The sequence below is a fragment of the Embiotoca jacksoni genome, unplaced genomic scaffold (assembly GCF_022577435.1).
Source record: "Embiotoca jacksoni isolate LCO1_2020_lvr unplaced genomic scaffold, fEmbJac1.0.p SCAF_22, whole genome shotgun sequence".
In the NCBI taxonomy this organism is placed as follows: domain Eukaryota; kingdom Metazoa; phylum Chordata; class Actinopteri; family Embiotocidae; genus Embiotoca; species Embiotoca jacksoni.
The window spans coordinates 7,321,561-7,465,202 of record NW_027185363.1 but is presented as its reverse complement, the minus strand read 5'-3'; the positions used below and the strand labels follow the sequence as shown (position 1 = coordinate 7,465,202).

The window sequence follows — 143,642 nt, the reverse complement described above, 5'->3', positions numbered from 1 at the left end:
AATGTTGATCTTCCCGACTGTCTCATATTTTCCCTCTGTGCCTTCGCACTTCCTGCATTACGTTACCTGCCTGTTAGCTTGCTAAACCGTTAGCCTCTGTGGCTTCTAGACGCCGTCCACATTGCTGTTGCCTAGCAACAGTGTTCTTTGACTTAACCACCTGAACGCCAAGCATACGGTGCACACGACTTCCAATGCCATAACCACTAGCGCACAAGGTCCATTTGAAGGCAGCACATGTAGCGATAGCTTATAAAGGTAACCAAATGTATGTTACCGACATATGTTAAGTTAGCTGTTTGTTGATATGCAGTTCAGAGCAGTTAGCATAGCTGTATGTGACTAGCTCAAATAGCTCGGCATCTAGCCATCTACGAGAGGTCATTTTATGTAGCAAACAAACCAGACACCAGTACTTGTTTGGACAAGCTCTTTAGTGCACAGATCTTTAGTGCTGCTAATGACAACACAAACCGTACTGAAAAATATACCCCATGGCGTTCATGTATATATATATTTGCTGTAGTTGTTTTCTTGCTATTACGGTCTTAGCGTAAACTATTGGCTTAACCGATCACTTTGTTTTTGTCAATCCACTACTTGGTCCATACAATTTAACTTTACAGTCATAAGTTATAAGTGGTAAAAAGCCAACTACTAACAAACGACAGACAAGAATAGGCAAAATTGGAAGAAACTGCTGAACCTCTGAGAGCTGGACTGAGTGCACACTGCCTGGACAGTGACTTACTATCACCGCTTAACATATAAAGTGATATTACGAGATATAATTAAAATCTTACATACTGCACCTTTAAGGCAAGCTTCAATAATGATTATTCTTTTTGTTTTAGACCACATGGGGGCAGCCAAACAAGCTGAAAACTAATTTAAGAACTGACATCACCTTATAGAGTTGTGGTAAACACGTACTCACACATCCATCAATCATAAAGCAACATCAGCATTCACTTTTAGTTGTGTTTCTGGCCACCTCATGAATGTAATTCCAATATCTTCTCTTCTTTTAGCTTTGCTCTGGCCTTTTTGGACATCTTAGAAAAACACCTTGATCTTTAGCTATTAATCTTTTCTCTTTGTTAATCAGCAATTTGCCAACATTGTCTGCTCCTTAAACGTTCTGGGCAGGAGGTGTTAAAAGTGACTGGAAAGGAGGTTGATGCAAAGAGAGTAGCAGAAAAAGGTTCTAAAATCCACAGAGTTGAGTTATGTTGAGTTGATCCACAGAGTTGAGTTGAGTAGCAGAAAAAGGCTCTAAAATCCACAGAGTTGAGTTATGTTGAGTTGATCCACAGAGTTGAGTTGAGTAGCAGAAAAAGGTTCTAAAATCCACAGAGTTGAGTTATCATAATAATAATGTCATTCATAGCAAGCTACCTCAAACTGTCAATAGATCCATTGCTCATATAAAAATATTGACTTGTGCAGCTTTAAAATAAATTTAAAAAAAATAGAATAAATTTCAACCAGTGGCCGCAGTGGCCCCTTTAAGCAAACCAGATCTAATCCTCAACTGGAAATTGTGGATTGTTGAGTTTTTACTAAACACATTATAAGCCCAGTAATGAAGAAAACGTCTATTATAAAGGAGAGTGAAGTTGAGACGAGAGCTGTCTGCACTGCTGAAACTCACCTCTAATAATGTTGGTCAGTTGTTTCCATGTGTAGATCCCACACCTCTTATTGTCTCCATTAATCTGTCATCTGTATTATTGCCTAGTGTGCAGTTTTAGAGCAAGTTGGGATGATGGATGGTTCTGCAGGTTTGCGTGTGGTGTGTGTGTGTGTGTGTGTGTGTGTAAGACGGAGATTGAGAGACGATGTAGAGTGTGTGTTAAAAGTGAAGCTTGTAGTTTGAAGGGGTTTTCTGCTCTCTTCCTCTCTGCTCTCCACGGCGGCTGTCAGCTTTAATTATCTTTGACAAAGGGCCTCCTGAATCCTAATTATACCGAGCTTTGTCTTCTCATGGAGCCCTTCACAATTCACTCCAGCTGCTTGACGCACTCAACACGTTCCAGTCCTCTTCACCTAAAATTAATTGGGAGCGTTTGCAGTTTTTCTCTCATCTCCTGACATCTTTTGGGAATCAAAGGTCATCATTAGTTCGGGCGAGGATGTAGGGCGACAAGGAGACAGTCGTGCATCAGACGTCAGCGCTGTCATGCAGCTGTCCTGGTTTTGACAATGACCAGTCTTTATTCACTGTGTACATTCTTATACCAGGAGATACACATGACTGATCGGAACAGCTTATTAAGACTGTTTGTGGATTAAATATCGCATTGAGCTCATTATTCTGTGTGTGGACATAAGAGCCGGTGTCTGGCCAAAGTGTTAACTTTGGATGGCATTTAGCACAGAAATAAAAGGTGATAACGCGAAGAAATGTCCCATTAAAGGCCTTCAATATACCTTCACACATAATTATTTAACTGTTATAGAAATACTGTGGTATGAAATACAACTTTAACAGATTTTTTTTTTTTTGGGAGGGGGGGCCAGCAACAATCTTAAAATACTGTATTTTCACCACATGTCGTTGGGAAATTTTTATTGTACTGTGAAACTTTAGCTGCTGTAAACTAAACTATGTTCATTTCCAAACTTTAGAATTTGGTACTCTGGTAAAGTGGAATTGCGGAGCTACAGCTGTAAATTTAAATATACGGGTTTTTATTTTTTTTTTAAAGTTAAAAATGAGGAAAAATAAATTAAGAAATAAAAATGTTATCAGATTGGTTGGAGTGAGCCAAGAACAGAGCAGGGGACTGCGTTGATGGGGGCAAGTTGTTCCAACCATGTACTACTATATACAAAACCAAATTTCGTTAGTGCTTTGCTATGATGGACATGGCGTGACGCCACCCTACCTCATAATTACAGGCAAATTTTGTTTTCAAAATTAAATGCATTTTTTGGGGGGACTTGGACAAGTTGGAGTGCATTAGTTTGAGCAAGTTCAAAGGCTTATAGTGCTGGTGAGACAATGAGACAAATCAAGAAGTGCAGCTGGAGTAACAGATTATGTTTTACAGGTTTATCAGATACTAAAACACGACACCGAAATTTGTAAGACTCAGACAGCCTTCTGGACAGCTTTCACACCAGCAACTGTTTTCTCTTTCATTATGATTACTGACAAGTAAACAGCAGAGATGTGCAGTTCATATTTTACAAATATTGTGCACTTACTTAGGACTGGCCAATGCCGTCCTTTTCTGAGTGACGTGATGTGTGGAAGATCCTCATATAAAATACGTATTAGCGCAGATTCAAAATCCAATTTAATTTAAGGAAGCTGAAAGAGGTAGTTTTACTTTTCCTTGTTGCATTATTTATTGTTTGTGTTTTGCCTGAATGAGTTTGAGAGTTGACCACATCAGATGGATTTGCACTGTGCAGTGACAGGTAAGCTGTGCCTGTTTTTTTCTTATATTTGTTCATTCACTCCCGTTTATTGTTTTGTAAACTCAGCCGCGATGTTTCTGGCATCATAGAAGTTTTTTTTTTTAAAGAACCTTACGTATTCAAAAACACTAAATTATCCAGGTCTGCTTTTATTCTCATGTTATCATCATGCTGCAATTAGCATGTGCTGACAATGGAACTGATGCATTGTGGGAAGTGTAAACGAGTGAACAATCAGCATCTCCAATCATCAGCTGCATTGTTTTCTTGAAGGTAGGACATGTGGTTAGTACTCATGGTTAAGCTAAACTCGGGCTGTTGCAATCACTATTTTGAACAGAATAATTTGCGTGTAGCTGTGGTATAATTGCAGATTTGAGGAAATAAAGACTTCTGCTTCTCCTTCATGTGTTCATTTGTAGTTGTGTCTGAATGTGAACTTGATTCATGTCCAAATGACAGTTAGATTGAGTTAAAGTATATTTTGTTTTACTTTTTGTAGCCAACTTTCATTACACTATGATCTCAAGTTGACACTCGAGAGAGGAGTGTGTATTAACATTAGGCTTACATGAAATTATTTACTGATATGGTGGGAAAGCTTCATTGTCATAAGGATTGTAAGAACTCAGATTCTGAGAACTCCGACAAGTCGGTCTGACGTCACTTGACACGGCAACGTTTGTGGTGAAAGGAAGAGATGCACTTGCTCAACGCTAAGATAAGTCATATTATGGTTAATTTAGGTCGTGCTAATTAGAGCAGGGTGTTGTGCCGGTAAACAAATACGAATTACTACGTTGACGGACAACGTAAAGTGTTAACGGCCCTCCCACACGGCCGTTATACTTCGTTGGCGTGAGTTTGCTGGCTGTTTTAGACGTTATTCGCTCAAAATAGATAACTGGACTGGACGCTAGTGACTCACTATTGCCTCTTAATGTACAAAATGGAATTACAAATCGGGACATAGTTTTTAAATACAATCGAATAAAAAAATAAATAAAATGTATCACATGGTGAAAGTTAATTGTCAGGTCCTTTCTGAAGTAAAGGCTAAATTAAGGTTACCACAGAAACAAAACACCTCTACAAAAACGGTTAAGAAATGTTAAGGAGTCAATCACACTTTCACATGACCCACTCGGGTTAGCGAATGGAGAAGGGCAGATTTGTGAAAAAAAAAAAAAAAAAAAAGCTGGAAAGAGAAAACAGTGAGGGATGGGGTGATACAGAGATTGGGTGATAAATCTTGTTCTGATCAGGTTTCTCTGGTGCCATCACACCTCAGTCTCTTTCTCGGGGTAATTAATCAATTCCAGACTGGAGCCATTGATCGGCTTCTCGTAGCCCTCGGTATGTTTACACTCCTCGATTGTATTTGCCACTAAGCCCCTCGCTGCCGCTCAATCTCATCGGCAGAAAATGTGACACTCCGCCCAGAGCATCGATTGACATCTCGGCGAAAATCAATCGACTTATTTTTTTTTTTTTGTTGCACGGGGGATTTGGTTTTGTCATAATCCTTTGTTGTAATCCTGTTTTCCAGGTTGCAATACATAAAGTTTTATTGTGAGCAATCAAAACGCTCCTGGAAGACATGCAGTGGACTTTTCCACAGATGGACACGAACAGGTCAAACATTTACAACAAAATCTTCATGTGCTGCTCACAATATAGCCACAAGTTGATCAGACAGGATTCTGGTTACTTCTTAATCCTTGGTGGCGGGTGAAGCATCTGCAAAGTCAGGAGTAACTGTTACTGTCAAATAGCTTAAGTACGCTATTTAGAAATGTACTGCAGTAGAGTAAAAGTACAAAATGTCTTTCAGTGCAGGACTTGTGTGACTTTACTCAGTTACATTGCATCATTTTAAACCGTCACATTTTTGGTAACGTGTGTTGAACCTTATTTTTTAAATTGGAAATTTCCGTTCCTGTTTCTAATTACAGACACTGTGAAGGATACAGTAGGCTAACATTTTTGTAAACTTCAAACAATGCTGTAATTTTCCTTTTTGTGCTTCGACAATTAGTGTTCCATTGCTGAGCTGCAGTCGGAGGGAGAGTCGCACAAAGAGCTCCTCGAGGCGCTCTATCTCTGCAGGACGTCATCTTGATTTGTCTAAATCAGTCTCCCGTGGTCTGATATTGAGTTTACAGTATAAATTTTGTTTTTCACTGCATAGGGACAGTGAAAATTGGCAGGAGAAAACAATTACAGTGATCAGCAAAGTTTTCGGCGTGAGCATTTTATCAAGATAGACCTAAAAAAAATGTTATCCCTGCCTTTAATTGCGACACACTGTTTGAATATATTGTGGATAATTTCGAATACATTTTCAATATCAGCACAAAAAAAAAAAAAAAATCTCTGTTATTGAGCCTCTCACAGGATGCAACACATGATTCAACATCTTATTCACAGACTGTATGCGAGTGATGACGTGTTTGGCTTTGAGCTCCTGCTGGAAGACAGGAGGGTGCTGCAGGGAGGGAAACATGATTATTGAATTAGTAAGATGAAGCAGCGCTCCAGTCAATAGTGCTACCAAGAATTGAGCAATTTGCGGCGTTGTTATAGAAGTGATTGTTTTTGTTGTTGCCACATTTGATTTTTAGAAGAACAAATGCAAAGTGCAGTATTTTAAGGTTGTTAGAATATTTGTATGAAAGGAATTTGCATAGGGTGAAGATTTAATTTTTGTGAAAAAAAGCCTCATTAATGGCATTATCTTGATAATGTCAGGCTCTCTATGATCACTTGGTGAGGGCAAAAATAGAAACAAAAGAATGGAAATGAATGAAAACTACTAAGATACCTGATGTCTGAATTTGCGTCTTCAAAGAGGAAACCTTAAAGAAGGTTACTCGTTTAGTACAAAGAAAAAAATAATGTGATTTTGCAAAACAAATACATGAAACAAGGGGATTGTAATCAGGAATAAGTGGATGAGTAAAATATTCTCATACACTGGCATATTTTCAAGAAAAAAAAAATGGATTTGGTGACTAAATTCTCTTACAAAAAACAGTGGAAAATGACATTTTGTACTTTACCATAAGGGAACGCAAGATCAACTTGTTTATGCATCTTTACTGGATATTGGATACACTCCCCTATAATGGAATTTCCTTAGCCTGTTTATGCTGTCAGCTTGTATTTCTTCCTATGCTGCCATCTTGCTAAAGAGCCCCTTGAGAGATTTTAAGATTTTACAGGCAAAAGAAATGCTCACATGAAAAGGAAGAGTGAATTTGCTCATGTTCTGTCTTAATAAAGATCATAAAGTGGTCTGTAGGAGGCACCAGACTATCTACAGCTGAGAGTTTCAACCTTCTATTCCCCTCTTCATGAACTCCATCTGAGCTCCCATCCAGGACTGTTTTTCTATGCTTTTCAGTCTCTACAAACGAGCCAAAATGTGTTCGAGGCTCTGAATAGTCTCACTGTTCTGTATTTATGTATCCCACTCATGGGAGGCATGAGCCTCAAATGTATTTTGAGACCTTCATCGATGATTTTAAACATCTACGAATCTGAATTCAGTGTGTTCTTTCATACAAGGACACCCCTCTCCCCCCCAGAGTACACTAAGAACACTCCCTCCCTAAAGAAATCACACAAACACAATCACACCTTGATTTTCACTTGAATGAGAGGCCCCGATCTTCCGTTTGCAGCCACAGTCCCACTTAGGACAATTGTTGATCACTTTTCCCATCTTAAATACAGTACAGGACCAGCTTTGAGTGGGTGATGTGGTAAAGCACTCTGTTATCCCCCCCTGCCGAGCTGAACCGTGGAGTCCAGCCTTTTTCACTGGCTTTTTATTTTTATTTTTATTTTTTAATGTGGAAAAGTAAACAGGCAAGTTGTGAAAGAGCAGAATGTGAAAAGTACTAAGGGACACAGCTACCCTGCACACATGGTGTTTTAGCACTTGATAAACACTTGGGTGTCAGTGGTCACATAATATTTCTGTTTATATTCCTGGCTGGTTATGAGCGGCCCATTCAGTTTCCTTCCCATTCACCACGTAAATTCCTTGACAAACCTGTCTCGGCTTTGATTGTCATAACCACTTAGCCAATCAGGTCAGGCTACACAAAGGTCATACATATTTCATGGCGCATCACACTTATCTGACAACGTTTTTTTGTTTTTTTTTTCTGTGTGAATTGAATTCACGCCTCATATTTCATTAGACACTCGGAAAGCCTCCAGTCTGTGGTCAGATGGGCCGTATGTTTTATTCATGTCCTCTGAACATCTGCTTGTCCGGGTGTCAAAAATCATCAGACTCCCAGAGGACTCTTGCCTGACTGGTTGTAAATGAACTCCGAAGCTGAGACTCAAAACAACCTGTCAGACCTCTCCACCGCCGCCAGAGGAATCTCTCAATGCAGTGGCCGAGGTGAGCTGCGCATTTATCTCGTGCAGAAAATCTACCGCGGACGCACGGGAGGTCGTTCACTTAAATATAATATTTAGACTCTGATTCATCTGGTGTGATGCTGTGAAAAGCTTCTAATACAAGTTGAGTCTTCTTCCCACAGCTTTCGGTGGATTTTGACACTGCTGTTCGCTCTGGCTCCCGGTCGACAAGTGTCCCTGAGTCACTGGAGGCTCTTGCCAGCTGGAGAGAAAGAGCCTGACCACTAACAAGTGCTCACTGACTCATAGCCGCCACAGTATGTCCCGCTGTGTGTGTGTGCGTGTGCGGCTGTGCACGTGTGTTTTTATATGCTATTCAATTATATACTCTTCTATTTATCCCCTCGCACCCATCCCACAGAAAACGTGTTCTTTTCAGAAATGATTGTGTTAGCTCACATGCCAGCGCCCTCGAAAACTGACTGCCCTAACAATAAATAAAATGCAATGGAAATGAAACCAGGAAATACCAAGAGGAAAATAAAGATCACACCTCAAACAATAAAAAAAACCAAAAAAAAACATGATCTTTTTTTGGTTTAAAAGAGAATTTGTGAGTATAATATAATGTTTACAGTATAATGTAGTCTGAGAATGAGGAGTCAATAAAACAGTTAGTGCTCCCATTGGTCCTTAAATGAGGGATGGAGGAAGAAAACATGACTACAGTTAACAAAGGAGTAATTTTAGGGAAATAAATAAAACTGTCAGTATGTTACTGGCTACATACGAGATACAGGACTGGGTAACAATACCGGCATTTTGGTAAAATTGTTGTCTCTTTATGGGTAATTTAAAAAAAAAATTAAAAAAATGGGAGACATACCCTATTCTTACTGTATAATTAAACTAAAAGTTAGCAATTTACACATTAAAGCATAATTATGTTGGATTTTTTCCTATATCATCAACATCTTACATTATTACCTGACATTATTGTGTTGTGGTTTCCCTCCTTGGATGACAATTAAAACCCTCCTTACTCCAGACAAAGGTTTGTTTTCTTCTCCAGCCTGCCTGTTATGAGCTGCAGCAGCAGTCATGGACGAATGCTGATGGCAAGTTTTCTAAAGTTGAATTATTCAAATCATACATTTAAATACCATAACAATAAATTGCCAGAGTGAAGGTGTAGTCTCCCATAGGCACGCAGTTTTTGTTTTGTTTTTACCTACAGACTTTAAAAAAGGTTGTAACAAATTAAACTGCAGCGTGTTGATGCCATTTCCCCCAGATGTCATTTTTCTGAACATACATTAAGTATTGAAGAATATGAGGAATTGTCTGCCTTAATTTTTGACATCCACTGTTGCAAGTGTAGTTGTCTTCTTTCAAGTGTTGCAATGTTTTCCTCATTAATTTCGACCTCTAAAGTACGTGTCTATAACCTTAAGTATTCATGACTTAACAATTATATTTAAAGTTGGAAGAAACTACAATTACTGCCTCCTGGTACAGTTCAGTCTCATATTTAATGAAGCCTGTGGTGGGATTTATTAAAAGATAATAAGTGTATTTTAGGGAAGTCTAAATGAAATTGATTTGACTTCACTTTGTTACTTCTTGTTATTGTCCTGGTACATGTCGTTCGTATTTGTCTGTAAATTCACTGAGAGAATGAAAAAAACCCAAAGTCCAATGCCTTTTGTGCGTTCACGTGCTCGGTTAATAAAGCTGACTGACAGTAGACAATGTTTCAAATATAAATTCTGACACATGGATGCTTTGCACACATCTTCAACTCAACAGCACAGAAGATCTCTACGATCAGCACGGTTTCATGGTGGACGATTAGTGTCACCAAGTCAGTATCTGACCAAATGTGAAATATTCTGTTCCTGAGTTATGGTGTTGAATAATAGCCAGAACAGATCTTTTGCAAAACATTAGAATGCCACATTGAAGTTGACCTCTGACATTGATTGATTTAAAATGCCATCACTTCATCATGTTATCCCATTAGACATTGGTGTGAAACGTTGTCATAATTAGTGAATTAATTCTTGAGTTATGGCCACAAATGTGTTTTGTGAGGTCGCAGTGACCTTTGACCTTTGACCACCAAAATCTCGTCAGTTCATCCTTGACTCCAAGTCAGAACAGACTGTGTGTTATACAGATACTTAGGGGTACTAAACAAAGGAATCTAATGTTAATACAAACAACAGGTAGTCAAACAACCACATAACAATCATGACCATGAAATGTTAACCAAATAAAATAACATAAGGTTAGAAAGTCTATTCTTTAACATGCAGTCGTTTCTCTCTTTGTTATGAACACAATTGTTTCGAGGTTAAAAGGTATCGAGTTGTTTAACTTCCCGAGTGTGTCTTGCTGCCTGCGCAGTGCAGAGATACAGTAGGTGTGGTTTATCGTAAGGTAATAAACTAGTGTATTTATGCCTACTCTTATCATGATGGCTCACTGGCAGATAAATACATAAAACACAATGTTTTCACTGAGCAAAACAAGAAAACTACTGATGTAAAACATGATCTCATTTATTTTCAAGTCAAGCGTCGAGCATTTTGGTGTGAGTGAAGTTGTTTTATCAGCCAATCTGATTCTTTATTTCAGGCTGATGCCAATATTTCATTTTAAAGCCTTTATTGGCCATTGTGCATCCCTATAACAAAACATGGTGAGAAGTCAGATGAGATCTAAAGCACTAAAGCAAATACATGTTGCATGAACACCTTTTAGCATTTCATCCCCAACAGAATAAGACTTTAAGTATTTGTAAAGGAATGCAACTCATTATTTGTTCATTTTTACAGCTTTAAACTACAACTTTTTAACAGTGTCAATGCTTTTTCAGACACTTTTTGAGATCATAACCCCACAAACAAAGTTTGCATTTGTGACTTTAATCAAATTTAATTTGATGCAATTGAAGCCTCGCTCCTCCCAAACAAACAGGAGTATGTGTGGGTTTTTTCTTCCTGTGTGATCCATCTCCCCACCCGGCAGTAAGGTGCCATCGACAGTGACATCCTCTGCATTCATGAGCGCAGCATCATCTGCCCTCCTCACCAGGAATTAGCCCTTCATCGCTCAAATCTCCCAAAAACCCTCAGAACTGAAGTTTGATCTTCGCAGGATATTTTAATTGATGCCACTGTTTGGATCATTTTATTTAGGCTTCAGATTATTTTTTTTTAACAAACAGCTCCCGATGGTGAATTCCCTTTGGTAATAATTAAGTGATTTCACCCTATTTTGCCTCTAAATGCCTCAGCATTCATTTCATCTGTGTATCTGTGTGAAGTCATCCTTCACTGCCAGCTCCTAGTGACTCCCCTTTTCCTTTCAGTGGCTATATAGATTTTCTCCAAATGATAAATTGGCCACGGGGAGCCACTGAGGTGTGACCAGGTGCCAAAGAAGTATAGCTTTTTGTCTTCAATTGGCCTAATTATGCTCAAGACCTTTAGAGCTGTTTGGATAAGCACTAATAACATGTTGTGGGGTGTAACTTAATCACTAAGAAAAGTAATACAGCATTAAACCTTTTTAAGAAAGTAGCTCCACAAACAAAAACATCAAATAAAATAATCACGTACAAGCTTCAAAGTTGCATCAGTGTTTGTCTGTTGTTCACTTTCTCTCTTTTGATTGAAGAAACGCATGGATTGTATCCCATCCATCTATCACCTCCACCCCTCCCCTCACTCTCCAAACCCAGACACGAGGAACCGTTAATCTCGAGCCCATTCTCTTCCGTGGCACCGTGGTGGGCAGAAACTTATTTTGTGCTGCATGACTACATAACGAAGACTGTTGTTGTTCCTAGATCATTTCCTTTAGTTGTTGTTGTTGGTTTTTTTTTGCGGTGAGAAAGTGGAGATGAACCGGTTGGACGGATTCTGCGACGCGTAAAAAGTTGTGGATGATTACTTTTGCGCGTAAACATCTGAGGGACTATTCCATCGCCAAAAGTTGCAGTGCAATACGAGAGCGGATCAAATTCTTCCCTCTGCAAAAATATCGCCCGCAAGCAGGCTGGAAGACCATCCACTCGGGAGATCACCGCGAATCCGCAGAGCGCAGATGATCGCAACTGGTGTTTGTGGCGTCGCGCTGGTGCTGGTGCTGGTGGTTCTGATTCCGGTCGTGGTGAACTCCGCCGGAACTCCTGCCCGCTACGAGATGCTCGGGTCCTGTCAAATGGTGTGTGACTCCCACGGGACCGCAGCCACGGCCACAGCCAAGGCAACCAACCCGATCAAAGACAACCGCCTGGTTCAGTCGCTCCCCACGCTCATCCAGGGTCCCCAAGGGGAGCCGGGGCGCGCCGGGAGGATGGGTCCGAGGGGTCCGGTTGGCGAGCCCGGGCCACCTGGACCTGCTGGTTCGCCCGGGGAGAGAGGTGTGCCCGGTTCTCCGGGTCCCCCCGGGGCACCAGGAGCAAACGGGCCAACTGGTGCCATTAGTGCAGCCACTTATAACACCGTGCCAAAGATAGCGTTTTATGCAGGACTGAAGAAGCAGCACGAGGGATATGAAGTGTTGAAATTTGACGACGTTGTCACAAATCTTGGCAACCACTATGATCCCTCTACCGGGAAATTCACCTGTTCGATACCGGGGATTTACTTCTTTGTTTACCATGTGCTGATGCGAGGCGGGGATGGGACAAGTATGTGGGCTGACCTCTGTAAAAACAACCAGGTAGGTTGAATTATATCACCATAAAACAATGCTTTGATTATTTTTAGTTTTACACTTTAGACTTCAATTATAAAACACAATAAAAATAAAAAAAAAAAGACGTCAAATTGGTACTTTTTGCATTTTTACGCACAAGTTGTACCAAGATAGTCACTTCTTGGTCATTTTAAAACAACCAGTGGAGATTCAAGTGAAGTTGTCTGAGAGTTTAGGGGTAAAAAAAAATAAAATAACGTGCTGTCATTGATGGAGCTGTCCGTGGTCCTGGTTTCAAAAGCAAAGACACGTTTCACCACCAGAAATGTCTGATCTGCCTTCCAGGTGAGAGCCAGTGCCATCGCCCAAGACGCCGACCAGAACTACGACTACGCCAGCAACAGTGTCGTTCTTCATCTGGAGCCCGGGGACGAGATCTACATCAAGCTGGACGGCGGAAAGGCGCACGGGGGCAACAACAACAAGTACAGCACCTTCACCGGCTTCATGCTGTACGCTGATTGAAACGCGGAGGAGACCTACTGAGGAGGGGGGTGGGGGGGTGGGGAAAGAAGAGCTGCTCTGCATATAGCTTGCTTCACTGCTCGTGCTCAGTTCAATGTCAGCTGGATTATTAGAGACAAGAGCTCAGCGTTTCTGTAATTGAAAAGAATCGAGAGAGATGTGGAGGATGTCATGCCAAAACAAACTGTACTTTTCAATAGCGAAGAGCTGACAGTGTTGTAATTACGAGGTAACCGTTTAATTTGTACAGCACTGAGTTGTACCCGTGTCACATTGATTAGTGTCGCTAGTGCACCCTGAATGAACCTGTTAGGCTTTACAAATTAAGTTTGCTCATATGTCAAACAAACTGTAGCTGCTGTGGTAACATATACTGAGTGACTGTAGAGTGAAAGCTCAATGTACCGACTATTAGCACTCAATTATAGCTGCTAATATTATACACACATAATCACTACTGTTTACAGTGTTAATTCATTTGTGTGCTTTATTTTTCACCAAAAAAAAAAAAAAAATGTCATTGTTGTTGCATTTTGTGTGAAAATGTAAATAGCCAAAAGTAGTTATGCATGTATATAAACATTTTAAACACTGTGGAGCAAAAACAGACTTTAATGAGGAACATAAAATCTGTAAAAGGGCGATTCTGATGTTCATATTGAAGCACTATCACAAAACGATCATTGCAACTCATTTTTCTTGCGTGTCAACATGACATCTGGACGGGGCGACAGGGTGGTCTGGTGGTTAGTCACCGCCTCAAAGCAGGACACTCACACTGACAGATCTGATTACTCGAGCTCGACAACATTCATCAATCTGTTCACTGATTATTTAGCTCCTCCAGAGAAGACTGTCAATTAAAATGTAAAATATAATGTTAAATGAAACTCCCTTTGCAATCCTTTCAGAAGTGTCATCAAAGTTATATAGTTGTTCGTGGTGCAGTCAGCTGAGGCGATCAAGCCATTGATCATGTGGTGAAGTCACCCTGTGAGGCCACCTGTTCCCAGACGAGAGGAGTCCTTCATGTCCTTCATCTGGGCCTGCCAGCCAGCCAGCCTCCCATAGACACAGACACCCACTGAGGGGCAACAGGACAACTCATCTAACACAGCCGCATTGTGTCAAGAGCAGACTAGCATACTGATTACTAACACGCTCATTATTTCCCCCTCCATTAAAATGTGTTTGCAGAAATGGCACTTACAAATATAAACAAAGCAGTGAAGACACTGACATTGAAATTAAAAAATCAATTAGCACCAAATCTGCGAGCACCTCTGCAGAGAACACCTCCGCAGAATGGAAATGTTTATCCTGGCTTGTAATCAAGCAAAAGATATTGTTTTGTGGCATAAATGGAGTTTAAACAAACCCACTACTGAGAGGCACTGTGATCCCGCAAGGCTCCTTTACGTAATTTGCTTACAAAGTGAATAATGTACAATCACAAATATAAAATTAGTTTTTAATTATAATTTTTAATTATAAAATTGCTTTCAGCTGAATGAAACAACAGCCTGTAATTATTTTGCATTGAAAAGTTATAAAACTTTGTTCAAAATGTGACATTTAAATGAAAGAAACATTTATACTCTAACCCTGTAAGCTCATTGTTTGAAGGCTCCAAAAGCAATAAATGGATTTAGATTGTGATTATTGCAAAGATCTCATGGTATTCATTGTGGAAGAGGGAGGGAGGGGTGGGGTGGGGAAATGGGGGTGGGGGGGCTACTTCACATCGCCTTCATCGTGTCTTCTTTTTTGGGACTTATTTGAAAGTTAACCAGCGTTTAGGATTGCCGATGAGGATCTTGTCCACCTGGTGCTGGGTGATGCCCCTCATCAGCATCTTGGGCACAATGCTCTTCAGGATGTGAGAGTAGCCGTGGCCGCCATACTTGGTCAGACGGTTCTTGGTGTGGATGTCGTGTGCGACCACGACCTTGTCCTCATAGCCCTCCTTCACCAGCAATGCCAAGCTGAAGACGAGAAAGGAAACGTGAAAAACGAGGGGCCATAAACTCAACATAAATGACAAGGTAATTACCAGCCTCTCTTTAAGTCTGTCTTGTCCGTACAGACGTACATTTGGCCAAAATATTGCAGGCAACACAACTCATTGAGCGCTCAAATTGTTGACACGCTCCGCTCTTAACTGTGATGGAAGATCGGTGTCTCTGTTAGTCTTTAAGACTAATAACAGCAAGTTATTACCACCTGATGTGGAGTAAAGCTCCACTTACATTAGAAAACAAACTATATTCACGGGTTCTCTCAAAGATAAACAAAGATGGATCTGATCTCAGGTTTAAGATTTAAGAGTGGACACATAAACAATGGTGGCACTTTTGTTCAGAAACAGCTCATTTAAAGACAGTTTTAGTCCTGACTGGTGTTACTCACGCTTTGACTCTCTGGCTGTCACTGGGCATGTCCACGTCCAGGTTATACGGATAGTTCAGCATCTCCGTTCCAAACAGATCGTACTCCAGGTAACTCCCCAACTCGGCAAACTCGAGCAGCTCACCGTCATCGAATATAGTCCTGCAGGATAGCAACGGAATGCTGCCAGAGTTGAGGTGCTGTGTGTGCTTTTTAACTTCTTATCAGGTAAAACTGGCAATTTAAAGAAACGATGGCTCAAACAATGTAATTACACATGAACTTTCTTTGCGTCCTCTCAGGTAAAGTTTTGAGAGATGATGGTATCATCAGCAAGTGCACTGATAAAACAAAGTATTCAGGAAGTGGTTTCAACCTCAAATTAAATGCATATTGTAAACTTTTTGACAAAGTATTCACGCAATGCATCTATCAGGCTCATAAAATACTCCATGCAATACCAAGACATTTTTAAAAGGATGCAATAAATTCAAAATAATTATTACCCATGCTTTATTTTCCAAATTAAATATCTCCTACAATACGACCCTGATCTCCTGTGCAAGGTCCTTCTGCAATGAGGTGAGCTCAGAAAATGTTTTTTTGTCAGAGTGCAAATTAGTTTTTCAGTAAATACTCTCTCTTTTTAATAAATGAAGAAAAACTATTAAAGGTTTTACTCCAAGTTATATTTTTTTCTAAATATAATTTGAATATTAAAATAGCATCGATGTATTTCCCCAAAAATTCTGAAAAGATCAAATTGAAAATAATGATGTTTTTGTCCAAGATGTCTGTCGTTCAGGTTTGATATCACGGAGGTGTGTTTAAAATAGGTTGTATTTCTGTCTAAAATGCAGGAAATGCATTCACATTTCAGCTCTTAGTGTGACTATACAACACAATAATTGTAAAACAGTTCTATGCTTATAGTAAACAGCATCATTATCTGTGAGAAAATCTTCAGCCTCCTCATTGCATTTCACACTTGTCTGACCAAACAAGGAAGAACATCTTGCACAACGAAATGAATGGATCATCATTTGGCATTTAGTTTAAGTAAGAGGAAATGTCAGGAAGGGAATGCGGGACAGGAAAGAGTGAGGCTTCTAAGAAAGGTTGCATTCATTTTTAACGGATGGACTTCTCACCTGTCCAGGTGAGACATGACGGTTTTGCCGATGTCACCACCGGCCTCCTGGAGAATTCGAACGACTTCAGCCGGGGCGGTGGGGTTCCTGCCTGGATGGATGATGACCGGGCAGCCCAGCTGAGCCTGAGCGTGAGCCGTCGCCCTCAGCACCTTCGTCTCGCTCTCCGTGATGGGCCAGCCGGTGCCGATCTCGCCGATCACACCGCAGCGGATATCCGTGCCGTCGGCGCCGTGAAGCACCTCGCTGACGATGATGTCGGTGAGCTGATGGAGCACAGAAGAGGAGTTAAAAGGAGGACAGCTGACATGCTAAGTGTATTCGAATGACATTCTCAGATTTTTCTGTTCCTTTAAAAGACTTCATGCACATGAGCAGAGCACTTCTTAAGTTTGAACATCTAAATATCCACGAAGAGTACTCGCACGTTCTCAGTGCGTCACTAAAAAAAAAAAGATGAGACAGGGGAGGCAGAAATCCATTCAAATCAATCAAAAGATACAGAAGAAATCCTCACACATCAACACAGCTCTTGTTGAGAGAATACGTGATGGATGCAGCTGTCAGCACAACAAATATATGCTGTACATTCTCTCAATCTTATGACTGAGCCAGAAAGTACCGGTGGCTATTTGCAGACACACACGCTGAAAAAGTTCACACCATTCAGGTTAAACTGCTTCACACTTTCTGAACACTGGAGCACAGACTGGGCCACACCTTCTCCACACTCATTTTCTTGGTGGCCTCGGTGTGGGTGCAGTCCACATAGTACCCTGCTCCTGCGATGATGTGGACCCCGGTGTCCTTGGCCATCTGCCGGAGCATGGGCAGGTCTCGGTCGATGCCCGTGGTGGTGTTCTCCACAATCGTGCCCCCGCCGGCTTTCCTGTAGGCCACCAGCTCGTCCCGGACTGCGCCGGTCTCCTGCTGCAGCAGCAGGTTCTCGTGGCAGCTGTAGGGGTTCTGTCTCAGCCAGTGCATGTGCTGCATCTGGAACGGGTTCTCACTCACGGCCTCGTCCCCTGCAGGAGGAGTGAAGTAGCAGCACTCGAAGCTCATGGTCAGGTGCTCGTGGGTCATGGTGCGACCCAGCTGGTCTGGATCCACCAGCCCCAGGACAGTCTGGACCTTCCCGCTCGGCGCTGACATGATGCTCTGACTCAGGGTTTCCTGAAAGGACACAAAGCATTGATTTATTCACAACTGAGAGAAATGTCTGAACAAATACAGTGTCTGCAGTCTTGCGCAACATTATGACAGATCAGGCAGGAGTGTGTGCATAAAAAAAAACAAAAAAAAAAAAAAAACGACGTCTGACAACCCATTGACCCGGCTGCTTTAACAGCGCATGCTCGAGGGACCTTTGGACTGCAAACTACAAGCCCCCTTATCAAAAATGAGCCAGTCTAAAAGCTACATTATTTTCAAAAAGCCCTTGCTAAATGCTGTATTTCGCAACAACAACAAACAGCAACTAACCACCTACAATTGTAACTATGCTAAGACAACGTGAAACTCGTTAAAAACACCCGAAAACAAAGTGCAATAAGGTCAGAGCTGCAGCATTAGATGTAGGGGAGGCTTAAAGTTTCATCAAGTTAAATCCTGACATGTATAGAAACTGTCGAAGAACAGTTTGCTGACCTTGTTTCTGCGTACCGTGGTCCAATTCCACCACCAACCGAGCACAGACAGCTGCTCCTCTGGATTAGCTCAACAACACGTCCCGAGGAGCCAGCTATCGCGAGAGATCACGCGACTACAGTTCTGAAAGCAGAGCCTGACGTTAGCTGAGGATGAAATACAGTGGGCATTTTTCAATACTTGTCTCTGCAAAAGAAAAATAAAAGAGAGAGAAAAAAAAGTTGTAATTTACTTTTAGAAGGGACCCATTGTAAAGCGCTTTTAAAGTTTTAACTTGTGGCTTTAAGCATTACTGAAAAGAAATGAATCATTTAAAAAAAAAAAAAAAAAAAAAAAAAACATTAATAAAAGGACACATATTTTATAAACCAAAAGCAAAATTTATAGATTCAACTGTATATATAAGCTAAATATTTCATTAATTAAGTCTTTTTTTTTTTACCTTGTACAATAGCCCATCAATATATATTGTGGTTGTTTTTGATCCAGAGGCTCCGTGGCTCTTTCACAGAAGTTCGGAGGTCCACTTTCCAAGCTGGAGGAGAGTGAGCAGCAGCTACAACCTGGCAACCTTTAAAGTCAAATGATCTAAAGCATCATCAACTCATAAAGTAAATTTACAATTTATAAACCCCATGTAACAAGCTATGTGTCATTGTGGTATTCAATTATTCAACTTGAAAGCACTAATGATTTATTAGATATATTCACATAATAGCTACAATAAGAGGGAGAACATGATGCAGGCTTCAGGAGACAGACTGCGACTCTTTCTGTTGGCTCTTTGCTCAGCAGATGGTCTCCACAGCAGCATTTGGTCTGCTGTTGCAGGGAACTGCCCTGTGAACACCCACCATAGCACTGACCATCCCTGCAAATGGCTGAGTAAATCCTCATATACAGCAGGGCCTATTTGTGAGCAAGATGACTATCATATAGAACAGAACAATAAACACACGGGATTGTTGTTCATTTTGCATGTTCAAAACGGATAAATGTTCTTCGTCTTTATCGTTTTACTGATTGTGTCTCAAAGATGTCAAAAACTATTCATGCTTTTATCCTATCTGGATTGCTGTAACTACCCTCGCACTTGTTTTATAAAGACATTTCAGAATTATTTATAGGTTATTCAGAACGCTGATGAAAAGCTATTGATAAGATCTCAAGGATAATTTTGAAGTCCAAGTGCTCCTGCTTTGAACTTAAGATCTGCAGACACCTCAAGGCCCGCTTTCTTTTATCAAGTTATATTTATATATATCTTCATATTGCATCCTTACTTTATGTCTTGGTTTTGCCTTTAATCTCTTTGACATCTGATTTACACATGTGCTAAATGAATAAATGCTAGTTTATTGTGCTGTGTTTGATTTTATTGAACACTATAGGAATATGTACAGTTTTACATAAAAAGGTTAAACATATACAACTCTATAATTTTGTACAAAACAGACCCTCAAAATTAGAAATGACAATACACAGGTCACAAAGATCTGTGAAATAAATCCGAAAGGAAAATACCGCCAACATATTAACAAGCAACATGACAGTCGGTGAGCTGAAAAACAAAATCAATACAGTCAACCACTCTGACAGCAAGAAATTGAAGAGATAAAAAACAAACAGGCACGGTAACAGAGATGCAAAATAAATGCACAGACTAAAAAATTACACCGAGCTTTGGAGTGCTGTTACTGATACGGCCGGAGCACCATCCCACTCCGGGGTTCCTCATTAATGACAAGAGAAGATGTCACCACAATTCATCCACATGGCTGACATGTTGCAGATGGACACAACCATGGGGAGATTCTCAAAGAGAAGGATGACTAAAACCACCACTCCCATGTGGACAGACTTCCTGAGACACAGCTCAGTCGTTAATGAGAATGTCATAGTTTGATTTAGTGGCAATAATCAAGTGTTCAGTCCTGGTGTGAGAACCATTCGATCTAAAAGGGAAATATTTTGAAGCATGACCTATATTCCTTGAACTCATTGTTGAACAGCCTTAAACACCACATTGTATTTGTTCCTTTCCTATGTTGTATTTCACTGTAATTGATCTGTTTGCAACTAAATTTAAAAAAAAAGTCTTAATATTTCTGTGACTGTTAGTTTGTGAGTGTTCGTTTGGTGCCCTCTGCAGACAGAAAGGAGGCACATAATCACCAGTTTTATGTGGTGATAAAACATCCATTTCTTTCAAATAACTCTCTGTTGCCCACCAATATAGTCAAAAGTAGAAAAGTACACCTCGTATTCTTGTCTGAGGGAGAACAGTGGTGCTTTCAATCAGTTTAAAGGGCATGAATCACAATAAAAGCCAGTGGTTTACTGTGGTGTTCTGCTTGTTGTCTCTGGTCTTTATTTCATTTTCAGGTTGGCTGTCCAGAGCCGCAGGCCGTGAGAATCAATAGGCAAGTTTGTTTCAAGGAACAACGGAGAATTATGAGAACAATGAGCCGTAATCTATAGCAAACCTCGCTCTTAAATAACTTCAGTGTTTAAACAGGGGCACGTGCTTCATGATAATGCACAAAAAAACTTGATTAACACAATGCTTCATTTCAAGAGTGGGTGGGAGCATCTAGAGCATCTTTTCTTCCCCGTGTCCTCTTTTTCTGGGACTCTGCTTTAAAATATGGAATCAGAAATACAGAAAATCACTTAAAGTAGCTAAAAATATATATATTTACTGTACAATTATACAATTATACCGTAAAACAAAAATCTGGATAAGCAGAAAAAAATCAGCTACAATTAGGGAGGAATCTGCTTTCACTTACAGAGCAAACGTGAACACCCTTGAACACCTCCTTTCAAAGCCATGTGCATGAATAAACATGAAATATACAGTTTCCACTTCTTAAGAAGGCTTTCCACAAAATGTGGAAACCTGTCTGGGGATTTGCTTCAATTAAACCACAGAGAGAACGGCAGCGTCCATGCTGTCCGTGTGCAGGCTGTAATTTTACTTCTCTGACCCCTCTGTTTATAGCATGGCCCCCCTGAAGGTTAATGGACACTGAACTTCATCCAGCTCAATGTGCAGCCTCACTGCGTCTGCCCCGGTTACAGGAGTAGAGTCTGGGCTCTTGTTCTGCTTAGATTAAAGACCTCAGCTTGGACTATTGACACAACACTTATCAGAGGCTTCTATCTATAAACCTTGGAGGCACATGTGTTCAGATTCACACACAAAGTCACACACACAGTCACACAGTCATGCTGTTTACTCTTAGTTATTCAACTGATCTTTCTGGCCAAATTCTAACGGCTTTGAGCTCAAAATAAAGTGAACAGCCGAGTTGGTGTTTTATATGGTACACCAACCAAACTATCAGAGGAACAGACTGCATGGAGACAGAACATCATTATTGATTCTCTGGAAATAGAGATTTACATAAAATAAACTTTAAGGATAAGTAAACAGAGCTGACCTTCCAAATGACACACAAGGGAGGTGCATGTATTTACAGAAAGGCCAAGACAGACTGTGTGAGGGTATTTCCTCAAATAATAATACAGCTAATTACTATCCTTAACATAATTACAAAGAACAGAATAAAATTCTAAAAGAAGATGTTGCACCAGTGTCTCCTTTCTCTCTTTCCAATGTTGGCCTCGTCCACTTCCTGTTTTCCAGTTTAAGGGGCAACCTTTCCCACCAATCAGGTTCCTTTGACTGTGAGGAGCTTGACGAGATAACAAAAAGGTAATTATTATTTCAAATTAAAGAAACACAAGACAGAATGTTAACTAAAATGTGTCTGACCAAATTACAAAATATTGTGTGGTGTTGCTTATTTGGAAATGTTTGTGAGTGTACTTATACCAAAAAAATACTGTAACTGATCGATAGCAGCTGGTGGGGCCGACACAAATTATAACGCATCTGTACACACAACGGCACCTCAGCATGTTGGCCAGGTTCCATAATATTAATAATTAGTTTGATAATTTGAAGTCTTTGCTTTGCCTGTGAATACTAACTATGTTAGTGATCGATGCTCTTATCATCATAATATTTTGTAAATTTGTTTTGTGTGTACTTTGTGTTTGCTTGTTATCAGATCATGGCCTGCAGTAGTCGCTTTTTATCATCACTTTTATCAACAATTATTGAGTAAATTTGGCTTTCCTAAGTGCCAGTGCCCAGCTGCAGGTATGAGTGTGTTTTTTTTAATGTTATTCCTTTCATAAATTGGTTTGTTCATCAAAGTTTACAACTTATTTTTTAAGGGCCAAAATCATGTACGCAAGAAGGGATGCACAACAATGTAAATCATGCAGCATACATGTTTAACAGGTCTAAAAGATGCACAATCTTAAGAAATCTTTATTCACCTGGAGAATAATGACAGAAAAAAAACAACCAAAAATAACAACAGAAAATATGTATGTTTTTAATAACCACATGGTTTGGTGGTCATACATTTTTAAAGTGTAAAAATCCATTGTTTTCCTTCAGTCACACTCTACTGGTGTGAAAGATGCCATGCAGGTCTTGTGAAATGTTACACAAATCACTTCACCGCGGCGCCACATGACAAGCCAACGGCCTCTCGGCAGCACCTCTTCCTGTAGTGTTGTATATAAACCCCATCTGTCCAACATGTTGACTCAGTTCTGCCTCTGGAACAAGAAACAAACTTCATCATGGCTCTGAGGACTTTGGTTGTGGCATGCGCTCTCGTTGTGGGAATGTACATCATCACGAGTGGTGCACCAGATAAACCAATGCGTGCCTTCTGCAAGATTGTGCATTGTACTTCGCTGTGGTCTGCTGGGGGAGCAGCACTGGGGCCGGCGTCACCAACAGACTTAACAAACTGGTTAAGAAGGCCGGCTCCATCATCGGCTGCAATCTGGACAGCCTGGAAAAGGTGGTGGAGAGGAGGACGCTGAGGAAACTATTATCCATATTGGATAATCCTGACCACCCTCTCCACCACCTGCTGCAGGGACAGAGGAGCACTTTCTCCAAAAGACTCATCCAGCTCCGCTGTCACAAGGACCGATACAGGAGATCATTCCTGCCCACTGCAATAAGACTGTACAGTAACTCACCTCTGGCAAAATCCATCACACAACAACAACAACACCGTTGTCTGTTTTTCTTGTTTTTTTAAATATAAAACAAAACAAAACAAAACAAAAAAACTTTGCACTATTGTTCAGTTAGTTTTAATTTAATTGGTGAAGATCACAAAAAAGAACTGGTGCAGTCTTAATGACCATTCAAACTGTGGTTAATTTTTTTTTTTTTAAATACACACATAAAGAGAGCACGTTTACAGCTTTTTATTTGATTTATTATTTTTTTTATTAATAATTTCCCTGGGGAAACTGTGTTTCAAACTAAAGTAAAACAAATACATGCCATTATTTGATAGCAATAAAAACCCGTTATTACTACATGTTGTGAAGATCGGAGGAGGAGAGTGACAGTCTATTCTACTGGAAAAAAAGACACCTAGACAGAAAATTGAGAAATTGCAACTTATAATTTGTCATTTTTCTCAGTTTATATGCTAGAAGTTATTCTATTAAATCTAATTCATGGTTTCCAATCAAACAATTTCCGTTCTGAATCTTGTTATGCTTTACAGGTGGCCAGGCCGAATCCTAGGCAGGCCCATTCGTTGGTCATCTCCATGAAGTCTGGTGCGGAGGTGAGTCCACTCGCTAGAATCAAAACAATGAGAGACAAAATTAGGTCATTCCACATTGATGCCTTATAAATAAATGGTGTATGTTTATTCTGGCTTGTTCTCTCACCTTTGACCAGGTTGTAGAGGTTGCAGTAATTGAGGCCATTATCAAGAAGCCTGGTGAATCCAAGAGAAGTGGACTGTCCCTGGGAAGTAAGTCAAGAAGTAAGTCAATAAGGAAGTCAGTAATTTTTGGTCTTTAATTTAGTCTATTAGCTGAAGGAAAAGAAAAGGTAGGTTGAACTACTATAAAGCAACAATACATATGAAAGTAAAAGGACATTTCTGAGGTTTTTTTGGACAGAGATTAAAAGCCAACAATATATAGAGATTTTGGCAATAAAAATATCTTATATTTTTTTCAAACGGTTTTTTATCAAACACAACTGTATATGAACAATGTCTCTGTTAAAAACAGAGCATTATTGACACTTACAGTGACACGGCAGCCTCCGATCAGAAGGGTGAGGCTCAATGTGAGGGTGATGTTCTCGGCCTGAAGGCCATCGAGGGAAGTGTGGTTGGCTGTGATAGTTGCAGCCGACACAAGCTGTAACAGAAACCATTACGTTACATTACGCTAAATATATGACCTTATTTACATTGATATTAGATTCAATTACTTTTCTGTTCTTCCCTTCATTGAAAAGAGTGTCTCTTACCATATACTGAGGACTGAAGGCTTGAATCTGTTGCACCATTGCGGTGCTGACTTCAGCACAAGGTGTTGCAAAGAGCCTGCGAACAAGAGGAGAGCTCAGTTTAGACTCATTCGTGGATAAAAGAAGAAAACGTGTTTCAGTATTAATGACATACAGTGTAATAACAAGTCAAATTCAAATCTTGTGAAACAGTGAAAAAAACAGATCTTACTCACCAGAGTGTTCTGCAGAAGGCATGGTAAGGGACAGGGACAGGAACAGAGGCAGCAGCTACAGATGAAAACAGTCCTGCAAAAGAGAGCAGAGGTCAGCAGTACAGTCGTCATGGTGAAGTGAAGCAGATTTCTTCTTCCTGTGGTGTAGTAACAGTGGTGAGAGCTGTTTTCTCTCAGTGGACTGTGAGTGAGAAACGACTACAAGTCAATTTATACAAAATGTCAGGCCTGTCATGAGGCCCTGTAAATGTGCATGAAATTGATTGGTGTGACTTCTGTCTTGTGGTTATTGTCTGACTTGATGATGGTCTCGTGCTGTTCATACACACAATAATCTCCAATGTTCGGTGAATGAACATCAGGCACTGTGATGTTCATTAACACATAAATATTTTCATGCACATCATTTGTCATTCATGTGGTTACTTTGGACAAAGAGCACTTGGATATATTGCAAACAGAGGTCCTCTGATCTGTGAATGAGTGACCATGGCCACTCAAATACCTACTGACAGAAACGGCAACATCATGAGCAGCGTAAATGATACTCGGACAACTCTCAAGTTCATGTAAATTTAAAAAAGTGCTCTAATTGATGTCTAAATCATCATGAAAGTATTTAGTAAAAAATAGAATTAACTTTTATAAAAGGGTTTGTAAGAAAGGGAAACCACGTTTATATTTTCAACTTTGATTACAGCCAAATTTACTGTAATGTACTGTGTTTTACAACTGGAGAACATGTCAAGATGATGCACGACTGTTGCCTGACAAGTAGAAGGTGAAGTCACTTCCACACGCACTGACTAATTGGATTTGTCTTTTAATTTGAAAAGGTGCCTCACTGATAAAAAAAAAAATGAACCTGCTTGAAAGGTCTGTGGAACAAAGTAACACCACCTGTACTCAGGCCTATTGTGTTTAAAAGTTTATAGATGATTCTTCATGCTATATTTTATTCTTTCTGGATTAACCAGATGCTCTAAAATGCCTCAGTCCAGATGTGAGAGTAAACTTCTTTCAACTATAGTCTCTTCTGCTGTGAACACTTTTGAAAAGCATCTGAAGACCCAGGTGCATAGACTTACCTCTGTTAGTTGTATTTATTTATATCTCTACACCACTTTCTACTGACCTTCAGCTGGTGCTCAACCACCCTGACATTATCCCTTAAAATAGCTTTATAAATTTGAGAACTAGTTTTCCCTCAACGATGGCAGCAAAAAAACAAACAAACGCTGCTCCGTCAACTGTGTTTCACCTCAAGATGTAAAACCCAAACTTGATGTTGCTTGTTCTTGTCAAACAATTCAACCAAAGTGTCATTAATGAACAAAATACTTTCTCAGTGGCATTGCCTCTTTGTGCTTCTGGCATCATGTAGAGGAGGAAACCTGTCACTTGTTGTGATCTGGTGCCCCCTGCAGACGGAGAAGAGGGACATATTTGTATTGCCCATCATTACTTTCCACTACTTAAAAGTAGAAAAAAACGGTTCACACAGTGTTATCCTTACCTGGGTGGGGCCGGGGAGCTTTCAGTCAACTTAAATGACAGTAATGCCAGTTAGCTGTGGTGTTCTGCTTGTTTCTGGTCTATCCTTCATTTTCAGGCTGGTTAGATATGGAGCCTCGGGCTTTGAAAATCAATGGGCAAGTTTGTGTCAAGAAATAACAGCGAGATAATGAATTATGGGAACAATGAACTGTGATGAATTGCCCAAAACTAACTTCAGCGTTTCAACAGAGGCATGTGTTTTAATGCTGAGACATAGGAAATGTGATTAACTCTGAGCTTTAGTTCAAGTTTCATTTCTTCAGCGAGTGGGACCATTTAAAGTGATACTATTGTAGCTTCCTCAATACACTTTCTCAATATATATTACACTCATGTATGATTGTTTAATACCTCTTTTCAAAATCACAGCCATTAATAATCTGCTAACAGTCCTCAACTCTTCTGGAAAAGCTCCCCAGAAGATGTGGCTGCAGGAATTTACTTCCATTCAGTCACAAGGACTTCAGTAAGGTCAGCCTGATGTGGCCTGGCTCATTATTTGACAAACCATGTAGCATGTGTGTGTCAGGGTTGTCCACAATTTGGCAACATCATACATATCAAGCTACGGTTTGCTGTTTAAGTACAGGGAGGTAAAAGCTTTGAAGGAAACGGATATTAATGCGTGATGTAAAACATTTGTTTTGGTTTGGAGGCAATGAATTAAAATGTCAAAAAAAGTAAAACTGCATACAGCAAAGCTGTTTGATTGAGATGTGCTAACCAACAGTTTGAGAGACATATGCGTGGAGCATTTTGTATTTTGTTCCTATTAAAGTATTCTTAAAATGTAGGAAAAAAGAGAAGCTGCCTAGACTTCAATTCTTACTCTCGATTAAAAACTGACTAGAGGTGAAACCTGTGGTTGATTCATCAATTAGTCAGTCACACAGAAATTAAAACAACTGCACATCAGTACACTGATAACAAATTTGATCAATATGATCTGGTTTCAGTATTTCAAATAGTTGCGGGTTTATTATTCCTCTTTGTTAGTATGGCGAATATCTTTGAGTTTTGGACTGTTCAGTAAAAAACATCAAAATATCTATGAAAACATCACCTTGGGTATAAGATGCCCTTCAATCTGAGCAACCATATAAATCATTTTGTAGCTCTGAATAAGACTTATAGGACCTTGGTCTGCAGTGAAAATGTGATAATTTTTCTGTGTTTTGCAACATTATTTAGCCACAAAAAGGAATTGATTACTCAATAATAAAAAATTAAAAAAAAATCACCAGATTATCCATTGAGTAAGAATTATTTGTCACAATAAAGTAACAACAATAGCACTTTTTAATTGTCATCATCTATTAGTGGCAGAGGCAGCAATAATAGCTGTAATATGTTTAAAAGTTCAAACAGATTACGAAATTTCAACCCAGTGAGAAAACAATTACACTAAACAAATGAATAACAAAATAAAAACGTGTTCCGTCGTCATATTTTTTTTTTTAAAGGAAAGGAATAAATCGTTTTGCTTCTTAATCGCAGAGACCTCTGTTGAGTCCACACAGTAGAATCTGACCCGGCTTGGTATGAAAGATACTAGGCAGTTCACACCAAGTGTCACACAAATCATTTTATCACGGCTCCACATGACAGGCCAGTGGTCCTCATGTTGCTGCCTTTCACAAAGTGTTCGATATAAACTCCAACTGAAGAAAACATTCACCCAGACCTGCTTCAGGAGCAAGACACAAACTCCATCATGGCTCTGAGGACTGTGGCTGTGGCATGCGCTCTCTTTTCGGGAATGTGTATCATCACAAGCAGCCAACCAACTGAACCAACACACGCCTTCTGCAGGATTATCTGGTAAGAGTTGATTCATATTTTGAAACCTGTATATAATAATAGATAGATCCATTTCACTCTTTCTGTTCCCAGGTCTATTGGAGTCCCATGTGACCAAGTTACTGTGGCCATTGTGAGTCAGATTAAAGCCATGGGCTCGTACAAGGTTGGAAAAGTTGTTATGCTGACATATATTTACTTTAGTTGCTCAAAAGGACTACCATGTCGTTAAAACTGATTTACAAACTGCTTTTCTGCATTTCCACTGTAGCTCAGCTCAGTGTCTCCAACTCAAATTCAAGCCAACCACACTTCTGCAGTTGGGCAGGTCGAGAGCATTAACTTCACCATGATCCCCACAACTATGAGCCTGGGCTGCCATGTAGAAGTAAGAGATGCTGCATGTTTCTCCAACTAATCAATACATTTCAGAAGAAATAGAGAGGATGGTTAAAAGATGAGCCTTTATTTAAATTTCAGCACAAAATGTAATTAACATTTTATTTGGTTGATGTTCAGGGTTCATCTGTTTCTGCATTCTGGTTCAGCCTGTTTGATAACGGCACTAACTACTGTAACCTCCACAATGTAATACAAGGTAAGATTTCGCACAGTTTATTTTGAATTTCATATAACTTAATTTGAGGAATATGGGATTTTATTTTTTTACAAACAAGAAAAAGCTTGAAATCTGAGTCAGATCCAATTGTAATATTTATAAATGATCTTCCTCGCGGTCTTCATCCTCACCTTTTTGTTTCCTGTGTGTACAGTAAGTGGACTGAGCAAAGCTCCAGGCTTCATTGAGTTCACTAATGAGTGGCTCTGCCTTGGAGTCGGACTTTCTGCCTGCAAGTGATTGTTAAATCTGAAACGTGTCTTTTCAAAGTTGAAATTTCTCTCCTGTCATACAATAACAAAAATTGATAAACTAAATAATAGCTGTTTGTGATGGAAAAGTTGTTAAAACTGTGTTTTTCCTTCAGTGCAGGAACCTCTTTTTTGAATCGTCTGTTTGCTTTTGGGACACATGACATAAACTTGTGTAGCTGTCTTATTCTCTGCAAGTGGCTGTGAGACACGATTGAATGTAATTACAGTAAAATTGTTTGTAGCACTGACAAAAACAGCTGATTTCACTTCAAAACTATTAACTCAACTCATAACTCTGGTTCAATTCAGCGCACAGTCTGAGGTTGTAACTGAGGAAGTGGATGCATATCATATTATTTTAGGGCTACATTGCCCACCCCTAGTTTTAAACCTTTTCTCAAACAATAAACTTTAGTTTTATAGCAGTTTTCAAAGGACAGTTACAGAATGCTTTACAGAGAATGATAAAATAGCATGCACAATCCAAATAAAAACAATAAAAACATAAATAATATATAACACAGGACCTTGTTAAAAAAAAAAAGTAAAGTACAAAGTGTTAGCATCATTAAAAGGTCATGAATGTCACGTCTCTTTTGTCACATTTCACATGACTTGTCTGTTCATGGTGTTGGGTCAATTCATTATCTGTGCTTCATGACTTCACGAGTCTTGTGATGAGCCCATTGTTGTCAAACTAGCCATCGGCCATCCTCATCATGCTCCTCACAATCAACTTGCCGCATCTCAAAATCACAAGAAAATACAAAGTAGAGTTTTCTATGAGGCAAATCACTGGTTGTAATCTCAGAGTGCAACGCAAAACATATTTCAGTAGTAACCAGAAAGGGTTAGCACAAACTAGTGTATAACCAAATACAGCTGGTATATGTCATATATTCATTATACATAAATGTAAATTTCCTGGCCGTTCTCATCCCACAGTGTCAAATACTGCTATTTATCACATCCTGCTGGCGTCTCAGAGATACACAGACGGTGCCTTTAGTTTATGCACCAGAAACCACATGGTAAGGTTAGGTTTAGGAACCAAAATGACTTGGTTATCGGTATTTAGGTTTGGGCTACAATAAAGTGATTTTATGGTTACATATTGCTCCAGATTAATTTACACAATTTATTAACTTGAGCTCAAGTTATATATATTAATTTGGAACTATTTGATGATGCGTTTCAGGAGTCTTTGCCCACGGAAAATGTTGTTAGGTATGTCTTGTTCATGTATGAATGAATTTGTATTTCCTAACCACCTAATTCCTGTATAAATTCCATTGCATCATGAAGTTTTCCTCTGTGTTGTTTGTACACATTGTTGTAAACCAGGGTGATTATGCTTTCATTTTCTAAGGAGCACAGTTTTATAAAACTATGGCGTTGACACAGTTATATAAGAAAGGAAGCTTTGAAGGTCCTCTGTATCATATTAGCATTAACTATTCACTGTTGCATTTCAGAGCAAAATTAAAGAAGAAACACAGCAGGTTAGTTTGCCGACATTGCTGAAAATGTAAGATGCGTAAATTTTTTTTTGATATTGTCAACATGTATATGTTTGTAATTCATAAAAAAATCTCATGTTCATCCCCAGTTTTGTAGGACTGATTTCATTGCTGTGCAACTCCACAGTTATCAATGATTCTACACAACTTTCAGAACCGTGCTGCTAAGTGACTCTATCATGGATGTATTGAGAAAAAACAGATAACAAAAAGATACCTCATGCATTTGAAAGAAAGTTGCTCAACAACACATAGGCCAAAAGTTTGCAAAACAGCAGCTGCATGCATATAGTGTTCCTAAAACTCTTCATGCAGTCAGCAAGATTAAATATAGTGACTAAAATGAAAATGCTGCAAAAACCTGCAGCCCTACTCAACCTTCTGTGGCTCAGGAAAGGACACAAGTGACAGTCTTGATTGCCTGTCTTAAATCTGACTTTTGTTTCTGTACTTGTCAAACTTCTCAAACATCACTTCTCCTGTTCAGCTATTTGGAGCAGTCCATAGAGACAAAGTGGCTGCTTGGGAAAAGAAGAGGAGGAAGTCATGGGGAAAGAAATGCATGGGAAATATGCGAGAGGCCTATCTAGGTCCAAAGAAGAAACACACATGGAGCGTGATAAAATTGCAACCTTTTATTAGTTCAGTAGATATAAGAGTTGAAATCGTTAGGGACTGCTCGGCTTCAGGGGAAAAACCTTTTCCAACTAAAATTTATAAACATTGTGGCATGATTTGGTCATTTCCACATTGAAGCTTGTTGGACTTCACATGTGGCAACACTATAGCACACACAAGCTGATTTATTGGTCCCCATGAAACCCAGTGCTGAGGTGAGTCTGTGTGGAAATTAGATATTTACACGCTGATGTGTAATTTTTACATAAAAATAATAATATAGTAATATATTTCATTGTATGAGGACCATCATCATTCAACCTCATAAGAAGCAGCGGCCCACCAGTGAACATAAAAAATGTTTTAAATTCAGTGCAGAAGTTTCCAAAGATACCACATACATCAGACTGAAGTAAACTTGATCTAAAATGATGCACAAGACATGCAGAAGATATCAATTTGATGACAAGTTCATAAAATATACAGAATCTTTGGTTTGAATTAATCATCATACAGATTTAATGAAGCGTCAGAACAAGTTGATACTGTCAGTCAGAGAAGATTAGGATCGTTTAAACAACCTTACAGCCACTTGAGGGAAAACAAGAGGGGAAAACTGTACGGTACGGAATTAAAATAGTGCCAGACTTGCCAATCACATCACAGAGCAGCATAAATGTAAAATTTATTTGAGTTCTTATTTTTTTTTAAAAGACGATGCTGACTCCTGAACTCACCAGGCAGCATGTTGTAGGTTATGTCCAGCATCCAAAAGCCTGATGAATCCCAGAGATGTGGACTGGGCCTATAAATAACCAAACAAGAAAGAAATCAGGGTTAATAAAAGTTAAATTATATTAGGTCTTAGACACTAGTCTGTTACTAAAGACTTTACCAGTAGTTTACCTGTAAATTTGTTTGTCAAGGTTTGAATGTATTAAATGTTTATTTATATGTAAAAGTACTGCAGTGTAGCTTTAATGTAAATAATTGTTAGAAATGGGAATCATTGCTACTTACAGACACTCTGCAGACACTCGTCACTGAGGGACTGAAGGTGAAGCTCATGTTCTTACAGCCTGAAGGTCTTCAGGGGAAGTGGGGTTTGCTTTGATCGATTGAAGTGGTTGATTCAAGCCAGAACATAATTTAGTTCATCTTTACACCGTATGTATGTTTTTACATTGATCTTATGTTGGTAGAATTTTTTTTTTTTTTTTTTTTTTTTAACCTGATATCTAAAACTTCTATCCGTCTAAATACTACAAAAAAAAAAAAAATAGATGAGAGGATCTTAGCATAAACAAACATTCATCCCAGCCCGGCAGAGGGTGTAAGGCTTGAAACTGTGGCCCTTTTTAAATTATGCAACTTAATTTCTTTATTCTCTGAAGGAAGCTTTCTTGGAAATCATCAATCTCATTTGTTGAAGGAAATGAAAGAGTTACTGATACAAACTGATAAATCTGTGTGATGTATAAATAAATTAAACATGCGGATCACAGCCAGGAGTCAAAAAACAAACCAGAAGTGTCTTTTCTCACTGCTGGATCACAAGATGTAGAGCTGATAAAAAGCTTTGATTTGTGCGTGACTACTGTCCTACCAGCCGTGACCGCGCACACACGCACACGCACACACACACACACACGCACACACACACGCGCACACACACACACGCGCGCACACACACGCGCACACACACACGCGCACACACGCACACACACGCACACACACACACACACACACACACACACACACACACACACACACACACACACCTCATTATAACACCAAGAAATGTGAAACCAGGTCATGTTTGTACATCCTATTTTCAGGAGTTACACAAGCAGCGCTGACATCAGATCCTCAAACACAGACAAGCCCAAATTTAATAAAACCCTGAGAGATTCTGCGTCTTATTGATTGACTTGAGGGCTGTTTGTTTCACAAGGTGTTGACATGTTTACTTGCTCCACAGCTGTCTTTCTGAGTTTGAGGGATTTTTGTGTCCTCGTAGTGTCCCACCAGTCCACTAATAGATCCAGGAAGGCTAATTAACTGGCTTGCAGTGGCAACTGGGTCACAATCTGGGAGACGAGCTCAAAGGTGAGCTGCTCTTCGATCGGGAACTCGTTTTGGTGGAACATTTGAATGTGGGGCGAGCCCTGGCGTTGAAATGGCCAAAGACAGAAAAGAACAAAGTGGGCCTTCCTTATTTCATGATCCAAATCTTTGTCAAAACTTGCCTTTTTAAGTCTGTACGTTTTTGTTTGTCGTTTCTTGTTGCAAGAAGGGTTTTTAAAATGGTAGCACACAGCGAACGGAAGGGGAGGAGAAAGTTGACTTCAGTAGTCTGCCAATGGCAGGTTTATACCAAATTTAAACATACAAATTTAACTTTTCACATCTTTAAGATTCTTTTGTATTTTTTGTGAATTCCTGGAAGTGGTAAAGACACAATCTTGAAAATGTTTGTAGCTTATGAAACTTTTTGGGTTGTTTTTGTTGTTAAGAAAATCCTCACAAAAATAATGTTGCGTGTGCCATGTGGTGTTTTTGTTGTTTATTGTTCTTTTTTCCTTTGGATGAAGGAGTTCCCTACATACAGTCCATGGAAATGAAGCACACATCCGCTAAAACTGTCAAAATGAATTGAGTTCAACCCTCCGGCAGCACATTTCTTTTAGGGTTTGGGTAAGTCACCTCTTTTTACTGCATAAATAAATGTGATATTTTCTGTCTTCCTAAAATTAAGGCTTTCAAAAAACTTTATAGGTTGTGCTGCTTGCTGTGTGCAGTGATTCCTTTTGTGGCTTTGAACACTAAACTTTAACATACTATATTCTTCATTATTTGTTATTTACTTTGTTTAGTGCCAGTAGTGTGAAATATATCTTGTGACGTGACAATGAACTATAAAACTTTTCACCTGCGTGACTGGAATGTTTGTGTTGGAGCAGGATACAAGGACACACTCATAATGCACTTGTTTTATTTACAACACACAGCATTTTTCCTTATCCATGGAATGGATGGATTAACAAAAAGGTCCAAAGCAGACAGTATACAGTCTGACTTATATATATACACATTATGCAATATGTTTACTTCGCACACACTGTGCCTCTGAGTATATGCTGCATGAATCTGTGTAAAACATCTAGACCGCAGTGATTGCAAAATGCTCCTCGTCTCCTCTGTACCCTTCCCTCTCTGGTGCATTGACTACTGTCTAATCAGCCCCATCTACTTCCTTTAATGACACTCCAAATTTGCCCAAATGCTGAGCAGCCTGTGTCAAGGCGCACAAAAAAAAAGAGACAACCAGGGACGTGTCAAAGCACTAAGACCTCCTGTTTTTCAAAGATCGAAAATATGATATTTGAAGTGGTTTAAGTGTGAAACGGACTGTTGAAAGTGTGTGTAACCTTTAAATGTTCGATTTACCTCTCAGAGATAAAAAAAAAAAAAAATATTTGCACAAAAATGGATTGTTCTTTGCTGATGCAGGATCAGAGGGAGGACAATTACTTGGTAGCTGTGAGACTAGAAAAAAAAAATTGCATTTCAAACCCACTTTATTGACAGCTTCTTGCCCTCAGTACAATGCAATGCAAGATTTGAGGTGCTGAGCACACAGGAATAAATACGGCAATAAATACAGTACCGACTTGCCTCACTGGCCATGTTTAATTCATACTCGCTGGAGCCATCGGACCCTCACCACAAACACACAAACTGATAGGACACCACACACGACACTGAGCCATAGGCTTTTTGCTTCCACCTTAAATTACAGTGATCATGGATCAGCATGGACCGATATGCACGGCAATTCAGCACTGCTTTAGGACAGCAAAGATGTTCCTTTCATTACATTTTCTCTCATAGTTTTGACAATCGAGTGAAGATTGGAACAGCAAGGACAGACTGGAAGCTAGTAATTTTTAATGGATCATAAAGCATGACAGTTTGGAGTCTGTCAATGGACCCGGCATAAACCTGCGATGCTGATCAGTCACTTCATTTAACCATAAAGGGAAAGACTGGTACAAGAGTGATCCATGGTCAACAGCTATGAAAGAATAACATCTTAGTTTTAACACCGGCATGCATTGCCCTTATGTAAGTTTTTATCTGTTACAAATGATGATGAATAAAGGTCCAACCCATCAATCATAGATCAATCAATTTACCCTCGCTGGAGTTCATTCAAAGAGAAGAACATTTTAAATCTCAAATTAATTCCTCCTCTGATATGTTAGAAAACAGCTTTGCCTCGATATCGATGGAAGATTATGTCAGATATCCTGTACAGCTGATGTTGATGACCATTTCAAGTAAAAGAGTAACAAAAACAAGGAGCACGAATATAGAAAAACAATCACATGATGAATGCTCACAGATAGATCATCTGGCAAACTCTGAGAAATGCTACACCACATTGTCACGTGTATGGCAGACCAAAGGCAAATACATATTTCATTAGGATCCAGGCGGTGTATTGCATTAAAAAAAAAAACTTGTGGTGATAGAAAAGGCTCCTGCTCAGTTTAGCTCCATCTCACGAGAGAGAGTCTTTTGTCTTTTTATGGGTTTTATTTTCCATATTTTACTGATTATACTCTGAAACATTATAAGATTTATGTATTATATTGTAAATGAAACATCATATATCACAAAATAGATGTTAATTATTTTATAATCAGACTTAATTTAGCTGGTTTTGTTTTTCCTGTTAATTCCAATAATGATTGATTAGTTCTATAAACATTTATTAGTAATGTGTTAATGTAACATTAGTACAGAGTTTGTAATTAAAGGTTAATTATAGTTAGAGTGCATAAAACAGCCTGATTCTGTTATTGAACACGCAGGCGAAACTATGTTCAGCTTTTGTTTCTAATATCCAAAATTCAGACAACAGTAAGTTTCTTTATTTCTGTTGATTAGTTCCTGTTAATGGTTAGAAATGTTTTCTTCTTTACAGAGTTGCTATTCATTAAAAACTTAGTGAGAAGATGGAGCCATCTGGGCAACAGCGCTGGCCACTGATGCAAGGTTGATGAGCTTGTGGTAAATATAAATGTAGAGAGATGATTTTATTTTGTTCAGAAATATGTCTTAGATTTGTTTCCCCTCTTTTCTCACCTCCTTCTTCGTTTCCTGTTCCATGTGAAATATTATGTAAACTTACAAACCTTGTACAAAAGTTGAAAGAAAAAAATATGGATCAGTAAAGCCTGTTTAAAATGTACGGACGACGAACACTGTTTGGAGTATTGGTATCCAAACCTGGCGGGGAAACAAGGGAAGCAGGATGTTAACTGTTCAATAACTGACACTACAGTACAGTACAGTACATATATAATGTAGGTAATTACTCTCTGTCACACACACACACACACACACACACACACACACACACACACACACACACACCTAACTAACCTTCCCTTTCTCTCTCCTACCCTCCGGTGAGGCACCGAATGAAAGCTGATAGCCGACTTGCCATCAGGTATTTAGCACAGGTTAGCACATTTTCAAGAACGATGAACCTGTTGTGGATCAAACTGTCCTTAATTACTGGTTGGAAGTTGCATTATGGGTAGCCTTCTGTTTATATTCCTACTGTGTCACTCAGTATCCAGCATCCAGACCAGAGAAATAGAGAGAGAAAGAGAAGGGACTTGAAGCGATCTGTGATTAAGGCAGTCTCATAAATATTGCAGAGAGGTTTTTGGCCCCTGTTTTGGAGATCGACTGCCACAACAGTCTTCAGTTCCTAGCTCTGACTAACGGCTGCGTCCCATCCCAACAGATTACAGAGCAGACGGGTGGATATGAATAGAAATGGCGAAAAGAAAATCAAGAATATGATCCACAAATGTTTGATCCATGGAGGAGAAATATCCCATCAAAAACAACATCGAGCGGTAATCCTCTTTGGAAGAAAAAGGTCATATTTGGTTTGTGTGTCAGTCCTCCACACAATGAGTAATCTTTTACAGGGACCCTAAATAAAAAAAATAAAAATTAAAAAAAAGCACAGCTCAGGGCAATTTAATTAAGAAATAAAAGTAAAGTAGAAGCCTATGTCTAATTTGTCCACTGAAGTTACTGCTAGGGGCTTTTCAAGCGGCGTGCAGAGATGGGGATAGACAAAGGTCCCACTTACAGTAGCTTAACTCTGTCTCACTTAATTGAGTTCATTCCAAGATACAGAAAAAAGTCAAAGCAGATACATACATATTAGTTGGACATAGGAGATGTGGCTCCGTCACTGTCTTCACTCGAGTTCTGCTGAACGTTTCACTTCCCTTGCAGCTTGCACATTATGAGTTCGAGCAGTTTTTCAAATCTGCCAACATGGCAAACCTCAAGTACTATACCCTTTACAGTGCTTCCAATTACTGTACCGAGGGCTTCAAGCAATAACTAGACCTTTATCAGAGCTTCACACCCCTCTCTATACAGTGCAGTCCCTCAGACCCACTCCTGCATGGAGCGCTTGCAGTACAGTATGTGGCGCTGCGTGCTCTTCCTCCTGAACTGGAACACCGTGTAGAGGAGGACCATCATGCACAGCGCCAGAACACACGGGATCGCTATGGCCACCGCTTTCTCCGTACCCCCCGCGCTGTCCAGTTTGATGACGACGTCCACGTCGCCGTTGTCATAGTGGCGTTCCTCTGCCACCGGAGGGCTCCAGTCCCAGTCGGGGTCTGCAGGGAGGCCGTCACAGCCCATGAAGTCCCTCAGAATGGACCTCGGATAGCCGGGCTCCACGCGAAGCAGCTGGTTGTTGAACTTCCAGTACTCCTTTCCCTTGTAAAAGTAGGTAAAGCCTGGATAGAGAATGGGGGAGGAGAGGGAGGAGGAAGGGGAGGAGGAGGAGGAGGGGGAGGGGGGGGGGGTTTAGGGACACAATCATTTGATTATTTTAAGATTTATTTTTGCCATTTTGTGTTTGTGTAACAGTATAAAGACAGATGGGACACAAGAGGAGAGAGGGAGACATGCAACAGAAGACCCCAGCTGGAATCAATCTGAGGATGCTGCAGCAAAAAGGTATGAGTCTTATTCAACTCCTAAGACAACAAACACAAAACACATTTACTTACTCTCTTGTATTTTTCATGTATTATATGTACTATTATTATGGTAAAGAGTAGTCAAATAAACTGCACCTTGCTACAAAGCCTTGAAACATAGATTTTACTCTTGTCAACTTCTAGTTTTCCTCTCTTTTATGACACTACACCTCTATTTCAATAGTAAAGAGATGCTAGTATGTGAAATTACTTATCTACAATCAGGTATTACGGTCAGTAAAGTGGGCATACCGTTGGCTTTATCCACAAAAGCCCCCTGTGGCGAGTCAGGGATGCCCTTCCAGATGGTGATGGGTTTCGGATAACCCGGGTCCATAGTCCTCATGTCCTCATTGTACCTCCAGTATCTACAACAGCACAGGCAGAAATACCAAAACAGTCTATACAGAGGTCATCTGACACCTGATCTTGTAAAAAAAAAAAAAAAAAAGATTATGCAGATCTGGGTTGATCAGAAGAGGGGGGGAAATCACACATTCTTGCAGGCATGTACAAAAAAATGCAAATACACATACGCAGAGAAAGCTGCAGTTTGAGAAGAATTTCGTAAAATCAAGTAGATTCAAAGCACAAAATACATTTGTCATTTTAACATCCCGGGGACATCTGAAAAACTCGTGTTTGGTTTGGAGATTCCTTTAATGTGTTTACTTTTCATCACCAACCAACTATTAAATTAAAAGAGGTCAAAATGCAAAGGGGCAAAAATGTGAAAACTCAACTTGGCAACACTTAAAACACCCACTATGTTTTACTTATAACAACCTGACAAAGAGCCCGTGCTGCAGCATATTGGTTAAATAAAGAATACTCCTTCAGTACATAAACTAGTGCTGCTAAGTTGTATTTTTTTTTTTACAAAAGAAAACTCTTAATCAGGGCCTTAGATTCAGGCTGGGTGACAGTGATTCATCAAATGTTGCTGCCCAATGCCTCAGTAATGACAGCTGATGTTTGAGTCAGTTATGTGAAATGATGGCAGCTGATGTTTTGAAACACTGCCTACACAGACATAGAGGACTGAGTAAAACACTTTTTTTTGTTCATTATACTCTGCTAGAAAAGTCTTTTAAGTATAGAAGATGTATTGTTTTGTCATTGTGATTTAGCTTTCAAAAACAATATAAAAACTTGATATCATGACAGACAAAATCTTACACTGGATCTCTGTTTATCATTTTCATAGTGACAGTCTGCTGTCTATAACTTGATGTCAAATGTCATTTTCAGTCTGACCATTTAATGATCAGCGACTGACTTATTTCACATGACCAGAAAAGCGGCCAATCGATCATCCATACTGTGTTTATCTGCCTCAGATTTGTTTCAGAAGACGCTGTGATTGATGTCCTCCTCATCTTCTGCCACTCACAGACATACATCTTTGAATTAGAGCGAGATAACAGAAACAGAATGTCCTGTTTTGTCAGGATGGGACATCATGTGGTCCAGGATGACAGTATCATGACAAAGCATTTTGTCAGCTCCCACCACAAAGGTCCCATGACCTCTTTGGATATGATTTATCATGACAGCTGAACATGTGAGTCACACTGGCATGCTCTCAAAATGTATGACCCTTTCGATGCACATAGATTCACAACAGATTCTCTCATCTGGTTGTTTTGGAAAAACTCCCTGCACAATCTGGATAAATCCATACATTTAAACAGGATAGTATGCTGTATAAACTTAACAGAAAAGGGCCTAAACTACTGAAGTAACCATTAGGAAATACTGCTGATGCATCGCTATAGATGTTGCGAGGAAAACACCTAATTATCACAGCTACTTGTCTGTATCAGGACACCTTCATGCCTGCATGATAGCTCTGTCTTTGCACTAACCTTGGAAGAAAACACATTTCTTTTCTCAGGTCTTTAGGATTCCTTTTCTCTACCACTCTGTGCACAATGTGATTCTCTGACTCTAAGTAATATCCATTTCATACATATAAGATCCAGTGTTGTTTACATCCACATCACAGTTTCCTGTGCTCTAACATTGGATCATAATGGCCTGAAAAGCCACTAAACATCTGATCACTTACAGAGCTTCAATGATCTATAATAATACCAATATGAAAGATGCATGATCAAAAACCTGCAAAAATGTGCAATATCTTGATGGAAACAGTCTAAAAAATTTTTTTTTCCCAAAATAGACTAACATTGCAACAATAAAAAAAGAACCAAAGGGAAGGCAATAACAAATACTTTATATTGTTTTTCTCTTCTCTGTAGGATCCACTCAACAACATAAAACATAAATTATATGTGTAATAAATACAATATAGCACAGTCATTTTATTGGAAGACAAGTCTTTAAATATACATGATATAGCTAAAACCTTAATAGAGATTTCAGCCATCATTTGTCCTTGTACTACTTTACTCCAGAGTTCTGTCCGAATGCTAAACTTTGCAGCAGAAGTGCAGTAATAATCCACACAGACCTGTCTCCTTTGAAGAAGTAGGTTTTGGCAACATCCTCCCACCAGACAGCTGTCTCGATACTCTGTGTGGGCATACCGCTCCCGAACAACGAGATGTCCTGAGGGTACGATGGCTGGAGAGTTGTGTCCTTGAAGACCCAGAAACGATTTCCTAAAATACACACACAGACAAAGTTAGACTGCACTGGGACAAAGACATTATCATAAATATGACCTCAAAAATCACACCAGACAAAACACTGTGGGCTCTCAGCTCATTCAAACTGTATCTGTGGATTTTTACCCGCAAGTCTATTTATTTCTGTTCACATGATTTCAAAGGTCAAACGAATCACCTTTAAAGACTATCTCCACAGCAGAACAGCTATGCAGTCTTATCTGGGATACAATAAACAGCAAGATGATGCTCTGAAGGCAACTCCACTGAGACTTGTTGTTTTGAGTTTTATTGAAGCTATTGTTGCATTTAATTCAGTTTGATCATAAGTGCCTCGGGCAGCCCGAGGAGAATTGTGGTGGTGGCGTGCTCGCAGTAAGTAGCTACACACTCATGTACACACACCCACGTACATACACACACACAGTTAAGTCCCTCTGAGTGAATAAATCAAGCATGAGGCACTCTGATCCCACTGGGTGACAGATGTCATGTTAATCTGCCTGATGGGCGGATGGCTCTTCCGGATCTGCACCCGTTCTCCCACCATGCAGGATGCAAAAGAACCTCCCAGTCACCCAATCTATTCCACTATGATAGAAGATTAGTGTATGTTAGAGAGCTTAGTGTGAGTTCTCACGTGCACTTGTAGTGATGGAATGCAATATTACATTTATCAAATTGTTTACTCTCATATTTGCAAACCTGCATTTCTTTAAGACACATTATTACAGTTTTGGCTGCACTGATGCCAACGAGCAATCATTTTGGCAAACAGTGTGAAACTAGCTCGAAGAAATGTGCATCATTTCACCCACTGGCTCTCGTGTATCCATGACCAACAAAAAAACATAACAACATCACTCCACAGCACCACTAGTGGTTAAAAGCACCACTGGGTGTCTGTAATAAAAAAAAAAGAAAAGAAAAATACAATTATGGAAATAATTCATCTATTTCTTTATTTACCTTTGAAAAAGACAAACTTTCCTTCGCTGTTTTCGTACACAGCATCGATTTTAGGAGGCAGGCCTTTCCAGAAGTAGTTGATCTGCATGGGGTAGCCAGGGACGACTGAGTTGTCCCGCACCCTCCAGAACCACTGGTCCTATAGATATTGACAGTGAATCACCATCATCATCATCATTCAGAACTGCTTTGAAACCAGCAGCCATGTTTACTCTGATGATGTGCTTTACCTTGAACACAAAAAGCTCCTGTCGGAGGATGGCCAGGGTGTTGAAGCCTCCGTCACAGATGTTAGGTTTGGAGTTGGGGTTGGAGGGCTTGGCCCCCTGCGGAGGGCGATGGGGTCTGGCATGCCGGTCGTGCTTGCGTGGGTCTGAGGGAGGGTGGAAGCGAGGGGGAGGGACTGTTGGTGGGGGCCTGGTCGGTTGTGGAGCTCTATCTGGTGGACCTAAAAACACAAAAACACAAACTATTTCATCTCCCTTCATTACTTCGTAAATACTTTTCTTCTGTATGTTTAAGATGAAGCTATTTTCAAGATTGTTCCCATTAAGATATATTTTGACCAATGCACTTGTTGTTTGGGCACAGATTATTTAGCCTCCTTGGCGTTTTGTTAGTTGACTCATGTTGCTTTGAAAATATTGCTTGGCTGCCCTCTTTAACAGCTGACAAATGCTGCTTACTGGCATTCAACCCAGTATGACGGATGCAGTAGCATTTGCAAATGTGACTAAGTTACTTCACAGATTCAGTTTTTTATAATATTTTGTATGTAGCTTGTTGAGATTATATAACACATAAGCCTTCTTTCTGTATGAAGTGCTGTTTAGACTTTCTAAAAATCTCACCATCTAATAAGAGATTCCATGGTGGAAAGTTACCATAGATTTTCTGGATGCCCTGCAGGTCATCATGAGGTAGTTTGAAGTTCTCTGTATCCATGTACTGGTAGAAAGGAGCCATGATAGCGGTGGGGTCGTTAGAGTGCTCCAGACCAAGGGCATGGCCCAGCTCGTGAACCGCAACCAGGAACAGGTCGTTCCCTGGAGAGGGCGAGAGGAAAACTGCACTGAGATAACGAACATGCTCCATCACATGTGGAGCATCCAGTACATACAGTGGGTGGAGAAGGATGGATGTAACTGTATGCATTGTGATAAAACATAAACAGCTGCACAGACATACTTATTAATACAAGAGGCCGAAAGTGAAAAGCACGTGCAAACAATGAAAACTACATTTACAAAATTATACAGTTTTACCATTAGCAGGCATCTGCAGAGCTACTGAATAGCCAACTCTATACAGTATTGCTTTTTTACACAAGTAGCTTTTGTACCATATACTACACTGAAGCCACTGAAGCTGAGTTGATCCCTGAAATGTGTGATAGACACAGTCCAAATGGTAGGCAAATTCAATTTAACCTCATCTCAGGTATTATAGTAATTACTTGATTAATCAATCACCAGAAAACAAATCAGCATACATTTTGATAATCAGTTACCCATTTATCAAGCAGAAAATGCCCAATATGTCCTAATTACAGGGTCTGAAGTGAGAATTTTGTTCTCCTCTTTGTTTTGTCATTGTAAAATGACCAGTTTTGGGTTTTGGCTTCAGTTTTCTTCACTGTTGTTATAATCTGGAAAACCTGTTCGCATTAATGCTCGTCCAGCCACTCTGAAGGGTGGACCAAAAAGCGACTAGTGTCGTTGGGTCAGTTCGTTTAATGATGTTGAAATGTAGTTGCAGCAGTGGTAGAGTATACGCACATGCTGATTGGTTAAAGCTGCTCCAGTCATTTTAAAAATTAACACGAGGACTGCGCCCAGTAGTATGCAACGACTGCAAATGATGCCCTCCGGAGCGTACAGATCCATATACTCATTCAGAGCATTTGGGTCTGGGTACACCAGGCTAGTTACATATAACAATTTTAAGACCTTACTTTGCACTCTCTGGGATAGTTTTAGTTATTTTGCATCATAAGGCAGATGTGAGCCAGAGATCACATAGAGCGGAGGAACAGTCACGTTGCTGCCCAGGACATCCGAAAACAATGAAAATACAAGCGCACGTTCATATAATGCACTTGAAAACATGTTGGCCTCTATTTTATACTACATTCTAACACACACACAAATGGGAAAAAAAAATGTCAGAGTCGGTGTATATGGTCAGCATTCAGCTCATAGTGTCAACCTGATTTAAGTAGAAATACACCATTTACGTACAGCTTGTGACCGAAGCTGTCCCCCAGGAGATTGTTGCCCTTTACAACATGATATCCACTATTGCCAACAGCGCTGCACACAACAGCTACTGACCCTCAGCCAGCAGCTAAAAGGTTACACCTCCCCTTCCCCCATTTATCTCACACAACCAGCCTCTTCCACCTAACCAAAAACGTCCCAAAAGGACTCCTAGGAGCCAGACCGGAGCTACCATTAGCGCACATGTCAACATGCAACATTTACAATTGCACTGCTGTGAGAGCCCATTAAAGGTTGCACAGCTTTCCAGACACATAAACTGAGACAGGAGCTTTTCAAAATCAGCCTCAGCACTCCAAATGGATACCCATGGGACACTGCACAAGGGTGAACTTGATTTTGACTTGGGAGTCTGAGACAATTACCATTAGAGTATGAGAACAAAAGGGAGAGAGGAGAGGAGCTGATGGGTGGCGAGCAGTTTCCGAGAACAAACACAATGTGGGCTGCAACTCTCCTCCCCCACTAATGGGAGGATAGAGTGTAAGCGTATGGTACAAAGATATTAATGAAGCAGTGGTGCTCTGACAAGTCAGGCGCGCTGTAGGTAGAGTAATTAAAGTGTGTTTGGTTGCACGGCTAAGAACGGTATCTTGTTGCTCTGCCAGGATTTCTGGTGTGATGGCTCCTGACATGATGTGACGTCCATTTATATATATAGTCTATTGTCACGATAGACTATATATATAAATTAATGTGGCTTCCGGGTCTGAAAAATTAGACCAATGCAGAAGTGCCTTAAACTGCAATACCACCGAGGGACGCTACGAGTTGGCTTAGAAAAGCCTCTGTCTCCATTGACTCTCATTCAACTTCTCTCATGAAATACGACGTCAATACATTTTTACCACTGGTCAATATGGTGTCATTTGCGTAAATCAATCCTTCTAATTCGTTTTCTGGTGGTCCATCTGAAAATAATCCCATCATTAATTAGATATTAGGCCTCAAAAAGCGGTATGTTTGGGGGCGTGTCTGTTTGATTGACAGGCCTGTGGTGCAGTCAGGTTTCTGCTAAATGTGGGCAGGGCATAGTTTCCTTTGGGTTCCAATGAGATCGAGTCAGATTCACCGCTCGCAACTACCCAGCTTATCCAAATATGGTCACTTCTGGCTCAAAAATAGTCCATGGACAAAATACCAAACTCGAGGCTTCAGAATGGCATTTCACAAACCAATGATGTCGACCTCGGACAACCCCCCGGGCAGAAAAATATAGCCAATGTCTTGATGTCATGAACTGCAGTTTCTCGACTGGCCACTAGAGACTGGCTCCAAATGCGAGTCAATCCCCATAGACCCACATGTAAAAATGGCCAATTTTACAGCAATAACAAACACGTAATAATAAACAGCCTCGTACATGTAACGGTTTTAGTCTCTATAGCTAATTTTCCCATTCATGCCAACTGTATCGGGTTGAATTCTTATATAACTCACCCATTTAAATTGTATTAAGTCTTAAAGTTATGCATAATTAAGGATGTGGTAGCTCTGAGTGACAGGTGGGTGCTGATGGGAAGCTGTATGCAAGTTTCAGTAACCAGGCGCCATGCGGCCTGCCTCAGCTCAATTCACACACCACCTCTCTGGGTAATTTTTGGATGAGCTGGGAGTGAGGCTGCCAAGATGGCGACGGCCAGATCCACTCAGAACTGAGCCTCAAAACTGCTCTTCAGAAAACCTACGAGGGATTTTAAGAAGGCTTCGTACATTTTTTTATGCACAGTTTATAGACGTGACGTGACCTAACATAAAATCTGTAATGGCATGAATATGTAGCATATCTATTACTTTTACATAGACCTCTTTGGAAGCTTACCACAGAGCTAAATCAAATTCAATAGAACTGAATAACCATAATCATGTGCCAGCAACCAATGTCTTAAAATAGCAGGGCTTTCTATCCTGTCGTCTGAAGAGCTTATTACACATGAAAAAAAACACCAAAATCCTGACAGATGGGGTGATTCGTCTTTACAGAGCACAGCCGGATCAAAGACATCTCTGCATTCTTTGTTTTTGGTTAAGCATCCCTCATACGCTGCCCTGCGATACCATCTCTGTCATATTGCCCTCCTGCCCAACCATCTGTATTTCCATGATCTGCTTTTCATCAGTCCCTTATCTGTCTCTCCTGTTGAGTGCTCTTTTTTTCCTGCATGCTTTTCTCACTTCTCCCACACTCATTACTTGTTTACCTTCCTGTCAAAATTTAGCATTTAATAAGCTCAATTTCTCTACTTTGTTTTTATTTATCTTTTAATAGGTTCCCCTCCTCCTCCCTGCTGTAGCTTCTCCTTTGTTCGCTCCATTATTGGTGGGTCTTTGCCACCTTGTCTTACTCATTACATTTTACGCCTACTTTCTCTTCCACTCACCATCATGGTTGGGGTTCCCCAAGGTCCAAGGCTCATCTGAGTCAAAGTGTGTGTCCCCTCCAATGCCCGGGCCTGGAAAATAGGCGTGGGCGAGAAATCCTCCCTCCCCATCGAAGGGCGAGCTGTCACCGTGAAAACCTGAAGCGAAGATGATGGTGATGTCCACGTCACGCCTGCCAGTCTCCAGGGCGCTGTATGGAACAGCCTCAAAGCGTAGGGGAGTCACGCCCTGCCACACGTCAAACGCCCGCCGGATGGCATCATGAGTCTCCCGGGCGCCCACCTTTGGCGTGACATTTTTTATGCTGTAGAAAAAAAACAAGAACACCTATTGAAAAGGTCGCTGCGAGATGGAGTCCGTCTGGCTAAAAATGTAAGTTGTAGTTTACATAAAAGAGTTTGCAAAAGTAAAATAATTTGAAACTTAGGGGAACAAAAATATTCAGGATAAGTGGAAATTAAAAAAAAGCTCTCCGCGTCCACCCCTTTCCTTGTTATCCCATTAATTTTAAGTGAACAGTTTCCCTTTTCAGAATGAGAAGACACGAAAAAAAAAAAGTTGCACTTGACACAACTATTTCAAGCCCAGCAGCTTTCACTGAACTTTTAACACAGCAGTCGTTATCAGTGTCTAGCAGGCAGAGAGGAATGGGAAATCTTCTCCCTCTCTCTCCACTCGTTTCCACGAATAAAGTGCAGTCAGCAGCAGCACTGGCTCAGCACTGATTGACATTCCATTAGGAGAGGTGGCTCATCAATTCAAATTCAGGGAGGAAGGAAGGATTTGAATAAATTGACAGTGTTATCGTCTATTACTGCAGTAACCTGTCAATTTGCAGTTGTGCCAGAGACGCGTTTATCGGTTCTCCTCAGAACCTATTAAAAGCGTGGGCTTAATCAGGCCAGATAAAATGAGAGTTTGAATATTTCTGCTGAGATTATGGATAATTTACACTCTGGATTTTCAAACAATTTTGGATGAGGGAGAGAAAAGCCCTCAATCTTCCTGCTACTCTGCGAAAAATTGTTTTGTTTTATGAAAAGGGAAGAATAAATGGAAGACAGCCTGATCCCATTTTTCATTTTGCCAGCAAGCTATTTATACATTAGAGAGCAAACATACTCACACTATGTGTTAATCTATGTGTTTTTGAATGTGCAATTGTCACTATATTTTTGTGTGCGAGCCCCCACATATGTGACATATTTGTTCAGTCTCTATGACAACATGCAGCATGTGATCCCAGGTGGTGAAAGAGGAAGAGATGAGAGACAGAAGAGAGCGGAGAAAATTAACACCAGCATATTTTAATGTGAGCCCCACAATGAGAACTGCTAAACTGAATGGTCTCTATGACAACTGCCTTCACTGTCTCTCACCTGTAGGTTATGTGCGTACGCTGCCACTTCTGTCCTGTCAGTGCGTATCTCCGCCTCCGTGACCTTGAAGCACTTTTGAATTTGTCCGGAACACCGCAGCGTGGTTTTTGCATCCAACTTAAAAAGTGATGAGGGAGAAGGAGACGAAGAAGAGAAGAGAGGAGAAGAGAAGAGAAGAGAAGAGAAGAGAAGAGAAGAGAAGAGAAGAGAAGAGAAGAGAAGAGAAGAGAAGAGAAGAGAAGAGAAGAGAAGAGAAGAGAAGAGAAGAGAAGAGAAGAGAAGAGAAGAGAAGAGAAGAGAAGAGAAGAGAAGGTGACTTTAGTTTGCGAACTACAAGTTGGATTCATTGTTTGCATCACAAGACAACATAAAGCAGTGAAGTGAACGCAGCAGTTCTCTTCCTGACAGGTGCCAAAGAATCACGGTAGCAAAAAATGAGGGATGCAAAGTGCTGCTAAACTTCTCCAAACTACAGTCCTTCTCATTCATACCACATCAGATGTCATCACTACTACAAAAACAAACACGATACATACTGTAGGCAAAACATTAATTCTCACCTCAGGGTGATATCACTGCACCATCATGCAAAATGAGAAGAGGGGAAAGCATTAAACACGTCACCTGAGGTTGTTTCAGGTGAGGTGATTGGCGGTGAAACAAACATCTCTGTCTGTCCCTCACTGATTCATTGAAATATTGATAGCCCTGCCTTCTGCATTTTAAATGAAATGAGTGGAGCATGTGCATTAACATGACATCATTGGCCTAATGAAAGTTCACGTGCCCCTCGGCTTGTGTTTGTATGAGCACGTGTGTGTGTACTCACTCCTTGGTTTTCTCATCCAGTGTCCCTGTGACATTGAGACCATAGACACGCTGCATGGCAGCGATGGCTGAGTGCATGGTTTGGGCCGAGCGCAGGACAGACATTCCCGGTTCTGTGCGGGGAAGGTAGCCATACCTCTGTAGCCATCCCTGCAAAGGGGGAAGAAGCAGAAAGATTTGGGGCTTCATATCATGGTTATTTTAAGACTTGCTGCAGACTCTTTATTAGAAAACTAAGATTTAAGAGAAGGTCTGTTGACCAGGATGTTGCACATTTTGCAAGTTTGTTCAGATAATAAATGAGTTCATAATTTTTTTCAATTTACATGTATTTAAGAAGCTGTTGTAATGTGTGCAATACATCAAAAGTGAAAGATTTTTAAAGAGTCACTTCTCTTCATGCATTCCCATTAACTGCCACAATGAACTTGATTCTCCTTCACTGTGTTTGATTAGATCTGCTCCCACGTGTACCTATTTCAATAACATTCATATTTCAAACAATTCTGGGAGGTTTTCGCGTACATACACGGACCACAGACTCACGTCCACCACAGCAGTTGGTTTATATTGCACAGAGGCACCACAACCAGAGCTTTTAATAAGGCTAAAAGTACTGTTTCTTTGTGTTTCCCTGCAAGTGGTGCAATGAACTTGTTGGGAAAAAGTGGGCAGAGAAATGGCAAGATTCCAGCTGCAAACCTGCTTCTTTTAATCTCCAGTCTGCTGCCAATCGCATAGTAAAAAAAAAAAAAAAATCAACATAAAATATGAAGGTGCATCATTTATTCTGCATCTCAAAAGATGCTGTGACCAACCACTGGTAGTACAAAACTCCTTCACTATCAAGACAACAAAGAACGAGCTGCTGTGGTTGTATTCCACATCACAGTGTGCCTGAAATGTTAAGAAGCTTTTTATTGATGTTGGTAAAATTTACAACAACACACAAAACACAATGGTCTTTTGTTTGCTTAAATAGTGTATGCAGCAGTGGTTTAGGTTTAAATCTGTTTGTGCAGAGGCTCTGTGGACAGCCGTGCAAACGCAAACAGCATCTGAATCCCTTCTGGTGACCTTAGTCAGTGTTTGTGTCTTGCGGCTTCCGGTCAGCGTACATGTGCAGGAGTGCGGCCCTGCCTCCTCTTGCCCTACAAAGCCGGAGTGATACAGAGACGGGAGGTGAGGCCTCTGAGCATCATCCAGGGGTCACTGCCAAACCCAATCCTGAAACCGAGGGCCACGAGGTGCCCGAGCTATCCACAGCTGTCCACATGCCAACCAGCTGCCTCCCTATCACCACACGGCCATGAGATATGTTCCAGCTAGCTAATCTGACTAGCTGTCTCCTATGTCCATCCCTCCCCCTTCTGCCTCTATCCCTCTTTCTGCTTAGCTAAACGCCTTGTTTATCCCCCCCCCCCTCTCTCTCTCCTGTGGGTGTGTTTCCTGTGCAAGTAGTTTTGTTTCAAAGGCACAGATTTCACTGAGATATCGGCAAATTTCAGTGAGCCATAAAATTGAATAATGGTGTGTGTTTGTTACTGTGAGCCTAAGCATTTAATTTCTTCAGAGTGGTAGGAGTGGAGCATGTGGTGAGGGTGGAAATGACATAAATTAATCAGGTACAAAAAAAGCAAATCCTATTATGCAACTTGTGTCTGTGAATGTTTAATCTCCTCCAACACTATAATGCTGCCAAAGCATATCTGACTTCATGATGACCTGTCGGGAAAAAAAAAAAAAAAGTATATCAAGCAAAATACAATGCTGGAGGGCATCTGTGATAAAAAAAACAAAAAAAAAACAGAACCGCTCTGAGTGCGATCATATTTGGAATCAGTGGGCTGGATCAGTTCAGTTCATGGACCGCAATGTAATAACCTCAAATGAGCATCCTTCTGTTTCATTGCACCCTACAAATGAGGAATGCGCGATGTTTTCTCCGTTCAGCGCGTGAGCTGTCCTGATAGGCTCACAATGTCTCCATGTTATGCGTTATGGTGATTGTGGCGGCCGATAGCTTGGGGGGGAGCGGACATATATGTTTTCCACGCAGAGGCAGATGATGTGGAGGAGAGAGCACGGTCATTTATAATAATCGGGGAGGGGAGGCCATTTATCTTACCTCAACGCTGAACTGATGATCCTCCTCTCCGGACACGGCAGACGAAATCCAAAGCAAAAAATGCAAACAGAATGCTGCCGCGTAAAAGCAATCCGATGGTTTTCTTTTACTGGAGGATACTAAGGTCATAATGACCTGTTTTTCCCGAGTGTTTATTAGGAGAAGCCGCCCGTCTGCTTTGGCTCTTGTGTCAAATGAAAACCATCGGGCGAACTGTCAAGACAGATTCAGATGCAAACGAGAAAAAGGACTCCGTGTTTTATAAAATCCCGATGGTGGCATAAAAATGTTCCGATGTCAAGCAGAGGTAACTCGGCACGTTAGACCCGCTGCCCTCGCCATTCTTATTTACATCAGGGGCTACATCTATCCAGCAGCATCAATGGCCATGTACAGTACCCAGTCTGCGCAAGATAGGCTCCCTCCCGACTTGACGCCTGCGCTTTGATTTCTCACAGCGCAGCGCTGCTTGGCAGCATCATGAGAGCTGCCCTACAGAGTGCATAAGAGATGAAATACCACACATCAGAGCTGCCCGTGCATCTGACTTTTACACTGCAAAGGCCACGGCTGCGTGCAATTTCAGGCTCACATGTGCAGTCACATAGTTTGATCTTAAATTCCTGAGGCTAAACAAAGGCCCAGGTCCAGATTAGGAACTGATGCCTGCATTTCTCTGTGGATGCTTTGGTAAAACCAAAAGATTATCTACCTTTGTACACTGACTAAACTGAGCTATAGTAGTAATATATATATAAATTATATATATATATATATATATATAATAAATATACATATATATATAAAATATACATACTTATATACATATATATAATATAGCTTGAAATATGACAATAATTACTGTTAATATATAATCTTCTTCATAATAATCAAGCTCAGTTAGGCTCCATCAGGACACACACTGGCCTGATTCTGATAACTCATCATGAAATATTTGTCGTACAGTTAACTACATTGATCTCTGGCCTGACGACCCAGAACAGAAGACCTAACAGATTCCCAACACATTTATATCTCCTCCAGCACTTTACAGTATTGATGGTCCACTACCAAACAACAACCTGCCTCCAGCAACACGAGCCACCAGATGGCAGTGTTTCTCTGAGGAACGTATACACCAGCTAACTGCTCGTCTGCCAGGACACTGAAGACACAACGACAAACTGGAACCTGAATCCACCCCAAACGTCAACTAATGAGCCGAGAAATTGATCTGACATTGATTTGATATGACAGGCAGAAAGGGCGTATGGACAAGAGTGAAGAAGAAAAAGCTCATGAGAAAATCATAATCTTAGTAAAGACTGTTTAATGTTTATGGACAATCAGGAGAAAATGCTTCTGCAATTTTTATTGGTGATTTATTTGGGGCACTAATGTAATAAAAAAAAAAATAGGAATTAAAAGATTGCATTGGGCACCCATCTTTCCATTGTCAGAACTATTCAACAGTTCATGATGTGGAGGCATCAATGGAAACTGAGATGCCGAGCGAACATAAAGGTGTGTCAGGTTTATCCTGCAACTCTTCTGTCAATGGACCAATCATTTTAAAAGGAAACTCTATGAACCGTCTCCTCTAGAGACACAGTCCACATCTGATGTTCATGTTCATGACACTTGGAATGAAACTCATCTGCCAAGCTGACATATTTGTGGCTTCACAGTCCACTGCAAAATAGGCATTGCTGCAGCTAGTTTACTAACGGTCAAATATTTTAATCTCTTTTTATTCACACTCAGAGATTCCTGCAGTTTGGTGCAATCTCTAATCACTGGTTTGAATGGATTTGATGGAAGACAGCTTCAGGAATGGAGACCCTCGAACCAACTGTGCCAGAGCTATCAAAACACTTCAGTGCACAGTGTAATGAAAGCTGATCAATGACAAGGGGCCACATCAAAGATTACACCTTAATGAGGTTAAATGAAAGGAAGAGTTTGTCTAAGATTTTTTTCCGAAAATAATATACAGGGATAATAACTATTACAAAGTACATTTATATTATTAGTCCACCATGTTTTTCTTGCTATTTGATTAATTATTTACTTGATTTTTGTTTTTTAAAGACTTCACTGATTTTAAAAAGTCAATAATACTGTTAAAAGTTACCAATATTGTCACTGAAGGGTGTTAGTATAACAATCATGTTTTTTCTTTCTTTTCTTTTTTCTTTCTCTCTCCATTTTTCATTTAGCCATTCTGTATCCTTATGTTCACTCCTTTATCTATTTTACACTCTATGTCTGTGTCGTAAATTTGACTTGTTTATGTTTTTGTTATCCACGGTACTTTAATTATTACTATTTATTGTTACTTTTACCTTATTTCGCTACCAATTTCTGTAAAATGTCTAAAAATAATAACGATTTCTCAAAAAATACTGTCACTGTGTGCTTGGTGTGACACACACATTACAGCTTTACAGCCCCATAACCGAATCACAGTTGGGGCCTGAACACACAGATCCTTCAGGAGATTATTCCCATCACTCGTAACTGTGAAGAAGGTGTACCATGTTTTGAAACAGGATGTGACTGGTTGAGAAGTTGAGAAAGGGATTCCTATTGAATTAAAACAGGTTCATTCATTTACTTTGAGGTGTTTACTGTGTAACCTGTTAGGATGCCATGGAGACCACATGCTCTGGCAAGTTAACATGGCTCAGAGCCAAAGAACAGGGGCCTTGTCAGGAAAGGTAAATCACAGCGACGCAGTCACATGTTTTATCGTTCAGTGTGTGTGTGTGTGTGTGTGTGTGTGTGTCATCACAAAACAAATCGTTCCTCCATTCAAATATTTGCCTATACTATTTTATTTACTAAGTTTAGCTGATGGAGAATTGCCTTGAGGGAGGCAGATGGTGAGATACAAGGTAATCGCAGAGGCTTCTCTAATTAAACCTAATTAATTGGTACTTGACAGTTTGTTCTGAATGCCCGAGGTTTTTTAACCATACCACTGAAAACAGGATTTAGGATGCTATTATTAAAGCTTTTACGGATTCAATCACATCTAATCCAAGTCTTATCTCACATGTCAGAGATATGGCAGACATCACAAGCGACCAAAATAGTGCAGAGATTCACAAAAAGGACAGCAAAATATGAAATAGTAAAATCAATTTCTAAACAGATAAATCTGCCTTATGACGATGTTTCAAATATGTTTGATCTTGGGCCATCATTTGTTAAATATTTTTGCTCATTATCCTCCAGGAGAATTATATAATGTATAATTCTGCTTGCTAAATAAAAGCTAATCATGAGCTTTCATATTAAATGCTTCCTTTTTGACTCAGCTCTAGTTATTATTGTAGCTAAAATGTATTTGAAACAAGATCTCTCACATCTAAAACACTAAACACTCCGATTTAACTGATTAAGTCACCCTTAAGTGACGGAAATCTAAAAACATGGTGAAAATATTCCTTTAGAATTCACCTCAACCTGATTCAAATAACTTGTTTTTCTATCATATATAATGTGGAAGTAAGCGGTGCTGCTGGTGTTTGGGGTTGTGGTGGGGGAGTTGTTACTTTCCCGTGCATGTTTTCAAAAGCACGGAGATGTTGTTGGTCCATCTGGGCCCCGTCATGCAGATCAGACATCGGACCTTCAGGATAACAAATCATCTCCCCCGACAACGCGGTCACATTACTCTTCTGCCTCACTGGACCACTTAATAAGACTCTCTGCATAAACATCAGTTCAACAAATGTGCTTTATACTGTTTGTGCTTAAAAGAGCTCAACCTGCAAATAAAGTGCATTAATTAACTCGTACTGCTGATCAATAATGTTCCGTCAGGCACTAAATACCAGTACAGAGTAGCTTTTCAAACATAAGCAATGGAAAATGAAAGAATATTGAAAGGTGGGATCTCTCACTCCCCAATTTTCTGGACATTATTCTGCTTTAGTTTAATGTTTCCGCTTATTTCAGCCCTGTAAAGCGCATTGAGCTTCTGAATAAGCATAGGATGGCAAAATTAGACACCATAATCACTGTAACTTCCTTCTTTCTTACTGTGAAACATTTCATAATTGAGAAGTTGGCCAGTGGTGTAGAAATTGGCCTTTGAGTAAGAAACCAAGGTGATTTCTTCCTCCATTTCCTTAATCTCTCCCTCCCCCCTTTAATGAGTGTCTACTATGGCTTAGTATGAGGCAAACCTTGGTTTCAAAACATTTTACACAAAACTCTGAGTCTTATTCAAATATACGACCCTGAAGTAAAGCTGAAATTACATTTTCATTAAAAGTATGACGGCGATATTTGACCTTTCCTGATCTTCTTTATGCAACTTGGATCATTTTAAATCTCGTCTTAATACGGTTTCCTTCAGTCAACCTTTCTTTCCTCCGTTAACGAACTGACAAAGGCTGTGGACTTTTTTTTTAGTCTTGTTTAGCAACAAACAGTCAAACTGACAGTTGCATCACATCCAGAAAACAGCACACTGTGCTTTCTCACGTGAAACGTTAGCCTCGCTTTACGTAATTTCTCATCCAGGAGAACAGTCATGATTTCAGCCAACACAATAACCCCCTCCAACAGCACAACACAAGACAATTTGCTGAGCCATTAGGCTGCGGTAATGAAATAAACACCGGTATGAGAAATGATTTCTATCACTCCTGTCCCCACAGAGTCTGACACGTGTACAACAACAAACACATTTGAGCAGCTTGAACTACACTCGGCTCCCATAAGACAGGGACTCTGACATGTTGTCCATCCAACCCCTGCTTCACACTGATGCTGATGAGTGTCTTTCATACACACAGAAATGAATTAATGATTAAATTGCAACAGGATGTCAGACCTTACTGTATGCGTTGTTTTTATGGGCTGAATTCAATGAAGCCTCTAGAAGCTATTTGACATCCTGTCATCAGCATCCTGACCTACTTTTACCTTGCTGTTCGCCTAATATATCTCCAGGGACATCAGCGTTCATGCAGGTCAACTATAAAGTGAAAAAAATCCTTCGGAACGTAGACATTTGTTTGTAAAAATTACCCTGAACACTCTACAGTCTGGCTGCAGTCTTTGATATCACTCAGCATTAGTGTCTTTTATAAAACTGATTTTTTTTTTTCCCTCCTATGAAAAATCAAAATATCAGGTATGAAAAGGATCTGTTATACTCCTGTTAAAATTAATTAAACATATTTTCATTGATCTTTTTATAGACATGCTAAAGAGACAAAATCACATCAAAGGCCCATAGAAATAGATTCAATCATCAGGTAATGACTGAGCCCTTATGAGAATGAAAACCAGTAAATGTTCAACTATATTGTATCATCCCTCTTAATAACTGCAGAAAAAGTAATGTTTTCAAGTGAATGTTCATGTTTTGAGTGCACTCAAAAGTTGAGCACCAACTTACTGTAAGTAAATAGACACAGACCAATAAATCAGTCTGGTGTCAGAGAGGATGAACTTTTCACACCTTCTGGTATCATTTTATAAACCAAGTGCAAAAATGTCAAATACCAACTAATTTAGTAAATTTCTTTGTCATAAATTATCAAAACATTTTAGGGATCACCATCAAAAATGATCATGCATTCATCTAAGAAAACATTTAATATAATGTTTAGTAAGTAAGCTCTTATAAGTAAATGTTATCAGTCTGTTCTGGTTATCTTCGTTGGTCATCTCGTGCTTCACCAAATTGAGGAAATAGGCCATAAAAGCACGCCTGCCTGCTACTATTATTGTTTTCTGTTTACTGAAGGATGTTTATTTAGCTTCTCATTTATTACTGTGACGCTGGGAGCAAGTGGTCCAACAGCAACTGAAATAAGAACATGTTTTTTTACATGTTGAAGCTCTTTTAATGCAAATCATGTGTATTTCTCCACGCTGCAGGCTAGTTTTAGGGAATATAATGTCCTATACAAAAGTAAACACAAGGTTGTGTGTGTGTGTGTGTGTGTGTGTGTGTGTGTGTGTGTGTGTGTGTGTGTGTGTGTGTGTGTGTGTGTGTGTGTGTGTGTGTGTGTGCGTGTGTTTTTATATCCTGCTGGGGACTTAAACCTGACTACCATACTGGATTGGTTGTGATGAATGATTCTGGTCCACTCGCTCAGGTGCAACAGGAGGAGAAAAGGCTGTTCGCTGTCCAAGACTCCCATTATCCACCATGAAATTTGAAATCGAGCAAAATTTTAATATCAGCGAAAATAAATGAAATTCAATGAAATATTGGATAAATAGAAAAGATAATTGAATTGAACAGTATTAAAACAATATTATAAATAGGATGAAAATATTAACATAACGAATATAAGTGCTATTTATAAGTGATCAAAAAAAAAAATCATTTTAAAGCATTACAGTCAGGGTTAGTTGTGATGGTTAGGTTGGGGCTAGGGAAAGCATTTCGTCATATATGTCAGTGTGTGTGTGTGTGTGTGTGTGTGTGTGTGTGTGTGTGTGTGTGTGTGTGTGTGTGTGTGTGTGTGTGTGTGTGTGTGTGTGTGTGTGTGTTGCCTACCTGAGCACCGAGAGGCGCATCTGTCCTCCTTCCTGCTGACGTCAGAGCAGCCGGTCCGTCCTCGCTGCCTGGGCTCGGACTGCTGAAGATATCTGCGAGGAGGAGGAGCTGTCAAAGTTTGAGTTTCCCGGAGAAGGAAAAAGTGTTTTAGTTGTCGAGAAATAAAAAAAAAAACCCGTGTTTTCTAAAGTGTCGACAAAGCGGAATATCGCGCGTTGTTGGTATGGAATGACATTTTCTCACCAGGGGCTTCAAAAACAACGATGGCAACCCGTTTTCTTTCCAAGTGGATCCGTCTCACCTCTCTGCTGTGGTTGGGCTCCTGTGTTCTGGCGGAAAAAAAAGGTATGTTAGGTTGCTGGGTTGTAATGGCAAGCCAGGCTTTCACTTTTCTCTCTGCTTGTCCGGCGTTTTCATAAATCACAGGGAAATCACAGGCTGGTCACGAAGCCGCAGAGAAACTTGATCCAGCGGGGGAGAAAAGTTTCTCACAGTCTCGCTGCTCAGTCTGTGACCTGGTTAAAAGCTACACAGAGGCTCCAATAAAGTTTAGCCTTAAGTTTCAGTATGGGATAGATAGAGATAATGAATACAGTTCGCGCGTGTACAGTGGAAACGTCATGATTAATTGGCCAATTAGTTCGATGTGCATATGCGCACAAATGCGATAACCTGGCACAACTTGCCAAAAATAACAAAGAAACCAAGTACGAACTTTTGCACCACATTGATGATGCAGTGAGGGAATGTGGATTGTGCAATTTACAGGCGTATTTTTCCCAGGCGTCTTTGGGAGTCTTTTTTTTTTTGGAAAAAAACCCAAAACAAAACAGTTTTTAATCTCTTGTTTATAAAAACATTATCAATTTGTGAGCACAGTGTGTTTGCTTTTCATTTTCTGTTAAAAGTGTCTGACCGAGTTTGGCAGGCAAAACTAAAACTGGGACATGCTGTCACCTTGAAACTTGCACTAAAAGTAGGCTACACTTTCTTACTTGTCCTCCCTGATTTGAGATTTCTTTCTGTGTCCCACTCAGCTGTTCACATTCATTTTTACATGTATTTTTGAGCATCCGCTTACAGATAAATGAAAAACTGGTGCTCGTGCCCAACTTGCATCTCGTCCTCAGGGTAAAATTAGAGCAAAACCTGAAGACAAGTCACTTCATCTTACTCGCACAGTTGAAATAAAGCAGAGTCTGTCAGTGTGAGGCCGGTGCATGAAAACACATGTTGTTTCTTATTTTTTTTCTTGCTCTGCTTGATCAAATGCTTCTCTGTTTTGGCAATGAAGTAGAGGTCACATAAATCTCATTTTTCTTTAATGACATGACAGCTAGTGTTTTGACTGTTGTTTCATAGTTTTTCTTTGATGATCAAATGTAGGTACAGCTGAAATTTCTGAAATTTGATATATATAAAAATTAAACCCACCACTGACCCTGCATCTAAGTGGTTAATTAAATGTTAGCATGAGAATAAAAACTATGAAACTATGAAAACTAGTCAAATATTCACTCGACATTTGTTTGAGTGACTCACTGTCAGGAAAGAAAGTGACCAGAACTATCCCTTCACTCCATGATGACTTGAACTTCCTATTCTAATGAATCATCATTGCCCACGCTCATTGAAATGTTCTTCCTCCCTGTAAGCAGATAAGCGTGTGCGTTCAGTGCCAGCAGCGCACGTGTAAGCTGCATCTTTCCGACCACTGCTGGTTTTCAGACAACCATAACAAATCAAAAGTGTTTGGGAGCCAAAAAGAGAGTCCCTAAATATTTCTGGGCTAGACTGTGCACATTTCATGCCGCAGCAAGTCTCCCACAGTAAATAAAGATTTTGGAATTTGATTAAGACCACAGAAGATTAGTGATGTGCAGCTGTAATGATAGATATGCAGGACTATTTGGTTTAATTACTGCTCTTTTTTTTTTTCTTACCCAATAGCCATTTCTAGGGAAATATGAGCTCCACCATATGGTTTGACAGTTTTACTTGTTGTTGTTTTTTGTTTTTGGCTGAGGGCTAAGACAGATGTTTGGATGTGGCACGCTGTGTTTTCCAAGCACATTGCGTCCATAATCGTCAAACTTGATTCGAACAAGATGTCAGAGTCCCTCTGACATTCCTTTGGCATCTAAACTCCAAACACAAAAAGCCAAAAAAACAACAGGTTGTCAGACCGAACAACAAAGTGATGACGTCTGAATGTTTTCAGCGCCCCAACATGTCCTCACACCTAAATGACAGAATACCCACAATGTGTACCAGACCCATGTCGTCATGGAAACAATACACATGGTTAACATTGTGAAATTGTCAAAGTTTGGTTCAATTCAGGAAAAAGTAGATTACTGACGCAAGTCATGACGTACGTTAGTTAGAAAGTTAAACTACATTACACATATTGAATTATGTTACATGTTTAAGTTGAAATAAGTCCTTTGTCGCTCTTTACTCTGGAGGGTACCATGATGTGTTCTCAGGGTTCAGCCATCCAGTTTACAGTAGATATTCATTAACTCAAACTAAGACCAAATATAGCAGAGTTTATTTCTTAATTACACTGCGACTATTTTGGATCCGTAGCTGTAAAAAAAACACAACACTTTGTCAGTGTATTAAGACTGGATTTAGACATTATTGCACATACAGACATTAGACGGATATTATTTTGAAAATCCAAGGTTATTTTTCTTGATAATAGAAGATTACAGATGCTGACTCAACTTGCCGTTATGCTGTTAACAGCCTGTCTTCCTAAATCTTGTTTTTTTTTTTACTTTCTTAGTTATTAAAATGGTAAGGTACATGAGGTACTATAAAATACAATAAACAAAAAAAACAAGTATTTCCAAAATGTCAATATAAAAAAATGGTCTTGTTCTAATCTTGGTAACAATGCATTTCTAAATTAATCCAAAGGGGTTTGAAAGGGTTTTATGAGCCTTAAGAAGAAGAAGGATAATTTTCTCAACCTAGGAGGAGCATGTAATCCTGTGATTTATTTTAATATCACCAAACCATTTTTCAGGGATGGTCGACTATTCAGTCTAATTTGGTCGTGTCTGTTTGACCCATTGAGGACGTTTGTTTTGGTCACTGGTTAACACTTTGAAATGGCAAAAAATGTCTCGATATTTAATGAGGTCATTGATAAAACATTACACTTTTTGAGAGTTGGTATGTTTTCTTATGGCATCCTGAAAAATAGCAACACTGGCATTTGGGTGTGGCATTTGTTGTACTTAATTTCTGTTGCATCACAGTTAGAATAGTTGCAGCTGAGAGTTTTAGAACAGGTTGAATAACATCACTTTTTATATCAATTACAAAAAAAAAACAACTTTTAATTATAGAATACTGGAATACATTTTTTACATTATATATTTGCTATTCAAGAACTAATGGGGGCCCGGCTCAGCAGACAATTACTTTTTTTATGCATCTTGTGTGTGTTTTTTGAAGTACCAGTTGAAAGTGTAGACTTCACTGCATGAAATTAAATGAAAACTAATGCGCTTTCTCAAAAAAAAAGATGTTTTCCCAAGTCATTTAAAAAAATAATCACATCTACTTACATTTTGCTCCACCACTCAGTCCCTCTGTAGTTGCAGGTCTGTTATGGACAAGACATTAAGGCCTTCTGGAGGTGAATTTGAGATTTGATAATGCACCTGGCAGTGAGCAGCCTCCCACAGGAAGCCCACCTGTCAGTCCTGTGCACCGCGTCAGCCTGCCAGGGTTTGACGGCTTCTGTGGGAGTCTGACAAGACTTGCTGAATAATAGAAAAGCTCTTCGTCCCGCGCATAGGCACGCTCAGTTTATTAACTGTCATCTGTTGGGAGGTGGCAGATAATGCCCACAGCTTCACCCAGCAGCCAACCGCAAGTAATAACTGTGATGATTTATTTCCCAGATGAAATGCTAAATGGTTTTGGAATGAGTTGGACTTCTCTTTGTGACTGCAGCTGTTCTAGTGAGGTGATGGTTACATTTTTTATTATACAGTTAAATATTTCTCAGCACTTTTACCTCTGTAGATATGTAGTGAACCTGCATGAGAGCCCCACTAACTGGCCTATGGGTAACCTGTGAAAGATCAAACTAATCTTAGGAGCATGTCAACACCTAAATCCTTAATCCCTAATGTGAGGCTTCCTGGCTTGCTGTGGGTATAAGATAACCCGCTTATATCAATATGCTTTTTCAGAGTTAATGGGTCATTCAAGTCCTTGACAGAAGGAGATTGAAAGATAATATACTGCATGTAGGGGAAATCAAACTCCCTGCATTTATATTTGCCTGCACACCTGCAAAAGTTGAGCTGAATCATGACAAAATTTCAGTCCTGCAGTGCATTTCAGCCTTCTGAGTAAGTGCTTTTCCCCCTGCGTGTGTGAGTTGGGATCTAACAAGCTAGCTTCCCTCATCAGTCATCTGTTTTTCCCAATCCCTTTCAGAAAACCTTTTCTTTTCATTAGAGCCCACTCTCTGGGATGGGATACATGTCGGTTGTGAAATATATGTTATGATCCGGTGTAATCCTAGACCTCGAGTCTGCGTTTCGAGTGGTCCTACTACTACTGCTGCTGCTGCTGCTGCTACACCGAGCCGGTCCTCTGACGACCTTCCCAGACGTACATCTGCTGCAGCCATTGTCGGAAATAAGGCTTTTTGGGTGCCAGCCATGGGAGCTGGAGTGTAATTTCTTGCCGCCCTCTCTACTTGGCTTTGATAAACGGCACCATGTCTGAGTGGTGGAGATTTTGCTGGCAAGGTGCAGGATTCTGGTTTCACCCAGGGACAATAGTGCCTCTGTAGAGGGCAGGTTATCTGACAGCACTGATACTTCTGTAGAGATCTGTACCGTGCAGCAGATGCACCTGAGGCTAGATATGCATGTCATCAAGAGGGAACCCAGAATTGAAGCAGATTGGTTCTTCTTTTTTATGGTGAAGACTCGTCTGAATACAGTAAATCTATTGTGTAGCTCTGAAACCAAGTTGTACTTCACTTCTGTTAATTACATGTCCGGTTCCACTGCTGTAGTTTTCTATACATCTAGTAAAAATCCAGCATGGAATAAGTGAGTGATCGTGTAGTTACTCATTGAACGGATTTGTGTCCTTTTGTTTGTACGTGGTAACAAAGTCATCCGCAGCATTTATGGCCTTTCCATGATCCGCTTGTGGTGCATGGAGTATCCAGTGGAAAGAGACCCAGAAATTCAGGCTGGAAAAACAGCCTACTGCTATCTTCCATCTCATCAGGCTCAGTGTCGTGTTAAAAGGGAAAAAAGGCCACAGCTCCATTTGAGTTATTGTGCCTGCATTTGTATGTCTCTGTCTTCAAGAATATCTTACAGAGGGAGTGTTGACGAGAGGTCATACTTTTGTCTGATTTGATTCTTTTGCCTTTTGGGGTAAAGTTTTAAGGTTAAAAAAAATGGCTGTATTTTTGGTAAATACAGCTCACCAATGAATCTCATTTTCTCAGGAATGCACAGTGTATTGAGAGATCATCAATGCCTTTGTGGTGTCTCTTATTGTAAATAAACCCAACACAGATATTTTCATTTTTGAGGATTTGCCGGGGGTTTTTAGGTCCTCCTTTATACATATATATTAATTTAAATATCTTTGGACTTTTGATGATCTTTTGAATAAAACTCAATTTCAGGACATTACCTCCTGCTTTAGGAAATATTAACAGGTATTTTTCACTATTTCCTGACTTTTTTTTAGACCCTGCAACTAATTGTAAATTAGGAAAATAATCAGAAGGTCAATCAAGAGTGGAAATAGCTGCACCCAAATACCATTTGAGTTTAGAGAGGCATGTCTGAAAATATCAACCTCATGATGTACCTGCATTTGTATCAAGAATGTAACAAAAAATATGGTTTTAAAAAGAAAACATTTCTTACCAATTAATCTTTATGCTTTGATGTGTTCAAAGCATTCTTGAATGTGTCTTGTTTCACTGAAACTGCTAAGAGAGCTGTAGTAGTGCAGATAAAGATGGAAAGTGGGCACTGCACATGTTTCCATTCTGGAGGCTTTCAGCTTGGATAAAAACCATGGCTCGAACACGCTGAATGTTTGGCTCGAGACAATTCTGCCGCTCAGTTTAGATCTGAAACGCAGCAAGCAGACCTAGTTTGAGATCTTTTATTTCCTACAAATAAATAAACCGGTGTGTTTGCATTCAGTAGGGAGCCCTGTGGCTTGTCATGTCACTATGCAAATGTAAGAGATGTCAATGAGATGGACAGGGTTGGTGCACGGATCAAAAGAAGAATCAGAGCAACGGAGAAAAACGGGAAATGTGGCGATGCACAAACAAACATCAGAAAGACGGGGTGAGATCTTTGACTTTGGAATTCGTGCCCTCGCTTAATTGTTCATCGAAGAGGCCTCAATCTGCTCTCTCTAGTTGCTTCACTTAGCATCCAAATTGCAGATAAGAGTCTCTCACCTTTACTCTGCAGACCTCCTGAAGGTGGATCTATTCCTCTGATAACCTGCAGGTCATTGTTAGGAATAATGCTTCACAAAGTGCTCGCCCAAAAAAGGAATCCCCCACAGGGAGGAGAATAATAGCTCCACAAACAAATACCCATCTCAGAATATTTCAGAAGAAAGCATTGTTTGAGGGGTGGTGGCTGATCTCTGAAACTTGCTTCCCTCGTAGCATTTAGCCTCTTCCTGTGTGGTCCGTTGGCCTAGTAAACTAAATGGTGCGTTTTAAGCTGTGACTCACTGTTAGTGGTTTGTACCTTGTGGTGCATTGTGGTTAATTTGTCCAATTTTTGTATATCAATCCCTGCATTTGTCAAAAACAATTGGAACAAAGGTCGAGCATATTTGATTTGTAATTCCCCTTTGTAGTGTGAAGAGGGGGGCTTTCCTGCTTCACATCCTCATTAAGATGTTGAAGTTCTTTAACAGCTTCAACCTGAAGCATTAGGCTTTTTTTTCCCAATTAGTTTGTATTGGCCCTGTATTGCCTTAAAGTTTCACATGACATTGTAAGACAGACATTGACGTAAAATTGTTCTGCTTGACTTAACTTGAATTCATGCAACTGGCTGTGTTAAAGATTAAACATCAAATCAAACTGTATCTGCTTATTTTATTTAAAAACATAATATTTTATTCCTTTCAAAGGAATCCTGATCAGGCTTGTCTGGTTGCCAGTTTTCAACACTCAACTACCTATGAAAAGGACTGTTTTCTTTGCCAATGTTATTAAGGTATTACAAGCCTCACTTTAAGGGTGTGGTAGAGCATCAGTCAAGACTACTGTCCGTACAGTCCATAACTCTCCAGTATTTACTGAAAGGTGAGTAATAACTACTTAAACATTCGAAAGAAAGGGGTTTACTTAGTTTTGTCTTTGACAATTGTGACATGTGTCCCCTGTAAGGAAATACAAAAAAGCTTCAGTGATGTTATGACCTTTTGTCTTGCATTCTGCTGCACTTGGAGACCAGAATTAGGAAAAAGTGGCTAATTAACTTCATGAATTCAATTTGTGCTGCAAGTGTACAAATGAGAATGGAAAAGACTTCTCACATACGGATATGCTGAATTACTTGTGAACTGCTAACCTGTGTTGCCTTGAGGTTTTTTCTCACCTAAATTTTTTCAATATAATGAGACAAATTATACAAAGGAATGCAGAAACCCCAAGTCTCTCTGGACAAAAGGTTCTTTATTCAGAACTTTGTAGTCTTCTTTGACACAGGCTTATCTGTCTTCCATGACCTTAACTTGCCATGTAGACATGACTTTACGTCCCTCTGTCAACAGAGAGGAGAAAGGCGTCTCTGTTGGTTAAAAGTTACAAGGCTGTGATGGTAACAGAACCCATTCCGCTGATATTGAATCAGAGCATGCAGTCCTACTCAGAAATATCTGCAGAGAAACTTTTTTTTTGCCTTAAAATACTGACAACACTTGGGCTGGGTACTGAACTTCAATATTTTTACGGCACTGACTAAATTGTTTCAATAGTGTCTAGTATCAAAACATACGTTCTCATTCGGTACCAAATTTAGGCTTCAAATTTAGGCTCTGATGAAATTTCTCGATTTTTACCTGAGGTAAATATTACATTAGAACACCTTATTTCACCCTTTTCAAACAATTTTTTGGCAACACACCTTTCTGAGTTGTGTGTGAGCTGCAGTAACTGGAGGCTTCCTTGTGCACAGCTGGCTGGCTAGCATCTACCAAAAACCTGCATGTAAGACATTTCAGGGACACCTCTAGGTTGTAGCAACAGAAAATTACCTAGGTTACACTCTCCCTCTCTAAACTGCATGAAAACTAAACATTTGTACCGTAATGTGATTTTCTTGTTTAAAATCCATTTTATAAAATCATTGTTAGAAAAATATTGCTCATGAACCTGTATTGAAGGCAAGGTATCTATAGTGGTACTAATATTAAAAAATGTTGGACAATACCCAGCCCTAAAAAAGACTAAAAATGCTGTTGGCAACATTAATGCAGTTTCAATAACAACATTAATGTTTAGCTGGTTTAATGTTTACTGTCTTCATCTAAGTTGCTAAACATGCTAACATTTGCTAATTACTTGTAGTCTAGTCAGTTTGAAGATGTTAGATTAAATGTTAAGGGAGCCATAAAATCATTACAGTTCATCCTGAGGGGGACATGATTGGCTGCACCAAAATGTATGGCAGCCAATAGCTTTAGAGGCATTTCACTTAACACCACAAATGTCAACTTCATGATGGCAGCAGAAGAAAATTCAGGGAATCACCAAAATTATTAGTATTCACCTGCTGTGAGGAGTGTAAGAAATTTGCTCCAGTCCAAATAGTAAATTATAATGCTTAAAAGTCCTCCTCTGGGTATCATGAATATCTATGCCAAATCTGTTCCAATCAATTCAATAGACTAAATGACCACTGTGGTTGAAACGACAGACAAATTAAGCAATTTACACGACACTGCTGTTGTTGAACTGCATCGCTATTGAGGCTAAAATAGTCATTAAATGTTTAATGAGGTAGTTTTGTATATGCCTGAAGGATTATCTTCAAAACTACAAGAACTCTGTAGCAAAACAAACACCAACACATCATCTCCTTGCAATTAAGTATAATTCTGGCAAGTAAATAACAAGTGTTTCTCCTCATGTTAAACCTCTGCGAATTAGGACAACATTGACGATAGGGCTACCGGCGATGTATCATGGCAGAGTGTGTTCGAGGAGGAAAAGAAGATGTCAGCTCTTCTCTCGCTTTGGTTCCAGCATTTTACAAGCCAGCATCGCCTCTCAGGGATTTCATCAGCATTATAAAACGTATTTGATCATGGCCATTTATAGATGAGCTGACAGCATTGTTCATAATATTGCAGCAGTGGCAAGGTGCGGCTGCAGAGGTGATCTGTGATTTGTTTAACTCCTACGGCACTAAAACATAATATGGCCCACACCCCTTGTGCAGTACCTTTTCTAATTGCCTAGTAAGTTTCAGCAACACCAATGTTGCGTTGAACTCAGACTTAATTTCCTGGTGTGACTTTGAGCGGAACATCTTCATTACCACATGTTTTCATAATTGAAGGCAGAAGCTTGTAAAAAAAAAAAAAAAAAAAAGGAATTCTGCTCACTTCACTTGCAGCGTTTCCTTCCATAAAAATGTTAAACTGACCCTGTTAATGCAAGATAGGCCACCAAACTATTAGTGAAGGCCACATGTTTTGAGTATATATATCCATGTACTGCATCATATTACAGCCCCAAGGCACTTGAAGCATCACTGATAAATGATCAATATCTACTACTCTCCTTTCATTTTCCTAACAAACCACTTCAGCTCGATGGCTGTGTGGCGAGATGGAGAATGGGAGTGTACAAATACCCTGGAGTGCATAGTTGGATGAGAGCCAGGAAGTAAGGATTAGCCCTGTGGACCTGCAGTATATCCACTACACCAACAACCTCTTCCTGAGCTGATTAGACAGTAGGCTGACATTTTTTAATATGAATCCACTTGTTTGGTTTTTATCTGAGTATTATTGCAATAATCACGCGCTAAGAAGATTTACAAAAGATTCAAAATACTCAAAACCTAATTGGGTTTCCAGGTCAAAGGACATGTAAACAACCAACTGAATTTTATTTCTTTTAATAGTCAAGCTGGAATTTGGAACAGTATGTATGTTATACTGCAATCAGAGACTACATTTTCTATTTTATTATTATTTTGCTGGCTTGGTGTGCAACATTTTGGATACTTCCTGTCTGCTGATGTTTTGTGCTTCCAAAAAAATAAAGTGATCTGACCAGTTCAAGATTCATCCTGGGTTATAAATGGTTGGCACCTGTTGGTCGCTTGAAAAACATCCGAAATGGGATCCAGGTTTTAGAGCTGGAAACATCATTACATCTGCTGGGCTGTTTAAATCATGTTCGTAATGGATAAAACTATCTCACCATTCAGGAGCTTTTGATCATATAACACCATCATATTTTTAAGAAGTTGTTTATTATTGAATGGTAGATCTTCAGATTTCTCTTGTCCACGTTGGTTTAAACGTTAAAACTGAAAGCTCATTGTTGATTGAGATAGTAGTTAAAAAAAAAAACCAGTCTCAACCCAAGGTCCATTTAGTAGCAGCTCTGGAGCTTTCAGTCACATTGAATGATCTTTCTCTGGAGGTATATTTTTTCACTTTTTAGGGGGGAATGTGAAGGACTTCTCATTCATTCATTTTGGCTCCAAAGGTGACCATTATTCTTGACTTTGGAAACAACAGTTGAGGAAACAATCTCACCGCAAAGAGAGGAAGTTTGACTAATGTGATTGAAAGGTCCAACTTTTAACTGGAGCTTGTAATGAGATATTTCTTTTGCCAACTACCGTAGCTGAATAATGAACTGTAATTTCAAAATATTCCTAATGGCAATATGTAATATAAACAATTTATTTTACACCATTATTAACATGATGAATTGTGTTTAAGGTAGTTACATTTTCTTTCCACAATTCAATAAGTTTTGAGGAGAAGGAAACCAAGTATTTTTTTTTCCTGTGGCTGGATATCAGATTGCTTTCATGTTGGAAAGGTTTCGTATTCTGGCTTGTACACTGATTGTCCACCCTCTGGAGTAGTCATGAGATTTCGTAGTGTGCGTTTCATACACAGTGCTTTCTGAGCCAGGGTCCTTGTGTTCAGTTGTGTAGCTGATGGCGAGAAAACGGCCTAGTCTGCCAAGACTCATGCCTTCGATGACTGACGCAAAGCAGCCAGGCCTTAGGTTGTGCAAAAGCCTCTTCTGTGTCTCTGTTTTGAGGGGGTGGCCTTGAAACAACCACCCTGCTCAGTCATAATCATCTTAAGCAAGCTGTGGACATTGTGTTAGAGCTGTGTTAAGCATGTGTGATGTGCTTTTTTTTGTCGGGAACAGGATAACGCCCCTCACGCCAACAATGGATGAAATCACAGCTGTGGGCTTTGGGGAGAGGTGTTTGATGAAAAACCAGCTCCATCTTTTGTCAGTCCTTGCTATTCACACTACAATCGTGAAGCTAGAATTGTTTTGAAAATACTCTGAAGATTTTAACCGAGCGCTCCTGGGCCCCAAGTACTTGGCAGCGGTAGCTTGTGGCATTTCAAACATTTCAGTTTGATGGGTCATCAAGAAGACGTAGCTAAATTCCTCCATGCTATCCTGTGCAAATGAAATTGGTCAAGCTTTTGGCGAGTACAACTACAACAAGTAACACAATACCCTTTCAGAGCGTGACAAATTATGAGAGCTCCTCGGCTGTACCAACTTATTCCCTGAGCTCCATTTGCCCCTGACTCTTGCCCTCTACCAGTGTGGATGAGGAAGAAACTACTCATCAGTGGATTTAAGAGCCTGCTGATGTGTAAAGCTGAGGTTGAAATGGTGAGTAAGGGCTGAGCAATGGACTAAATGCAAACCCCGGGGCTTTTGTAAGAATATTCCTTTTATGGGGTCACTCTCTGCGAAGACTCCAGTGGGGAAGAGTTGCTAGAGACGTGACTAAGGCAGCAACAGAGTTTTTGGCAGGCAACGCTGTTCAAATAGTGGTTGGACCTACACAGAAATGAGCCTGTCAGCAATCGGGCTAAAAATAAGAAGTCCTTAAACAGAAAGGCTGCTTCAAAGTGCGTCTATCTCCTCTGTTTAGAAGAACTTAGGATCCAATCAGCGATAGTTAACTGTCCTCAAGTGTTGAGGTGCTCCAACCTGGGCCTGCTGCTTTGAGCTGGGAATGCTTAAAACCAACAGGGGATTCCCAAATCACAGCTGCTTTCTCTTGTTGGAATGATGTGTGAAATGTGTGGGTTTCTTCGATTGTGGTTGTTGTTTTTCTTTCTCTCTCTCTGCCTCTTTTGCTCTTCTCTTCTTTTCCAGGCATGGTCATTGATGGTTTGTGGAAGAGGGGAGAGTTAAAGGGGGGGGGGGGGGGGCATTGAGCAGTGAGTTAGCAGCAGTGTGCTCACCGCCCACTCCCTCTCCCGTCTTCCTCTCAGGCTTCCTGTGGGATTGAAGAGGAGTATGGTTTTAACAGGGAAGGAGAAGGCACACAAAAAAGAGGGGAGGTGGTGCTGCTGCTGGTGGCGGTGGGAGGGGGGGGGGGTTGTCTTGGCTAGGATGGGCCTCAATAGGAAGAATGTCTGGACATTAAAGAGGAAGTGGGTTTGAATGTTGGAATAGTTTAGGGGAATGGTGGGTGCATTATTGGAATTTAAATGGGGCTGGAGTTGTGTGAGTTTTGAGTAACAGGAGTGGGATTGTTTGGTGACTTTACAGAGCACTAATGGACTTTCCAACCAGGCATAAGGGAGAATTGCTTGATCATTTGGGCCATTATTTTGGGCCCATCATATGTTCCTGTCAGCTCGAGAGAGAGAAAGGAGCGCAGCTGTGTTTAAGTCTACTTGGTGCCCAGTAATTTATGCCTTTTTTTTCAATGCGTCGTCTATCATATGTGGTTTATTTATCTCTCCTGCCATGGCTATAGCTATTGAGTAATGAATACATCATTGACTATGGAGATAAATATGCAGTATGTTGATTATTCACAGTGTTAGCTCAAACAATAACTAGAATGAATGCAATGAAAGATCCTCTTGCAATTCAGTAACTACATAATGAATATTCTTCTAAAATCAGAGTCGGAAATGACAAAAAAAACATACTTTCTTTCTTACTTCTAGCAAAAAAAAATGTAAAAACAAACTTTAAACTCTAAACTTACATATTTTCACTTTATATATTATCTGTGTGTGCATCCAGGTGGACATTAGTGTTTATTTGAAGTTTTGTTTCAGATAAATTGAATTCTAATGCTTCTTCCACACCAACAGGCCAACCAAGAATTATACCCACGCTCATATTGTGTTTGAAAGGGTCAACCTGTGTTCCTTGATTCAGCTTGGTGACCCACATTTTGAGATGGGTCAGATAAGGATCACTTTCAATGTGAATGGCACCACCCAGTTTGCCAGGTTGTTCTCCCCCACCTGTTTCCAGCCTGTGAGTTAATTGTTTTGACCCAGGTCCTGTCTGAATTACTATGACCAGGGATTGACCCGTGTTAACTGAATTGGTTTGGATTGACAAAAGAAGGATTGAGCGTTGATTAAACGCTGCTCATTGCTTTGAAAGAGGTATAATATTTGCTCTCTTTTAAGCTCTGTTTCAATCTCACTTATATTGTCATTTTACTCTGTAACAGCTAAATGCTATGTTATGTTCATCTGTTTCATGCTAACGCTTTCTGTGCAATTTTTGTTGCTCGGCAGGTAGTGTACAAAGACCTTATTATAGCTTGTTTTCTGAGAATAATAATCATAAGTTGTGAGAGTGTTTCAAAACAGCAACGTTGTGGGCCAACAAAAAAAAAAACAATGAGCTGAAAGACACCACAGCTGTTGGGAACTGCTCAGTTGGGTGATATTTCACCCCTTTTACAACATACTTTGTGATCTGACCTATTGTTCATATAAAAAAAAAAAATGGATTATCTCAACTTTAAAATAGTTAAAAAAAACAGGTTTTTTTTCAAACTGCTTTCCATTGAAGATCAGTGACACACATGTATCAACACAGACAAATCTACATTATATTAAGCTGTCAGTTTTCTTAAGCCCATCAGACCGAAGACCGAAGATTCATGACAAGATGATCTAAAACCTGCAGCTACTCGCACTTCTCGGGCCTGCATCATTCTGAAACCTGCCAGTTTACACCAAAGCAACGAGACGAGACGGTGTAGCATCTCCATAGCAATGTCTCTCCGTACTTCAGTTTTAACAGCCAGCTTTTCAAGCCCTGGACGGAATTTGTAGCATCCTAAAGGATGAATGAGGATAGTGACAGTTGCATTTCTAGTAGTGATTAAACGGCAAAACCATAAAGAAAAGGCTGCTTCAACAGAATACCCAGAGCGCTTATACAAATTTATGCCGGTAACTAGAGACTGGAGATCTCCTCTGTTTAGTCACAGTCTCCCATCTTTTTCTGGAGCAGTTTTATCCTTTAGAGGAGTTTATGTCTCCTTTAATAGGCAGAATAACACAACACAAAGCTGAGTCGCAACTGGGCCTTAAGATGAAAACTGATCCTGGTTCTTAAATGAGGTATTATCATGGACTGCCTTAAGGTCTCAGAAATGCTGATCACAGTATGCAGGACTGTGAGTATACATACTTTTTTTCCTGTGTTTGTGCAGAACCTAAATCCTCGGTTTCCTCAAGCTGAGGTGGAGAGTAAACATTATGATGGGCCCAGCCGCAGGTATCTGGAGTGCCTCGGGTAACTAGTAGAGAGCACTCATCAGCAGCGGAGAGTAAACATCAGCCTTTTTGGTCTTTATTTGGTCACTTTGCTGAGCTTTTAACAGACTAAACTCCACTGACTGGGCTCAAATTTAGGCAGGGTCGGCAAGTCTCGTCACTGGGACCGAACTGTTTAGAGGACGTGTGACGTGTTCAGCTGGATGCTTAATTTTCTTGTGGTCTACAGCTGACTACTCCCATGTCTTGTCCCCGTTGTTAGCCTTCAGGGAAAGGTCATCCATGTTCATACATCAAGTGTAAAGCTGTACACCCTCTTTTCCACAGTTTGACCCCACAGCCTGCTGCCGATGTCCCACATCTACATCCCGGTTAGGAAAACCACAAACCACTCCTGACTCTCTTTTTTTTTTTCTTTTCTTTTTGGTTTCCTTTCCATCGGTTCTCCTTCTCAAATAGTACATTAAGTTTGATTTAAACCCTCCTCATGTCCTCCTCCCATGGAGATGACAATCCTCTACCATCTGGTTCAGCATTGCTGGGTAGCCATCTGAGCTGACCCTGTGCAGAGATTTAACTTCCTGAGATGTCAGAGGGGCTTGTGTTGTTGCAGTCACTGGGGATAGGGAGGAAAAGAGTGTGTATGTGTTGGGATGGGGTGGTGTTTTTGTGGGGGGGTATCCTCCGGTCCTTTACTGGCCCCTTTTTCTTTTTCTGAGGCCCCAAGATGTTTTCTCTAAGGGATTGATGCATCTCCCACGCAAAGGAAGATTGCGTTTCCCCTGAACAGAGAGCAGGATATCAGGAATTTTTAAGCCTTTAACTACAAAGCATGTTTATACGAGCGCAGCACACCACCACAGAATGCACATATAACTATTCGTACTGCTGGTTTGGTCTTTATATGGCATCTGATCCCTCACGTCCTGCTGAATCTCAGCCAGTCAGAAAATATAAGAGGAGGAAGTATTAGCTGAATGCACTGAAAGAATCAAGGAAGTGGCCTTTTTTTCCCCCATTCATTCACTGATAATGGGGCTTTGGGAGATTTATGCATCCCTGAAATCTGAAGGTTTGGAAACTCGAGTCACCGCAAACCCGAGGAATCCAGACTTTAAACATATTGTGTGTTTATTTTACCCCCTTTGTATCATTATTTTCTTCCCATGCACTGGCATACATATATGAGGGGGTTAACAATAATTTTATGTCTAAATGAGGGGATTAATCTTGGCATCGATTTGTTATCAGCAGAGGAACACTGCTCATTGAGTTATGTAAGAGACATTGCTGTAACACTGTTGACATGGGAGAGAGAAATAAACAAGTCCTGTCAGTAAGCATCACCGTTTCCCTTTCATCATGTATAAGTGTCAGAAAATGTAATTATCCGACTCTGGATGCAGCGTAATTGAATCACAGGTAGTGAATGAGAGGAAGAGAAAGCAGCTGTTGTGCGCAGAAAGGTATAAAGCATTATGATTTAAATGTATAGCAGATGGCTCACTGTGCCAAAGGAAACCATTAAATGGGTTTCAGAGTTTTGTGCCGCGTCCCAGGACAGTTCGGTTTGCATTTGTGGACACAGTATTTCCTCAAAAGGGGAAAAAATTGAAAGGTTTCATCCGAACATGTAAATGAGACCTTAAAATGTGAATTTATGGCAGACTTAGTTTTTTTTTTTTTTCCCTCCTTTGGATGGTTCTGATACTTGACATTGTACACTTGAACTTGCCATGTTTAGTTAATATGTCTCAATTGTTTACTGTAAATTGTTCACTGACTTTTTGCTGTACAAGTTTCTCATCTTCAAAGTTGAAAAAAAAGGTTTTCATTTCATGGTTTGGTGCCAATGCTGCTTTTGTAATGAAGTAGAAATACATACTAACACAAACATTAGCAGAAATGCAATCCAGAACAACAGTCCCTTCAGTAAATGCTGTAAATTTGGAGGTTTTTATAAGGAAAAGTTTTCAACTTTGCAAAATTGCTGTTCATTATGTTTAAAATCAAAAATGTTAAACTACTCCTTTAATTAAATTTGTTGAGAGACACTGTCAGAGAGAAGTTTCAATAAAAATGCCACAAATAGTAATTTTTTAGATTTTAGGTTGTGGCGTATTTTATTGAACGGCAGCATATTAAGAGGTTTTCCTGTCATTTTGCACTTTAAAAAGACAATGAAAGTAAAATTGAAGCTTATATATAGCTATATAGTTATAGAGCAAAATCTTGAGTTATTAGCCTCAATTTCCAACTCTTGCCTTGACTCTAAGAATCGAATGTGAATACTAAGCATGAGTGCAACATTTCTTTGGAAGACTGAGAGGAGTGCATCTCTTATTGTCCAGTATGTACTCTCTTTGGAGGAATACACTTATGTTGGAATTGAACAATGAGCTAATTATTTCGCATAATAAGCTTAGGCAGGTTTTTTTTTTCTGTCGTTGCACAGATCCTGTAGCCTCAAGAAACAAATATCTACCCACACACCCTTGACTTCCAGCACTAGTCCCCAAGTAAACATCAAAAGAATGATATGCAACCAGCTTAGATGACTAATGTTTGGGTTTATCGAGTCTTTTGTCTCCATCTGACTTGGTGCTGATCAACGCAGCTCAATCCAGAGAATGTTTTGTGTTGCTCGCAGTGCTGCATGCTTACACACATGCCAGAGCACACACCCTCGCACGCACGCACACACGCACACACACACACACACACACACACACACACACAGACACACACACACACAGACACACACACACACGCACACACACACACGCACACACACGCACGCACACGCACAGTCCTGAGGCAGAGATATACCAGCCCAGCCACTCCTTGCTCCTCCAGTTACCTCCTGGACATTGGGTGACGACAATACAGCTAGAGTAAGTGAAGCAATCTGTAATTAGTCTTTGTCACAGTATCAGCTACGTCACTGGAAGCCCCACCCCTTGTTCTTGCATTTTAGCAGACTACAGCAGACAGTAAGTTGCATTCAAGAATGTTTGAAACTGAAAGATGAGTCAAGTCCTATGGGAAAAAAAAAAAAAGGTTTCCCAGTAATTTCCAGTCTCCAGGTACTGTGACTGCTGTTTTGCTCAGTAAAAGTTGTGCAATCTTTAATGTCACATCATTTTCATTTGGAGATTGTTTTGTTGAAGAATAAACTAATAATTTAGGTCCAATCATGGGGCCATTTTTTTTAAAATTTAACTTCTATGTTTCTCTAGCCTGAACTTGTTACTCTCTTGTGGTTTGCAGCCTGATGAGGAAGTCAGTTTATGGTCATGGAATATCAGGTCATTTACCACCTGCAGCAGAGTTATGAAATCAACAACTGGACAAGGAGTGTGTTTACTGTGGCTATGCGCCTGCTTGCTTGAGCAATCAACAGTTTTTTCTGAGCTTCAGTTGGAGGAAGTTTGTTGAACCTTTAGTCACCTGCCTTGCTCTGGCTTTACTGCTTATCATAACTATTAACAGAGTAAAACAGGAAGCAGACTGTATGTCTGCAGCTGGAAGGTATACATATATGTAATGAACATGAGAAAATTAATGAAACTAACTATGAGCAAACTGTCATTCGGGATGTTCAAATCGACTTTATTAATATTCACAGCTGCAAAATCATGACAACCTTTTGTTTATTACAGTTTGGTTTCGCAGTCTTGAGTAATAATTAGGAGGCTAATTACATCTCACATGGCTCCTCTAATTAAAACAGTCAGTTTGCTTTTGCTCATCTGCCTCAGTTGCTCGGGCGGCTGGACTGCAGGGTTCGTGTCAGGGAGATCCCTCAGGGACAAAGTAATCAGGAGGAAGAAGAGGTAGGGCGTTACACAGCTGTTTGTGCCTAATTCTCACTGATTAGCTTCTTCTTGCTGTTGGTGTGTGTGTGTGCGTGCGTGCGTACGTGCGTGCGTGCGTGCGTGCGTGTGTGTGTGTGTGTGTGTGAAATCAACACAACAACACAAGTAAAATTCTCAGTGGAATTAAAGAAAAACAATATTTGAGGTGACGGATGATAGGTCTCTCTTCTCAATTTGGCCAATCAGATATGCCTCAGTCAGTACAATTATGTGTGTCGTGAGGTGTGTCTCTATTTAGAAGTGGTGATGGTTCCTTCTCTGTCAAGAACAGACATGTTGTGGAATGTGACTCGGGCATTACACCAGCACTGTAATTTCTAACACATACGAGGAAGAAGTTTTTGTTTTTTTCTGACGTTTTGCTTGAATTAACTCCTGAAACTCTTTAAACTTTAAAGAAAAATATGAATTACTTGCTTATTAAGTGTGCGTGCAGAGTGTTTGCGTGTGTATGTGGCTGTGTGTAGGATGGGTGTCGGTGTGTTTAAAACAGCTAACTCCCTATTTTATTGCCAGTCAGAACCTGTCTGACTAGCTCGGGATGACTGAACACGCTCCCGGGAAGATGAGCTCTTCTCTCAAGACACATTCATTCAGAAAAAGCCTCTTGTATCTTCACTTATCAGTATTGCTGCCTTTCTTAAGCAATTGATAGAGCGACCCTGATAATGTTGTCTGTATTCGACAACATTATCAGGGTCGCTCTATCAATTGCTTTGTTGTTTATGGAACTACAAACTCAAAAGTACATTGATCAGTATTAGCTTTAAGTCCCACCTTCTTATTTAGTCGAATCAAATTTAGATATGCTTAAACTAGGCTGAAGTTATTGTGGCTGTTATTCATTATGAGATTTAGAGATCTGAGTTCCCCCCAAGAAAAGCACTCCACTCTTCTCCTGGAAACTGTGTCGCACCAGATCTTTCCTCTGAACTACAACAACAGTGTTAGAGATTCTGGTCACTCGGGTTGTTTGAAAGATTGAGGCCTTTTGCCACTATAAATACAGCCAGCTCACTTTGACTCAGGAGCCAGAACTTACTTCGTCACTGAGATTTCATTTCCGCTGGAGATGCAACTTAACTTGGATCGGTTATTTTCACATGAAATCCGGCCAAGTTATGACTGAAATCACAAAGATACACACACACACACACACACACACACACACGCACGCACGCACGCACGCACGCACGCACACACACACACACACACACACACACACACACACACACACACACACACACACACACACAAAGTAAAATATGAACCAGTGTGTTACATAATTAGTGGATGTCTTGGCTGATAGCACTGTGGGCCTTGGATAAATGCTTTAGTGACACAGCAACTTCAGATGATTTACAGTTTCTATCTCGTGTTTGAAGTTACATTTAAATAAATTATATTTTTGAATTTTTTTTTTTTTTTGTCTTCCCTGCAGTATGCCAAGGCATCACCAACCGTTTAAACCTTCTGGGTTCTAAAGAGGACCACTACCTGAACATGGTGAAGACCTACAGTAACTGCACCGTGGTCCTGGAGAACCTGGAGATCACCTACATGGAGCATCACCGGGACCTGTCCTTCCTTAGGGTAAAAACTCTGCACTCTGTTAGCTGCTGAAGTTAAGCAGGCACACAACAGACTGGAGACAGTTTCTGTTATTTCTGAGTTGTCTCTTTGGTGGTCTGAGGTCAGATTTGCAAGCAGTCTGATCTGGATCTCTCGCTTCGGTTCAGATAATGAGAATCAGAGACGAGTGAGTGCGTATGACGGTTCCGTGCTTTTATGTTTATGTTTCTCTGGTTGGAGCTTTGCTTAAACCCCAGATGTAACAACAAATTTGTGAAAACTGGGCAGATGTGATGAAAGACCACACACATACATGCAGGCTTGCACACAAACACAGAATAGCATACAGTCGGCAGGTGGGATGCAGCAGTTCCAAGGGTTTAGTTTCCTCTCAATATGAGGCGACGTGTCTTATAGGACTTATCACTTCTTAAAATCACCTTCACTGTTCTCTCTAAGCAGTGACATCTGTCCAGGTGTTATCATCCAGATGAGAGAAGCTCTGAGTTATGCCAATATGCTAATTAAGTGCTTCTTTGTGTTTTTTATATATATATGTACTGTATATATATTTTCTTTTTATTATTATTTTTTTTTTGGGGGGGGTCGGATTCAATCTATAGATTTAGATTTACAGGTGATACTGTAGAATCAAAATACATTTCTAAAATGATTTTTTTTTTTTTTTTCCTCATTTTATCAGTCAAAAGATGAGGCTGTATGGGATAAAATCAGCAACATATCAGAACCAGCTGATCATAAATGTGAATATTAACTTTACACATATCTATCAATGAAACTAAATATGAATTGAAGTACGGCCAGTACTAACAGTCACAGTCTGTGGAGGCCCAATTTCACCATATTGTCTTACAAGGTTGATATAAATGTATATCCACACATATATCAGTTTTATTTCAGTTTTATATTATTGTTGTGGTTAAAAACCCTCTGACTCTGTGCACATTGGCTACTTCCATTTGTAATATATGTTTTCCTTTTTTTTCCCTCCCCAGTCTATTGAAGAAGTGGGCGGCTACGTCCTGATCGCCCTCAACACAGCACCCAGGATTCCTCTGGAGAACCTGCGCATCATTCGAGGTCATTCCCTCTATGAGGGAGGGTTTGCACTTGCTGTGCTTGCCAATTATGACAAACCTACGGGTCAGCGCACCAATGAGCTTCTTCTGACCAGCCTGACAGGTAGATTCAACCCGAAACCCTAGACTATTGTAACTCCCTCCTGGCAGGTCTACCTGTTAGCGCCATCTGACCTCTGCAGCTCATCCAGAATGCCGCAGCTCGACTGGTCTTTAACCTCCCGAAATTCACTCCCACTACTCCGCTCCTCCGCTCCCTTCACTGGTTACTAGTAGCTGCCCGCATCCGTTTCAAAACATTGGTCCTTGCGTACCGTTCTACGAACAGATCGGGTCCAGTGTACATCCAGGACATGGTCAAACCTTACATCCCAGCCTGGTCCCTCCGCTCTTCACCTACCAATCGGCTTGTCGCTCCCTCAGTGCGAGCTAAACACTCAACAAAATCACAACTGTTTGCTGTCTTGGCTCCTAAATGGTGGAATGAGCTCCCCAATGACATCAGGACAGATGAAACTCTGTACACCTTCCGCCGCAAACTAAAAACACACCTCTTCCAACTTTACCTTGAATAATAGAACTTTAGTAGCACTTAAAATGACACTTACTTTTAGCACTTTGTAGTTTGGCTTTCTTGAAGAAATTGTATTTTCTTGATTCTTGTTGTTCTGGGTTTTGTACCCTCATGGTTGAAATGCACTTATTGTAAGTCGCTTTGGATAAAAGCGTCAGCTAAATGAAATGTAATGTAATAAAATGATCAAGTTTGCTATGACAGAATGGCACTGAAAATGTCAGTATTATTTTAAAGCTATAAATGTTTTAACAGCAGCAAAATCATTTATTTTGCAGAAATTCTTAAAGGAGGTGTCAAGTTTGGGAACAACCAGCTCTGCAATGTGGAAACAATACAGTGGTATGATATTGTCAATGGTGACAGCAAACCCAGCATGGAGCTCCCAATGGCGAGCAACAACCCACTTTGTAAGTACTATATTACTACATTTCTCAGCTGAGGCCAAAGAATGCAGTAGTTAATTTATCTGTTGTTTGTGTGTTTAAAGTGAAGTAAAAATTTTTGCATCTTTACAGGTGGAAAATGTCACTCAAGCTGCTTCAATGGTTCATGTTGGGCACTTGGTCCTCAAAACTGTCAGACGTGTAAGCTGGGATTTATGTTTTAACTTTTTATAAGTGGAACAATAAAAAAAACAAGAAAAGATCTAAACTCTAAACACTAAAAACTGTAATTTTTTTCATATAGTTTCTATACTCTTTAATTGAGAAACAACGGATTTCTTTTGCACTATATTACATATTCACTGCATACAAAGCCAGGTTAAACAAATTTGCACACATGCTGCATCATTTTTGCTATAATCTGAGCATGTTATGAAGTACAGTTTTAATTTGGCTTCAAAATCACAAACTGAAAAATTGCTTACTGCTACTGGTCACTCCACTGAGTTTGTGCTGTTCTCTTCTGCAGTAACAAAGCTGAACTGTGCACAGCAGTGCTCAAAGAGATGCAAAGGACCTTCACCGAGCGACTGTTGCAATGAGCATTGTGCTGCAGGCTGCACAGGACCCAGACCCACAGACTGTCTGGTGAGGACACCTTCATGTCCTGGACAGGACTAATGAGTAAAGGAGCTTAAAAAACAAGTTACACTGAATATTTAACTCCACTCCATTAAATCTGGATGAGCACCCTCCAACAAAACAAAGCCGTCACTCAGCAGCATCTGTTTTTATGATCAGAAGTATTGTTATTAGTTTCAGTACAAATGAGACATGTAACTGCAGATTAAATCTTTCGTTTGGCAGTGCCTCGAGTGGAAGCGTCTGCTCTGCCTCTCTGTGCTGCTCTGAGGATTAAGCCAAGGCTGTGATAGAGGAATGCAGTGTTATCATTAGTGTGAGGCTCTGTTTTGGTCGCAGGGTACGAGATGGCTGTTGTTTGTGCTGCAGGCCTGTCGGGACTTCCAGGATGACAGGACGTGTAAGGACGCCTGCCCGGGCCTCATGCGTTACGACCCCAACCTGCACCAGCTGGTTCCCAACCCACATGGAAAGTACAACTTCGGGGCCACCTGTGTCAAGAGCTGCCCACGTAAGAACGGCTATAAACAGAGAAATAAGTTCAGACTGTTATTCTTTTATTGAACTTTTAGTCCTCTTAGACAGATATATTCATCACCCTACATAAAAGCATGCACTGTCGCTGTTGTCTCGACAGTCAGGATAAATAAAATAAAAGTAGCTTCACTTGCCATTGTGAAAAACATAAATTTATTCCACATTGTGGTATGTTGAGCAAGTGCCCAGGGTGTCCTTCATGGTTGTTAGACACTCAGTGGTTACAGTTTGTCCAAGTTTAATTATAAACTGTATAACGAGGAAAGAAAATGATTGAGTTTCAGGGTGTGTTAATGCAACAACTGTTCTTTATAAGTTTAACTTGCAAAGGTCTGCCCCTGTATTACTCAGTCTGTATGGCATGACCTACATCATGTACCTGTGGTCATACTGTTGGATTAATTAATACAATCTGTTTCTGATAAAAGCTCAATTTAGATTTTTATGTCTGATGTTTTTATATTTTTTGTTTTTGTTTCCAAATGATTTGTAATATTTAACCTGTACATGATTACTATGACATCTAACATATAACAGCTTGTTTGGTTTTTTTTCCAGATAATTATGTTGTGACTGATCACGGAGCGTGTGTGCGGACGTGCAGCGGTAACACGTACGAAGTGGACGAGGGGGGAATCAGGAAGTGTGCCAAGTGCGATGGACTGTGTCCAAAAGGTAGGAGGTTAAGCTGTTGCTGTGGAGAAGATGTAAAGAACATAAAGCAATCTTTAAAGGTGCAGTTCGGGGGACTTTGTTACTTTTGGACAGATCAACCCATTTCCTGTCTTACTATCAAAGCTAAGCTTTATGCTAGGCTAAGCCGCTATCTACAATCTTTCCAGCTCTTGGCTAGAAAGCTAAAATAAAAGTACTTTACAAAGTGCCAAACTGTCTCTAACTTACAATTCGTATCCCCATGTTATATAAATATGATATATTATATTATAGTGTGTAGTTAGCTGATGTGATTAGCTCCACCTTGAGCAACTACATGTTGATGCTGATGGGAACGTACTGCAGGCATAATGGGCTCATTTACTTTTGATGCTTTAAGTGCATTTTGCTAATAATAGTCACTACTTTACTCACATCATGGCTTCTTTTACTTGAGTTAAGCATCTGAATACAACTTTGACATGTCTTCTCAATGGTTTACAGTGTGTAACGGACTTGGAGCGGGAGACCTGACTCACACTCTGTCCATCAATGCCACCAACATTGACTCCTTTAAAAACTGCACCAAAATCAGCGGTAACATCGCCATCATCCACACATCGATAAATGGGTAAGTCAAGGATGTCAATTGTTTTACAGTCTTCCTGCCAGTCTGCAGTAATAAATTGCTGGGAATCTTCACCAAAAGCCAATTAAATGTATTTTCTGAATTGTAGGGATAGCTATACCAAAACACCAAAGATGGAGCTGGCCCAGCTTGATGTGTTTAAGACGGTTAAAGAAATTACTGGTAAGACTACGCAAGACCTGAGTAATGCATGACAACCTGAATGCACACTAAAAGGGTTTCACAATTAACAAACCATTCGTTGCTTCAGGATACCTGTGGATTCAAACGTGGCATCCGAGCCTGAACTCACTCAGTCCTTTCGAAAATCTGGAGATCATTCGAGGAAGAACTAAACGGTAGGTTCTTCGTAAAGACCCCCCGTGGATTCACAACCGCTGGATCACGAGGAAGAAATTTGTAGTGTTATTCAAGGCTGTCGTAAAATCGTTCCTTTTTTTGCTCCTCTCATCATCCTTGTTCCACCTTTCTTTGGGACAGCGGTAGCCGCAGTGTGGTTATGACTCAGCTCGGCATCAACTTCCTGGGCCTTCGGTCCCTCAAAGAAATCAGTGACGGAGACGTGGTCATTATGAAGAACCAGAACCTCTGCTACACCAACAAACACCACTGGAAGAGATTCTTCAAATCAGAGAGCCAAAGTGCTACTATAGAGGGAAACGCTGACGCTGCCACGTGTGGTAAATTCACCAAATTCAGGGAGATAGTTGTACTATCTCCAATTTAAAAACTGGATAGTTATGCAGGAAAGATCCCTTCTTGAGATTGTATGTTTGGTTTTAGCTCAGAGGAACGACACTTGTGACAGGAAGTGCACCGCAGACGGCTGCTGGGGTCCGGGCGCGGACATGTGTTTTGCCTGCCGTGATTACAGCCGTGACGGGAGCTGTGTTGATTCCTGTAATATCCTGGAGGGGTAAGGGGAGAATTGACTGCCTTTTTATCTCTGAAATGCAGCGATCCTTATTTCAAACAAACAAACAAACAGTCTAAACATCAGATCTGTGGGCTCTCCGGTTCACTCCTTCAAAGTCTATTTTCATACCCCAAAGCATTTCCAGACTTTGACATCAGATGAATTTGGGGGGATTATTAAAAGAAATGCGAAGACCAAATACAATCCAAGGTTTCTGAAGTTAAGTCACCAGTAGATACAAGACAAAACTTGTAGCAGCAATTTCACATTCACTCACTTTGTGTTTGTCTTTGGAGATCTCTCTCAAAAATTGAATTTGAACAAGCTTAAAATTTAACTTCTGTCCTCAAAAAAAAGGATCGAGAATTTCACTTCACATGTAACTGTGAGGGTCTGTGAGCATTGTTATTGTTTTTGCAGAGAGCCACAGGAGGCGGTCATGAATAAAACCTGCATGGAGTGTCACCCCGAGTGTCATCGCATGAATGGGACTGTGACCTGCAGTGCGCCTGTATGTGTCACCAACAACTAAACTAACACATTGTTTATGAAATGTATTTTTGTGACAGAATCGAAGAGCACCACAAGTTAAGATTTACGCAGCGTGAAATCCGTTACACAAGTGTTGGTGCTACTGATTTCCTCATCAACAGCAGCCTTAATACCATAATGCAGCACAGACACAAGACATGTTGTATTTAGAAAAATAACTCTTGTATATGCTCATAAATTCCATCTATAATTGAAAACAAGTTCAGGCCCACTTTTTTTTTTGGGCAGGGGGGGGGCAAATAAAGATATATTATCAAAAATAGAAGTATGGTTTGAGGGGTATTTCGGGAAAGTATTAACCCTCGTGTTGTCCTTGGGTCAAAATGACCAGCAGCTGTGTTCAATCAAGTTCTATTTTATTTCTATATTTTCATATTTTTTGGGATCATTGGTGACAAGGATGCTGTGAGGGTTTCTTTAAACCAAAAAAAAAATCCCCAAAAATATAAAAATATAGACATAAAATAGAACTTGGTTGAACACCGCTGTGGGTCATTTTGACCCAAGGACAACACGAGGGTTAAATTCCAGCTCTTGTATGCAAAAGGTGCATCAGAGAACTGATTTGTTCCTGCCTTTTCTGTGATCTTAACTAAAAAGCATGTAACATGACTGAGTGGATTGTCATTGCCAAACATTTGCTTCTTAATGTGGAAGATGTCTGCAGCTTGCTTTGAGAAATTATTACTATGAGACAGTGTGGTTTACATAATATTTACAGCTACTGTCAATTGAGTTGTAAACATGATAAGTCTTTGTTTTTTTACTTTCAGGGTTCAGGAAACTGTACAAAGTGTGCCAACTTCCAAGATGGACTGTTCTGTGTGTCCCGCTGTCCTCAAGGCGTGCCGGGGGAGGACGACACGCTGGTGTGGAAATACGCAGATGACATGAAAGTGTGCCAGCTATGCCACAAAAACTGCACTCAGGGGTAAAAAGCACTGTTCTGCACCACATTTCTCTGCGTTGGAAACATTTGTCTGTCGTAACACTGATGCAGAAATGCATCCGAGCCTGACGGGGTCAGCTGTGGTTCTGTTGGCACAGATTAGAGAGAAAAAGTTGGCTTTCAAAGTCACGCAATTCTTGCTGAGATAATTGAAATCTGACAATTTAGGAAAGATCGAAAGACCATACCAGTGTCATTCTTATTTTCCCATTTACATCAAATAAAATATGCTATGATTTATTCTTGTTTTGAAAATTATACTATATTTTTTCCATATATCTGAATACTTTTTTGTATCTTTGCATGGAAACCATTGGTTTCCATTTATTCCAGTATTTAATGTTAGAGGTCTGCGCTACATTATAGAACAAAACAGAACTGAAAGCAGACCTATTTTTCACAGTGATATACAAACAACATTCAGCCAGGGTGGTATACTCCTGAGTAACCAGGGTAGTGGTTTTGGGACTTTACACCACTAAAAGCTGTTGTGTTGACAGGCCTCTGTGTCTGTCTTGTGCAACTCTTTATGAAGAAAAATATTATAATATTTCCCCGCGCTTTCAGAAGATTTGTGTTTCGTTAATGCATCACTGGACTACATGGAAATAAACAGTCCCCAGTTGACCCCAGTCATTGATGCATCAACAGTATTTAGTCTTGTAGACGTGTAACAAATTACAGAGAACTTGGATGCTTTTACTGGCAGAAAAGAAATCAAATATGCTGGGAAACACAGACGTGCGGTAACGGTGGTTGGTTTGACTTGCTTAGTCAGACCTATCTGCACCGTAGTGTGCCAGAATGATCTGGCTGTATAATGGACTGTGTAAAAATGGACGTAGTCTCCGGGTCTGAAAAAAGAAGCCAATGCACAAGTTCCTTAAAGTGCAATACCACTGAGGGCCACTAGGGGCTGGTTCAAAAAAAAAAAAAAAAAAAAAAAAAAAAAAAAAAAAAAAAAAAAAACTCTGGCTCCAATAGACATACAAGATACAAGAATCATCAACTTTTTGCATGAAATTTAAAGTCAGTAAATTTTTCTCACACGCCATTGTGATATCATTCACTAAATTCAATCCTGCTGATCAGTGTTCTGGTGGTTCTTCTGAAAACAATTGCATATTTAATTAGATATTGGGCCTCAAAGAGAGGTATGTTTGGGTTTGGGTTGGTTTCATTGACATGCCTTGGGTACAGAAAGATTTCTGGTTGAGGTGAGTGAGCGTAGTGTCCTCAGGTTCTTAATCAGATCCATCCCTCGCTCCTCCCCAGATCGTCCACATATGATCACTAGTGGCTTTAAAAAAACAACAACAAGATAGTGATAGACAAAATGCCAGATTGAAGGCTTCAAATGAACAGTTCACAAACCAATTAGTGGTGTCATGGTGGGTTGCACCCATATATTATTCTGGTATCGGAGGAAGAAAAACTCTCTGGCAGATCTTGTTGCCACAGGGATTTTGAAAAAAGTATGACACACATAGCAAAAGATGAGGAGGATGTCACCTGAAATAGTCAACCAAAGGCCAGACTAGGTTTGTGATGGACACTGACTGTAAAGCATTTGTTTATATCCATAAGAAAACAATGTCTCCATGTTTAGTTGCAGAGTGAAAGAACACTGACAACACAGTAACATTAGATTATTTGTATTGATTTGTTTACAGGTGTGTTAGACCTGGTCTCGAAGGCTGCCACATTAAAAGGTGAGTAAATACACTAATGTGTGACACCGATCTTCATTGCTTAAGGATACGCCGACTTTGCCCAAGTTAGTTGGGCTAATCAAATTTCCCCTCGTTGATTAAATTCACGAATGTGCTGCTTTCTATCTGCGTTCTTAAATCAGCTCGCTGTCTTTCAGCCCCCCTGGTCTCTCAATGGTTGCGGCTGGTGTAGTCGGTGGGCTGCTGGCTGTTCTTATCGCAGGCCTGTCTGTCTTTGTGTTGCTACGCCGACGCCACATCAAGAGGAAGAGGACCATGCGCAGACTGCTCCAAGAGAGAGAGGTAAGATGAGAGAACTGAGTCAACACACTCGCATGGTTACAATAAGATGTAGAGAGAAAGCGAGACAACAGGTTTTCATTTCCTATTCTACAATATTCTATTTTTTGGTATAACATATCGAGCATTGATCTGCTACAGTGACTTTTTAAAGCAGTTTGTGAGATAGCATTTGAGCCCTTCGTTCCTTCTTTGCAGTTGGTTGAACCTCTCACTCCAAGCGGAGAGGCACCGAACCAGGCTCTGCTGCGGATCCTGAAGGAGCCTGAGTTTAAGAAAATCAAAGTGCTGGGATCTGGAGCTTTTGGCACAGTTTACAAGGTAATATAACAAGCCTCAGGTTTGTGTCTCCAAATACCTTATTGTCAAAATTATACTCCAGTGCTGAGGCTGTACTGAAGCTGGAGCTCTGTAACACTCTATGTGCCAAATCCACAGAGCCAACACCCGTCAGCGTCTCACTCATCTACATGTGTTGTCAATTTTTCAATTAAAATGTTTAAGTTGCCAGGTCACGCATGAGTGACTTCACTCTCACTTTTAATGCTGTTGTATTAATCACACCGGGAACGTGTTTACGCGGTGACATTGTTGGAACTCATCTTTCAAACAGGGACAGGAAGCTGGTCTCCTCAAGGTTAACAGCTTATTTTAGGCTTGGTTTTAGGTTGGGGAAAACCTCCAGAGAGAGAATGTAAGTCAGTGTGCTGCTCTTCTGTACAAAAGCAAGTGTGCATGTGTCCTCATGGATCCCTGCCTTTGTGAGGACCAATTTCAGTTTTAGACCTTGACAGTGAGGACATTTTTGCAAAGTATAGAACACAAATTCATTGTATGCTGTATGTTTGAGGGTTTTACATGCACATCAGTTTTTGTAATTGTACTGTATAGGCCAACATTTGCATGTATGCTTGTGTGTTCACTTGATGTTTCAGGTGTTATTGCAGCCTGTAAAATACATTTTAAAAACTTGTGTCCCTACAGGGTCTGTGGGTTCCAGAGGGAGAGGATGTGAAGATCCCAGTGGCCATCAAGGTTCTAAGAGAGGCCACATCACCCAAAGCAAACAAAGAAATCTTAGACGTAGGTTTACTGACTGATGTGGTAAACTCTGAAACTTACTGTAATACTGAGTCAGAATGTCTTTCTGACTCCTTCAGTTAAGTATGTGCTGGTTGGAAATGAAAGTGGAAATCTAAAAATGTTACACTCATTTTTTTGTAATTACCACTATATTTTGACATGATTGAAAAGGCCCAGAAGTACCTCGGTGTGTTCCACAAACACAGACAGTTAAACATTAATGTATCCTGTAATTTATAGCACATTAGTTTGAAACTAATGGCCACTGTTTTCCTTGTAATGGAGAGCGTTTCATGTTACCTGGTGACCGTCTTATGGGGTATAGGAAACATGATTGATTCTTTGGAGGGCAGTGTTTGGGCGTCGGTGTGTAATCCAAGGCTGAGGTGTTCTGGAAAGGAATGCAGTCCCGACACCGCACTGAGAAAGCCACCTGCTTTATATGCACGATGCAAAACAGACGAACGTGCATGCCAGGTCCTGTGATTTTGTGGTGGTGCTGCTCAGTCACTGTACACGAAAAACGTCTTTCTCAACCGACTGTCAGAATTACAGAGCTTCTAGCTTAGAAGTGGCTATTTACCGAACAATGATGATACTGTAATAGGCATGTAGAAAATATCTGGGATGTAGTTAATGCACTCATGACAGGAAACTTACTAAATAAAGCTCAGTTTGAAGTGCATGTCTTCTGGCAGGAAGCCGTTTTTACTGGCCAGTGCCAATTATCCCCATGGCTTTTTTTTAATTTATTTTTTTCTTATTGAAGTTGACTTTCTGTTATGATGACAGAGTTTCTGACCTCAGGCAACAAAATAGAGTTGGCTGTGCATGACTGCTGCCAAGAAACTTATCACCTAACACTGTGAATTTCCACAAATGTTACGTTTCTCAAGCTGCCACTATAAATGTGGACCAACATTTATGTAAGGGAAGATGAAAATAGCTGTAAAACTTTGAATAAATACACTTATTTTATGGTTATTTGTGTCACATGAAAATAACTGAAGAATAATGGCGCAAAAAAGAAAGAGGAAAAACTTGTGTATGTCTGTATGCACATTACAGGAAGCGTATGTGATGGCCAGCGTGGAACACCCCCATGTCTGTCGTCTGCTGGGCATCTGCCTGACCTCCACGGTGCAGCTCATCACCCAGCTGATGCCTTACGGTTGCCTGCTGGACTATGTCAAAGAGAACAAAGACAACATTGGCTCCCAGCACCTGCTCAACTGGTGTGTGCAGATAGCCAAGGTAAGAGAGACGGCTCAGGGAGATATCGATTTACATAGCGTGGTCTGTTGAGTATATTAGACCTGTATGGGGCTTTAGTGGTTATTCTACACCCCTAGGCTAGATATTAGGCTATAAAAGTACTGTATAAATCCAATGTTGTTTATTTTCAATATCAGTACAGTTTATCCAATGTCTTTGTGGGTTTTTAAATCATTCAGGGAATTTAATTTAATATATGTGTGTGTATGTGTATATATATATATATATACTGTACTGTATATACTGTATATACTGTGCATTTTATATTTAATATTTTTTTCCTGTTATTTTATTGCTTTTTATTGCTTTCCTGTATGCTGCTGTAGCGAAAAAAAATTCCCCTTGGGGATTAATAAAGTAACTACCTAACCTAACCTAATATCTGCTGTCAAGAAAAGTACTCAAGAAATTTAGTTGATTATGTGACTAATCAGTTGATGTGACAAGCCAGTCGTGACAGATTTCAGCACTTTCAGATCTTGTCTGTGGCGAGTGAAAGCATTGCTCTTATGTAACAGCCTCCACTTTATCATTTGTTTGACAAAAGGGTATGAACTACCTGGAGGAGCGCCACTTGGTGCATCGTGACTTGGCAGCCAGAAACGTCCTGGTGAAAACTCCTCAGCACGTAAAGATCACCGACTTTGGTCTGGCAAAACTCCTCAACTCCGACGAGAAAGAGTACCACGCAGATGGAGGAAAGGTTGGTTGGAGATTTAAAGTAGTCAAAGGTGTTTTTCTGTTACCAAGAATTTTCTTTGAGCAAAATATTAAGACACGGGTTGTGATCTCTACCTTAAATGTTTTTTAGATTTATAGTCATCAGTTGTTGATGTTGCACAAAAATAGGCCCAAATATCAACAACATTATTTGTGCATGTACAGCCTGTTACTAAGAGGGTGCTTGTTTGACAGATGACTTCCTGTAGATAAATCAGCTCCGTTCCATAAAAGATGTAATTTTTGCACTTAGTTGTGCTCTAGATCGAATCTCATGTAAGGGGTGCACTATATAAATAGTTCCTGTCAGTGAGCTGACTTCTAAGAGAAATGATGAATAAGTTAAGTTTCTTTTTTTTGTTGTTGTTTCTTTGTGCCACTGGACTATTTTTGCTTACAGAAAAACACACCGTGAATGTATTTGCCTGTAACTACAGGGTGACCTGTGCACTTTGTCTCTGCAGAATCCCCTTACTGTGATGATTTACAAATATTCTCTTTGTTTGGCTTAGTTTGGCCATAAAGCCAATAATATGGTATAAAGTCCCTGAAGTAACCAACTTATAGATCTATACTGATGTGTTACCTTATTATATTGTCAGAACTCAATTACATGTGTTTTTTTTAAGCAACAGATAATAAGATAATTTGGACCAATAAAACATTTGGTTTTAGTCCAGATATCTACATTGTCAATACCAGAAGGACAGATGTGAATAGTGTCCACTTCTTTGAAATATATCCTGACAAAGTTGTACTCATTTACCGAAACCCACCACTGCTGAGATTTCCTTCATTCACTGTAGTCAAGATGCACGGCCATAGAGAAACATGCTGTTAATTAAAGATTACAGGACAGGGTTGAAGTCTGACTTTTGGTCGTGCAATAAAAGAGTAGCTATTAATTGTAAAACATCTATAGTTTTGGAGCAGACTTGATTATTATGCATGAAACTATTTGAAACGTTGTGACTCTCTTTGATGACATCCTTCTGCTTCTCATCTACTGTAAACTGCAAACTGGAACAAAAACCTTGAAATCAAAAGTAAATGTTTGCATTTTCAGTAACTTCATAGTAACATTTTTATTTTTGAATATGTTATCATTGCAATTCTCCACCAATAGGTGACACTAAAGTTGTATTATACACTGAGGATGGTGATGAATGTGATTTTAGTAAAAACGCCAAATTTGATAAATTAAGTTATCACTCCTTTTACCATCCCCTTACAGATATTGCTGTTAAAGGTCTAATATTGTATTAATTCAGAATTCCATCACATCTTTGATTATAAAGCAGATCTAGGCACTGTATAAACACTGTGGAGGTGTCAAAATACTCAGTCCACAAATAAATGCAAATGGCCTGTATTCAGCAAATTTGCAGTTTGGATGTCCAAAAGTTTGTGATGTCACAAACTCCACCCTAAAGACGGCCCACTGTTCAGTCTTTTAAGAAAACAGAGCAGTCATTCTGTCGCAGAGCTAGTGGGCTACAAAACTGAAGAAATGGTTGTCCTTGGCGTGCATCACTCAGAAGAACGTCATTGATATCAATATGCTTTATAGACACAGACAGCCTGTTCTTGGCAGACCTCCAAAGAGAAGCTTCAGAGACATGAAAAACTATATCAAGACTGTGATTCAAAACACAGAAAAAGTGTAAAATGTGGGACCTTTAAGAGGATCAATCCTGTCAAAGCTGCTGTCTCAAAGAGCTATTAGACTTCTCATCGTATGTATTTGAAACCACCGCTCGAAACACAGGCATCTACAATTACAAAAATCATCTGATAAAATGTATGATGTAAAGTAGTGCATGGAAAGACTGTAATTTTAAAGGAAAATATCTTTTGTTTTAGGCGTTCAGCCCAGGAAACATACTCAGGGAAACTTTATATATACACTATACATTAAAAAAAACAAAAAACTTTTGAATGCTAATGTTTTATCATGTTTGGTGCAAATATGTTTTGCATTTTTTAATTATGCAGATTAGTATTGTACTAAAATGCTAATTTTTGTTCCACAGGTACCGATCAAGTGGATGGCTCTTGAATCCATCTTGAACAGAACATACACACACCAGAGTGATGTATGGAGTTATGGTAAGTCACCATCATAATGTGGTGAATATATGCTCTACCTCTGACCCAGTAAGGCAGAACCTTGCATGCAAGGTCCCAGATCTAGCTCAAATCCTTGTGTAACGTCAGATATGTAAAACAGCTGGGCCCCTGTACTCGTGAGTATTGGTGACAGTCTCACTGGAGAAATATTTATTCATTGCTAAGTAAAGTGTTTTAACAGCAAGCGAGGCAGAAAGAGGACAGTTATTTTCAAGCTGCAGATAGGATGTTGTTTTTGGAATTAATAAAGCTTGTCAACATCTTAAAATACAACATGAAAAGGAAAGAACATCTTGCAAGCATCTGCGGTTTTAAGGACACAGGTAGCGCACACCTACACTAGCAGTCTCAGAAGGACAATTTCACATCAGAGTAGATTGTTGCTTCAACCCACATAAGCTGTTCTTCCAGCTCAGGAGCACACATGCACAGATGCCTACACACAGAGAAACCAAACACAGTGCAGTTTTTTTTTTTTTTAATGGGCCAGCTTCCAGATCTTCTTTTCCCGAGGGTTTGATCATGCCTTCCGCTCAATATGGCAAAAGCATCAACAGCCCCTGGCAGGAGCGATGGGCTTCCTTTCCTCCTTTTCCCTTCTTCAGTTCCTCCAACACAGAGATGCATCCTGCTCCTCACTCCCACTCCTGCAGGCACAGCCAATTTGTCAACATGGCTATTTTGAAACTGTGTGATATTTGAGATGTGTACATCCTGTCACTCATTTCTTCTTGTTTATTGGGAGCAAAAACAAACTGAGTGACAGCTCGTCGGACTGACGTTTACCAACTGTTCTTCTTTCTGCACTGTAGGTGTGACAGTCTGGGAGCTGATGACATTCGGGACCAAACCATATGATGGGATACCAGCCAGTGAAATAGCTGGTGTACTGGAGAAAGGGGAGCGCCTGCCTCAACCACCAATCTGTACCATAGATGTCTACATGATCATGGTGAAATGTAAGCTCATTAGTGTGGATATGATTTACATAACCTACACACATTTAGTACTTTATATCAGAGGCGCAACATTAAGTACATTCATTAATGGACCGAAAATTAAATGCCCAAATTTGAGGGTTCCTTCTAAAATGTGAGAATTTGTTCTGTTTCTTTGTCTTGTATTACAGAAAAATGTGTATGTTTGTTTTTGTGACTGTTGGTCAGGAAAAAAAAAGAAATGAAATGACCCCACCTTGGGCTCTGTGATATTGTGATTGGATTTTTTTTGTAACTGTTTCTAATGTTTTGTTTTGTATGTTGCAGCCCTACCTTAAGCATTTGCTTTGATTGCTTTAATCAGACAAGCTGTTTTCTAATTGAGCTTCCTGCTAAAATCTCTTATCATTTCTGCCAATATCTTCAAAAAAAAAAAAAATTACTTGACTTATCTTTATGATCTCTGCTGATGTTTCTGCACAGGTTGGATGATTGATGCAGACAGCCGGCCTCGTTTCCGAGAACTTATCGCAGAGTTTACAAAGATGGCTCGGGATCCCTCCCGTTATCTCGTCATTCAGGTATAATTTTACTCCAGTTCTGACTGCTTCAATCTGAAGTCTATTTGATGATGAGTTGCAATGAGAGATCCACAAAGCTGAGGAAAGCATTTCTATTTCAGGGCGATGACCGAATGCACCTACCGAGTCCTACAGACACCAAGTTCTACCGCAGCCTGATCAGCGGGGAGGACATGGAGGATGCCGTGGATGCAGACGAATACCTGGTACCACAACATGGCTTCTTCAGTAGCCCGAGCACCTCGCACACCCCACTTCTTTACTCCACAGTAAGCTCCTTCATATCAACAAACACAATCAAATGTCTTTGATCAGGTCTGTCAGTCCTTCTGAAGGTGACTTTTGTGTTGCCACGGCTCAGATTCAGGCAAAAGCTGAGAAACTAAGCATCCTGACACAAGAAAAGAAAATAATTAATCAATAATTCAAATTTGTATTGCAATACTACTGCTGATATTTCAGAAAAACTTGGAAGAGTGACTAATTTCTCCAGATTGTTTCATAGTTAGCCAGTTAACTCAGTTTAAAACTGAGACAACAACATGTGTTTCAAGCCTGCTTTTCAATCAATGCATTCCACCTCCACAGTACTTAACACAAGACTGTTACAAAAATGTTGTTACCAATGTCACCATATTTTAGGCTGAGTGTCTTGCTCCTCATGAATCAACTTATTTGGGGATGAAAGTACATGAAATGATACCTCACCTCCACAAACACACACACCAGATTCACTCACAGTCACCTTCTTCGTCCAGAAACGTAAAGAATAAAACCAGCTGTTTTGGAGGCAGTGAGCAATTCCCCAGAAGAAGCAGCATTAATTGAGGGAGGAGAAGAAGTTGCACCACATGCTCCAGCACTGCACACATTACCGACATGCAGCCAACTGTTTGAAAATTTAATTGTGCTATTTTAACCGTGTTTTGGGAAATGGGATTTCTGCATAAATCATTACCCCGTGAGTCAGAACGGAAATAAACAGTCATTTTTGGAGCTTGTTGAAAACAATCAGCTTTCACTTCAGTCAGCAGAGACAGAGCAGCAGCTGCTAAACTGAACCTGGCTGATCGCGCGGTGTTGAAGTCTTACCTGGCCTGAACCCTTCTGACCCCCAGCAGCCCTCATTCTGTTTAATTGTCCCGTCTTGACCCCGCCCCCTCATCATCCTCCATTAGCCCCTCTCCCACGTTTCCTCCTGGTCGCCCTGTGATTGATGAGAGCTGAATGAGGAGAACTCTTCCACCTCGGGTTCAATGAAGGCCATGTGTAGGTCTGGTTCTTCTACCTGGGATCATTGCCGGCCACTGACAGCCTGGTTAGCCCATATGAGTTTTCAAGTTTGATTACCTTTACAGGCACCCAGGCGCACTTTTGAAAATCTTTGTCCAATAAAAGCTCAGAAGAGGCCTGCTTTTGTAATACCACTGATACGGCATGGCCCACTGAGGGCAATATATATAAATATATATATATTTCTTTTACAGATGGTTGCTGCTTCAGCGTGTTTAATTTCCTTTTCTTGTTGAAAGTAATTGCACTGCCACAGCTGTCACTCGGCTCTCTGTATTTGCTCGGTTTGTATGGTTTCACGCAGTTCATAGTGCTTTGACTCGAGAGTCTGACAGACATAACAAAGCTTGTCAGATTGCCTGAATGAATATGAATCTGCTTGGTGGACATTTATTTCGATCCCCATCAGCTTGTACTGAAAATGGCAGCTCTAACTTCTTCACGAGCACCATAAAAACACATTACTATCACAATTCAAAGGGAACTGACTGTCCCCTGAGAGGCTTTAAAATAAATCACATCGGCCCAAAGAAACACACACACTTAAGAAAAAACTATAAATAAAAAAGTAAATCAGAATTCAATAAAATCCAAACTGAAATATAGCAAAACATGTTTTTTTCTGAATTGAGCACTGCAGATTTACTTTATAGTAGGCATTGCCTGCTTTATGGTTATGAGAGGAATATTTAATTGTTCACGGCTCTATTTCCTGTATTTGTTGTGTTGACATTATTAGACTTTAACTAAAGTTTATGTTACGCACTTTCCAGAGCTTCAACAGCAGCATCGGAACATGCCACAGCAGAAACGGCTTATTGGTGAGAGAAAATTAAACCTTTCATAAACACTTGGAGAGGAGTACCCTCTTTGTGTTGAGCTTTTGGTATCATTTCAAACCTCTGCCCTTTGTTACAGAACGGATTCCCGAGCAGAGATGGAAGCGTGGTCCTCCGATATATTCCCGACCCCACAGATAAAACTTGGGAAGACGCCTTCCAGCCCGCTCCAGGCAAGTGTCCTTCATCTTTAAAACCCCTCAGTGATTTTACATTTTAATGTCTTTCAAGAGAAGCCTCAGTAGAGCTCGGATCCTCTGTTTGATTCAGTGATGAAGGTTGACATCTAGTGGTCAAGCATCATGCTGCTGTATTTACTGCAATGCTGTCCCAGCTTAAGAACATACTGTACTGTAGTCATTTACTATTTGATTGAGTCTTTCTTCCAAAGGTTTTACAGTCCCATTAGTGCATAAATCTTAAGACTCTAGTTGGGGATTTAAAATGATAACGGTTTAGCATTAGGGCTGGGCTCATGACATATCACATATGTATTATTACCATCTGTATATCGCCAACCGCCTTCTATGACACTTTTTCAGTGTGTGTTTATGGTTATGTATCTTCACTGGAAATCTGCAGCTTCTGACCACCGACCTCCACACACCACACACCTGCAGAAGCAATTTGTCCTTTTCACAACTTACAATAGACCAGAAGACAATTTCATTATCCACCAAACTGGAAAATTGTCTTTTAGCACATAATAACACAATAAGAGTTTAAATACTTAAAAGTAATTTAATTAAATAGACTAATTTAAGGAGGTTATGAAGAATATACTGAATATTTTTTAACTTTCAGACAGACAAATCCAAAGGTCAAAGCATCTTTGAATGCATCACTAAGTAGGTATGCTTTAAACAGTCCCTGCTCACAACTGCATACAAAATGATGGATGTAACTTTAATTAAAAAGAAATGGAGCACACAATATGTTCACTACATTGGTTTTCTGTCTGTAACCTTTGACTTTAAATACATTTTTATCATATGATGCTCTCAAACATTTAAAAAAAAGATTTCCTGCAATGTTGGAAATCAATCTGCAGACTTGGGGTTGTAGGAAAAGATCAGCTGTAATGTTTCTGGGCTATATGTGCAAAACCAGGGTCGCCTTGGTGGCCTAGGATTTAAGGTATAGACCATGAGCCACAACATCTCCAAGCTGTATCAAGCCAGGTGGCCCGTTCCTCTCCCCTCAAATACTTTCATCTATATACAGTCAGCTAAATAATTAAATGCAAAAAATGACCCCAAATGTAATCAGAAATAAGCAAAACTTGAATCATGGTGTATTAAGCTGTTATAGACTTAATGGGAATTAATGTAATTGGCTTTCTTACAGACTACATGAATCAGAGCGGCGTCTCAGACATGGTCAATCCTATCTACCAGCATCCTGGTCCCCCTCGCACCCTCCTTCCCACAATCTCTTCAGACGATACAGAGACGGAGTACCTGAACTGCTTTAAGAACGAGGTCAACGGACCCGAATACCTCAATGAAGTCCCGTCCCCCGCCATCCTCCCGCTCACCTCCAATGGCACAGTCCACAACATTCAGAAATACCAGCCCCAGAACAGCATAGACAACCCTGATTACCAGCAGGACTTCACTCCCACCTTCAAGACCCACACCAACGGACACATACCGGCAGCAGAGAACGCAGAGTACCTGGGCCCAGACTGACAACTGAGTGGAATAAGAAACTGTTTTCTTCTCTATTAAGAAAGATGCTGTTATCTTGGCTGGAAAAGCAGAGATAAGTGGTACCATCAACAATCATGTCGTACTCTGTCCTTATGGAGTTAGGCAGCACTTTGTGCAGCTTCCTGCATTGTTTGCATCCCTTCACATTAAACCAGTCTCATCCCAAAGAGTTTTTGTCTGACCACCAAACGACAAACTGACTTTTTCTTCATGAAAGCAGGACGAAAGCCGAGTTGCACTTGACTCGGTTGACCTTAGAGTTGCTGGACCAGCTACACTCCACCCTAATGATGTAAGGAGGTGGAAATGTCTCCTGAAAATCTCTGAATATTATGCACAAAATACTACGTGATCCAAATGTGTCGGTGGAGGAACGCTATTAAAAGGATGCGAACGCCTCCTTTTTTTTAAGGAGGCAGAAGCTCTGTTGCAAAGAACAGAAACTGGCAGCTCAACCCAAAACACAAGTTGTAGACTCGCTGGTTATAGACTCTGTGAAGTCAAGAAGAGTAAAGAGAGGTTTTTTTTTTTAGGGAGTTTTAGATTCCTGAGGCCTGACGACGCTCCTCCGGAAGGATGAGTCATCAAGGAAGCAACATTTTGCAATGTATAGAATGTATAGCCAGTGTAAAGGGGAGTACTGATGAATTATATCATTTTAACATGTTACCTTTATCTTCGGAAACAGTTAGCCTGAGACTAGAGAGGAGAGTTCCTTGTTTGATATGCGTCATCTCACACGAACTATTTAGAGAATGTGATGGCAAATACAGCCAATGCGATTGTAGTCATGTTCGCACACTGCTGTTTTGCAGCACTTTTGTAAAATGAAGCATATTTGTGGAGCTACACAAAGTTAGCTGAACTCAGAATTTGTTCGATGAGTGTGGCATACTAGTCTGCATATACAGGAGACTCTATTTCGGCCCTGCGACTCATTACTGCCCATTAGCTTTCCGACAAGCTATTTCTCCTCCGCTCATTGACCTAACAGACAATAACTTAATCAGGAAAGACAAAAGTTAGAAAACAAATCTGTGGCCCCAGTTATGTTCCCATGTTTCTATTTTTCATTTTATATCTTGTTTTAAAATGCTGGTTGAACTGTTAGGCCATGTGACTAATTTTGTAGCGTTTCCCTGTGATATATTTAAGAGACCATTTGAATGGCCAGAAACTAAGAATGTGTCCGATGTCTGTGGTTTATTATTATCACCAGGATACTTTGTTCTTTTGTTTTGTTTCGCACAGGCTGTTGACGCCATTTCTATGAATTTGTTCCTAGCTTTAAAGTCCTTTGGTCTTCCGAGAGCATTAACTTTGCAATTATTATTATTCCTAGTTTTAAAGGAATATACTGTTGTAGCGGCCTATGAGCCCACTTTTGCAGATTTTACACAGGTACGTGTACAGACAACAGTGATTATGATGTAATATACCCCAAAATAGTCACGTATAATTTATACTCTGTACACGTTTTTTTGTCATATCATATGTGAATATGCACTTATTCATGAATTGTGATTATTTCCTTCAAAATTTAACATGAATAAATCTTTTTTTTATGGAACTACACCTTTGTTTTTTTTTTCTACAGCTTTACGGAGTAAGATACAGGGAGAAGGGCAGGGAGTCTAACGATTCACTCATCTACTCAGTCTGTGTCTCAGCACTTCAACCAACAGTCTGATAAAAGGCCCCAGAAACAGATCAAAGGCAAGCTTGTTGCTTATGCTTCTTTGTCTCTGCTTAGAAAGCTGATTATATTGTTTAACTCCGAACACAAGAGTACAAGTGACCTTGTTCTAAACTAGGAAAGTGTGGAGAAACTGAGTCGTACAATTAAATAAACAAAAGGTTTCTTTAACACCGGGACAATATATGTTAATGGATGCTGTGTTCAAGGCAGAAAAAAAACTTAAAAATAAAATGTTGACCCAAGGGAAAGGATTTGTATAACAAACACCCCAGTTATAATGAGCTGCGAGCACAGAAAATCATAAATATCCAGCAGATTTGAAATCATTAGAAACCTTGATTGAGTTTAATAAAATTATCACATTTATGTAACGGGTTAGGATGTCGAAGGTTAAATGTTATAGATTGGAGTTACATTTAGCTAAATGTTGTAGAAATGAGTTTCAGTAACAAATGTTTCTATTTTACTATAAGCACTTGTTTGGACCCAAGATGAGAGATTTAGGTAAAATACTTCTGGTGAATCGGGTGAAGATTTTAGCAAATAAAGATTACCTTGGAATCACCAGTTGATTAACTATATCAAGTGAATTATTTTTCTTTCATGAGTTTTCTGAAATTTCATGTTTAAATATTGTATGATCTAATTAAATATGTGTTCATTTGCATACATTTACAGCACAGATGTTTCAATGTTGGATAAAGTTGAAGGTTTTTACAAAATGAATTATCTCTTTTTATCACTCCATGAATCCATGAGGAAATACTGTCAACAAATTGACCAGTACAGAAAAACAAAAAACAATGTTTTTGTCTGCCATGACTCAGCTTAAGATTCCAAAAAAGTTACAGAGAAAATATATTTATTTTTTTAAAATATAAATATTTGTGATTAAAGCAACAATTTAATTCAGGCAAAAAAAACCTACCATTCAGTAAGATACTTTAACACTCAGCTGCTTTGCTGTTGAAATGTGCTATACAAATATACTGGCCTTGCCTTGCCTCCTTAATCTGCATTTAGATCGCTGATTATACTGTTTAACTCAGGAACTTGCGTTTTTATTTAACGTCCAATTTGTAACCTAGAAAAGTGGAGGTAAACTGATCCATTGAATTATATAAACAAGGGTTCTCTTTCAACTACAGATCTTTTGGTGTGACCAATAAGTGAAAATAAATTTGTTTATATAATATGATATAATAATAATTATTTGGAATGTGTCCTTGCCTTTTACCAATGTTGACAATAAGCCAAACTAACTAAAAAAAAAAAAAAAAAAAAAAAAAAAAAAAAAAAATTAAAAGGCCTATGAGAAATTACAGTTCCATGGTGTTTGGTACGGGGTGCAGTGTACGATCAGCATCGCGTGGTGGCAGCACTGAGGAAACCCCCCCCCTGTCTCCGCCCTAAACAAATACTCCGAGGAAGAAGATATCATCAACAAGATATGCGAAACTTTACCTGGACTGTCACTTCGACTCGATCTTTTCAGTGAGCGGGATGGGACTCTTCGCAGGGAGAGGCATTTTATTTGTACTTTTCTTCATTATAATCTTCTCAGAGGGATATTTTCGATGGGTGAGTAACGTCAGTGTTCTCGTGACTTGTTACATGACTCAGCTCAGGCTGCGGCTAGCGACGCTTGGATTCACGTCAGTGTTGCTGTTAACACCATCATCTCTTTATTCCGAGCAAAGACAGCCTAAGACAGTAATTGGCTTTGTGCTGTCCTAAACATGTCGCCGTAGCGTTATCGCTACTGCAGCAGCCTCGCAAACGTGTTTGAAAACCGTGAACGGATAATACGAGACGTTAGTTAGCTCGTTCTCCAGAGACCGGTAGAGCTCGTACAGTGTGTATCCTGGACTCAAAGCTGTTTCGATGCAACTTTCTTGGCATGCAAGAAGGAAGTTACCACACTAGTTTGCAAAATAAAGTTCAGCTAAATGTGTCCCGGGTTATAGTTTAATTCCCCCCCCCCCCCCCCCCCCACCAAGCCACGATTTTTCGCCTATTTTAGCTAGAAAAAAAACCCAAAAGCAAACATATTGTCTGTTAAATCTGCAACGTTTGCAAGTTACTCATAAAGCAGAGTGTTTTTTTTTTTTTTTACAGAGATGAGTAAATTCATTTAGGAGCCGTGGTGAACATTTGGTGTCATTTTTTTTGTTCTAAATTTTTTGGGGCGCGTGAAATCCCCTTATTTGTTTGGGTGTACAAACAAGACAGTGTACTTATAATAACTAATTACTTTTACTTAAGTACAACTTTGAGGTACTTGCACTATACTTGAGTATTTCCATGTGATGGTACGTTCTGCTTTCAGTCTTCTAGATCTCAAAGGGACATATTGTACTTTCTACTCCACTACACTTGGTGAAAAGAATTAGTTACTTTTCAGATGAAGATTTGACAGAACGGATCAAATATCAAGAGCTTAGAAAACACAATTTATTGTTTGCTGTTTAAGGCCTTTCAAAAATCAGCGTGTATTAGGGGTCACATTTCAGATGTTTGTGAGTTGTTAACAGCTCTCCTAAATAGGGATTATTCCATCTAAACCTCTCCCTTGGTTTCAAATCAGAAACAGATTTGTGTTTTAGAGCATTGTTTTTTTTTCTCCTTTTCTCTCCCAGTATTCATCTGACGACTGAATAATTTAACTACGTGTCTCTGCTAATACGTTAAATTGCTGTATTGGTACTTTTAGTTAAGTAAAGGATCTGAATACTTCTTTCAACATTGATTGTTGGGGCAAAATGTGAAAACCTTGCCTGACATTTTCTTCTTTTTTTTTTTTTACAACCGCATTGAAGAATCAGGGCAACTAAATGAGTGAATAAGAAATAGTACAAAGTAAGAATTTAGAGATAGAGACTACGAAATCCTTGGGATTTTCCCTGTGGGTAATGAAGACGACACAAAAGATTAAAATTAAATAATTAATGGGCAAAAATGTACAATATACAAGTTTCCCATAAACCTTTCCTAAGTAGGTGTTTTGTAATATTTGTAACAGGAGCAATAGGTCAAATAGGGACATCTATCAATACCATTTGATTTATCAATACACTGCACAGTTAGGCTTCTGATATTTTGGAGCCATAGAAAGATTCTAACTTGCACAAACTGCAGTCAGATAAAGGATCAATGAGTCAGGCAGACTAAACTTACATATTCAACTTAACAGGCAGAAAGCAGGTTAACGAGTGGGATGGGATCCCTTTTCTCAGATCCCTTACAGCTTGTCTCAGTCTTACAGCTGATGTTATTTTTGCCATCACAAAGATGTCATGAATGATGTCTGTCCAATCACTCAGGGTGGGGGTTTGCAATACAAGGCAGGCCACATTGGTCCTTGCTGCGCCATTCATTTGCTTTGACTTAATCAGATGTGGATAAAACTCTCCTGTCATCAGTAGCCTCTGACTTCGTGACTGCATTTTTTTGCACACATTTTCACTATGTGACTAGGTCAGTCCTCTGCAATGCCCAGAACTACTTTGAGACTTTGCAAAAAACATCTAAAACGGATTAATCATTACTGATTCAAGATAAGATATCAGCATATGCGTAAAAACAGCAAGAATGTCAGAATCTGTAAAAATATTGATTCTTTGGAGGCTGCTGTGGGTCAGCAGAGACACAAACTTGTGAATGTACCTGCGTAGTGTATTCGGTTTGTGGTTTACGGTGTATTTCTGTTCAATTCAAGGACCATTTTAAAACAAACCCTGCAGGCTTCGGTTGTTTCCTGAGATAAACAAATCCCAGTTAAATACACAGTTCGGTTACTATCCTAAGTCTGCAGCTTCATAAAACTCCATCTGAATGCTCTCTTTGAGCTCACATCCACAAGACACAAGTAGGACAAAGTATCACACTAGGATTTCTCATAAAACAGTAGAGTCAGTGAATTGACTTCCTTAAGTCACCCCTCGCAACGAAGATCACGTGAGAGCATTGATGCTGAATTGACTGATAAAAGCACCTTTTTTTTTTCTTTTCTTTTTTTTACTTCTATAAACCAGAACCACTTTAAAGATGATTGTAGTTTCTTTATTGTATTTCAAATAGATATTTTTTTTTAATATGACTAAACTGAGGGCTTTTCTGTCTGCTTTACTAATCTTAATATTCAAATGCCAGATTAGAAAGAAACAGTTTTGCAGAAGTGAAAGTTTTATTTTCAGGCACACCAGAACCACAGGAAATGAAACGCGAGCAGACGTTTAATCTGGTGAAAAAGATAACCACATTTTTAGGATCAGAATCATTAATTCTTTTTAAACGGCTCAAACCAAGTCACATGGTCCACTGTAGCCTTCAGAGGAACTCACTACATTTGGGTTATTTCTCTTTGATTAGTTGGCCTTGTCCTTGTCCTCACTGTAAAATAAGAAGTGGGCTTTTTATGAGTAAAAAGCCTCTTCTGATTCACCAGACTCTACTGGAAAAAATAAATGTGCTGTATGCAAACCAGCAGTAGTGAGATCCAAAGGTCAAAAGAACTTGCTCTGTGAACACGATGCACACGTGATCAATGTGTTTTTCTTGTTTTCCCATCAGGTTGAGGCCGAGCACTGCGTGTGGCTCGGTGAGTGTGGGGAGTCTGAAAAGGTGCCCGGAAAAAAGTACAACTGCCGTTACACTGGTCCCCCTGTCCCGCTGAAACAGGAGGGCTACGAGCTTCTCACGGTGCGTGCAGTATCTCAATGTTTTTCCCCTGCTACTTCTGACATGTGACACTCTTCTGTGACATGCTGTGCTTTATTTTGCACTGTGGAAAAATCTCCCAACAGTGTATCAAAGTGACGTTGTGCCCCTTTGTGTTCATATGCAGGAGCTTTGTCCAGGATACGACTATGAGAACCGAAGTCTCTGCTGTAATGTTGACCAGTTGCGCACTCTGAAAGGGAGTCTCCAGCTGCCCCTTCAGTTCCTGTCTCGGTATGCAGAGCAGTTATGACATTAACTCATGGAGCACATGACGTGCTTGGAAGGGCATTACCATTGACCTTTTGAATTTCTGAACACAAAGAGTTGGCTATCTGCCCTTTTAAATCTGTCAATGTTCTGTATGTTCAGCTGAAATGGTCTGCAGTATGTTGTTGTGGTTCAGAGATGGAGTAGCTTAAAGGCCAAATTCAAATAATTTGCCAGGGTTGGCATGTTTCACATGTTTGTAGATGTGATCACACCTTTTGTTATTGCTTAGTTTTTTTTTTTTCATTGCAACTTTTACACACTTGTAACTTGTTTTTATTATTCTCTTAGTTATACAATGATACCTCTCTTTTTTTGTTCTTAATTCTGGCTCTGCTGATACTCTCGACATCTGCGTGAAGGTGTCCCGCCTGCTTCTTCAACCTGATGAACCTCTTCTGTGAGCTGACCTGCAGCCCCCACCAGAGTCAGTTTGTGAATGCCACCAAGTTCAATGGCTCCAATGTGGAGGAAGTGCAGTATTATATTGGACAAACATTCGCTCATGGTGAGTTCATTTATTTCATGGGACTCTGTCGTGCAAAGTGTGCAGAAAATCGTGCCAAGTACTATAATAACAAGACATATCTGTCTTGCATATGAAATCTGCTGAGCAAACTATATCAGTTCCCGACTTAAACATGAAGTCATGCTTTCAGTTGTGTAATTCTGTGGGTGACTGATGGTCATAACTGTTCAATTTTGAGTCGAATGAAAAAGGGAGCGACCAGTTTGACTAAATTAAATCTTGAGTTTGCCCTAAAACAATCTAAACGGACTCCTTGCAGCCATGTACAACGCCTGTAAGGATGTCCAGGCACCGTCGAGCAATGTGAAGGCCTTATCGCTGCTGTGTGGCAAGGACGCAAAGGAGTGCAATGCTACTAACTGGATCCAGTACATGTTCAATATTAACAATGGACAGACACCCTTTCCGATCCTCCCCATATTTTCAGGTAAAACTTGTAGTACTTTTTACAGTAGTAATAGTACAATTAGCACTTGCTCTATTTGTTAGTCTTTGTATGGTTAATTGGTCGTCCTGTGTTCTGTTTTCTCTTTACTCTAGATGTCCCGGTGTCGGGTTACACTCCCATGAACAACGAGACATATGGCTGCACCGAGGGCCTGGAGGACGGTTCAGGTCCCTGCTCCTGTCAGGACTGCGCGGACGCCTGTGGCTCCCCACCTGTACCTCCTCCTCTCCCTTCTCCCTGGACCATCCTGGGCATGGATGCCATGACTTTCATCATGTGGATCTCTTACGTAGCCTTCCTGCTTATCTTTATCGGAGCTGTAGTGGGAGCTTGGTGCTACAGGTAATGGACTTTTGATCTTGTTGCTTATGCTGCTGGCGCCTGTATACATACAGTACATTCTGTATCTGCAATAATCATACAGTAATATTCTGGGCCTTGTGTTTTTATTCGATATCTAATTGACTTGTGTGGTTCCTTCTGTTTGCAGGAAAAGGACTGTCATGTCTGAGTATGCCCCCATTTTGGACAGCAATAACCCGCTGTCTCTCAACAGTGATAATCTTAACCAAGGTACAGCCACGCATGTGACACTAGTGACTGCATTGCCCTTTAATTGTAAGAAGTAGAAGTCATAACAATCGTCTGTTATTGCCACACGAATCAAACAAACCTCCGGTGTTTTTCTCCTCTCAGCAAATGCATCATGCAGTGAAACGCTGGGTGAACGCTTTGAGAATGCCCTGCGAATCCTCTTCAGCTCCTGGGGTTCCTTCTGTGTGCGGCGTCCGTCTGTGGTCATACTGGGCAGCTTCATCCTCGTGGTGGCCTCCTCTGGTGGCCTGGTCTACATGCGCATCACCACCAACCCCGTCGATCTGTGGTCGTCCCCCACCAGCCAGGCCCGGCAGGAGAAGGACTACTTTGACAGCCACTTCGGACCCTTCTTTAGAACGGCACAGCTCATTATAACCTCTCCACTCAATGACACTTTCATCTACTCTCCATATTTCGGAGGATCCGATGTCCCATTTGGAGCCATTCTGGGCAAAGACATCCTGCACCAGGTAGGTTAGAAGGACAAGTCAATTCAGAAAATCATAAGTAATGCTGATTCGTTTACTGTCATTAGTGCCACACTGAGTTTTGTACAAAGAAGTGTTGTTTCTTTTACCAGATGAAATGGAAAGTTTGCATGTGAAGAGCAGCTGCATCTCTAAAACTGTGTTTTAAAGGTTCTCCTTTCTTTTTCGAATCTCATTTTTTTTCCAAACCTCAATCTACCAGGTGCTCGATCTGCAGCTTGGCATCGAAAGCCTTGTAGCCACATACGAGGGCCAAAACGTCACCCTGAAGGACATCTGCTTGGCGCCGCTGGCCCCGTACAACGACAACTGTACCATCTTGAGTGTCCTCAACTACTTCCAGAACAGCCACGCTGTGCTCGATCACAGCATCGGAGACGATTTCTATGTCTATGCTGACTTTCACAGCCACTTCCTCTACTGTGTCAGGTGAATTTTTTCTAAAGTTGGTTCAGGTTCCATTTTTTTTGTGCCTACCAATAAGCTGCCACCCACCAGGTCTTCTGCCACGTCTTGTAAACTGGTCTTAATTGCTGGCACAAATCTGTTAGAGGTCTAAGAAACTTTGTTCCGCTGGCATCTGCGTTTTCAAAGAACTGTTGTGGAAAGTGTGCTCTTAAAATAGCACACATAAACTTCCTCATTAGCTTGTCATGTGTCAAGTGCATGTTTATCTGTTCTTCTTACCTCTACTATGACAAATTACGGCAAAACCCAAACTCACAACTGGTTTGTTCTTAAGCAGGCTTTAAACTCGGCTCCTCTTTTCCCTCTGCAGTGCACCAGCGTCGCTCAACGACACCACTCTCCTCCATGACCCATGTTTAGGCACCTATGGGGGCCCCATCTTCCCTTGGCTGGCTCTTGGGGGTTATGATGGTGAGTTTTGAAGTTTGTGTGTTCAACATTGCTCATCTTGAGTGTGACAATAAGGCTTGTATGTACACAACTTAGTAAATCAGGAGTAGAACTCCTCTAGATTTGTTAGAGAGAGAGAGAAAGAGGAAGAGGAAGATAAAGAGAGAGAAAGAAAGAGAGAGAGAGAGAGAAAGAAAGAGAGAGAGAAGGAGAGAAAAAGAGAAAGAGAGCATTTTGAGCTGGAAAAAAAACTATATTGGACACAAATCTGTAGAGTCAAAGTATTATTATTGGTCCCAAAAGTAATTGCACCTGAACAGTAATTTTTCATTTGCTGTAGAAACATGATTGGTTTACTGCTTCTCTTTTTATGTTTGTATTGCACAACAAAACCTTGCTTTGTATCTCTGCTCTTTCACCATCCAGCCATTAAACTTGAATGTGTGTCAGTGTTCATCCGAATTTGTATCGGTAAAACCTGATTTTTGCCATCACCCGTAAGAGCAATACAGATCTCAATAACGTATTATATTTGCTTTTATGCATCAGTTACTGTCACATGTATGCTGTTTGAAATGTTTTCTGTAAATAGAATAAAATAGGAACAATTGCCTACTTCTCCATCTAGTTACTATAACAACCAACCACAACAGAGAGGCAGTTAAATCTTTCCATGGGGATTTTTATCTATGCTTTAAAAAATGAATGCTTAGTTATAACTGCAGATTCAATGATGACTGTTTAAGGGATTTCGTCACATGAATTATTACTTCTTTTTTTTTTCACACCACAGACACAAACTACAACAATGCCACTGCTCTTGTGATCACCTTCCCACTCAACAACTACCTGAATGACACCGTCAGAACTGGCAAAGCAATGGCGTGGGAAAAAGAGTGAGACGACACTCAGTCAACAAGCTGTCCTCCGCTAAAGTCACCGTTTGTGTTGTCGTATTTGTCTGTGGGTCTGAACTCTGTTGTTTGTTGTGTGCATTTCAGATTCATCAACTTCATGAAGAACTTCAATAACTCCAACCTAACCCTAGCATTCACTGCAGAGAGGAGTATTGAAGATGAAATCAACCGAGAGAGCAACGGTGACATCAGCACCGTCGTAATCAGCTACGCCATCATGTTCATCTACATCTCTCTGGCCCTCGGTCACATCCACAGCCTCCGGAGAGTCATGGTAATGGATGAAGCCTGTAACTCAATGTCGTTAACATGTTTATTCCATATGTCTGCGCAAAGTTTTTCATGCATTTGCTCATAAGTGTCGATCCATGCCTGAAATAGTTTAAACATTACGTAAGCGTAAATCCTCTTTCATGCTTGTGTGACAAGAACTTGTGAAGTTACTTTTGACTTTTTCAACATGTCTGACAACTTTAACGCATAAAACATAGCAGATAAGAGACGATGATGATTTTTTTTTTTTTTTTTTTTTTTTTTTTTTGCCCGTACAGGTGGACTCTAAGATTTCTCTTGGTATAGCAGGCATCCTGATTGTTTTGAGCTCTGTGGCCTCGTCACTGGGGATCTTCAGCTACGCTGGTATCCCGCTCACACTCATTGTGATTGAGGTCATTCCCTTCCTTGTGCTGGCTGTTGGAGTGGACAACATCTTTATTATAGTACAGACATACGAGGTAACCCATTTCACCATTAAACTCGTGCGTCATGTTATTTAGTGCTTAAATAAACCTATATTATTAGTTTTTCATTATTATTATTTGCTGTAAGAAACTGTGCTTGTCTTCTTGTGTGACAGTCACTCTTCAAAGGATATTTTAGTGAGCTCTTTTTTATATTTTTGCCAGTTACCTGTTAAACCTGCTGACTTTGTGTCCATTTGCACTTTTAAATAGAGGGATGAGCGGATGCCACAGGAAGAACTTCACCAGCAGATTGGTCGCATTCTTGGAGAAATCGCACCCAGCCTGTTTCTCTCCTCCTTCTCGGAGACGGTGGCCTTCTTCCTTGGTAAAGTAGATCACTTATTCAATGCACACCATATGTAAACAGACATTGTAGATTAAACTGTAAAATATGCATTCCTGATGATGTTTCACCTTTTAAATTTAGGGCATTTTCACACTGTGAAAAATCCGTGGGAATCAAAATGCGCCACTAGAAACCAGTTGAATGTTCACTTTGGTCATTGGTCAGATGTGTTTTGGGCAGAAGTGACACAGTAAATAGAGGAACAATGTTCTATATTCTAAACTTGTGTATATTTCTGAGAGAAACGTTGATATGCCATTTAACATGGAGAAACAGCAGAGTTGGTATTGGCTCATAACCGTGGTGGCAGAATGACTGAATCTAGAGACATCTAAAAAATACTACACTGGTTCACACTTTGCAAAGAAGATTTTCAGCCTTCAAGAGAGCTAATATTGAGCATGTACATTTAACATGCTTACTGTTTAGTAGCTGTTTAGCTGAAACGTGCGGAGTTTGGTCGGACCATGTTCCCACCACAAATGAACAAGAGATTGTTTGGGCCTGTACCGAGACCACCTCGTCTCCAGGGTCTCCGTCTCAATGTGGCCGTTTTGTTTGACACCTGAGTGCGACTGCTGTGCTCACACCTGCCAAAATAAACCAGAGTCTGATTTTAATAACTCAGGTGTGAAAGCCTGCTGAGAAAATTGTCTTCTTTGTGGACACAATTGACACGGTAGCCACAAAAAGTGCCACCACTTCCTGTTGACTCACATGCTGATAAGATTGTTGTTTTTTTTTTTTTTTTTCTAGGAGCACTGTCCAACATGCCCGCTGTGAGGACTTTCTCTCTGTTTGCTGGCCTGGCTGTTTTTATTGATTTCCTGTTGCAGATCAGTTGCTTTGTCAGCTTGCTCGGCTTGGACGCTAGAAGACAGGAGGTGAGACTGAGGGAAATGGTGGTTACGCATGGTCACGGGCTGTAGGGGTTACGAGAAGAGTATTTCCTTCCGATTTAATGGCTGCAAGTTTGAATCACTGCACTGTCTAATTTAATATTACCCAATCAAATTTCCCCGTTCAGCAATTGTTTGGAATGAAAACCTACTGTTTAGCTGCAATGGACGTGGTTAAGCACATGTTCTAAATGGTTTAACCTTCAACTTATTTTCAGCCGTAGCACTTTTCAAATGCTGTGTCCTGTGCTGTGTTAAAAGGGGAATCGATTTGACATTGTCTGCTGTGTGAAACTGCCAGAAGGTCAGGAAACCAAGACAGACGGTTTCCTCTTCCGTTTTTTCAAGAAAGTCTATGCTCCGTTCATCCTCAAAGAGTGGGTGCGACCGATCATAGTAAGTACCTCAGTGACACTTGTGCACATTTACCTCTCGATAATGTGCTCACAAGCAGAATATTGTTTTTCGTCAGTATATGACGATCATGTTGTGTTTTGTTTTTTAATAGGTGGCAGTGTTTGTGGGCATTCTGTCCTTCAGTATTGCTGTGGTGAATAAAGTAGAGATTGGACTGGACCAGAAATTATCCATGCCTGATGTAAGTTTGGTTGTTTCAATCGTGGATTGTTTGCCTATATCTGTTGAAAAGGTTAACAAAGTAGAGTAGTTATACTTTGAATACTTGTGGTAACGCATCCGTGTTCAGTGACGTCATTGATTATGAAGGGCATTTAACTGCCCCATCAGTCAACCAGGAAACTAAATCAATTGCATTCCATGTGGCATGCTTATTGAATTCCCATTTAATTGTTGCAGCACTCTTGATGTACACCATGCCGCTTGCTTTCTTCTTTCTGGGGCAGTTCTGACTGTTTCTCTCTCCATCCAGGACTCGTATGTGCTGGAGTACTTCAAGAACATGAGCGAGTATCTGCACACCGGAGCTCCAGTTTACTTTGTGGTGGAGGATGGTATCAAGTACAACAGCTCAGAGGGCCAGAATGCTGTGTGCGGCGGGGTGGGCTGTAACAACAACTCTCTGGTCCAGCAGATCTACACCGCCTCACTTATCAGCAACTAGTAAGTCTGGGCCATGAATTAGGAATGAGCCGGAGAATGAGTCCCATTCAGATCAAACTGAGAACCTGTATGTCACATCCTGAAAACCTGAGATACGGCAAAAGTCATGAAAGGATGAAAATCGATCAAATCTGATGATGTGATTGTATAATCTAGGTTTTTTTTTTTTACTCCTAGCACAACCATTGCCTACACGCCGTCCTCCTGGCTGGACGACTACTTTGACTGGGTGAAGCCTCAGTCAACCTGCTGTCGGTACAACAATATATCTGGGGCCTTCTGCAATGCCTCAGGTAAATTCTTATCTGATGGAAATGCACAGAATACTTGTCTCATGAGCCCAGTCTCAAAGTAGTCTAAAAAGGTGTCTTACATGGTTCAGAACTAAAATTCAGGTACAAAAATGTATATGCATTGTAATGATTATATGAGGGATTGATGCAAAGTAATTCAAGTTTAACAGGAATACATTATTCTGGCATTAATCAGCCCATGAAGAAAACATACTGTATGTTAATAACTAATATGTTGCATCAGCATTTAATAAAGACTTAAAAAAAAAATTAACTTCATAATAAAAACCAAACCTTATACTGCAACTTTAATGTTATTCATAAGTTTTCAATTCTTGGTTTTGCCTCTGGTCAAATATACTGTGTGTATTTCTCAAATCCTATTGATAAGATGAATGAATATATTCCTGATGGTTGTTTTCCAGTGGTAAACTCGTCCTGCGTGCCCTGTCGGCCCATGACTCCCAGTGGAAAGCAGAGGCCTGTAGGAGAAAACTTCATGCAGTTTCTACCCATGTTTCTGTCAGACAATCCCAACATCAAATGTGGAAAAGGGTAATTTTATAGCTCTGTCGTTTTTTGTTTTTTTTATTGAAAATACATGACATTCCAGTGCATCCTTTTACTTGAAATTCTGTGTGACCAAACATATCCCATCACTGCGTACTAGTTTGGTTTTGGTTTGTAACGTTTTCCTTCTCTTTTCTCTCTCTCTCTCTCTCTCAAAATGTTCCTCCAGGGGTCACGCAGCCTACGCCTCAGCAGTAGACCTGTATCCCAACAACACAGGGGTCGGAGCCACTTACTTCATGACTTACCACACCATCCTAAAGGAGTCCCCTGACTTTATAGACGCTTTGAAAATGGCTCGAATCCTTGCCAACAATATCAGTCAGTCCATGAACCACAAAGTTTTTGCCTACAGGTAAGTCCTCTTCTACCTTTCCCTTTGCTTTATAGTCTGTGTAAACAATTTTATAGTCGTATAACAGAGCTAGTTTATTGTGTTTTCAGTTTCAACCACTGCTTTATTACTTGGAAATGAAGTTCTAAACTGAAGGTTCAAGGGTATCAGTGGGGAAAAGTAGGTCACTGATAAGCACAGAGCAAAGAAAACATAATAAATGGCAGTGCGGCTGTGGTTCGACCTTCAGTACTGATTTAATGTTCCTGTCCCCTGCTGCCTACAGAAAACCTAAAGTTTATGACACCACTGATGTTGATCACAACTTCAGATACTAAGGTGGAAACCGGTATTCAGCAAAAAAAGTGGTTTGTGTATACAAAATTACATTTGCTGTTTATTCAGTGAATAAAATGACTCTTAAGTCTCCAATGAAATGCACGAGAGGACAAAGTATCAGATAACTGGCTCTGATTGAAAACAACATAAACATTGGCTACTAATGAAAATAAAGTCATGACTGCATATAGTATAGATTAACCATATCCTGCTCTGTCCATTTGAAAACGACTACTGGACAACGATTTTCTTCATGGCTGTTCTCCAATAAAAAAATTGTCTCCTTCACAGCGTCTTCTACGTGTTTTACGAGCAGTACCTCACCATCGCGTACGACACGGCTCTGAACCTCGGCGTCTCACTGGCAGCTGTATTTGTGGTGACGACGGTGCTGCTGGGCTTCGAGCTGTGGTCGGCCATGATGGTCAGCATCACCATCGGCATGATCCTGGTCAACATGTTCGGCGTCATGTGGCTGTGGAACATCAGCCTCAATGCAGTTTCCCTTGTGAACCTGGTCATGGTGAGAGATGCATGAAACGGTGACCTGCGTCAGGGTTTGGGGTTAGAGGAGATGTTTAACTCGCTGTAATTTCTATCACGTATGACAACATTTCAGTTGCCAATTTGGGCTGAGAGTGTGGCAGCGTCACTACAACCGAGACCACGAAAGCAAAACCATTTGACACATCAATAAGTATGATGTTTTACCAAAATGAATTATTTGAAAGTTAGTCATTTGTTTCATTCAAACACTCCCTGAAATACAGTGGGGAAAAAAAAAATCCCACAACTACCCGGATGACTTTGACACGAAAAAAAAATGCCAGTTTTTATTGCCCATTGACATTTGTCCTGGTTCAACTTCAATGTTTGTTTTTAAACTTTTAAACTGCGGCTGCGTCTCGTTGTCTGACCGCTCGCTCGAGGGACTTTCCAGTAGTAATGTCACTGTCCTTGGATGTCAGCAGTTATTTTGGCAAGAAATATGTTGTCATAATGACCAGCAAGAAACTACTAGTTCATTAATACAATTTCTTTCTAATCTCACCTTTTAAAAAACATTTTTTTTTTTTTTTTTTAAATTTGCATGACGATGCAAATTTCAGATTTGTTTTGTCTCTTCTGTCCTGAATTTCAGTTTTTCTGGTTCTGAGATGTTTACTGTCCTCTGTTGCAGTGTGTTGGTATCTCGGTGGAGTTCTGCAGCCATATTGTGCGAGCCTTTTCCATCAGTGTGAGGAAGAACAGAGTGGAGCGGGCCGAGGAGGCCCTGGCTCACATGGGCAGCTCCGTAAGTCACGCTTTACCTCTTACCAAATTCACGATAGGAGGAAAAACTAAATAAAGACCTATTTTGGTAATGTGGATTTCAGCGTAAACAAGATATCAGGGCAGAACAAAGCAATGTTCTTCGAGGAAAAAAAACCCATTTTATCTGCAATTAACACTTTTGATTTTTAAAATCTATCATGCATTCAGTCTAATTTTAGTCAGATACAATTTTTTGACATTGTTTCCTTCCCGCAGGTATTCAGCGGGATCACATTGACAAAGTTCGGCGGCATCTTAATCCTGGCACTTTCCAAGTCGCAGATCTTCCAGGTCTTCTACTTCAGGATGTACTTGGCCATCGTGCTGCTGGGAGCGACGCACGGCCTCATCTTCCTCCCTGTGCTGCTCAGCTATATAGGTCAGCGCAGGAAAGAGAAAACACTGCTAATGAGATATAAGCGCAGACTAGTTTGTACTAACTGTAATGTGTTTTGACTTGTAGGTCCGTCGGTGAACAAAGCAAAGGTGTTCGCAGCTAACAAGCGCTACGCTGGTACAGAAAGGGAGCGTCTCCTCAACCATTAGCAGGCTGTTTGGGCCAGCGAACAATGAACTGACTGTTTGTCTGGGAGGGACTGTGTGGGTGTGAGCGCAAGCCAACGTCTCTGTGATCACTGACACACTCGTCGTCATTGCCAATACTATGCATGGATTGAACTCAGGAATATTCTTGGCAATAGGAGAGCCGGGGGGCCCTCATCCAACTGCATACTTACCGATGTTCCTCAGAAGACTTTGGACCCTACCCCCCCAACCCCCACCAGACCGCCTCTTCTTCCTCACACTACAGGACAGGCATTACTTCAGTGTTTGAAGCATGAGCAACATACCAAGAGGCACTTTGACAGTGTGGAAGTGGGACAGACGTCACCCCCAACTTCAGCTCGCAGACAAACCTCCAGCCACTTCCTCGTGCTATGAGCTGTTTGGATTTCGGAGAACTCAAAAGGGTTAAAACTGGTCTGTTTTTATATAGATAAATATGTAATTTGTTTTTATTTTATTTTTTAAATAATGTTGACTCATGTGAGACTTTTATATAGCTATTTGATATTTTATTAGGGCATGTTTGTCCACATCCATGTCACCAGAGCGGTGCGGGAGCCCACTCTCCCTTTTCAGAGATAACGTGCAAAGACTCCAATCTCTGCATGGATGTGGACATGAACTCCATCAGTCTTTGTTTTACTTCAAAATAAGTATACCAGTGCACAAAGCCAAACCAAAACTTGTTCAAATATTTGCAATCTACACTGTGTAGTTTGCTGCTTCCCACCTTTTCTAAATTCATTTATGTCCACATTAGTAGCTGTTATCCAGTGCCACATTTCATTTGAAAGCTAATTGATTTATCTTAAGTGCCCTTCCGAAGTGTTTGCAGGACTGGATTGTGAGGTCATCGTAACCTGGTCTGACATGAGTCGCGACAGGTGTAAAAGGTGCCCTGCTGCTAATAATGGTTTTACTTTGAAGTGTAAATGAGACATTAAGCTACTGAGCGGAAACGTTCGTTACATCAAGAGGTGGGAAAACAAAACTTTGCATTTTACTGAAAGAAGCTCACACAGGACTAATTCACCATCCAGAGTGTGTTGCTACGGAATACTGGAGAATTGATTTCATAACAGTACAGTTCTGAAGTTTTCATTCCTTCCCCTTTTTAATTTATTTTATTTTGTTAACTATTAACATTGTGTAGGGACACATTGCTATCTTAATTCCCTGACTAGTGTCCTTTCAAAAGTTTACCATTGGTGGATATGAAGAGTCACTAACGCGTTGTCAAGGTGGTAGTGTGCCCCCAATAGTTTATATTAAATAGGGTTGTGTCATCACTGGAGTGAACATTTTATCCAAGGTTTATTCTTCCATTACCATTCCTTGTTTTTAAATTAATGGTGTTGGGTTTTTTTTTCTGAAGGTGGTGTCAAAGACTAGTTTTGAACCTGGATGTGTAAATGCATACAGAGCTTTTTAACTGTGCTGTGCACTGACATTGACAAATCATATCCGACACAGAGACTATCGTTGTGGAAACAGACTGAACAAAGCTTTGAGATATTTTAGTTTTTAACAAATTTAACACATTAAATTGTACTTTTAAAAACAACGCACAGCCTTCTTCCCCTTGTTATTTCTCAAACAATACACCTCTGAATTCATTTTTGTTTGCAGATGGGTATTTAACATTGTTGTACCTTGACTGGTTTATTAGTTGGAGCTTCTTTAAAAGTCGGGACTCCTTTTTCTTTGAGTTATCCTGTAGCAAAATCGTCCGGAATCGTGTCGATTTACAAAAACACACTATATGATAAATGTAACGGGTACTAATGCAAACACATTACATACTGTACTGTATATCGTAGCTGAGATGGTTCAGACTGACCACAGTGTGGCGCCTGAATCCACTGGCAGAGCTCAGTCTGCATCCTTCTCTCTGTTATGTAGTGGGAGTGACCTAATTTTCATGACTTCAGGAGCAACCTTGCCATGCTTTTACTTTGACAGTGAATTCCATTTTCAGTGCAGTGCTAGTATTTAAAATCCAAAGTCAACAGAGCAGAGTGACTAAAACATATAAATGAAGCTGGTTGTTCATCAACTAATTTGGCAGCTTGATTATATTTGCAGCAAAACTTCAGAGGCCATCAGTCAGTCACTTCCAGCATCCAAAATCTCTGCCAAACCCAGTGCTATCTGCTTCCTCCCAGTATGTGTTGTTGTGACTGTCTGTTCAGCCCTGTTCTCACACAAACCTCCAGCTCATGACTTATTTATCCGCTGCCCTGTGAGAGCGGGGGCCGTTCTTTGAATCTGACTGAGAGATTAAAATATTAATTTCCTCTGCAGGTCAGCTGTGCTGTCTAGAGGGGAGAATATATACAGGTCGTCAGGGCGCTGTTATGCAAGATGTGCAAGGCTCGGCTCTCACTAGACTCTGACCTCTCCCCATCTTTCATTATGACACAGACACAGTGCACCACAAGGGTATTGTGTTCAGGGCAAGAAAAACATTTAGAGAGCAGAAAACTGTGAAATAACCTCAAATGAAATTGTCGTCTTTGCTGATGATTATAACACAATTTGGCCTAAAACCAATTCATGTAAAACTCAAAAATGAATGGCTCTGCCTATACAAGTATTGTGATGATTGAAAAGCCTTTTTATGCTATTGTAAATATCAGATTGGCAGTAATTCTACAATAGAAAATGATCTATAGCTATTGCAGAGACTTGAGCTAAAGTTAATGTAAATCCTGGTTTAGAAGTTAAACTGAAGCCATAAAATAAATCTGAAAGTCAAAGTAATTTATATTGGTAGAGATGAAGATATCATCCTGAAACAAAGGACAATCTGAGAGAAATTCTAGATTATTAAATTATTTGTTTCGTTACCATATAGTTTATTGTTGATGCTCAATTTAACTACAGACTTGTGACAACTCACCTAATAGCATATGCACTAAAAAATAGGTTTCATTTATGTAAAAAGGATACAGTATATTGTGTAATCTCCTGTTTACAAAACCATCCAGGACGATTTTATTATGAAAGAACTTTTCATTGTACAATTTGTACCGATATACCTCCCTCCCACTGAGCGAGCGCCCACTGTCTGAATAACGGTGACCCTGGATTAATAATCCCTCGAATTTAATTTGTATTTTGTTTTTAGATAACAGGATTAATCCAGAAAATAATCTGCTGCCTAATAAAGCTCAGGATTTAACAAATACAAACTGTTAAATGAAAGAACAGAAATAACAGTGATAGAAAAGTTGACTTTCAGAGAAGTTAGTTTCTGTGACATAACCTTGTAAAACTAGTGATTTTGTCTAGTAATGGAACTTTTTTTTTTTACACAACCCAAAATAAAACATCCTCTAATGATGTTTGTTACATGATTATTAGGAGTAAAAGAAACAGTGATGCCTCCTAATACTTTTTCAAATGTCCCACATGCATCAACACGTCTGTTTCTAAAACTGACTTGTTAAAGTATATACAAATACACTCTGATCAAACGTAAGCCTTATCCTTCAGTTCACATTGGTGCTTCCCTAACACTCAAAAAGTTGATCTGTGTGTTTTTTAAAGATCCATCAATTAATAAGTGTAAGAAGTGTTTAATGTCCTGCTTTGCGTCACTGGTTTTCTATTACCGTGGGTTCAGTTGTCTCTGAAATAGACTCTTGGGGTGGAACAAAAAGGATTAGGTAGCCTGGTCAAACACGAAGAGAGGATCAGATTTTCAGGTCCGCCTGCTGTGCTTTCCCCTCCTGGCCACCGAGCAGCGTTAGAAGGAACACAACATTACTCTTACTGAAGAGCCAGGTTTGTGGATTTGAACATATAGACTCCGTAAATTGAGCACATGCAGTAAAGTCAGTCATTTTAGCAGTTAAAACACCACGATCATGAGCGTTCAGTACTTCCATATTTACAAACTGTAAATGGTGGAAAATCCCTGAGTCACAGTATCATGACAGGAAAGGGGCAAATTGCAGTTTCAGCCAAATGTTGTTATTTTAAAGGGAAGGGTGACTGTAGCTTGCCCCAAACGATGGTACACATATTTTCACAATGAGGGTCACTTATGTGTGAGCAGGGCTCAGGAAGGGCTGTCAATAGGCCCCTTTATGAGATGGTGAGGGGGGAATTAGGCCTTCAATGGAGGGGACTAAGCCATGTATGCCATGTGCCCACACTCGGGCCTGACCTGTTTGTTTTGATGGCAGCATGAGACTGGCGTGACTGCGGGCCTTGTTTACGTTGGATATGTGTCAAGCAGAGGACAGTTCCCGCTTGATGAGAAACTGACCTCTCGCATTGCATCAGAGAGACAGGTGCAGTCATTTCCAGTCGAAGCTCCCTGGAGTCCATCCCGGTTTGATGGACTGAAGTGATGAGTCCTGGCAGTTTGAAAACCTGAGTTATGCACTTGCAAGCCAGAGGGATGTTTCATAAATGTGGATCAGAGAAGCAAGGCATGTTGTGAAGTGATTGTCTCGACTAAGTCATGTCAAGTTTAAAAACTGCTGGTTCATTCATGAAAGCAGTTTTCATGAATGTAAAACTAAAGACGTCAATCTCAAATCACATCATCTGACAATAAAGAAAACTACATTTTAAGGACAAAATTGTGACCGTCAAAGAGACAGAGCAGCACATGTCATAATTTGTAACATCACAAATAAGTAAGAAAACAAAGACAAACAAATCCACTGCCATTTCAGAGCGGAGAAGACTGGCAGCTTGTTTGTAGAGCATCAGTGAGCTCAGATTGTGACACAACTAGAGACAAACTCAGCCCCACTGAACTCATTTGTTTGCTTGTTCTTTCTTTGCTGTTGAGCTCTGAGTCCCGTGTTTCTTCGTATAGTATCATATGTACCGGAAATACATTTTAGGGTCATCGTCAGAAAAAAAACGATTTAAATGTGAAATGAGGTCGTTGTGTTTTATAGCAATACAAGAAAAAAAAAAAACACCTTGTGCTTCCTAGCTAAAGTTCTGTACTAGTTTGGTGTTGCTTCTTGGGTTTTTCCAAATGAAATATCAGAATCCTCGAGGAGGAAAGACAGTCTGCCTTTCCTGTATTTTAACACGATTTCAGGTTTAAGTACACTACAAGCAGCTCATGTCAAAATATGGTAAGTGTGACCCGTATGCAGACCGACATATACTGTAAAGTAATTCATATTCGCTGTGCAACAGGGAGAAAAGAAAAGAAAAAAAATCTTCAGGGAGGGAGTTTGGGGGGGAAAACACAGCAGATGGGTCATTCACACCGGTTCAACCTGAAGTGAAGCTTCACTAGGCCTGAAAAGTAGCCCGACCAGGTCCCGGTTTGTCAAGTTTGTCTGAGGGAACAAGCTTCCACTGTGAGTGAGGCGAGACTTAACTCACCCACAAACAAAAGCAAGGTGTCTGCCGGCAGCCCCGTGGAGGCGGTGCTGCTTAGAAACAGAGGGGCAGCTGCTGTCAGCTAAATGCTATCCTTTGGCGTTTTACTATGATCACAATGGCAATGCTGACGTGCTAATTGCTAAGTAGTTCTAAAGTTAATTGCGGTCCCGTTCTCAGTTTGCATGGCGTCATTTGGCCCGTCGACTCTGCAGACACGTTGAAGCCGAGGTTGTTGGGAATACGTTTTACAGCTATTTGATCACAAACCAAAGTATCTGACGAATTTAGACACGAGGTCTAAAAAAATAAGGGCTCTCTAAAAGTCAAAAGTCGTTTTCTCGACCTCCTTGCCCGGAAAGGTATTAATATTGAACATGTAAAGAATGTGCGAGTATAATTAAATAAACTTCCACAACCCCTCCAGAAACTAGTCCCTGCTGAGTGGTAGCATTTCCTATACTTGCAAGACATAATACAAACTAGATTCAGGTGAAGCAGAAAAAAGAAAATCTTGAGTCTTTTTTTTTTTGATTGAACAAGCAAAGCAATTTATTTACAAACATACACAGGTGATAAGTGTCGCCCATGAGTCTTTCCTCACAGAGTATTTAGAGTGCATTTTACAGCGAAATCTTTGGGCTTGCCAACAGAAATAAGCTCAGTATTTTTTTTTCCACCTTCGACTAATAATCGACACAATCCATGCTTTTCTCATAACAATTTGATTCAGTCATTTCAACTCAGTCACCATCAATACTTGGAACAGCATTAAATACTCTTTTCAAGTAAGCCTGCGGTACGTTTCTTATTTGGTGGCCTTTCAATACTCTGTGGTAGTAGAGACAAAAATAAAAAATCTGTAAAAATAAAAAAAATCAAGTCGAGATAGATGCCAAATAAACGGAATACGTTGTTTTCAAGTGGTCACATTGCTAACGTTAATTTTCAATATTTCTTTAAACATTTGAAATCAACAAATGCTAATTCAAGTTAGATGCAAATATTTGATCCATCATTGATCCCCATTGGGATTTCGATTAGATTTTGCCCAAAGGAAGTGTCCTTCAAACCTGCATGGACTCAGTGTCTTGCTCAAGGACACTACAGCCGGAAGGATAATTACTGGCACAAGGTCTCAACCCACATCCTCCAGGCGAAAGACATTTTCTTTCAACACTAGTGCGCCCTGCTGCGACTCCCGATGTCGATCCTGATCACTGGAGAGTGGCATTTTTGCACTTGTGAACAACTCTTCAGAACAAACCCTCTTGACCCCGTTAAAGCACTGTAAATGTGCTAGCAATACACTCTAACATAGAGCACAGGAAATTCGACACTGATAAAAGTGGGTCTGGTCTCCAGGAGTCCATAGCAAGCAATTGACAGGTAGAAAAATGAATGGAATACTTCAGTGAAAATAGAAAGTCTTTTCTGCAAGTACCTGTGTACAAACAATCGTTTCATTTCATGCGGATAGTTGCAGCTAGAAAATTGTGAAGAAAAACCATACGAGAGAAAAACAAATCAAAGGTCCATTCAAATGACTCGTGTGTGTGGTGCTTATGAAGACAGCTTATTTTTCAGGGTTAGTTCCCACGCTCATTAAAAGTCTGAAAAAAAAAAGTCCCCTCAGCCCCAGGTCTTGCAATTTTTTCAAAAAGTGCACTTTTAAAACGATGACTTACGAAAAGATGAGTCACGCTGAGGAATAACAGTCCAGCCAAAACCAGCCCCTTAAAAGGCTTTTGTTAAAATTTTATGCAGGTCACGAGGCAACCAATCATACCAAAGCTTTACAAGAAGGAGACAGGATATAAATGTTACAATCACTGGTTGTTTTAACCGAGAAACAAGTCCACCATCAAATTGAAATGAAAAAGCTCTCTTAATCAACAAGAGAGGACTAAAATATACAAAGTGATGAAGATGAGGAGATGCGAGACATGCAAACTGGGAAAACAACTAAGTTTGCAGTCAGTTGAACACTTTCTTTCAGAAGTCCGTGTAGTGATGATGAATGTAGAAGTCAAACAATGGAGGAAAGTTTGTTTAAAAAATGTGTGTCCCTTTGGCTGATTTCAGCTCCGTGAGAGGAAGCAGAGTGTTGTTGGTACCTTGAAGTCGTCTAGCGGAGACGAGGAGAGAGGTTGGAGGATGGATACCGTAGGAAGCTGCGGATCAGGAGGAGAACCTGGTGGTCCTCGTCCTGATGGGTCACTAATGCTAGGAGGTCTGCAGCAAGCGTCTGTAGTGGGGCATGATCTCGTGCTCTGGCAGGTGCAGGTTGAACTCCAACGCAACCAGGACGGGAAACTCAAAGGCTATCAGCTCTCTGCGGTTCACTCTGAACCTCTCCTCCAGTTTCTGCCAGATAATAGACAATAGGTGTTTCTCAGTGACTCATAAACCACACCCACTTACTGCACTTTTAACCTGCATGCCATGAGAGTTGGCTCTGCTCTGCTCACTGCACGCTTGTGTAAGAAAAGTGTTTCCTATTAATGCAGTAATAAAAGTCATAAAAAGCAGCGAACTCATTTTAACAATTCGTATCACTTTAATTCCCCTCTCAACAATGCAGTTGGTAAAGCATGGAAGAGACGAGAGGTGTTAGACCCTGTGAGTGCAAAAAAACCATGACATTTGGAAACTATTGAACTGGCAACATAAGGCCGTGTTTTTAGGTAAATAGTCAGTCTGGCTCTTTAGATCGGCTGCCGTGGTAATAAAATGTTATGTCAACACTTCTTTCTCTTACAGCTGTTTTTATTTCACACTGTGACTACAAAACTCTTTGCTGCCATCCTTCCATTTTCTTAATATCCTTCTATATCAGGTTTTTTTTTTTTGTTAGATCAGAAAGCAATGTGACAAAAATTCTAAATTTTGACCCCGAGACCTGTTACTACCTAAATGATCAGTTTACTCAAATCATCACAAACTTAGTTTTATAGTATCTAAAAATGCAAATTGCTTTTGTTTTAGCTTCGATGTTTTGACTGATATGACCGCAACCCCGGTACTGAAGAATGACTTTTTTTTTAATTATCTCTCTAGAAGAAGAAACTTCACTGTGGTTAGTTTTTTTTTTTAGATGCCCAACTTTAATTTGAGTGAATTGACCTTTGAATTGGTGCGCTGGGAGTCCTTGTTAAAAGTTTCATTTCCACAAAACCTTGAATTTTGGATGTGTGCATGAGGAAACTTACGTCTATGAGATGCTTAACTTCATGTTTCTTGAGGTCACCGCCGATCTTTGCCGCCAGAAGGACACAAGCTCCAGCGCAGAGTTTACGATTCTGCTTGTTTAGTTTGCCTTGAAGAACAAGTTTTTCGAAGTAGACGAAAGCCATGGCTACGGTTGGTTCCTCATACCCGCACTCATCCTGGGCCAGCTTTCTTATCTCCCTTTTCAAGCTACACAGGAAAAAAAACAAGATTAAGTGCATGTAGTCGGTGGGGTAAGCAGTAAAACAGCTCATGTTAAGGTTAAACTGTATTTTATAATTTGTTAAAAATAATTTGTTTTACTTTGTGTGTTTTACCTCCTTATCTTGCTGAGTGTGAGCCGTATATGGGGGAATTTCTCTTTGAAGGTTTCGTTCATGTCCTTCTTGAGGTCAGAGGGTTTGACGTATTCAATGACCGTCGTCTGCGAAGGAAAACCAGAGCTGGTTTCAAAATGACCACATTTTAAGCACTGAGTAAAGTGACTGGATCCTCACACCCTAGTGTTGGATTCCACCGTCTCACAATGAGTCTTACTGAGTGATGGTGTTACCAGTGTCACTGGATAAGTGGTGATATTCAATATTTTACAACGAATCCCATGAAAAAAACAAAATAATGAATTGATCCTGATAACTAAAAGTGTATATAGCCAAAGTCAAAGATATCACATATTTGTTCGTACCACAAAAAATAAATGTTAAAAACAGGGTGAAATCTTCCTTCATTATGATAAACATAGACTATGTCGTTTATTTTCAGTCAATCCCACATGCAAATACTAAAATAGCACAGCATACATGTATCGTTTTCAAAAATAAAAGTGTGATTTACTTATAAAACTTTACGCCTTTAGTGTCACAGACAGTGTTTCAAGGTATCAGGAGATAAACTAAAACATATTTTGCTTTTCATAAGATTTGGTGATGATTAAAAAAAAACAGGTTGTCAATTTTGTATTTTAAAACCCCCGGATGACGTAAAATGTGCATGATTGCTAACCAAGAATTATGTGCTTTAATTAGGCCTCTATTAAACAACCCTGAGAGCTTGTTGCAGCGTGTTTTGAGCGTGTTCCAGGTGGGTGAGTCACATTAGGACAGTATGACAAGCAGTTGAGAGTTTGATTTTAGAATTAGATCCCTGTAGAGTCCCGTCTCTTAATCTGGAGATTAACAGACAATATAATAAGTAAATACCTGCTAAACGATGCCAAATGTGCAAAAAAAATAAGACCTTTGTTAAAATGAATTATAAAGTGTCCTCTTAGTATAAGCCACTGAGTAAAGACACACAATGCAAGAGCTGCTCAATATGCATGCACAGCATTGCCCGCGCTGCATGCCATGTGAATAATGGCATCCACCATGAAAACCATGCTGCTGCGGGTTAGGGTTAAACATTAAAAAAAAAAAAGGCAACACTGACTCGGGTTACATCCACACTAATACATTTTCATCTTAAAATTGCAAAACTGAAAATGATCTCCTACCCCACTCCTGATTTAAGTGAAGTTTTCCCTGCTTGATATTTCTATTCTAGGTCATACAAGTTTCCTGGATGGCGGTAAAACACAGCTAATATTATCCCCTGCTCGAACTTAAAAAGTTCAGTTAGAAAGTTGTGTCATCTAGGAAGTCTGTGTTCAACTCCCGAACTGCGGAGAATTTACTGTTTCCATTCCTGTAGTAAACACAGTGGCTACTGTTGTCAGATGCTGAATTCGTAATTGGAGGAAGAGATAGCAATAAACAACACACAAAAAAAACCAAAAAAAAAACAGCGTGGCCTTGACTGACATTTCAACCATGTCGATCCTTGTTGTGTATTCTCCCCGTCTCTGTAGCAAAAACAGAGCCCAGGAAAAAAATGAGGTGGGAGTCTAGTTGTTGTATTTTTTTCATTGATTCTTTTCCGTAAAAGTGTGAGAATGATTTGTGCCTCAGTACAATCACTTGGCTGTTGTGCTGGTGGAGTTGCTTTTTAATAGCTACTGTCCACTGCACAGGAATGAAGTATGTGTATTCATTCATGCCCAGAAAGGTGGGAGACAGACTGGTCCAATGACCTTGCTGATTAAAACTAACATCCTGCTGGCTCTTTTTCAAAAAGAGCTGATGAAATTCAGGAGGATATTTTAGAACAAAAAAAACTGCAGACCTTTATTATTGTTCTTGTTTTGGAGGGAAAATTGAGTACAAAAGGTCCATGATGATGAAAAAAAAGAGAAAATGAATAGTGCGATGTAGCAGGACATTTCAACATAACATGTTGAAACAAATCTTTTCCAGCAAATTTAGACCTGGACAAAAAAAAACATTTCCATTCTGCTCTCAAGAGGACAAGGCTGCAGTTTCTGTTGTTGTTTCCACTGGTGGTGGTGGTGGTGAGTTAGAGACAGTCCGAGTATTTTCTCACCATGTAAGAGGGGAAGATGAGCACTCTCTTGTGTTTTCCACAAGGCCACTGCGGGTCATCTAGCAGATTGGGGTCATACTCGCGAAAGTCCCCCAAATCATTCCCTGCCACGAGCACAAACACAACAACAAAGATTGAGCCAGAGTTTGCATTCAAATTGGGTCCTTTACCAATAAAAAAAAAAGATATACTTGACAATGAAAGAGGATTAAAAACATTCATAATGAACTAACCTGTGTCTAAGCTGCTCTGGTTGCTGTTGGCCCGGCCCAAACTGAGGCTGCGGTGGCTTGCGTTACGAGACTGAGAGAAGGATGATGTGGAGTCGATTGTGTTTCTTCGACCACCGAGCGCATTTGTGGGATACAGGAACTGGGTGTACGACACAGTCTGCAAACACAAGTGTAGTTATAATGTCTGTTTCACAAAAGCCTCACAAAAGTTGGTCTTACATTCTACTTATTATTATCAATAGGTCTTTTTCACAGCAGTTCACAGCGTTTTCCTCTTCTCCTATTAAACACACAAGCCTTTTACTTTAATTTACTGATCTCGGAAAAAATACCCAGTATGTCTGAGTGGTAAACAGTTTAGTATTTAAAGAAGTTTGTTTGATGAGCTCGTGCAACTAGTGCCTCGCGCTAGATAGCACATAAGGGGAACCTGAAAAAAGATGTTCCCCAGCTCTGCATTCGCATAATTTGTGGGTTGGATTAAGTTGGAACTGGGGAACATAAGAACACTGGGAACATAGGACAGCGGGAACATAGGACACTGAGAACATAGGGACATGGGAACATAGGCACACTGGGAACATAGGCACACTGGGAACATAGGACCCTTTGCCATTTTGGGTAAAATGTGGATGCTTTCTTATTATATACATGTATTTGTTTTTCTACTTTCCTCTCATTGGTACCCTTTGTGTAACTTGGCTTTTTCTGGCTCGTGGATTTTCATTACACATCATCATGTATTAAATTCACGTTAGACATGAAAGTGACAAGGATGATGACTCACAACACACAACATTTTTGCTGGGTTCTCACCTTTCCATCAGCTCCTAACTCCACTCCCTCAAGCCCAATTACCATCTCCTTGGCACTTACACCTCCTGACGGGTGCCGCTGACGCCCTCCTTCCAGCTTCACCTCCCTAATAAGCACAAGACTTTTAGAGATTTCACCATACAAATTGTGCTGCAGCTTCCCTTAACAGTCCTGCTGCAGCCTGTTGTAGCCTGCCTCTCACTGCCTCTCTCTCTCTCTCTCTCTCTCTCACTCACTCACTCACTCACTCACTCACTCTCTCTCTCTCTCTCTCTCTCTCTCTCACTCAAAAAAAGACCCCGTATCGATCTGCGCTCATCAGCTGGCCTTGTTTCTGTAATTGCTCCTGTCTTTGGGTGCATCTCAGGGCAATTAGAAATAAAATGCGCCCTTGGGAGTAAAGATGGAGGACAGAACCGTTTTGTTGCAGCAGAGCAGTCTGTTCAACCTCAGCTGCTGCCTCACCAGTGCCTGAAATGCCTTACTGCTGTGGGAGATTTGAAGGAGGTCAAATGTTCTCCTGAAGCAGAAAATAGACGACTGGACAGAAAAGTGTGTCAGTGGAACAAGCAGCGAGCTGCTCTCGACTCTGCACGTTTTGCATGGGCCAAATATTTCCGTACACACTGGGGTTAGCACATGCTAAATTAAACCTTGTGCTCATAAAGTCATGTTTAATTGGTATTTTCATGTTTGGGTAAGTAGATAAACCTACAATATCAACCACCGCAGTAGCAGTACATATATATTATCAAACAGTAAAATACTGCATACACTAATTAAAGTAAACCTAAGTTACTGCACTGATTTAACTTCACTTGATGGTTTTAGGTCAGTGTCAGTAAAGGCTAATTTAGAGTGTGTACACTGACAGAGAAGATTACACGCCTGCAGTCCATTTTATTCACAGTCTGCCATAATGAATAATAACTGATAGCGAAGATGTAACGGCAAGCAGATGACTGAGTCTTTCCAGCAATTTAAAGTTTGTGATCAAAGATCGCTGGAAAATCAATGTCATCAAACCAAAGGCACAATTAATATTCATATTTCCAAACTAATAACGGAGAAATTGGTTGGCCCTATTTTTGTATGTGCTGAAACATTTAATCGTGAAATGGGGTCAGCTTGCTGACAAAGATATTTGAATATCCACCTGTGTTTGTGTCAGCCGTATCTCAGTAATTTGTACTGCAGTGAAATTATAGAATGACAGCAGATGGTAGGTTAAACTGGCACTGTCTTGTTTTTTTTTTTTTTATCTTCCCCGGCTCAGTCTTGCTTTCGGTTTGAAATTGTGTTCAGATAAATCGAAAAAATTTTCACAGTGAGTCCTTGATGACATGAGGGGCCAATCTGTTATAATAATAACAGTGTTATCTGGCAGTCAGGCATGTCAGGACACAATGTTTACAGATGCATCATAAACATGGAGATCCCCAGGCAGCGGACTACTTACAGAACAATGAAAATGAAATGAAAAATAGAAGGGAAACAGAAGAGACGGAAAGCTTTCCAGGGAGAGAGCTTTTCTATGAAGCCATCCAGAACACAAAAAGGTTCATTCTGCTGGGAATACGCAGAAATGAAAGGAAATGACAGGTAAAGCTGACTTAGTAACATGCATGAATGAGAATCACTGGCTTCAAACGTCTGTATGTTAGTAGTGTTACGATCTATGCAAAGTGCTCATTCTGCCCTGATCAGGCAAAAAAATAACACTCTCCATGACAGAAAGAGTTTTGACCCCTGCTGGTTACTTTACAACCAAATACTTCACAGCTCACATAAACAGTTTAGGATTGGGTTGACTGGCTTGTAATAATATTTCCTCCACAGTCTCATCCAACTCGACCCATTGCGCTCACCCTATGAGCATCATCCAGCTTTATTTTATTAATCCCTGTGAGGAAATTTGTCCTCTGCATTTGACCCATGTGATGTTTTTCCACCTGCGAACCAGCTACACTACCAAACCATGGCGTATAACCTAATCTGCATGTCTTTTGGTGCAAGAAGACGACAAGTATAAGGAGGAAACCCATGCCATCACATGTAAAGTCCACACAGAAAAGCTGCAGTTGAAGGGTTTGAACCAGCACCTCTACAGCTCACTAACTATGTGTTACACTTTGTTTGTTTAAGACATAAAACCACAAACTATTTGACTTTGAACTTTAGAAGTGCTGCTAGGCTGATTTTTTTTTTTTTGTACTGTTAGACAAAAAGCCAAATTGTCTGTTTCCCTTTGGTTCCACTCTTTATGCTAAACTAAGCTAAACATGTCCTGGCTTTAACAGACATTCTGCATACAAAGTGGTATAATTCTTCACATCTAACTCTAGGCAAGAAAGCAAAAAGCAAGAAGCATTTGTTATATTTGAGAGGAAGCTGTTTGGGACCATATACCGGTCTGCTGTGCACAGTTTGGCAGTTTTTGTATGTGGATCAGTAGTTATTGTAAGAATGAAGGCAGAGACAGAACAGAGCAGGGCACAGAACGAAGAAAAACGACATGCAATCAGCTGTTTGTGCCCCCTTGTCTCATAAAATGCAGTTACAACACTTGACTGAGCCAGATGAAGTCTAACTGTAAACTGTCAATTAGCAGCAATTGCTATTGGATAGCCCCAGGTGGTTTATTAACCCTTGACCTCGCACTGATTGGCTGGTTTAGGAAATTCCACAAACAGACTGAGCCTTTTATGCTCTTCTCTAAAGCCCTGGTGTGGAGCTTTTCTTTCTACGCATTGTATTCTCTGGTGTTTATCGTTCCCCTTTCCCTTTGGCTTCCTCCAAAACACACCCTTTTCATGTGAATGGTGGAGGAGGGGGGGGGGGGGGGGTCGTCAGAACCAAGGCCGCACCAGAGCGGTCCCCATGCAAGCCAGATGGGTCCCTTTCACATAGAGCTTTATGTTGCTTTGAAACAGGAAACAAGCATTGTCTACAGATAATGCAGAGATTATTTCTTTTGTAGTGCTAAGAAATGTTAACCCTGGCAAAGAATAAACAAAAATGGTTAATAGCATGCCATGGCTGTACACGGGACAGAATCTCCAGTCTGACTGCCAGCAGTGTGGGTAATCAAACCAGTTGACGACACATTCAAATAATTTCAGGGTTTAAATTTCTACATCTAAAAAGAGGGAGTACCCCAAAAGTTAAATGCTAAACAGCGAAGCCAGCAACAGTTGCAACAGACAAAAATGGGTTGATTTGAAAAAAAAAAAAAAAAAAAAAGATGAATGCCCAACAGCCACCAGAGCCATTATGGGAAAAGCAATACAAGCAACAAGCATTCGCCCTAGAATGTATAAACAAAATGAAACCTTTAAAGAAGCCCTTTTCAACCCAATCATTAATTATTTATTAACCTATTAAGATAAAAATGCATCCACCAAAACCAAACCTTCAAGGGAGAGCGTGTCCACAGAAAAAGAGGGATGAGAAAACAAAGGGAAAGAGGGAGCACAGGTTGGACGGAGGAACAAAGTTCGGCATGCTGTAGGATACATACCCTGCTTGGCTACAATCTCGATAGGGCAGGACAGAAAATACACTATAGAAGGATCTTCTGCCACTGATAAGGACTATCCTATAAAAACAAAAATGGTAAAAAAAAAAGCTAATCAACATCTATCTGATAAGATCCACAGGTTAGATTTGGAGAGAGTAAAAAATGAGAATGAAGAAAATGAACTTAAACTTCAGTGTGAGTTTGTGTTGTTTTGTAGCAGTGTGGCACATACTGTATGTCAGTGTCAGTGGTTGGCGGGCAACAATGATGCATTTTTGTTGCAAGATCTTGTTCATAACTTAACATGGGATAATTGTAAACCTGATTGCAGCATACTTGTGGAAATGGGCCAACGGTGTCCAATCAGACCAGATGTCAACAGTACAGAGGTGCAGGATGACTCTGACTAAAAACAACCATATATTTACTCCTTTTAATATCCCTCACTCACAGACAGATGAGGAATCTTGGTACTCAGCCAATATCAACACATCATGACATGAACAACAGCTGAGTCAGAAAATGCTGCTTGTTTCAGCATCAGGAAATCAAATCTGGATATGAGGAAAAGCAACTTTAACCAAACAACTTAATGTAAGAGGTGAAATCTATCAAGATTGAGTCTAAACAAGAGATGCTGTCTTGTTATACACAATAACTGTCCATATCAACCAAATGCTGAATAATAAACCTAAAAAACATAAATACAGCTACACTTTAAAAGACAAGTCAAAAATGACTCTTCAAAGGAACCAGAACTCGACTCACAAATCACCACAAGAAGAAGAACTGAATTATCTTTCAAATCCAAAGAATGTGACAGTAATAATAATGACAGTCAGCAGATCAGTGTTACTCAGAAACACTTAATAGATCTCTGAACTACGCAAAAAGTATTACTTCAACATTAACACAACTGTACTTTAATTTGGTTGCTATTCAGGGATTTCTGCATGCTTAAATGGACTGTGACACAATGACGTGTGATTTAACATGTAACAGTAAGAGTGATTCATGGTGTGATTACAAAATTTAAGATTTTAGTTTGTGTAAATAGACAGGATTACCCAATAACATTTAATCAGAAGTCACAATGACTGTGGCTGTGAGTGGCCCAGGCCGGCTCGCCTGCGATGTGGCTTGTAATGTGAGAAACATCCAAACTGCAGTTCATTGACTGGGGCAGCCGGCCATTATTCAGTGAGTACTTGTATTGACTAAGGGATGGCGTTGTTTGCCTTCATACCTTCCATTGCGCGTATCATGTTGCCTCATGTTCTTTATGAAGTGGACCTTCTTGAAGCTCTTTGGTCGGGGTGAACCCGATAGGGTTCGGCATCTAAAATGTAAAACAAACATAAAACATCAGGACATAGAAAGAAAGAGAGAAGCAGGTGGGATGCATTACGCCGAGCTGGGTGATTCATTTTCAACACACACATATAGTAGTAGGGTGAACGTAAAGGGTACTTCTGTGCAGTTTATTACCTGCGCAGAGGAGCATTTTCCTCAATGTCCTCTAAAGTTTCAAGTGAAGAGCGCTGTGAGATGAGTCTTCGTCTGGGAGGACAGACAGAGGGGAAATGTGAAGTTAGGGGATGTGAAGAAACACCAAAACCTCTCGGGACAAACTGTCATTTTGCAAAACAGCTTTTAGAAAGAACTCTTGCAAAATAATAATGATCCTTTTCATGATGATTTCATGAAACACATAAACAGCACTGCAAAGCAATTAGATTAAAAGACACAACACTAAATGAGTCAATTCCACAGCAATACCTAAAATGGAAAAAGTAGGAACTGAAATTCCATGAGGTCATTTTGCACATAAATTGAGGTTTGTCTAGCTTTTTGAAAAAACAAAAGACAAAGCCTCAGCCTTTAGCAACCGTGCAGGAAATTTCAAACCAAACCTTCATTTACCAACTTAATGCGCAGCATAACATAGTTGAAGCTACAACTGCCCTCACAATACTTTTACACAAACACTGAGAAAATGAACATGTTGGATGATATATGACTAATTTTATAGTGATAAACAATTTGTCTGCAACAGGGCTGGCTATTGTTTCAAAATATACAATAGTTGTGTTGTACAATATTGTATACCTCTTTAGATACCTTAGTTTGAGGACTAGATGGATGCTTTAACCCATTTTTTATTTTTTTTTATTTTAAAAAACAAGTCAAAACATTTTTCCAGACATTTGATTCCAAGGTATATATTTCAGTCGGTGTTTAAAAAGGATTAAGGTTCAATACCCAGCCGTAGAATAAAGTATGTGTGTGGTCACTGAGGGCATGATAACAAAGGTCAAACAATGGTGTAAATTCACAACTTGTCCCTACGTGTTCTGTGATTAATTTACAAAACCAAGTTTTGAGCAGTGGAGTTATGACCGCCATCAATCAACACCTCTGTGCGCCTTTGTGGTCAATGATCATTCCTCCATCTTGCGTAGATCACAGAGATTTTTCCAGGATCAAATCTGCTAAGAGGATAACGACCTGGCTCTGCAAGCACTTTGTGTAACACATTTTGTCACAGATGGCCTTTATTTCACACTTTGGTTGCTCGACTCAACAGGCTAATTCTGCTGGACCAATTTTAAACCATCAGCTGCCAGCTTCCGAAACAAACCCACGTGATATCTAAATATGCCCGAGCTGTTCCAAGATTAGGTTATAATTGCATGTTTAGCACCACAAAAACGACATAATCCAAGTCATTAGTCAGCCTTAGAAAGTGGCCACATTTAGAATAGAGGAAATTAACACATTAGTGGTCAAATAACAAAAAGCTGACGCATTCTCCCGATAGGTCTCTCTTTCATCAATGTGACAGTCCATATCATGCATACTGTATATATACATCTACTAATAAATTAAAATGTAATGCTATAGGATCTGCATTAAGAAAAGCTGGTACCCTAACCTGACTTCTCTGAATATTTCAGCCAAAGACGGAGACAACGGAGTGTAAAGTAAAGGAGCAGGTTAATAAATGGCAAAGCATGAGGACAAATTAACAGAAGATGACTTTGTCCTTGAGGATCTCCCAGAGTTTAAACCAACACAGGCTGAGGCGAACACTGTAAACCGGAGGAGATGGGTTGAGTTAAGTGTTTAAATGAGGAGCCAGACCACTGAAGCAGACAAAAAAACCGAGGGCCCTTGTGATGGCTAACCTTCTGCACTGGACATTATGACCCTAATGATCATAAACTGGAGTGAAGACCATCAACCTTTAATGAAAAAAAAAAAAAAGGCATGAACAGTGAAATTCTTAGATCAAATGATTAAAACAGTGGGGAGCTGACATCAACTCTGTCTCCAGTGTGATTTGAAAGGGTCAGAGTGAAGGGGCGGGGCTGGCCTGACCTCTGCCTAAAGGTCAGGCGAGTGGGATCATGTGATTTATGGACAGTCTTGCATCATCCTCCTTCAGAGACAACCCTGGGAGATGGAGTGGCTGGATAAGGCTCCATGGTTGAACAAGGCTTCTCTAGAGTTGTTTTTCTTCTGATGGTGCATTACTTCATTCATTAAACTACTTTTTTCCGTATTTTTTATGTATTTAGAGGTGAAATGGGATGTTGGCAAGGAATATAACAATCTGTGTCAAAAGAAAAAAAAAGTCATAGCTTCTAACTGAAGTCATTACTTAAACCTGTTCTGAATAATATTTTATATAAACGGTGACTAGAATGGCCGTGTGCAACGTTAAAGGTATCTCATATTATAATGAACCCACAGAGAATAATCATCCTGCAATGCAGTTTTCTTCAGCTCTTCAGAGCCCTTTACCTTTTTTCAGCTCTTTGTTTTGGTTTTACGGCCCTCAATCAACTTACCGTTTTAGTTCTCTCACAACACTTTGTTCAGCCTCACTTTGCTGCAGTAGGCAGCATGTAACAACTAAAGAACCACCCTCATGATATTCTTCATGTATACTAGTGTCTGCTGGGTGTTTTTTATTTTTATTTTAACTTTTTTCTTAACAACACCATAATATGTCTGTGTTGTCTTAAAAATGTGCTGCGCACGCCACTAAGAGGCCAAAAAAGTTAGGTTTATCTCAATATGTTTATATATAACATGGTAATTTGTACATGAAGAGAGTTATTATTTGCTGTAGTCATTCTTGCTGTTCATACTTCTGTGCATGAATAAGGAAAAGAAGACAAAAATCCACAGTTCAAGAATTCCTTGTAAACTGTGAATTCTACAAGTCCAAAATGTGAGACTTCGGCAGATGGCCTATATTTGTGAGTCTTTTTTGAACAAATATCCCTCTTTATGTTTGCACACACAGTGTTTCCTTGTGGAGCTGCAATGGGGGAATAGACACAAAGATCAGACTGCTGCTCACACACGCTTCAGCTAAATGTCTCCACAAAACAAGGACTGTAGATTTTGTTGAGGCATTATCTCTTTTCAGCCACTGTGGAAAGGATCAATTATGGACAGTTACAGTGACCAGTAACGTAATTTACATACTGGACTGCTATGACAGACGTGAAAAAGAAAAAACAAACCTTAAAATCTGCGAGTGTTACACTGTTACACCCAATCTATGCCAAAGCGGAAATAAACTCTATTGTTGCCATCTGTCTCCATTCTGTGTGACATTTGGTCATTTTTCCAGTCCAAATCTCAGTGAATTGTAATTTTTATTCAACAGTTAGCTGAACGGCATGTTTCCAGTTCAGAGGGATACAAGTGAACTGTGCTTGTGAGGACTTTGATCCAGCCTCTGTGAATAAAACAGCAGGAGCAGGACGTGCTTTTAACGCAAAAGATGTTTTCCAGGCCGGTACAAACACTGGAAACAATAACATGAGCCAGGCCACTCATTCACTTCAGACATAGCTCTACAAGCTGTAGCGAGAACGGCCAGTTTCTGTCCAGTTTGACATTAACTAGGCCCAATCAGAAGCTTTAAAGAAGCCTCAGTCTAAAGCAACAGCAACAACAAGCATCCCTCAGTGTCTTTGAAACAAGTCCTGCTATTGTTGATTTGAATGATTTTGTTTAAGCACATTTCATAAATGCAGTATTGAGCTATTTTTCTATTACAAATGCAACGCCATCCCCTTGCAATAAAAATGTTTCAAAAAGCCATTGATAATCCTGCCCAGTGGTGCCATGCAATGAAGCCATAAAACTCAAGTGGAGTATTTAGATGTGGAGATTAAACTGTTTTACACGTACGACCTTGGCAGCTTGCCACAGGACATGGTCTTCCACTTTGCTGCAGAGCTACGGAGTGAAAATAAATGTAATGTTCTGGGAGTCTTCACACAAATACAGCCCAGGCAGACGGAAATGTGATTATTCTGACCAAAAAAAAATTAAAAAAATCCATTCAGAGCAGTTCAGCCTCTCTGATCCTCAAAGGCTCAAAGGCACAGGGGTACAAAGGGGATAGATTTAAAAAATAAATGGGCAAAAAGCAAGAATAATAAACATTAACCCGAGTAAAAACAGTCTTGTGTGTGTGTAACAGCAATATATGGCATTGTTGGCTGTTCGGAGTGAGAAGCACAACAAGTGATAAGGCAGAAATGTAAATCTGGGCTCAAATTTCAAACTGGATACAGTGAGACACATGCTAGCCCTTGTTACTCTGCCTCAAGCTCGCAGAAGACCTTTTTTTTTCAGTCAAATCTTGCAGGCTTTTCTGAACATTTCTTGACAGCTCAGACACCGAAAGACTGCAAAGGAAAATAGAGCCTCCTTATATAATCCGGTGATTATGCCAACCATGACCTCAGCGAACAACAATCAACCTCATAACCAGAAGTATGTGACCCAGTCACACAAAACTCCACAGCCCCATTATGATGCCTTGTGCTGCTTGTTTTCCAACCAGTTTTTTGCTGCCTTGTGCTAAAAAGAACCTTGTTAAAATACTGTAAAGTACATGTTTCTGGGCGGCCTATTTGAGATGGGAGCAGAACTAACAGAGGACATGAGCCTCTCTATGTTTTAGGGGGAAAAGGATAGAATGAAAATTGCTCTACACCTCAGGCAGACAAGACCAGATGGTAATAGGTATGCTATATTTAAAGCAGAGCTCTTGGCGTGCTGATTCATGATGGATGAACGCTGAGGAGTGGAAGGAGAGCTGAATATGAAATTATCCATCATTTCCATGCATTAGATTCCGATGAGGATGTGGTCTAAAGCAGCTTTGGCCTCAGAAAGTCTGTTTTGGCGGCACATCAGAGGCTCTGCAACTTCCTGAATGAGAGCAGTACTGAAGGCCAAAAAGTCTGAGGGGAGAGCGTGTCTCTGATGCCCCAGGGAGAGGAAGTGGAGGACAGAAAATACAGAGCGGAGAGCCAGGTCTGCTTCTCAGAAAGCCTGGGCATCCTGCCTCTCCCAGCCAGGGACCTCTGGACACGTTTCCACCAGCTGCCCTCAGAAAACAAACCGGGCACTGTGCGGAGCGCTCGTCTGTCTGCATGCCGGTGGAACATGGCCGCTCTCCATCGACAGGTTGCTTATTTCTCAACATTAGGATTCATTTTATGTGGACGTCCTCCAAGCACATACCGAAAGCAGGGTACAGTCAGGGTTTAACAACGTCATTCTGTATTTGCTGACTGAACAGCAGAACAGCTGAGGAGAAATGGGATACCTTACTTTTAACACTGTGACTGAATTCTGAACCTCTATAGTATTTTGATATCAACTGAAATATTTACTTGGCACAAAATATTTAAAATTGTATTGTGATCCAAGTTATAACTATTCCAGTTTTAACTGTATTTTATTCAGTCAAACTTCTTTCATGGCTGCTTGTGTTTAGCATTTGAAAGGTTTGGCTTCTAATGTTCCCTTTATTTTGAGGCTGTGTACTTGTGTTTTTTTGTTTGGTGCTACAGCTGTAGTCAGTGGTGTCCTAGTGTGTCCCACTTCTTTGCAAGGGTTTTTGTTCCTTGCTCTTTTTCAGAATAACTGCAAAGAACAAAATGATTAATGGTATCTTGAGTGTTATGCAACTTTTTTTATGCACTTTTTTTCACTATAAAAAAGCACAAATTAAGATTTTCAGAACCTGTTAGCTTGGCGGTGCAATTGCCATGAGGTCAAGAAGGGAAACTAAATGCTTAATGAGTGTTTCACTATGAAGCAGAGCCTCCTGAGAAGCCTGGCAGAGGACCAGAGGGAGGATAGGAGCTCTGAATGGAAAGCAGAGAAGAGAGGATTTGACAGCAGGTTCTGACAGTGAGAGAACCATGAGATGACTGTTACTGACAGCCGTCCCGCTGTGAGGCGAGACACTCCAAACTCTCCTCGTGGCTCCAGTGTGGACAAAGTGGACAAATAAAAAGACATCCACGTGAAACAACAAGCCCCTGTTGCATATGGAGTTTGAACAGCAGTGTAGAGTTACAGGATGCTTACGTCACACAGAGGAGAAGCAGACAGCCAGCAGGCGTGTGCCAAGCTTTGGAATGACAGCCACTAAAAATAATTTGGAGGTGTAGTAAAGTTGACAAAGATCCAGAGAACATTTATGTTAGAAAGAAAGTAACACAACAGAAAATAAACTTGTCAGGTGTGGCGCTGAGGTCCCTCTCAGGGGGAGCTAGATCACAGCTCCACAGCTGTTGGACCTGTGATCATATGTATCTGTCCCAGCGCAGAACAGTGAGTCATGAGGTTACCACCACCTGCGTGGAGCAAATATACAAACCGCTGAACTTTCTCCTCCTGCTGTGTATTGTTGTGTCCAAGCAGACTGCGTTGCTTAGAACCGAAAGTGGCTTTTCAAAACAGCTGACTGTAAAAGACCTTCAAGAAAATTGCTCATCTGGGTTCATTCATTTAGGCTGACCAAGAAACAAAACAAAAACCATCTTCCCATTCAAAGTTCCAAATACAAGTTATTCTTTAAGTTTGTCACCTTAATTTAATGTCTGAATTCTGCTTGTCCACTAAAATCTAACAAAGAAACCATAATGTGGCTGCTCCTACTCTGGTGGTTATTTGTGATGTAAACCCACTTAATATACAAATGTAATTTTTGGGTTTGTCAGTGGCACCTTATGGTAAGATATAATGGGGTTTGCACATACAGAAAACTTTTGAAATCTGTCTGCAGGACTACAAACATGCAAGAGGACTGACTGGTCCTGTACATACATGCAGTGGCACATTTTTGTGATTTCAGGGATTGGGGGTAAAAGTTTGTTTGTATGCAATGATATTATCAAAGTACAGTTTAATGACCCGATAGACTTGAACCTTTAACCATCGTTTCACGTCTCATATTATGGGCTACTGCATGCCTCCAACATCAGACAGTGAAGTGAAACAATTTTGCACACAGTTACCTTGACCTCTGCAGCTCTATCTGTACGCCTTCCTGGCAGTAGTTCTGGGAGGATTGCCTGGAGTAGGGGGCAGGTGGGATTCCCTGAGTGTACGTCTGCAGCCTCCCTCTAGTCGAGGCTGGGACCGCGGAGAAAGGCGAGCTGAACGTCGGGGGCACGAAAGCGTCGCCGTCTGTGTCTGCACCCGCCGGGCCAGCTGTGGGACCCGTCCCAAAGCTGGCCCGACTGCTGGAGAGGAGAGCCTGGTTTGCAAAAGCGAGCGCCTGGGCGGCCGTGGTCGCCGCCGCCGCAGCCGCAGCAGCAGCAGCGGCTCCAGCGGCGCCAGCAGCCCCGTACGCCGAGCGCTCCGGGGAAACCAGGCTCTGTCTAGTCCTAGCTTCAAGCGAGTTATCCTCGTCGTTTTGATTGTCTGCATCGTCTTGCACGGGTCGTCCATCCAAAGAAATGTTGCTGAGAAAAGACAGCGCCGCTTGCCTCCTCCTCGGGTCTATGCGTTTCCGCGTATGCTCAATGCTGGAGTGCTTTATCTGTAGCGTGGATGTGTTGCTGCTCGTGGCAGCCGCCATGGTCCACGTCCAGTGATCCGAGTCCCCGCAGCAGCGATCTTACCTCGTTGGCATTAATATTGCGCTAATCGTGCTTGTGTGGGTGAATGGTGGTGCCTGTCTTTTAAGTGCATGCGTTTAACTGGGTGAAAACAGGGGGGTCACGTGTTTGCAGTATTGTGGCTGCACAGGGAAAATTTGGACCAATGAGCTGTCAGGAATACGTGTTTTTTTTTTCTCCCTTTTCCTGACTGCTGAAGCATCCACTCGCTTCTGTGACAGTGCATGCCAAAATTACATAAACTAGGCACGGTATCTCCAAAACAGTCTAATCTGCATAATTATAATCTGGAATCAACTTTTTCTTTCTTCTCCATCATTTTGTTGGACACACTCCCACAAGAAATGTTTAGCATCGTGGCGTGAAGACTTTCAGCTCAACTTTCTGTATTACAAAACCCACTCAGGCGTGGCGAAATACCTGCTTGCTGCTTTCTCGATGTGCCAAACGTGCAGATGTGTGCACGATGATCAGTGGGTGCTGACAGACTGGGGCCCTGACTCTTGTTTGTTTTCAGAAAATAGATCATTTACTGAACAGTACGAGTCAGCATCTCTGAAGCAATTGCGCCATCTGTCTGCTTGACATGCACTGCGTACACAGTTTTGGCTATAACCCCATTAAATGTCATCTAGTGTTTTTTTATGGATGTCAGCCACAGTGGCCCATGTAGGGAAGTTACCAGTTTATTTAATGAAGAGCTCAACAAAGCAGTGAAAGCAATATTCAGGCCCTTTTACTTATGTCAAAGTACTAACACCACACTGAAAATACTCCACTACAAGTAAAAGTCACTCATTCAAAACCTTACTTCAGTAACAGTGTGTAACAATCAGTATACTTAAAGTAGGCTATCAAAAGTAAAAGTAAAAACTAGGCAGAAAATGCTCCCTGCCAGTGTTTTTGCTATTATAGGCTACATTATGTTTTTGGGTGAATATTACAGTTGAATTAATGTACATTTCACTCCTGTATCAACATTAATCTTATTTGAACGACTTTATATACCGTTGGTTTGTTTAATCTACAGTAATGAATCATATTATATAAGATCATCATGTGTTTGTAGCAACGCTGTGAGAACTACTTCAGCTTTGTGACAAAACATCTTTTCTCAGTGGTACTTCCTGAGTAGGCACAATTTTAATTTTAATGTAGAGTATTAATTAATGTTAGCATTAATTACTGCTCCTGTATGTCGTGAATATACTTGTGTGATTTTTTTTTTTTTTGCTTAATATTGTTTTAAAATTTTTAGTGTTTAATTGTTTGTTAATCGTTAACTTGTTCACTCGGGTCAAATTTTGTCGTGTATAAATTTGCTATATAAATGAACTTGACTTTATAATTTCAAATCTTTTATCTTAAAATCCAAACTACTTTTCCTACCATACCAACAGTAAAAGTTACACAACACACCTCTACTCTGTTTTGCTAATCACCGTCCGCAATGTTGTAATGTTGCCAAACGCAAAATTGGAGTGTGGTAACAAATCTCAATTGTAATCAGGGAAGAGTTTTTAAGTTTATTGCTGATTCACCGTTTGCCATTAGCATACTAATACAGTACCAGCTGGCTAGCTCAGCATTCGTGTTTCATGCAAGGCCGGATCGTTGGAGGCCGGACCGGTCTGTGCCCGCTGATTTTAAGTCTTTGCCCACTGTGTCGCTGACGGTGGCCTCATCTAGCCCTTAAATATAAACCTATTTTTTTTTTTAATCAATGTCATTTTTGACCTGTCACGGCCATATACTCTATATACAAATCACAGCCTGTGATGCTCCACTGGTGACGATATGTCACGTCACTCTGAGGTCCAGTTTTGAATTTTGGCGGGTGGAATCAGCTGACAGTGGGGCCACTTAAACTTAAAGTCTGCTTTAACATTTGGAGCCTTCCACTGATACCTGTGAAAAAGCCTTTGTCAGCGTTGAAAATGTCTTCAGAGAGCGCACAAGGAGTTCGCTTCACCTGAGTCAACCATGTTTTGGAGCATCTGACCCAGAAATGCAGCAGGGAGAGGAAAGACCATCTGCTGAGGAGATTCAACTCTGCATGAAACCAGCCTCCAGCTTCATGAAGCTCAACAACCAACACAGAGGGTGAGTAGACTTTTCTATTTTAACTATTCAATTTCCATGGGGATTTTGTGTTTCCGTCATGCAGATCAAATACCTGCCCTTTAGATTTGCTCTATTTCATGCTTTTTGCAGTCACCTGGATCTACACGGTGTAGTTTGTGGACTGATGTCCAAAATATCTGAATGAATTCTTCTGTTTTTGTGTTCAACTTATGATTGTGTTTTCAGTCACGACTACCTCAGTTCACAATTTGACTATGGTGTGTCCATTTTACTTTTTTCAATTTAGTCTCTGTGTCGTAGTCTGTGTTAACATTGTGCAAAAGTGTCAATATCAGGATTACCTCCATCAATTCGTAGTGACACACCACAATGGCGTGTAGATTTTTTTGCACCACATTGCACCACCCACCACCACAAGTAAATTATTAACCTTTGGTTGGTTACTGACAGAGAGAGAGTGAGAGAGTGCTAACTAACCTTCTCTACTACTAACAACTACTAAGTTAATATTTTAGTTATGGCATAAAATTAACAATACAGAAACACATGCAATGTCTGTATATGTCCCACCTCCTAAATCCATGTGGTATTTGAAGTACATAAAAAAAAAACATGAATGTATAATACTATTCTTGGCTCTAAAAGCAATATTTAATTTAAACCAAAAAAAATTTAAAAAAAAAAATAAATATATATATATATATATATATACAACTGTCTGGTAACTATTTCTACAACCAGCCACTTTGGGTGGTAAGCCAAAAACCTAGTGTTTTTTTTTTTCTTTTCATTTTTTCTGATACTGTGTGTGTGTCACCTTTTGTCATATCCCTTGCTAATACACTATTAATACTGCTTGGAGGTCAGCCTTTTTGGGAAAGTCAAGGGTGAACAGGAGAGGCTGGGGGTGGAAGGAGTGGAGAGAGCTGGTGTACGGGGGCAAAAATCTCTTCGTTCAGGGGGGTCAAGGACAAAAGCTGCAGAGCCTCAGAGGTTGCTTTGTTATAGTTGTATTTATTGGTGCAGTTTACACCTGTTACCCACTGAAAGATTGTGCGAAGATATCTTCCATTAAAAAGTCTATCATCAATCATGGAAAATATCTTAAACCATTAATGATAATTTACAGTATTTAGTGAGTAAATGCTGTTAGAGAACACTTACAACCAAAATGTTGAATTACCAATGATGTGATAAAAAATATATTACTTCTAATAGAGCCGCATTATTGGTAATACTTTACTAATCTACAGTTAAGTCTTCCAAAATAGACAAAACATGTTGAATTAGTATAATTTAGATATTTTTAAACAGACATAATAGGCATATGAATGTGCTTTGTAAAGACTACCAAGATCATAGCTTGTCATTCCCTCTAGAGGTCTCTATTACACCTCAAATCTGCACTACTCTGCATGTTTCCTATATTCTGCATTACAAAAAAAAAAGCACATAGTAACTGCTGTGGATGAAGCCCACTGGGGTACTGAACCTCTGGCAGCGTGTTTTATTTCTGAAACACAATAACTAATGCAGGTTGGAGGCACATACAGATTGATTATGTAGATTTTAAATAAGTTTCAGTTCTTCCTCATGAGTACTTATTGTACTGGAAAAGTGTTCCCAACATTGAAAACCAAAATGCTATATACGGTATATCTACATTTAACATTTAGCTGTTGTTAAGAACACCATACCCTGCAGATCTATGCTGTGATGCCTTTCTGTAGTCTGGGCAACAATAAAGAGTAGGAACTGCAGGTTCTTTGGTCCCAGTTAATCTAAGCGGCCCATCAGTCCTTGCAGCGCCACAGAAAGGACTCCTGCCCTCGGTGAGAAACACTGAGCTTCCTGTGTTTGTGTGAAGTTTCCTACTCATGAAGTACTTCAGCACCTCATTGTGAGGCTTCGTGCACATGACTCCGCTATTACTTTGCCGTGATTTAAGACAAACATGCCAGCACACATCATACTATTTCCCCCACTGCCGAGGAGAGGTAGAAACACAATGCTGTAGGCTCTTAATGGACACAGCATTGTGCAGTACTGCAGTAATTATGGCCCTAATAATGGAAAGAGAGGTCTGAAAGACAAATGTGATTAAGGTGAAAGGACAGAATGTGGAAAAGGAAGAGGGCAAAGATCAGAGACAACAATAGGGAAATAAAACGTAGTCATCCAGATATTTATTGTTCTGTTAAAATCCTGGAATTTAGCCCTCACTGGGAGCAGCTCCCCGTCACTGATGTGCAATTCATGTTTTTGGTAATCCTATGCCTGGGAAAGGTTTCACTCTTTTGTTTTTTTTATTCTTAATTTTGAAGCATTGCAGAGTAAAGCAATTAAAATGCCTGCCAAGCTATTTCAGGGGTGCTAATGTCGCTGCTTGCCTTAGTTGGCCTTGCCGGGACACTCTCACTTGCATATGTTCTCACACACACACACACACACACACACACACACACACACACACACACACACACACACACACACACACACACACACACACACACACACACACACACACACACACACTCAGGAAAGCATGACAGAATCAACTATAGAAAGTATTCAAGCCATACTAACTCCAAAGAAAATGCTTAAATGCTTTTAATTTAGCAGAGCCATACGATTAAATCCTATCTTTACTGAAATGCTTTGTTATTATGTGATTTTTGACACTGATTTCTCTCTTATTCCTGGGGGAAAATCAAACCTATCAATTTTAACAGCTGTGATCAGATTAGGTGTGTGCTGATGAAGGATTTAGATAAGAG

At 40.2% G+C, this 143,642-nt stretch overlaps 6 protein-coding genes across 11 annotated transcripts; 3 read left to right on the top strand and 3 right to left on the bottom strand.

The window, feature by feature from the left end:
- Positions 1–11,546: 11,546 nt before the first annotated feature.
- c1ql3b (complement component 1, q subcomponent-like 3b) lies at positions 11,547–14,703 on the top strand. The gene is made up of 2 exons (XM_069157653.1): positions 11,547–12,543; positions 12,865–14,703. The coding sequence occupies exons 1-2, from the start codon at positions 11,923–11,925 to the stop codon at positions 13,042–13,044; spliced, it is 801 nt and encodes a 266-aa protein (XP_069013754.1). The 5' UTR covers positions 11,547–11,922; the 3' UTR covers positions 13,045–14,703.
- Positions 13,639–18,314, bottom strand: pter (phosphotriesterase related). Its single transcript, XM_069157652.1, has 5 exons — positions 18,231–18,314; positions 17,304–17,756; positions 16,584–16,849; positions 15,454–15,594; positions 13,639–15,029 (listed from the first exon to the last, which is right to left on the bottom strand). The coding sequence occupies exons 2-5, from the start codon at positions 17,733–17,735 to the stop codon at positions 14,819–14,821; spliced, it is 1,050 nt and encodes a 349-aa protein (XP_069013753.1). The 5' UTR covers positions 17,736–17,756; positions 18,231–18,314; the 3' UTR covers positions 13,639–14,818.
- Positions 18,315–34,173: 15,859 nt separating this feature from the next.
- On the bottom strand, positions 34,174–51,335 carry mmp16b (matrix metallopeptidase 16b (membrane-inserted)). Of its 4 annotated transcripts, none has more exons than XM_069157648.1 (11): positions 50,891–51,335; positions 48,764–48,912; positions 48,495–48,509; positions 47,935–48,051; positions 46,555–46,859; positions 42,746–42,940; positions 42,125–42,342; positions 41,895–42,033; positions 40,769–40,919; positions 38,545–38,660; positions 34,174–38,046 (listed from the first exon to the last, which is right to left on the bottom strand). In XM_069157648.1, the coding sequence occupies exons 1-11, from the start codon at positions 51,017–51,019 to the stop codon at positions 37,685–37,687; spliced, it is 1,896 nt and encodes a 631-aa protein (XP_069013749.1). In that variant the 5' UTR covers positions 51,020–51,335; the 3' UTR covers positions 34,174–37,684. The 4 variants fall into 4 exon arrangements, with proteins under 4 accessions (XP_069013749.1, XP_069013751.1, XP_069013750.1 ...); XM_069157650.1 differs by having other exon boundaries at positions 42,779–42,940; XM_069157649.1 differs by lacking the exon at positions 48,495–48,509.
- A 6,168-nt stretch (positions 51,336–57,503) lies between these two features.
- On the top strand, positions 57,504–98,810 carry egfra (epidermal growth factor receptor a (erythroblastic leukemia viral (v-erb-b) oncogene homolog, avian)). 2 transcript variants are annotated; one of them, XM_069157647.1, is made up of 28 exons: positions 57,504–57,767; positions 77,565–77,716; positions 78,712–78,898; positions 79,648–79,779; positions 79,888–79,956; positions 80,285–80,403; positions 80,767–80,908; positions 81,493–81,609; positions 82,093–82,219; positions 82,326–82,399; positions 82,488–82,575; positions 82,718–82,917; positions 83,021–83,153; positions 83,574–83,664; positions 84,479–84,636; positions 86,328–86,366; positions 86,525–86,669; positions 86,865–86,987; positions 87,651–87,749; positions 88,818–89,003; positions 89,572–89,727; positions 91,778–91,853; positions 92,687–92,833; positions 93,296–93,393; positions 93,495–93,599; positions 95,460–95,507; positions 95,605–95,698; positions 96,873–98,810. In XM_069157647.1, exons 1-28 carry the CDS (start codon positions 57,686–57,688, stop codon positions 97,214–97,216), a joined length of 3,531 nt encoding a protein of 1,176 aa, XP_069013748.1. In that variant the 5' UTR covers positions 57,504–57,685; the 3' UTR covers positions 97,217–98,810. The 2 variants fall into 2 exon arrangements, with proteins under 2 accessions (XP_069013748.1, XP_069013747.1); XM_069157646.1 differs by having other exon boundaries at positions 93,495–93,662.
- Positions 98,811–100,314: 1,504 nt separating this feature from the next.
- On the top strand, positions 100,315–115,811 carry npc1 (Niemann-Pick disease, type C1). The gene is made up of 25 exons (XM_069157644.1): positions 100,315–100,517; positions 103,509–103,637; positions 103,783–103,889; positions 104,288–104,433; positions 104,714–104,881; positions 104,995–105,244; positions 105,393–105,475; positions 105,599–105,969; positions 106,190–106,416; positions 106,766–106,866; positions 107,639–107,741; positions 107,847–108,036; positions 108,314–108,496; positions 108,716–108,830; positions 109,608–109,735; positions 110,012–110,146; positions 110,259–110,348; positions 110,640–110,830; positions 111,008–111,123; positions 111,549–111,678; positions 111,863–112,048; positions 112,658–112,889; positions 113,547–113,660; positions 113,897–114,059; positions 114,144–115,811. The coding sequence occupies exons 1-25, from the start codon at positions 100,440–100,442 to the stop codon at positions 114,224–114,226; spliced, it is 3,819 nt and encodes a 1,272-aa protein (XP_069013745.1). The 5' UTR covers positions 100,315–100,439; the 3' UTR covers positions 114,227–115,811.
- Positions 115,812–120,129: 4,318 nt separating this feature from the next.
- On the bottom strand, positions 120,130–138,876 carry cables1 (Cdk5 and Abl enzyme substrate 1). Of its 2 annotated transcripts, XM_069157642.1 has the most exons (10): positions 138,175–138,876; positions 131,315–131,386; positions 131,073–131,165; positions 129,827–129,904; positions 126,307–126,412; positions 125,491–125,647; positions 125,258–125,361; positions 123,157–123,263; positions 122,821–123,028; positions 120,130–121,975 (listed from the first exon to the last, which is right to left on the bottom strand). In XM_069157642.1, exons 1-10 carry the CDS (start codon positions 138,738–138,740, stop codon positions 121,835–121,837), a joined length of 1,632 nt encoding a protein of 543 aa, XP_069013743.1. In that variant the 5' UTR covers positions 138,741–138,876; the 3' UTR covers positions 120,130–121,834. The 2 variants fall into 2 exon arrangements, with proteins under 2 accessions (XP_069013743.1, XP_069013744.1); XM_069157643.1 differs by lacking the exon at positions 129,827–129,904.
- Between the last annotated feature and the right edge of the window lie 4,766 nt (positions 138,877–143,642).

Excerpts from the sequence above, each read along its gene's own strand:
- c1ql3b (XM_069157653.1), top strand. The coding sequence starts at position 11,923 with ATGATCGCAACTGGTGTTTGTGGCGTCGCGCTGGTGCTGGTGCTGGTG. Across the intron at positions 12,544-12,864 it reads ACCTCTGTAAAAACAACCAG|GTGAGAGCCAGTGCCATCGC; the intron begins GTAGGTTGAATT and ends TCTGCCTTCCAG.
- pter (XM_069157652.1), bottom strand. The coding sequence starts at position 17,735 with ATGTCAGCGCCGAGCGGGAAGGTCCAGACTGTCCTGGGGCTGGTGGAT. Across the intron at positions 15,595-16,583 it reads GTCATGTCTCACCTGGACAG|GACTATATTCGATGACGGTG; the intron begins GTGAGAAGTCCA and ends GCTATCCTGCAG. Across the intron at positions 15,030-15,453 it reads GACAGCCAGAGAGTCAAAGC|CTTGGCATTGCTGGTGAAGG; the intron begins GTGAGTAACACC and ends TCTCGTCTTCAG.
- mmp16b (XM_069157648.1), bottom strand. The coding sequence starts at position 51,019 with ATGACCTTAGTATCCTCCAGTAAAAGAAAACCATCGGATTGCTTTTAC. Across the intron at positions 42,343-42,745 it reads ATGGAATCTCTTATTAGATG|GTCCACCAGATAGAGCTCCA; the intron begins GTGAGATTTTTA and ends TTGTGTTTTTAG. Across the intron at positions 42,034-42,124 it reads AGGAGCTTTTTGTGTTCAAG|GACCAGTGGTTCTGGAGGGT; the intron begins GTAAAGCACATC and ends CAATATCTATAG.
- egfra (XM_069157646.1), top strand. The coding sequence starts at position 57,686 with ATGGCAACCCGTTTTCTTTCCAAGTGGATCCGTCTCACCTCTCTGCTG. Across the intron at positions 86,367-86,524 it reads GAAGGCTGCCACATTAAAAG|CCCCCCTGGTCTCTCAATGG; the intron begins GTGAGTAAATAC and ends GCTGTCTTTCAG. Across the intron at positions 89,004-89,571 it reads GGTGTGTGCAGATAGCCAAG|GGTATGAACTACCTGGAGGA; the intron begins GTAAGAGAGACG and ends GTTTGACAAAAG.
- npc1 (XM_069157644.1), top strand. The coding sequence starts at position 100,440 with ATGGGACTCTTCGCAGGGAGAGGCATTTTATTTGTACTTTTCTTCATT. Across the intron at positions 111,124-111,548 it reads GGCCTTCTGCAATGCCTCAG|TGGTAAACTCGTCCTGCGTG; the intron begins GTAAATTCTTAT and ends GTTGTTTTCCAG. Across the intron at positions 114,060-114,143 it reads TGTGCTGCTCAGCTATATAG|GTCCGTCGGTGAACAAAGCA; the intron begins GTCAGCGCAGGA and ends TTTGACTTGTAG.
- cables1 (XM_069157642.1), bottom strand. The coding sequence starts at position 138,740 with ATGGCGGCTGCCACGAGCAGCAACACATCCACGCTACAGATAAAGCAC. Across the intron at positions 126,413-129,826 it reads CGAGATTGTAGCCAAGCAGG|GGAGGTGAAGCTGGAAGGAG; the intron begins GTATGTATCCTA and ends TGTGCTTATTAG. Across the intron at positions 121,976-122,820 it reads AAGTTAAGCATCTCATAGAC|AAACTGGAGGAGAGGTTCAG; the intron begins GTAAGTTTCCTC and ends ATTATCTGGCAG.